We start from the raw sequence: 142,385 nt of genomic DNA, 5'->3' as shown, positions 1-142,385 counted from the left end.
AAATAAATACCTTAACTTTTTATCTAAATACATAATAAATTAATTCACAATATTTTTAAAACAAATTTAGATGTATCAAAAATTAATAATAATATATAATAAAATATTTACTTATCATTATACTTCAATTAATTACACTTTTCCTGAAGTAATTTTTTTTTCTTTTTTTTCGTTTTTATTTGTTATTATGACTTAGAAAAATGTAATTTTAAAGAAGTAAAATAATATTTACAATCAAATCAAAATAAACAAAGTTTAAAAACTATAAATTAATAATTTATAAGAGAATGCGTAAATTTTGAACTTGAATAATTATGTATATTTTTTCCAAGTATCTTATAATTTGTATGATACCAAATCATTAAATGATATTTTACAGTGTCAACTCATGTAGGCACATAGTAGTTTATAATCATCGTTATTTAAATTATTTTTATCATTATTTCTTTTGCACGATGATTTTTTCTGCATTTTCCCTTGTCTCCTCTAAATAATCAACCACTATATTATAATGTTATTATGATATATCAATAGTATAGTGTATGTATTGTATGAAAAACATCAGTTGAACTGTCATAATATTTATTTTAAAAATATAGGTTATAGTATATTGAAAAAAAAATTGTATTTTAAACCAATTGTAAAACAATAAGTACGACTGTAATATTTTTTGTGCATTGTAGAACCGTTTTTTTGTTTCTGTGTAATGTTATTAAATTAATACGATTCCAGTAAATAATTCGTATTTTAAACGATTGGTAAATTTTGTTTGTATAGATACTTAAATACCACTAGTTTTCATTATACATATCTTATTACTATAATAGGTTATCAATTATTCACTTACTCATAATTTTGATGTATATAAACAGATAATTTAATGGTTAGCCACGTACAGAAATTAGTCACTCATTATTGTTATAATATAATATAAAATGAAAATATCTGTTTACCTATATTTTATTATATCATATCTAAAAAATTATAAAATATATTAAATAATTTTGATATAATGTAATACTGTAGTCTGTAGGTACAACACAGGTCAGATTCAGATATTTTGTGATACGGGGACTCGTATTTTTCACTCCTTTAAAATATGAATGATAATTATAATATAATCAAGCACATTGCCCATATGAGTCATCATACTTATCATTGTAATCCATATTGTGAACATACTATTATTTTTGGTTTTACAAAAAAATAAAAATAACTAACGCTCTATCCCTCTTAGATACGCCTTTGACACACATTTTAAATTTCTTGACTAATTTTGTATTTTATTTATTTCCGGATCTAACATTGTCTTACCCGTTCTTTCTTATTTCCTGTCGACAACATCATATAGACGTACAAGGCCTACAACAGTTTATTTCTGTCTCAAAATACTTGATTGGCGGAAGTATTTGACTTTAAAAAAAATAAATAAACAATTTGAATAATAATATTACTGATGAATTTATAATACTGGAAATAATTGATATTGTATACCATAAGTAATAATAATATATATAATTCTATTAAAAATAAATATTTTGGTTTATTCTAGTGATTTATTATACAGTATATTATAAGTGATGAATGATCACATACAGTATCAAACAGTTTTAAAAAAATCTACATCTAAGACCCTTTTACCACTTTCAATCTGGCGTTGTTTGTAAATACATACATGAAATAATATAAGTAATAGAAAACAATTTTTTTTGTTTTGACAAATTTCATCGATTGAGTGTAGTTAGTGTTTGGAGTAGGGGTAACAGAGGATGACGTCATTCTACTTTCTTGTTCCTATAATCATCACTCTATTTAACTTTTTAAAAACCCCATAAAAATAAATTTATCGTAATTTTTTCTTGGTATGCTTGGATTAATATAAGTTTTTTAAATAAAATACTTTCTCATTATTTTGTTGATATTTATTTTGTATTATGCAAAACGTAAAGTGTTGAAAATTCAGATTTAAGTAGTTAGAGTATTTTGTACTTAAATTTGTATGTAATACGTATTTCTATAAATTATTCATTTTCACATTGTGGATTTAAATCACTTTGAGTACTTCCTGAGTATAGATTATCATTGAATTTGAAAAAATATATATTAATATACATAAATCTTCTAATATAGACATCTCTATAGCACTATACCTTCTATAAAATAATTTATTATAGTGAAAAATTTATAAAGTAACTATAAATTAAAACTTAAATATTATAAATAACTATTTTTGGTTAATATTTCAGTGGAATTGAAACTCCTCCCTTAAAATTTAAAACCTAGTTACACCACCCATCAATCCAATATAATTATTACTTTATGAAATATACCTATATATATATTTTGCATTATGATTATAATTTACATATATGCTTATTACTTAAGTACCTACCTAAATATTTACATGGATATTATAAAATATTAAAATTTAAAAAAACTATATTCGGCTATTCATGTTATTTTGTCATAAATTTAAGGTCATTTTTAATGTTATTCATTTATGAAGTTTAATACTTAAAAAAGTTATATAATATATACTTAAGTAAAGTAAACATGTATTACAGTCATACCTACCTAATGATACTATTATTATTATTCCTTAAAGCAAAAGCGAATTCGTCGGTTACTTTAAAGTAGAAAACTACATTTTAGTATACTTTATTATGCTAACATGTAAAATTTCACAATGATATAATAGTGAAATGACGGCAAACATACATGTATGTAGTATACAGAATAGTTTACTTGGAATACTGTTTTTCGAATATTTTTTTGGATGTATATTTCTTATTTCTATACCAAACATACCTCTTTAATATCATGGTAAATTTTTCCCTGAGATTTCTCGGAAATGATTACAACATTGTACATATTTTAAATCAACTACAAAGTTAGATATTATATATTTCTTATAATTTTACTATTAAAAATGTTTTTTGGTTTTTTTTTTAATGTACTTACCGCGTGTGGAAAATATCTTTTTTGTTTTACTTACAAATATAAAGATCGTACATTAGACACATTGAGCTAATATTTGTACTTAGAGTATTTTTTATTAAATAAGTAAAAATAATAAATAATTATTCACTATTTATAATACGATTACTGTATGGGTTTTACTGAGTTTATAATGTATATTATGCATCTTATCGTAACCATTCAAGTACAATAAAATTATTATGTATTATTTTTCGTAAACAAAATAATTTAAACCTCTTATTTTTTTTTTTTTTTTTTTTAATTTAATTTTAGTACGTAGTATTATGTTTTTGGTATATTTGTGAGTTAATGTGTGAATATTATAAACCAAAATAATACCTTAATAGAATAAATAAAAAAACAATAGATAACATTAGTCTTTTTAAAATTATTTGAAATATTGTTTTCACATGTAGTATTTAAAAGTACCTATTTATTAAAATGAATTTCAAAAGTATTGCCACAATAAGCCAGTGTATAATTTATGTAGCTACTGTTAAAATTACAGCATTTGAAATTATCTTAAGATCATTGGTGATAATCGTGTTGAATACGATATAATAATAATATGTTGTTTTTATAACGATTTCCGAAATCACATTATTACATATAAATTGTTATGACTTCGTCATTCTGTGTACTTCAATAGTGAATATACCTGTAATATACCTATATATAATATGCAATATGTATAATATATTATAATAAAAGTACATAAAAATGAAAAAAAAATATTTGCAGTTACAGTTATATGAATATTGTGTGTGGGGGAACGCAGAAAATCGTTATGTAAAAAACTACGATTCTCACGACGGAAATAAGTTTTTTTTTGTGTAAATCAATTTCTGACTATTCTACTGCGCTTTTATGTCACAGAAAATTGTTTCACTCAGTATTTATGTTTTGGCGTCAGAATATATTATTAGATTGCACATCTCTATATTTGCCTATAATCTGCAATGGTATTATAACTGAAGACATTAATTATCATGAAAATATATTCCACAAGTCACAAGCTTTCCATTCAAGGATGAAAAAAATACATTTGTTTTATTAAAGAAAGTACAGAATACAACATTTAATTATTATTCATTTACTTGGATAAAACAGTATTTTAAGTTATATCGCAAAAACTTCATCAATCATTATATTTAAAATCACCGTGTAAATCAATATATTATTTTCGGTAGCTTATAAAAATATTATTTTGTACTTAAATTAACATTGTTCTTTTTTTTAACCTTACATTTTTTACAACCATTATAAAGTTTTGTACCCTATCAATTATTCGTATCATATAAACCATCCAAAAGTTTGTTGTTTTTTAAACACACGACGACACGACGCACTATCGCGGTATCCCTTTATGCCTTTTATAAGTTTTAAATTGGTGTACAGTATTAACTATGAACAGAAACCATACATGGTGGTCGGTCGTCGTACAAATGGGTTAACCAGTTATATTATGATTACTGTGCGGTCGCATTTTCGGGACATATTTCCAAGAAAAATTCACCTTATTATATCATGTTGTATACGTATAAATTATAATCGTTATTATTCGAATAATCTGGTCAAATTGCATGTGAAACACGACATTTCGCTATAATGCTATACAAGTATAGAACACAAACTACACGTCTTTGAGTAAAAATTAGACGGCGGCGCCAGAAAGACCGTGGAAAAAAATCGTTACCTACCTAGAAAAATATCTTATAAACTACCCTTATTCGACGATTCAAAAAAGAAACTCATCATTCGTTGAAACGTGACATACGTATATACTCAACTGTAAATATCATCGTCTCTATTGCAACAGTTCTACGATACAGATACGTAATATTTTATGGACTATAAATAGATAAACAAAATTATAGCTATAATATATAATAATATATTAAATGTTATCTAATAATATAAAATATTTTAAAAAAACTGTACCTTTTTTTAGCAAAGTCATTTCTGTATTTTGTCAACCGTGATGGTATTACATACCAATCAACTAACAGCAATGATATAGTAATTTATTTAATATAAATTGTATTTTAATATATTTATCTGTTCAAAAATTAGAAAAAATAATATCTGTTCTTACTGTTGGCTAGTTTGCTAGTTTGCTGCACTGCTGCAATGATTTTGATTAAATTATTGCTGTATTATATATTATTATCATTGCACCGATATTATTAAATAGAAAGAAAATTCTTGAAATCACATTAAAAAACAAATCAAATTACTCGTACAAAATAAGGTAAAAAATTGGATAAACATTTTTAATATATTATACCATTTATACGTCCTAATCAAATTTAAAACTATAATTAATTGTTTTTATCTAAAAAAAAATTATACTTTTTGTAAAAATAAAAATGACGGTTATTTAAACTGAAATATTTTTCAAAAAAAAAAAAATCCTTAAAACGGGTCTACTGTAGTTATCCTCGTGTAAACGCCAATAAATTTTAACCTAAAAAATCTATTTACCATCTTGTTATCACTATCATCATCATCATCAAATCACATTATATATTAGATGATTTTCCTAGGGATATTCGGTATATTATTACCTATTATTTGCGCGTAGTCGATGTATTTTTGTAGGTCAGTGGGCGCAAGACGTTTTGTTTTTCACTTCTCGGTGGGATCCGATTTAATATCGCCCTTGAAACCAATGCGCTAGATTCGCAAACATGCACCGCCGTGCCGTCCTCCCGGCGTGCGCCCGCTGCGTGTTATTGGTCGCACAGCGCGACACGCTGAAAAGATCCGATCGCACGGCGAAGGTGACATGACGTCGGCCAAGAAGCCTTCGACTCGTCCACGAGATTGGGTGGGCACATAATATTATTATGGAATTTTCGCCGAGCGATTCATTGTGTTTTGGTACACATTACTGCACGTATTTTATTATACTCACACTTTTCCGACCCTTGTCGATCATATCTTTCGAATCGATTTGTTGTTCAAGCTCCGCGTGCAACAATAATAATATATTATATTATAACACTACCGCCACAATGACGTCAACAATAATAATATCTAATACCTAGTAAATTTATGTGCACGAAAATATTACAAGTGCATAATATCATATTTTTATACTCGCACTTATTATATGTTTATCCTAATCGAATTCGGAGGCCAAACGCAAATATTTATAGTGTAGTTACCTACTATTGTTATACGTATATGTAACGCGCATCATCGCCGAGACTGGCTGTGTTTAAACACTTTAACTCGCGATGTTACCCGCAGCTTTGAATTACGCGTGCGAATTTGACTATTAGACGGTTTTAAAATTGTAGCATTGTTGAGTGATGAGTATCTATCGCTCGATTGTTATCAAACCAAGGCGAAGAGGCAGATAACATCGCTATATCTACAATGATTTTTGGTTTTAGAAAGAATTTCTACACAGTCATAAGTGTATTATAGTTTCATAAACAGAGAGACGACCTATGCCGCAATACCGCTTTCGTCAACGATGATGATGTCCTTAACTCTTAAAATGGTCAATGTCATGCATTACCGATCAATAATCGTAAAAATATTATACTTATACCCATATACTTAAATTGCCATATGTTAAATAAATTGAATTTTGTGTTACGTTTTTGCAATTTTAAAAAAAACTTACATACTTTACTTTGTTTTATATACAACGATAACCGTTCCATTTCATAATTCGAATATAAACTATGATAAATTGTCATTGTTTATTATTAACTTAAAAAAAATGTCATTAGTACTCAACTGAAAAACAAAAGTTACTATTTCATAAAAGGGGGTGCTGGAGATATGCCAGACGTTTTGCCCTAACGAGCATTAACAAATAACGAAATACTATATTTACTGTTCTAATTTTCTAGTTCACTTATAAATTTTCATTTATGCTAAGATTAAAATAGAATAATGTTAAATTGTAAAGTTATATAAAAGAAAAGGTGAAATGAATAACAAATAATATAAAACTTGAATAAACACATATTTCAAAGAATAGTGATGAGGTCAGAAATATTTAAAACAATTTTTCACATTAACAATTTCAGATTTCTCAATACTTCTAAAAACAAAACCCATGTTTATCAAAAAATTAATTGTGAGTTAAAAAATAAATAAAATGTGTGTTAAAAACTCCTCTATAATCGAAATAAATACTAATAAATCTATTTTCAATCGGAAATTTTGAACTATGTATTTTTTAATCCAACTTGTTAGTTTAGAAAAAAAGGGATTAATAACACATTAATACGCATAATATACTAATAACTTTAGAAAGTTAATAGATTTAACAAAAATAAATAAATAGCTTTAATTTATAAGACTATATATCTATCAAAATAAATTATTAATATTGAGGTGTTACAAATACGTACATTCTTTTTAAAATTTAAGTTAATAATTGTAAACATTTTTCAACAATACATAATTAAAAATTTAAAAATACCTAAAATTCTAAAAATACGCCTCTTTTTTGTGTTTTTGGTCGATTATCGGATATTTGACATTAAAACATAATGTTATAACTACTTATAAGGTTTATGATAGATCTAATATTAACTGCAAACTCGCTGATATGTGTGAAAAAGTATATAAAAATCGTTAACGTTAAGTTTCATGTTTCTAACATAACTTGAATGAAAATTATTATTTAAAACATTAATAATTTTATTTAAAAAAAACTATACCGAAAACTAGTAAATCTTTTTTTATATTTATATAATATAAAGTCACACATTGTTATAACGTGTCAATTTTCAATAAGAGATATCTCTAAACTATGGTTCTTTGTAATGCATGTAAAAAAACTCAGCTCATGCGTCTACGAACCACTTGGTTGAATTAAAATTCATCGAAATTGATATGCGTAAATGTTGTGTTCTATTGTCAGTAAAATTTCATTAATTGTTTGATAAAATCTCTTTTCAGTTAATCTTTTTTTTATTATTATTAATCCCATGTGAATTTTTTTGTCCGTTGACCTAAATGTCTGATTCGGAAAACAACTTGAGTACGATCTCTAAATGTAAATATATCATATTTCGTTTGTATGAAAACAAACGTATATGTGACGAACATTTCTGCTGTTATATTAATCTCGTTTGAATTCGTAAACGTTTGTAAATTTGTAATCCAACGACTACTTGAATAGATATAAATAAAATCAAGTGTTCTTTTAGATTTTTCTAGAGGAATCAATGTATATCGTGAAAATTGTATTCCTCTATAAATCTGTTTTGGACAACGTCACAACGACGGAACAGAATATTTTACTTTTTGCTTAAACACATTAACTGCAAAGCAATACAGTCAATACAGATTAGGATTTATTTAATATTTTGACTAATTTTTACGATTAGAACATAGGAAAGATCCTTAAGCCTTTAAAATTAAAAGTGCACAATATCAAACCAAGGTTTACTTAGAATCGTGTTTTTGAATGCTATTTCCTATTATATTGCTTTAAATTTAAAATCACATTAGACCACTATCCTGTGCCAAAACTCACACAAGTCTCTGATTTCTGTATTAAATTGTCTATTTATTTATATTTAACTATTACACAATATATTGTAATCCAATATCCTGTATTTTTAAACAAAAATGTTGAGATTTCAAGATTTAAGTGGATTCAAATAGTTAAATAATGTAATATTTTCAGTTCTATCAATTGAAGATGAAGAATCCTAAACACTTAGAATTTGGTACATTGCCATATTAAATATATCTGAAACCTGTTTGCATTTATTCGCTATCCTCTGTATATTTTGTTAATTTATTTACGTAAAAACACTCAATACAAAATATAAAGACAATATAATTTTAAAATCGTTAATTATTAGTTATTAATTCATTACATTGAAGATTTTAGATTATATTACTTCACAATCAGAAACAATAAGTGTTTATATATGTAAATGCATTTCTAAGTAACATATTTTACACGTGCCATTCGTTTGAATAGGACCATGAAATATTCATTAAACAAATATCGTTTGATATTAAATCAAACGTATGAAGGATGTATTACTAAAAGTTATATCAGATAAATTTTAAATATTATAAATAAAGCTATAATAGCCAATTTTTCCAGTTTTCAAAACAGTAATAATTATTTTTCGGTACATTGTATATAATATAATATTATTAGGCTTATCAAAATGTTATTTTTCGTTTTTAATATTAAAATACTAGAGGTTTATATTGATAAAATCTGAAATTAGTAATAAATATTTAATGTTTAATGTCTAATGATAAATCTTCAGTGTACATAAATTGCAGCAAAAATATTATTTATACAAATTATATTTGAATATACCTATCCAGTACCTCCTATTAACTATTGATATAATAATACTATTAAGTACGATAAAGAATCTATAAGATATTCAAACTACATAACATAATTTCATGATAATAATATTATAAAAAAACTGGTTTTTTAGACCATTAGTTTTTTTTATTTTTATGTTTTGATTAACAAGCCTATAGTTTGAACAATTTTTATGTTATTGCTTATAATTTATTTTTATTATTATTATCATTTGTGAGATGTTTCTGATTATAAAATAATATATTACCTGTTATTATGCTTATTTCAAAAGTAACTCGTCATTATACTTTTATATGACACACGGTATTGTAAATAGTAATTAAAAACTACATGACAACTTTCTTTGAACACAAAAAGTATTTTGATCTAAAAACAAAATGCATATTATTTTTAATGTTCTAATAAAAACAATAGAAAATATTAGATATAATATACATGATAATATAGATACTTATTCACTTATCAGCACAACTATACTATTCTTAAAATCTCAATGTATTAATTGAAATAAAATAATAAATTGATATTACAATACACATCGTAACATTTGTAACAATATAACCCTGTCCGTAAAATATAAATATTAAAAATCAATGATATATTCTATATGTATATACAGCGACAAACTAATAGCCCTGAAAAAAATGTGTCACGTAATACTTTAACCGTATACGATAATATATATATATAATACATATACATATCATGACATTCAACATTTTTAAACTGAATACCAATACCTATTATTTTATTATTTTAGTTTTCATTATAACGAACAGCGCCAAATCAATATATTATATCCAATATAAAATATTTCTGTCAAAATCAAAATAATGCAAAATGGAAATACACGATAATTATTATTAATAGCGGTATAGCCGTATAGGTATTATTGTAATAATATATTATTATATGCTACCTAAGTATAACACCGAGCATTATCTGATATAATAACGTACTGTTATTATTTATACAAAATATTGTAGATATTATAAGAATATTATATTATACAAACATTTAAAGATAAAATAATATTTTTTTATAAAATTAAGAGATCAGACATGAACAGTTAATATTATATAAACTATACCTATTTTCGCGTATCGTTTAAAAAAAATATATATTAAACACTGTGCCGTTTATCAAAAATATAAAAACTGCATGGTGCATAATATGTATCCACTATCTACACATCAGAGTCATTGACTACTAACATTAACGTATTTTATAATTAAAGTTTTTTTTTTTTTCAATAAGTAAAAATAAAAAAGTGTAATACTTAAATAATTCAGTTATTATTTAAAAAAAAATTAAACATATTAAAGGATCATTCCATCAACATGCCTCAGATGATTTAAATATGTTGATAAATAGGTTTGAAAACAAACATAAAAATATAATATACAACTTTACAAAAACGCTATACAATTTTATTAATCGATGATAAATATTCAAAATATAAAAAAATCATGCAAAAAGTTATAACAATTTAACTATAATTTGTAGGACGATTATCAAAAATAATCATAATTTTGTCATACAATTCAAAGTGTGAGATCGAAAGAACAAAAGGAGAAAAAAGTTCAAGTTACAGAAACTTTTAAAGTGCACAGTTTTATTGTGTAAATATTTAAATGTTCTTTTTTTCTTTAAATTTTTCATGAGTAGAGTTGAATTAGACACAGTTATTAGTATTCATCATTGAAGTAAACTTAAATTTTAAAATTAAGTTGAATATTAGTATTTTTTTAGTACCTAATAAATGTAAAATATATATGAGTACAACCACATTGTTTTCGAATTTAAAGTTAAAATACTCAGAACTACATATTTTATCAAATAATATTATAGATTTTTTGCCATTTAACACGAATATAATTATATACTATACTAGTTGACCCCGTGCACTTCGTTGCCCATCAAAAATGTCAATTCTATAACATGATTCGTTAAGTTTTTTTTTTTACATTGACCATTTTGATTCTCAAAAAACTTGTCAAGCACCACTTTAAAATGAAAATTTTGTAAAATGCTTTCTTATTGCACACTAAATTTGTGGTACAATTTTACGAATGTACCGTGTGAATTGTAAGCATCGATCTATCATTGTTCAGACTCTACGTTTATCAATCAGTGAGGGTAGTCAAGTAATAATATTATAGTCATTCAGCTTCGCGTTGCCCGTGAAACTCTTATGATTATGCAAGCAGTATATTATTATGTAGGCAATCCACCAGTGGTGGATTGCGGACCCCATGAGATGTATACGTAAGTTTATAATATCTAACCCTTAAATTTCAAAGTTATATCAATTTTTTTTTACTACAGTGGATAAAATACAATAATGTGCCATCTCGTGGTTTTCATATTGTTATGTTAGTCTATTGCTGTGATTTTGAGATTTACTGTGGACATTGACTTATTTCGCTAATTCTTATTTTTGTTGTTATGGTTTTGACAAAATATAACAACAGGTCTACAGCTATTATATTCAATCATAACCAATAGCAACCTAAATAAAATCTATTTTCTTGCTGGACAGTGATGTCATTACATTAGGTACATATCATTACATATCATTATATATCATTACATTTACATATGCATCTTCTTTGAGACCAATAGGAGCGAATCATCAGAGAAAAATGTTACAAAAACGGGGAAAATAAATAATAATAATAGAAAATTGTTAGTATGGTTACCGAAAATAAAATAATAATAATAATAATAGTCTATGTAACAGGCCATTATTGATAAAAATTGATAACTCCTTTGTTCATCAAGTTAGAGAATCGATCAAATGTTATAAACCTTCTCCGCAATAAGCTCTTCAATTCAATTAAAAAAAAAATCATAACGATCGATTCAGTTATTTCCGAGAACATAACCTCAAAGGTTTACATTGGTGTTCATTTTCACATTTATATAATAAATGCAATGAAATTTACAAAAAAATTAGGTTTATTTTAACAAAGAACATACATTTTACACCGTTTTATAGTATGTCAGTACATCGGCTCATAAGATGATAACAGCTTGCAATATTATGACAAATAATATTATTATAATACAACATTATAATATGTGATTTTTTTTTTTTTATTATTATTGACAAGAATGAGATTTACCAACCGCAGTATTTACTAATAGAATAATAAATTTCCAATGAAACATTGACATCTACCAAAATGACTTCTCCACGGTTTTTTCTTAAAATTTAATTCATCAGGATTTTAAAATAAATAGTATACTTTTTAAATTGTTATTATTATTTATAGATAAAAATTACTATCTAACTACAATATAAGTTAGATTTAATCAATTCATAGTTCTAAAACTCGTTACGATTAAAATCTAAATATTAATAGAGGGTTAAAAGCAAATACCAAACTATCATGATAATAACAATTTTATCAATATGTTAACTGATTCAATTTTAAATTAGACACAAATGACCAATTGAATGACTAAATTATAATGATACGCTTTTTAATTAGTAATTTAAATAAAAGCTGATTTTATTACTTATTCAACATTTTACGGTATTTCGTCAATTGATCGAAAACAAAAAAATCGATCGCACTGTACAATGTATCAAAACACTTCGATCAATGAACGCAATTGAACACTGGATAAAATAAATCACACAACATCTCATCAAAATTAATTTCATACAAGTATTTGAAAAATTCCGTATATTTTTATATTTTCATATTTTAGTACTTTACAGACCCCTCGCATATATTGTAAAATAAGTGCGTACACATATTGATTTTTATTTAAAAATAATATAACTACGTTTAATTATAAATATAATAATATTATATATCTACCATACTTGTTGAAAATTAAGAGATAATCCCCAAAAATACCAAATATCTAACCATTGTAAGTATAATGACCACAATTCTTTTTATCTCGTCGAAAAATATGGACAAATTGTTAGAAGTTAAAGAAATGTTAATTCCACATACAATAAAAGTATAAATGAAATAGTTCTATTCTCAATCAAATTTTAATAATAGAACAGTACTGCGGATTACATTAATGTAATGGACTAAGGCTCGGATTTTAAACCATAATGAGTAACTAAAAGAGCACGCGATTGTTTTGAAAAACCAAAAATGAAGTATACTTATTATTTTTTATTATTTATTCAAAAAAAAATCATGATCAAAAATTAACATGAACTTGTTATAAAAATTAATAAAAATTAAATTAAAAGAAAGAATTTACTACCCTTGATTTGTAGTAGTGAATCCGACTCTATTGTCAGACAGAATATTTAACATTTAACATAATATGTAACAACATGACGTAATTCTACATCCACTGAAGTGATCGGCGCTTACTTCATACAAGAGATTTCAAATTACAATACTAAATCTTAAATTTTGAAATGGTTGATATCGATGTTATAGGCAAACTGACCGTATAGGTACTACAGGCATTAATATATAGATCGACAATTTATACGTTTATTACATTTAATAAACAAGCCGATAATGAAAATAATAACAATCCAATATAACCATTTAGTCCGTATTCTGGGTTTTTAAGTTTCTCTTTAATTCAATTTTTTATCATTACTATAGAAGCATAATAAACAGTATATACAAATTCTACAACTGAAATAACCGAAAAAAGCTTTATGTATAAAAATTAGATTTTTATCTCATATATAAAAAAAGAAGCACATGCTTTAAAACCCAAGCCCTAATAATGAATAAACACAGATTCCAATACTTTAATCAAATAGGTAGATCGTAATCCACTGATACTGCCACTTAAATCGTTTAACAATAATATTTTCTGTATATATTATATACTACAAAAAAATAGTTTCAAGACACATATTATTATATGTCGTTAACGGTAACCCATAATATACAACATTTTTTATTCTCTTCGAAATCGTACAACTACTTACCGCAGTAGGTTATATATTAATAAAAGTACCAATTATTTATAATACGATAAAATCATTATAATATAATTCAAATGTGAATACGATAACCCAATAATGACTGAGAGGATTTCAACTTGAATTAACAAAAGAAAATTCATATCAAGATATTTTTTAATTTACACTATGTCGTTAACCGTGCGTTCATTTTGTCAATAAACTCTTCGGAAAATGTTCGATGAAATCATTTGAAAAATAATCGTCATATTATAATGGCACTCATATATATTATTATTCTAATCTTACAAACAACGATATTTGTGTAGTACTGCTCAATAATTGTTATTTTCGACCTCACTTTTTGTAATTTCTAATACATATTTACCGGCGTTGACGGCGGCAGACAATAACATATTATACATGTACGCGTATATTTAGTTTCTCTTTTTATTTACTTTTGTACTCTACATATTATGATGACAACCAAAACGTGATTTATACTTTATAATAATATAATAATATTTTATAGCATCTATTTTTTGAACGTTATAGAGTTAAGAAAATCTTATAACTATTCGTTGAAATAGTAGCTCATGTAGAACGTTTATAGTAGGTAATATAAAAATGAATACAAAGAATACAGTTTTTTTATTCAATTGAACATTGTTTTTATAAATATATTATAGATCAATAACTTTCAAACATAAATTCCAATGAGTCAACGAAAATATAAATGTTTTGGCCAAAATGATGACGTGACATTAAAAAGTAAACAGTGTTTAGTTGGTTTAATTGTAATAATGTTATTATTATGAAACGAAAAATTACCAGAACGTTGGTTACTGTGTTTTGTGATTAGACAGCCAGACTCACACTATAATAAAATAATAAGTTCAACATATTATCACCATTCATCACCGAGCGTTCCCAAACATGCCTTGCTAAAAGTTTTACCTACGATTTAAAATATATTAAACCATTGTTATATATTATATTAGTAAATTCTACACACTGAATAATAATAATTATACAATCGATGTTAATACCTAACAAATAAAAATCACTCAACCGTTGTAATCACAATTCCTAAAAGTTTGCAAAACATATTATGAACCGCTTAAATTATTCATAACTCATATGAGATATAATCCGCATGGTATTTTGTATACACTGCACAGGATTTAAATAAAAACGGCTCATTTTAATTTAGAACTGCTCACTTTTTTACATCGTGTTAAGCTGGCAAAAAAAAAACTACAATATACAGACTTCCTTTTGATTAAGTTTCATACAATTTGGGTTGTTGTGTTTTTACGTATTTATTTAAATACACAAATAAACGCATATGACTTAAAATACATACCTATTATCGTAGTGTCACTCGTGTGTTTGTAATCTTTTTGACAATGTTCATAAATCACATTATATTATTCTTTTTATACAACGATAATTTAAATAATATAATATAGATTATAGATGCATTTAATTCAATTTCAATAAATTTCTTCTATATTAGAAAAACTGTGCTAAAAATGAAATCGACTATTTTACCATAATCAGTCAATAAAAAATAACAGATGACTTATATAGTTATATATTATGTTTGACATCTATGTTATCTTTTAATAATGTCAAAATACATACACTTTATGTATTAACTATATACTACCTACGTCATTTTTTATTGTAGAATGTTTTAATTTTTCTTTTTTTTTTATTATTGTGTCTTTTGTTACAGAAAATTTGTTATTTCATTCTTAATACAGTCTTGATGATTTAAAAACATAGATTTTATAAAATATTCAACTATATTGTGTTGAATTCATTCCTAATTATAGAAACATCTTTAATGTGTCAAGAAATAAATTGTCAAGAAATATATTTTAAAATGGGTAAAAAAAAATTGAAATTAGTGAGTTAAATAATATTCAACACAATGTACCTTTGTAATTTGTTATAATAGTATTAAGTATTGTACAATTTATAGATTATACATAAATATTTATATATATTACGTACAAACATAATATCCTTATTGTTATTCATATTTTGATACTATTCATAACGCGCTGTGTACACATGAACTTATAATATATTAGATTATAAATTATATCATAATAAATTGTGCTGTTATTTACTTAATATACTACTGTTATCGATAATCATTATATCACCTCGTATTTCTTACGATTTTTGATTTGCATAAGTGCCCATGTAAATATATTACTCTTTACCAAATGAAGCAGAGCCACAATACGAATTTCACCATTATGAATCAACATCGTGCTAGTCTTTGGCACATGCACGTTACATTGAAACCAGTTAGTTCGTATTCTCATCGATAATCTTTTAAAGTTGTCTAATAAAATTTGTATGGACAATTTAAGACATACATTAAAACATTCGACTATAGCATCGACAATCTAAAAATAAATAAACTCCTAATAAATAAAATTGTGGGCAAGGGAAAGAACATGTCGCGTTAAAACTCACGAGTGTCGTTTCCAATATGCCTACATAATACACAAATTCTATTACTATATTAGGATACATTATAATATTATTGTTTATTGTTACGCGAGATCACAGTTAATTTTTAAAAATAGGATACGAAAATCAATCATATATATTCGTGTCCCATTGCGAGGTGGGCGTTTTTTGTCAGATGAACAAAACACCTGGATCTATACGGACTAAATCACAATATTATATTAAAGCTGTAACTGTGACAAATAATAATGCGCATTTTAATAATCACAAAATACTATATGAGGGCTCGTGTGTAAGATAGTTATAAGTTGTAGACGATTATCAGTCGGTTTATTATTATTTCTGTTTTTCTTACTGCTTTAAATCGTTGTCTAGGATTTATATTTTGTTTTACTTCTCGTAATTTTGTTTTTTTTTTGGTTTGACCAGTGGTTTTACCAAATACAATGTATGGTTAATTGTATAATATTTTTTTGTGGTTTTGAATTGTTGTAAATCTTAATTTGAGGACTTCGAATATTGTTATTTTTTTAAGTGTTGATCGGCTAAGTCGTTTCTGCGTATTTTTCTATGTCTAAATAAGCTGAAAATTGTTATTTTGGATTTTTAATTTTTGGACTTAATTAATTATGATATCGTTATTATGGACATTTTTCGGACCACTAATGATAGAACTTAGAAAGCCAGTGAATATGTTGTAATTATAATTAGACATATTTTCGATGTGTTTAAAATCTATCGTAATGGTGACCGTTTCTGCAGTGTAGACTGAACATCTTTTTTTTTAAGTTTATGTGTTATTATTTCAGTTTTGAGGAGCAATTTTGTTTTTGTTTTTTTTTTTTTTGCAGAAAGTTTTATATTTATGTTAGTTTTGGTCGACCACAGGGAATGATATTTTAATAGTAGTATATTTTATTATGATAGAAAAAGCTAATTTTTGTTTATTGATTAAGTGTTGAATGTAGTTTGATATTGATATATCAGTGTTATTTCTTATAAATCTTACGATAAAATTTAGAACTATTTGTATTTTTTGGATCTATAGAATATAGGCTCATTAGCTATAATTTAAATATTTTCGACTAGGCTACATTTGAATTTACCGATTTCTAGGAGTAAAAAGGTTGTGAATTGAATCTATGGTTTTTAGAACTGGTTTTTGCTAGAATACTAATCGTATATTGTTGTCTGTATTGAAAGGTTATTATTTTCGTCTCTTAAGTTAGTATTTTTTTTATTTTTTTCCTTATTGTACCGTTCGACATAATCATATAGAGCCTCATATTTTATTTTGGCTATTCAAGTCACCCGTGATCATATAAGTAGGTAGCTGATTAATTATGATGTGGGTACTGGATAATAGTGGATAACACCATTTTAGTTAAAATTGGTTTGGTATAACGTAAACATATTTAAATGGTAAATAATATAAAATATACCCATACAAAAATGCTCTTTGAGAAGAAAATGTCGTTTAAACATTTCCATTTTCCAAGTCGGCTTTTTAGTATTTACATATTTTATATCTGTGAATTAAATACAATGACAATTATATTGATAACGCCATATTATCAAATCTGCCGTAAAAGTATACCTACTTATTTTATTTATAGTTTGAACATAAGGCGTTTCGCGTTAAATTGAGTCATATAGATTTGATTATGTTTTTGATTTGTGTTTTGGAGCGTATACTAGCGTAGTGACAGTACCGATGCAGCACGACCAATGTGTGCAAAAACCGTGAACAACAAGTAAGTATAGTTAGAATATGATGCGCCTATAACAATATATATATTTCTAAGACAATTTTTCTTTTTCATGGCTTGTATTTTGTAAAAGCATATAATTTAAATGTATCACGATTTCAATCTATTGAAGGAAAAACGCATGTACTCGTAATATTGTACCAGTGTTATATTATTTACTAAATTTAAATGTTACATGTTTTGAGTATAAATTACATAATTATTTCAATATTATATGCAAGCGATGAAATAAATATTTCATTGGAAAAAACTGTATGAAACAAGTTATTATAAAATTAACATGTTCAATCTAATTAGTTTTCAGCTTGTATTTGTATTTTATGCAAATTTCCATTTACAATATAGTAACAACAAACAACCTATCTGTTTGTATTTTTTCTTGAAATTCAATGTTACACAATGATCACGATATTGTTTAAAACTAATAACTCACTAGATCTTTCACTTTCAAACATTTCCATTAAAAAAAAATAATACATAACTGTTATGTAGTGTACGAATAATGCATTAATGCAGGTATAATATGGAAATGCCATAATACCATGTATGGAATTGGGCGAGGACTGAGGAACCATAATATAATATTAACTTATAATCAAAAATATTATTATTGTATCCATCGTTAGTAGTAATTTTTTATGCACAGCTTTTTGTTATAGTCATTATACATTGTAATTAGCTGTAAAAGTATGAAAATATGAACAGTTTTAAAAACCATGATTATTGCAGTCCATTGATGATTGTACCAATATTATTGTTTGTTCAGCACTATAAATTATTATGTATTGTGAAATTTTTACACAACTACCTTTCAGCAGGTTTATAGCATACATTTTAGAACAACGAATTTCATTGAACAACGGAATATTTTTTAGATTCTGCAGTGTGGAGCGATAAATGTATTGATTTTACATTGACAATTTTTTTTAACCAATGTACACATTTTATAAAATAATAAATGATTCAACCTTCAAGTTTAAGAATAGACTGGTAGATAATTGGATCTAATTTGGTACATTTGAGAGCTTGAAAGTAAAACTTCCCAATTACTTTTAATATAATCGGAAAGCAAAAAAATAAATAAATTAGTGAAAAACTGAATTTTTACACTAAACTAGCTACCTATTGACAAAATATTATTTATTTTAATTCAAAAATAAATAAATAACATTAAAAAATGTTATGTATTGTAAATAACTACCTTTTTGTAGTGGTTCATAATATTACTACATTTAACACTGTATAGTATGTCAATAAAGGACATGCTCCATGCGCTAATCGCTAACAACTGTTCATCGTCACTCCATTCTCGTTACGCCAAAACTATTGTTTGTAAGATATCAACTTTGGTTTTAGTGATAAATCAATACGAAACAGTAAAATATATTTTTTCCCATATCCAGGTTTTTCTTTTACTTGCATATTTATAAATGTAATACATAAAAATAAAGGGCTTAAAACAGAACTATATCTGCAAAAAATGTCACAATGTGTCCTATTCAATGTTTGTCGGGACCGGAAGTTTGTTGAGATAGGGAGACATAGATCTTAAATATGGTCTTCTTTAACGACTTATTGTTTATTAAAAGCTAATAATATTGTATGAAATAGAAGTATTTAACACGTCCATTACAGTGAAATACTCAACAACAAAATTCACTTGACACCTACAACTATTTAGCTGTGTAAGTTCCTCGATTTTCTATTTTTTGCTTACATTTATTTTTGACTCATAAATAACAAAATGAAACCAGGAAGCTTGTTATATGCTCATGTTTTGTTATGTATATTATAAATATGTAAAAAGCGTTTGATCGTCTTCGTAGTTATATACTTACTAAAATATATATTGAGGATAAAATAAAAATATTACCAACAACAAATTATAATATTATATTAGGTATTATTTATTAGTGTGTGTGTTACCGATATTATAATTTCATTTTTACAGAAATGTCAGTGTGTCACCCAAAACCCGATGCAAAACCAGTTTTACTCGTTTGAAAAAAAACGCGACCGTCTACGCGATTTACAATTTTAGGGCAGACTTATATGATGTTGTGAAACGTTAAATAGACGATTCAATATATAATATTTTTAAATCAATATAGCTAACAAAACAAGATTGTTTGGATTTATACCGTTGCATCTATGAAAGACGCCAGTGGACAGTGGTTTGCAACCATTTCACGAATTCATAGATCAATTTCCCTCTAACAAAAAAAATAATAATAGCTACACAAATTATTTCATTTTACAAGTTATAAACAAAGAAACACCTTTTATATTGGTAATCTTATCGATTATTAATCAATGTGAATCATGTAAGTTATTGTAAAACTGCTTTAAGTAAATATATTTATTTTAATAAAATAGTTGAACACACTAAAATAATTAAATTTAAAATAAATTAATATTGATCCAAAATACAAAATTATATTAAATATATATATATATTTTTTAAATTCAAAATCAAGAAGTCTATGTGTAAACAAGGTACGTAATACAATTTTTATTTTTATTTAACAAAATACCTGTGAATTATTCTTCATTTTTACATAATAAATATACCTTGTATATTAATAGTTTCTATTGTTTTCTACTTTAGTATTAAACCCTGTTTTCTTACCTCAGAAAAAACAAAATTGAAGATAACATAATTTGAATTAACTTAGCTGAAAATAAAAATAATCAATGAATAATGTTTATTGATATGAAAAATAAGTATAATATTCATTTTTGTTAGTTAACCATAAAACACAGTATTAAGATTTGAATCTTATAACTCGTTTGAATACTTATTTTATAATAAATATTCAATGTATCTATATTATAGCTATATCTACCACTTCGTAATTTTTCGAGAAAAGGTACTCTTCTTTTTAAACTCGTTGTTATTACAAGTAGAATAAAAAAAATAAAAGTTCATTGTGCACGATAATTTTTAAACTCAACTCGTTCTAATGTATGTTTATATTTTTTATAATAATTTTATTAAACTATGAAAGTATTTTATTAAAATCATGTAAAAAATTAAATGTTTGATTAAAAAATTTTTATTAAAACAAAAAATTGAGCAACTGTCCAAAATACAAAAGTTCCTAATTACGTTATTATGACGACTCGCGTATCATTACTAGTGTTCGCGTCGTCTTTTGACCGAGTCATGTGGTATTATAATACATAATAATATATGGTCTGTTTGATAAGTTGAGATAAAAATAAAATTAATTTTACCGTCATTGTTGAATGCAGTGCGTATGTGTGTCTATACTCTATACAACGATAATAATAATCATAATATTATTATAATAATACAACTTTCAACGCGGGAGACAACCATTGTCTTTGACGAAAATAATAAAAAGTAAACGCGCACAAGGTGTACCAGCTGCAGTAACTGCAGAACATATAGATATAGGATCTTCAACTGCACGAAACAGTAAACGATCTAATTAATATTTTTTTCTTAGGTTTCGATAGATTTTTTTCAATGGAAAATATTTATTGCGCATTAAATATTTTTTACATTATTATACACGTGCAGTAGTTTATAAATTTACTATGTGTAAAACCAAAACAAGATTAACTCATTCGTACAATTTAAAATTATTTTTTTTTTTGAAAATGTTCAAATTTTGTTTTGGATATTTTAATGAACAAAGTAATTAAAATCTATTCAAACATCGATCGAACGTGTATTGTATTATTATTTGTCTTCGGGTGGTCATTTATGACACAATAATAATAATAAATTATAAAACAAAATAAAACGTAGTATAATCGTATCGTATAAATATGTATGTATTTTTTTATTCTTTTAAATGGAAATGGTAAAAAAATTCGTATGACCGTCTAAATAATTAAAACAAACAATTCCAGCACACGATAAAGATAAATAATAATAATAATAACAACAATGTTTTCATTTATACTTTAAACCTATATAAATACGTAAAACATATTATCATTGTATATAATATGTGTTGATGGTTATTCTAATGGCTATAATAATAACAAATGACCCGTTTTCGATGATAATTAATAATATACAATAACAATAAAATATCGGATTATAATATTTGAGCTACACAGTATAAGACAGTGCAATAAGTAACTAAGTAATTAATAATTCAGTAACATTTTTTTAATTTATGTTGTATACACAATTATTGTCCCGTGTATTTTCGAAACGCACTTAACTCATCTCTCTACTTATAAGCACTTAATTCAACGTAATTATTGTGACTATAAAATGTATTATTTTTTTTATAATATTGCTTACAGCTCTTATGTTATCGGGCCGATTGATTATCGTGTTGAGGGGGAACATAGAGGGAGTACACATAATACGATATACTGAGTATTTACTGATATATATATATATATATATATATATATATATATATATGTATATGAGTAAATATAATTATGGTAATTTTAATTCCACTAACGATTAGCCAGATTAGTTGTAAAGCTAACATAGAGAGATTGGCAAATACCTAAGTTTGAAACTCACTGCCTATACATGAATAAAAATGGACAAAAAAAAATTTTAAAAATGTAAATTTTAATATTATTTAAAATAATAATATGGAACGTAAGTATCATATACTCTACTATGATCATTAATAAATATAAGTGCAAATTTTTATTTACATAACTTACTTATTTTACATATAAAATATATTTTATTTATTTCTATATATTTCCACATTAAGCAAACAAAGCACCTAATAAACACACATCAGATGAGGTATCCGTGGAGAAACATTATTTGGTATTAGGTTACGTCATGGTCATTCGTCGTATTAATCTCTTACTTACCATATTTTCTAGCAAAACTACAACAACTTTTATTGTGTTTATATCATCTGCTATATCAGAAAATATACTGTACCACAAACAAAATTTTAAATCTATTATAGATTATATAGTAAACGCGTCTACCAATAGTTCACTTGACACGTTATTTTAATATATATATATATTTTAAGTTTTCGTAAATGTTTGTAGTGTGCTTTTTTTTGTTAACAATTGTTTTTAGCAGCGCGGAACGTGACGTCTCACAGCCGGTGGCGACGACGCGTCGTTGACATTATTTTCGAAACCTTATTATAATGTCACAATAGTAATAGGTAAGGTACATCTTGATCGGCGGCAGTGACAAAATAAGGTTAAGCGTGTACACATGAGCCCTCGTGCCATCAATTACTTATGCAAAAAAAAAACAGTGGTACTTATAAGTGCTAATTAATTCAAACGGAGTAAGTATCTATATGTATAAGTAACTATAATACCGCATTACTATAATCTACCTGATAGGACAAGGTGACAAAATCGTAAAAATTTCGATCAAGAGTCTATTTTTTATTTGTTAAAGTCATTCCATACGAGCATCAACGCATTAGTACAGGTGTAATAATTAAATAATTAACTATTAATACAAACATTATAGTATTATTATTATTAATTTTAATAATATTATATCCTCGGCACGCCACGCGCGCACGGCAATGACCTGAAAACGTATAGTGCAATATTGTAAAACCAATAAAGAGCTAATATAATACCTATATGATTAAATTAACGTAAATTGTTATCTTACATGATGCTTCTTTTAGTTTTCGAACGTAACGACATACATGTATTAGGTTTACAATGATGTGTATGTATTTATATCTAAAGTCACTATTTGTATATACATAAAAAAAAATACTTCAATATCGAGGGTGGTTTTATCTAAAAAATTGGATAAACTTGTACTTTTAGTTAAGTCAAAAGTAAAATATTGCAATAATGTATCAGAATAGTTAGAAAAATAATACAGTAAAACTAGAATATTTGTTTAATATCAGTTTTTATCAAAATCGATTTTCTTTTGGATATAATATTAAAATATTTCGGTTCTTTTTAAACATATATATTGTTAATTGTTAATATGTATTCTCGAACTTGATTTTTTATTACATAATTTTAAAATTTAAATTTTGGTAAAATTGGATATTTTTTAACGAAAAAATAACGATTTTTTCTTCCAGTTGTAGTACAACAAATAAATTAGAACATATCTTTAGAAATCGAAGCTGACACACTACTTCGGTTCAGAATCATTTTTGTATGTTTGCATATTTATGTTATAATTAATCGTTAAATTCAAACTGAACTTGAAATTGAACAGTGACCTCAAAATATATATACATAGCTGAGTGTGTGCATGTGGCCAATAGATCTAAAAATCTTAAACTCACTTTTTACAACTTTTATTTTAGGAAATAATTAATTTTTATTACTTATCAGATTGATCATTTGAGAAATAAAATTAATTTTATTTTATTTACAACATTACCTCTATTATTTCAACCAACATAATAGAATTAGGCACTATTATATTAAAATAAAAATTGAACTCAAATCGATTTAAAAGTGAGATTAGCACTTTTAAGATCTAAGCCACGAATCCACAGATATATATATAAATATAATTTAATAATATTATGTAGTAAAAATGGATTAATTCTTAATGACATAAGCCTAGTGAAGATGTTTAAAGACTTAAGTACAATACTATTATAATATTTTCCTAGTCATTACAGTAAACACATATTTAAGTAGGTATTCTATATACATGCGTGTATGTTCGGAAGTATGAAAAGGGTACTGAACAATCACATTATTTCAAGCTAAAACATAATTTTGAAACAAAAATTATTTTCAATAAATTGACGTAAAATGATCCTAACCAGACTGTACAATTGTCTTAAGCTATATTATTATACTATATAAAACGCATTTTGAAACATTCCACACATGTACGATGTACCTATATAATATATATTATATATTATATATTTATATAATCTAGTACAAAAAAAACGCAATAACAAAACTAACCACTTCAAGTTTTCATACTTTTGTTTTCTACGACAATATTTTAAAATTGAAATTGGTTTACATATTCTATATAATAATACCATTATTTTTATTTTTATCACTAAACATTTTTAAAACACAAATATATTATGTACCTCTGTACTATAATAGTTAAAATATGCTAAACGTATGATTGACTTAAACATATATGTATATATTTTTTATTTGTATTTTAAAATAACAAGACTTATTCTTTTTACCAGGCTACAGACTTTAAAACAACTAGTTGAAATAATATATTATTAACAGACAATTATATATTTTGTAAAACTAATATTGGATCAAACAATTTATAAAACCACCACCTAAACTTTTTGTGGAATTTTTACTATAAAAGTTTTAACTGAAATCTATCATTTTAAAATCACAATAATATAATTGTGTTCTCCCATAAATAATACTATACAATTAAGTATAAACCGCGCGATGACGCTTATGCGAATTATGAACTTTAATATAGTTATAACCAGTACATAATGTATCTATAACGTAAGCTTACAAACCAATCGTTCATAATGGTGGATCGACATTAGTTTACTTCTAGATCTTATATATTTAGAGCCACATTACCTAAAAACATACAAAATGCTGATAAAGAAATATTGCAATTTTCTATACATCATGCATAGTTTTAAAAGATAAAAATCATACTATGTTTAATGTTCATATAGAATAAAAGATGCATTATTAAAAATAAATTGTTTTTAAACATTTAATAATATTATGTACAATAATATAATATCGACGACGATAATGATTGCCCATCATATAATGAATGTATGTCATATAATATGTATTGAAATATAGTATTGTATCATTTTTAAAATATTTATCTTAAATAGTCCCCTAGTAAATAATCATAAATATTATGCATCAACCCATCATATATACATATTATATGTCCTACATGGGTATTATGAACATCAAAACATCGTTATTTTACGCGCAAACAATTTTGAGGTAAAAAATTACCGTAGATATTATAAAAAATTGTTTTAAACAAAATACGACGTATACTGTATGTATCTTTGCGCAATATATTTTTTTACAATATGAACTATCTTAAAAATTGACATAATATATTAACATGCGTGGATAAAGACTATTCTAATTTCTAGTTATAAGCATTGAAACTTAAGACTAAAGATGAACATATAGTTATAAATGCAGACGACGAGTACTACGTATCATTACAACTTGTAGCCATATATTATAATGTTTTACTATTGAAAATTTAAATAACGTGATATTGTCACATAGGTAGGTTAAAAACTACAAATATGTGAAAAAACACTGATAACTGACACGGTGTCAGTGCGATACTACGTTATCACATTCTATCGGTTGAAGTCGTCCACCCATATGTGCAGTAGTGAATGTTCACTGACCCTATCCTACAGAAACAAAATTTTATTTTCCCCCACATTATACATTATAATAGTATATTTTTTTCCAATAGTCGTGTGTATAAAAAAAAATAATAATACAACACATTATTATTGAACACCTATAATATATATATACAAATATGTACCCGTGTATTTGTTACTGTTTGTAATTTGTATCCGAGGTACATATTACATTCAATAATAAATATACTTTAGACTCCAAAAAACCAAAAATTCTAAGAAAATAAACAGATAAATTAAAATTACATCCCAATATGGTAAGGTAAAGATGATAGGATTATCCTAATCCTTTAAATCTTATTAAATTATTATTTTTTTTTTAATAATATTCAGACATACAGTACATAAAATATTAAATAATTAAATCCTAAATTAAGATGCATAGTAATAATTATGTTGTACAATAACTACTAAGTGTACAACTAATTAATAATATTTTTTTGAATACTCCAAAATATATACATATATTATACATACATCGTACAAGATTCTGATTTGATTTATTTATTACTTAGCGATTTTTAATTTTTATATCAGATAACAATATAATATTATTTCTTTGGCGGAAAATTAATTCTTTTTATATATTTTGGTGATAAAGGAAATAGCATAAATGCTTGGTTATAAATAATATAATGTTTTTAACATTTAAATAACTACGTATTAAAATATCATAAAATACGGCAACTAGCAAACTACATAAATTTAACAATATTTATTCGGCATGGACTAATAACTGCTCATTTATAACAGTTATACCTATAGTTGCTTTATTCATAGTATATCTATATTATTAAGTTATAACTTATAGTCAATATAATATATACTGTATATAATAATATAAAAAATATAAAGAGCATTAAAAACCGTTTTAAAATTTAAAAATAAATTATAAAAATTAAAACTCAACATTTTTTTTCTATTCGATTAAATTCAATTAAATAAATTTTTTTATATAAATTTCCATTTAACAATCAAATGTCCATAAGATGTTTGCTTTTGCACGACTATTGTTTAATATTGTTAATAGTTAAACTATATTTATAATAATATTTCATTATGGTATCGGTATGTAATAATTTGATCATATTAAATAAATATGCATCGTGTATCATCAAAATAACATTTCCAAATCGATCCCTGTATTTTTTTCTAAAAGTCATAATGACTACTTGTTTTTACTCCACGTTTGATTACTTTATATTTACATTAAAAGTATGCTAAGTAGGTACATCTCTAATTATTCATAATTCATAGCATCGAAACACACTCAAGCTTATAAAACATACTACTTTCAAACTTTCTCCGCGTTAACCTACGTATATATACATAAATTCTATATGTATTTCTTCAATCGACTCTGATAAAGCTGTACCTAGTAAATAGGTATATAACTTTTTGACAACTATTCACTGAACAATTTTCACGGAAACACCAAATCTACTACCTACTGTAATACTACTGAAGATAACTAGGAAAATGTTTAGCTATAATTATTATGTCTCAAATATTATTCCGCTATTATAGCGTATTATTTAAATAATATTATTATTCGACAACGTGCAGTCACCTCGAAGGTACATCACTGTGTACTCATTGCACGACGTGTATTACAAATATATAATATTATATACACATTATTATATCATGTACGTATATTGTACCTTTCGTTATAAATACTAGTATTTGTAATCAATAATACTACAAAACATAATAATATATCTAGTATACATGTTATACCTAATACCTATATTCATATAAATAAAACAGGTTAAACGTTTTTTTTTGTTTTCCAAACAAAGGCGTCTCTCTGTATACTTGTTAATAATGATGTCGTTGTGGTCTACTCAATAATATATTATATTTGTTTACATGTGCATAGAATAGACACTCAATGCATACAGTCGACTTTCGAGTTATTTTCTTGAAGGTCGGGTGTGTGCTTTTATCTCTGGCCTTTGGGATTGTTGAACACGGTCGAACGCGCTTATCCCTCTTGCAGTGACCATGAACGTATGAACGTGTTAAACAATTATACCATAGGCGATTACTGTATAACGCATAACATTATTATGCAATAAAATAAACGTTTCCATATTCCACCCCTTACCACCATTAATCAAAACCTAAACAAAATGATTATGTCTTATTGTATACATTTTTTATTTAAATGAGTGCAATAATAATTGTAAGAGATAATATAAAAAAATAATTCACAATATTATTATTATTATTTAACGTAATCCACATAATCTTATAGAGTATTATACTATCAATGTTTCTATAGTCAATATTTTAGGTACAAGATTTACCTACACTAATAAAATATAAAAAAAAAACACAATTTTTTTCTCACTTGATTGATTGCCACATCGATTTTACGATTATCTATACACCTTGTAATCCCAGTAATCATAAAAATATCCTTGTATTTAATAAAATACTGACTGGTTCACGAAAAAAAAATCACTTTGTCATTCAATCTGGCAAAATTACCGAAAGTTTCTTATAACCTTTAATAACGGGAAACTGTTACAGATAACCCAAGTGGAGTCGTTGGATTACGTTTCTGGGTTAGTGCATTTAGCACTGTCACTATAGGATGCAGATATACCAATCCCGTTATCATTTGAGTTGAGGTTCAGCAGTAGAGTGAACTTCATGATGGTCCACCGAGGGGTGAGGGCTAGTAAAGGCTTAGTAAATTATATATCCGTCGCATTTTGACATCAAGCATTTGAAACTCAGAATTTTGGTACAATTTACAAGCTATATTATATTATGAGCCATGAATATTAAACTTTACCATTCTATAATGTTATATATTATGTTTGTAGGTCTAAAACAAATATAACTATTGTGATAAAATTTATCAAGGGACAGAAAAAACCCCATATTTGTTTTTTTTATAATAATAATGATAAAAAGTCGTGTGAACGAGGAGGCTTAGAGCTATTATGTATGACGTGTTCTCATCACATTTTCGATTGTTAGCTTCGTTAAGTATAATATTATATACTTATTATATACATAGAAACACCGAGTAGAACAATATAGTTTTTAAGCAGTTTACTTGAATCAACAATTAAACGTACAAGTGTGTCTGTAGTAATTATACACGGTAATAACGATATTTAAATTTATAAAGTCTGCAATATTATAGTATGTCTATATTACACTGCACGTGATTTCTGACGACTATAAAATTAACGATTTCAAAAAGAATAATGACAATAGTACCTAAATACGTTTTGAAAACTATATGGTGTCACTGTTTTCAACAATATATAATATATGAACGTACATCGAAGAGTTTACTCCCCTCCCCCGCCAATAGCAACTTAATTTTAAATGATATTGAATATAATAATTTAAATATGTTTAAACTAATGTTCTTATATTTAAAAACCACTTCCTGATTGACATCCCGATCTAGTAATAAATAAGGTAAGGGAGGAGAGCGCTGGCAGCTTATTATACCTCATCATATAATGTAGCTAAAAAGCTAACTATTTTAAACTGATACAACATTTATTAGTTTATATTTAAAAATTAAATATACTTATATTGATAATACAAGTATTTGATGGCTAAATCGTAAAATTAACAATGTCCCTGATCAACGGACGTTAACTACATAATATAATATATTATACATCCATATAGGCAATAGGCATCATAGTGAAGTATACAATAACATACATTACAGACAGCCAGTTGTATCTAAATATATATAGATGTGTGAAGGGAATTTTTTTTCCGCTAGATTATTGCTTGAAACCGAAATCCGAAGCCAGTTATAAAAAAAAAATATTTTTTTCACGTGAAGAATATGTCGAATTTATCGCGTGGTACACAGGTACATGTATCATTATTATGTCATGTGTGCGGTGTGGCGGTGATGATCGTAAAAATTATAGGACGTGACTATCGCGTGTATAGTTTTATACGATTATTGTCGCGTAATCACAACGGTTTAGATGTTATTTTTTTTCAATGTTTAGAACCTTGTAATATAATACAATACCGTTGTTTGATACGCTGCCGCCACCTTCCAATCGGTCGATAAACAACAAAACCGAATATATTATACAGGTGAATAAAAATTAAACCAAGAACCTATCAATAGACCAGACACGCTATATCTTATTGCAGCCGCCAAGGGATATTTAGTATTTACAATTCAAAGAATGTGTATATGGATCAGTGAAAAAGAAACATATCGAAGGATAGCAATCAAATGGACCATTTTTCATACAAAAAATGATTGTTTTTACAAAAAGTAAAATTGTAATATTTTTGTTTATATTTAGTATGATACACAATAAAAAATAAATATTATACCTATTACGTTTTCTATTAAGTATATTATATTATGACGTATAATATAATATTACACATGCGCCGACGGACCGTTATCTTAAGATTAAAACGTTTTAAATCTATTACGATTTTGTCCTTCACTCGAAAAATAAAATCACACCCTAATTATTATATCACTGCCACAACAATATATAATTACGTTGTAGATCTGTAGTACTTATACGCAAATACGTCATACGTATGATTATTGACTATAGACTATGATATATAAATTATAGTTATTACAGATATTCTGTTATAAAATCAGCAAAAATACTGTTCAATATTTAAATATAAATCAATCAATATACAATATATCGTGAGACTATTTTCACAAGATTTTACTTTGATTCCTCAAACGCATTATACCGTTTTATAGGTACAGTATAATACAAATACACATTTATATAAATTCAATAAAATCAAATTACTTACATGTCTCAAAGGAATATGAATTGTCACTATTCCTATAAGAAAATGTGAAATAATAAATATTATATATTTAAATGTGTTTCATATACATCTTACATTGCTACTTTAACGTTGCATTATCTTAGAGGAACGTTTTGATGAGTCGAAGGTGTTCTATGGTCCACGAATAATGCAAGACTGAATTAGGAGATTCGACCACTGATAATAACTGTGGATAAATTCATTACCAATAATAACACGAAAACGATTTGATCGAAACTCATTCGTGATTTGGACGGGGTGCTGGCGATACGAATGCAAAGAAAACGGATGACACTGAGTATTGCAATAATAAATAATAATGATCGACGCGACTATAAATGTGGTCAATGAAAAGTTTCACATTATCATGGTATAGTGTTCCCGTACAGGATCGTTGGAAAATGTTATCACCGGAGAAATTTTTATCAGTGATACCCATTACCCAGTAATGTTTTAAGCTTGAGCGGTCTGACCACCACGGTGTAAACACCACCGAGGTGCAGACCATCAATCATATATTATTTACGATCTACTCGTGCTGGCTCGCCAGGTAGATAATTGTAATTTTTGTGGTTTTTCTTCGTCCTCGACTACGCTTTCCGGTTGAAGACCGCATCACATTCAAGTGTTTTTATTTTTGTTCTTCGCGTTCATGAATGACTTTTAGTATCAAATGGGTCTATAGATCACTTCCGGCCCGTCAACATAGGAACAATCCTTTTGCCTGATGATTATACACCGGACTATGAGTTCAAAGTCGACCTATATAATATTATTATTCACATACTAAGGAGACTAACCCCTTATGCAGAAATATTATATGGTTATAATGTGTTTAAAATTTAAATATTATAACGTATGTTTATTCAGTTTATTGTTTACTGTTTAGGTTTGTAAAATCTGAATAAACCCTGGTAAAATGATCACGTTTAATAATAACGCATCTGTACGACGATTTTTAGTAACATTTTCTATAATAAGCTCTTACATAAAAAAATAATGTTAACTTTAAAGTATTATATGTGTATCGTGCTTAATCCTCAGTTAGCTTATAAACCGGCAACGGGCATACGCCGTTTCATTTTAATAAGCTGCTGTATCGTTTGCAGGTTGGAAGCTCTGCCAATTTAGAACGATGTCAGTGTTCTGATGATCATCAAACGAATCTAACTTAACCTGACTGAACATCGCGCGAGTGTCTGCAACACTACCAGTTCGTAATATTATATTATTGATTATCATAAATCTATATTACGACTGATGAAGACTGAAGAATCATGTTTCAAAACTCATAAGTCATAATGTTGAATAAAAAATGTCCAAATAGTATTCATTTTGTACTTAAACAATGTGATACTGATATATAAGTGCAATTTTAAGTACCGCTTGGTAGTAGTAATCTAATAATATCCTGACTTTGTCAAAATATTTATTAAGTATTTATTTTTAATTGATCCAATCGAGTCCAACACCCATTATGATTATGGCAATCGATAACGATGACGGTTACCTGTGGTTTCCGTGCTTGGTCGGACCCAAGGTCGTTGTCATCTTCGTTGCAACTGTGGTCGTTACGAAAACTGCGACATTTGAAAAATATTTTTGGGTTAAGGCCACTTTTCTTCTTTAAAAAACACACACTTATCTCATCTCAGGTATACGCATTCGGAGTTATATATACGTCAAAAAATAAAACCATTTAAAAACTAGGTAAGTACTTCTAAGTTCTAACATATATTTTCGTCTCTGAAATCGAGTTTTTAATTTGTAAGAATGGTTTTTTTCTTTTATTCAATGAATATAATATATAAAAAATTTAAGGAAACCTTTGTTTTTAATTATTTAAAATCAGAAAATCACCATGAATATGAGCTATATTAAATCAAAACGTGTCAGTATTTCAACTAAAAATTATATTTTATTACGTATTTTTTCATCATTCGGTATATACTTGCTTCTCCGTATTATTTATAATTTTAATTATATTTGCCTACCCATATATTGTATCAATGAAAGTTGTAAAATTAAGTAATTTCAATATAAATAAACGTTTTCTTTAATATAGGTAATATAAAGGTTGTACCAAATTTGTTGAGCTTTTTTTATTACCATTAACAATTAAAAAAAGCTTACAGCATACAGCCAAAACACTATTGTACAATTTAAAAATACATTATCCTCGTTATGTTTAAAAAAAACATATTATATTATTTGTAAAAACACATTATCAATAAAGCTATTAATTTTGTCATAACTCAAACTGTTGATTCGCATAAACAAATATTTCATTGCCCACATTAACCAGCTTTTTTTTTTAAAAAAAAAGATAAGGTAAATAATAACAAAGTAATAATTTTTTTAATACATTTTTTTATTGGAATATTTTTATCAACCTCAAAAAAAAATTATCTTACAACTTATGTATATATATATATTTTTTTTATACACATAATATATATATATTATATTTAGTTATGTATATATATAATATATAAGACCGTCGGAAAATGTGTTGTACAACAAACTTAATAGTCGCGTTATAATATTATATTATTATAACATTTTAACTAATAATGTACAGGCTTATTTTTATTTATTTTTTTTTTTACTTTTTTCCATGTTCTTTTTTGTACAATTCGTAAATTAAAATAGTTCAACAAAAACAAAAAAAATATTTGTTAGCCTTAAGTACCGAACCATCACAACGATAAAAAAAAAATTACATAATTTGTTTAAAAGCGGAACAACGAAATTTAATACAAATTGAGCATTAAACGAAATAAAAATTATATAATAATAATTAAAAAATTAACGTTTTTAAATTAATTAGTTACAAAAAAAAAAATTACAAACTTATTCAAAATAAAATTTACGTATCCTATAAAATTAAGTTTTAGGTTAGGAATTTGTTAATTACCTTCGTGACTCGTTGACTATACTATTACAAATGGTAACAATCACAAAAGAAATGTAAAACACTGTTTCAGTAAGGTTTTCAAAAAACAATATACGTCGTCTACAATTTACTGAGATCCATGCGACTGACCTCTGTGTCCCTAACGCTCTCCATAAAAAAAAAAAAAAGAAAAACAATAATAATAATAAAAAAAAAAGAAAATTTTTTTAATACCTCTAATATTCAAAACTGCGTTATTATTTTATATTTTTCGATAGTATAATATTACTGCCCGAATTCCGATAGTTATTTATTTATTTTACAATAATTATAATTATTAATAATGTACACATCAGTCTTGGGTACAGACAATTCACTTTGACGAGAAGAAGATGAAGAAAAAATAATAAAATACAAATTAACGATAGCTGTTCTGCCTATTTTCCTCATCTCGTCACTCACGCTCAAAAATATTTACATGCGTTACACGGTTACGGGCAATAAAACCGCACGTATACACTCGGTCCACAACTTAACACCAAAACTTAATTTAATATACTAAAATATTAGGGAGGTATAAATGAAAAAAAAAATTAATAATCAAAGGATTGGATCGAGACGACGATGAGACACATACACGTTGACATTGGACAAAAAAACGTATAAAACACATTTATAATAATAATAATAATAATAATAATAATAATTATAATAATTATAATAATACAAATAATAATAATAATAATAATAATGATTTTAAACAGCGTAAATTGGCGAGAAAATTATATAGTGGTCGTCGACAGCGTTCGCTATGTTGTGTACGTCATCACAGTTGGCTCGCATTGCAAGGTAGGTAAATATAATGTATATAAATATCTAATACCAACAGCTGGTATATACCTAACCTGGTATATAATTATAAATATATAACATAACCACACGTGACACAGACGACACGACGACAACGACGATATTAATATAATATGATGAGGAATACCGTGCGTGGGCGTTTCATAAATATTATTATTAATATACGGTTTTTCGCGTACCAATAAACGTACGACAATATTATTATGACATTATGCATAACATTACACTATACATAAATACAGATATTATTACGACACGCGCTGTACGGACCCGCGTGGTGGCGTGCCTGCGAATGTGGGTACACATTTATAATAAAAAACGTACAGTCGCAGTGTGTGTGTGTGTCGCCGCTCGTCCGTCACCCTGTGCACTATACTACTGCACTTTGTCCTTCATGCCGTGCAACAGGTGTTCGGACATGATGGACGAAGGACTCGGCTGATGCGAGTAGTTGCGTATGTGGTGCAGCGAGATCAGCTGATTCGGGAACCCGTTGGGCACGGACCCGACGGACGGCGGCTTCATGTCCATGGGCCCGGCCATCGGCGACAGTTGGTGGCCGTGCGCTCCCAGCTGCTTAGCGCCCGGGAACGACAAGTGGTTGTACGGCATGTACATGGTCTGCTGGTGGTGCTGCTGGTGGTGCGGGTGGTGTGGGTGGTGCGACGGTGGTGGCGGCGGTGGGTGCGTCGGCAGTCCGAACGATTGGATGGGCGTGAACGCGGACGTGCTGGTCTTGGGCACGGACGACGCGTCCGACAGGTACTCGGAGGGTGCTGTGGGTAGGTGGGCGCCGTGCCTGTTGGACGGCTGGTCGTCGGCGGCCACGGACGCCGCGGTGCTGGACGGTCCGCCGGCGTTCAAGTCACCGGCGGTCGCGACTCCGCCACCGCCGTTGGAACCGCCGCCGCCGCCTCCTCCCTGCATGCACTCTTGCTGTTGCTGTTGCTGGTTGATGGCTTCCACCAGGTTATTGGCCGTGTCCGGCGACATCTTGCCCCAGTACGCGCCGTTCTCCAGGGCTACGCGAGGTATGCCGATGATCGGCGGCCGCTTGTCCATCCGCTCGGCGTGCTTTTGCATGTGCTTGGACAGGTACGTCTCCTGCGTGTACGACTTGCCGCAGTACTGGCATATGTGCGTCTTGAGGTGTTTGGACTCCTTGTGCTTGGGTATGTGCTCGAGCAGCGACTGCTCGTCCTGGAAGCACTTGTAGCACGAGTTGCACTTGAACGGTTTGTCCGTCTGGTGGCACCGGGAGTGGGACTGCAGGTTGCTGAGCTGCGAGAACGCTTTGGTGCAGCCCGGGTGCCTGCACTTGTACGGCTTGTCGCCGGTGTGCGTGCGTATGTGCTGCTGCAGGTGGCTGAGCTGCGTGAACCTCCGCTGGCAGATGTCGCACCGGTATGGTTTGATGCCCAAATGGATGCGCGTGTGCTGGCTCAGGTACGAGCTGTTGGCGAATGTTTTGTTGCACTGATGGCATTTGTACGGTTTCACGTCTTTGACGTGCAGCTGCGAGTGCAATTGCAATTCCGACTTGGACGCGAATATCTGCTGAAAAAAACAAAAAAAAACGTCTGTTAATAACAGTGTTCATAATATTATATAATACTATATATTATCAAGGCTGTAGAATAAGTTGTAACTATAATAGTACTGCTAAACTGTTAAAGTTTATTATTTCTACATTAGGAAGGTATACTGCCAGTAGGTATACTGTGGGGATTAAGACCAATTAAATTCACTTATACAATTATAATTATACCCATTTACATTTAAATAATAGTCTTATTTTACGTCACTATAATTTTAATACAATGTAGAAATTATAGTGTATAACGAGTATAAAATGGATTTAAAATGAATTTTTTTTAATTATTACACATTTGTTTTAAAGTAATATAGTAAATAGGTACTTATTTAAATATATTATGTATAAAATTAATAAGTTTTTTGCTTTTTGAATTATTATGATATACCTACATGAAATTGTATAATGAAATAATTAACGTAACGCAATGGTAATGAAAAATAATAGAGTGAAAAACTATAATTTAAAAGATATGTAACTATTACTTATTAAGCTATTATAGCTATTTAAAATATATTATTTTTTAATTCAAAATTAAAGTTAGAGATATTTTTGTTATAAGTTTTCAAGCTTAATCCCCATCTTCTAACCTCACCAGCTATTTATATGATGTGTATGAATTATGATATAGATATATAATAAAATATGTATTATACATGATATTGTTTCGTTCTCCGATCGTTACTATAATTTATAAAATTAAAATTATTTTGAATGATTACTGAGTGTCTGCACGCGTTATACCGGTTACCGCAAATGCACAGGTTGGCCACCACTATATATTATACTACCTGCAGCCGTGGGCGTTTATTCGTATGCCTAATATTATTATACTGGTTTGTGTTGCCACCCCTCTCGGCCTCTCCGGACCAGACACAATACGCAACGGGTTACGTCGGGCAAGTATCCAAAAAAAAATCCGTCATCGTCGCGGTGCTCGCATCGAAAATAAATATATATATATATATATATATATACCTACACTAAATGAGATAGAATTTTCACAGCTAAGGTCAAGGCGTCCGAATATAGACTACACGGGCCTCGAAGGATTTTCAGATAGAGGTCTATTGGACGGGGTCCAAAAGCGCGTAAAAGGGTCTTGTTGCACGTACGTCACCGCGCGTCCAACAAATGTCACACGTACAAGTCGACGTCGTAGGGCGATAAAAATTCCACAACAATCACAACCCGTTTACATTATTTGTTGCGTTGGGACCAGGTCCCGTAGAGACGTACCTAACGGGGGGTTGTATGACACGGGTGTTTACACACACACACACACTCTACCCTGGTCATAAATAATCGCATGTTGCCCACTATATAACTCTCGCAACGACGTCCGGTATTCTCTTGTCAATAAACATCTGACGAAAACAACGGTCGTGCAGTAAGCTATAAATTATTATTATCGTATTGGTACCTACGTAATAATAATAAAATAAAAAAAGGTCCGTCAGAATCGATGAAATTCGCCGTATAAAATCGTATGATTGATTTCCGGTTTCGACTAAAAAACGTCATCTCGCACCGATGAAATACCTACTTTGTAAATAACAATTTGCATATTATATTTTTCGCTCGCTCGAGGACAGTCACGTTATAATGATAATCTATAAAACCACCAGCGGCAGTGGCGATTTAATTATAATAATAATATATCATGTAATTATTATAATATAGTCTAACTATATTTACTACATGTACGACGACTATGACGACGATTATTGCCACTACCGAACACCCGCTGTAGACCTGTATGCGGAATTATTGTTGTTTTATTATTATTCATATTGCCTATTAAACGTATCAGTTAAAGAGCGTGATAAAATACATTAATATACGTTTATAGATATATTAATATTACCGACAAAACGAAAACGATTCCGGGTCATATCGTGACCCACTGGCGCGCAACACATAGGTACCTACGTCGTTCGAGACCAAGGCCGACCGTACGCGGTGTCGATGGAAATATAATAATAATAATACGTAAGACCGCGGCGTGTATTATGTGTGTGTTGTTATCATCCACGACGACGACAGTGCAACGCGTTATCACGGGAGTCGCCAGTCCGACCTTGGCCGGCACGTAAAATTCAAGGTCGTCCGAATCTGTGCGGTGTGCGTGTGAAATAGTGAAAAATCTCTCGAAAATGTATAACGTTTTGTACGCGCTAGTATAGTACGTTATGAATATAATTATAACGATGGAAAAAAATCGAAATCTTGACAAAGAAACGGATCGCCGACGACCGTAGCTAACATGGCGGTGTAAAACACACACACGCGGGTCGCACCGCCGCCGTCGCCGCCGATGATTATCTCCGCACCCGCACCCGCCGCCGACCATCGGATTTATTCGCTTGTCTGTCTGTCCGTTTTCTTTTTTTCATTTTTTTTTTCGGGGGGTCCGAGAGAGGCGCATACGCCGCATACACAATCGTCGACGGGTCGAGTGTGGACCGGTTTCGGCGCAACACACACGCGAGACGCGTATACACACCATAATATTATATACCTCTATAATACGTAACATCGTACATAACTATATATAATATGGAAGAGGGTCCTGCTCGGCCGATTAGAGTGTGTGTGTATGCTAGAGCGGTATATAAGTAGACGTGAATTTTTTTTTTTAAAACGTGCGCCCGACAACGCGTTAGGGTTAAAAGAGAGACTGGTGCGTGCGACTAAAAAACCGGGTTTTCAGCTGCTGCTGCTGCTGCCGCTGCTGCTGCCATCGATCGAGGTGGACGCGATAAACATCGACGGCGGCCAAGTGCAGTACATTATAATAGTAATAATAATAATAATAATACGTAGTAAAAAGAGTTTATTTTTCGAAAATCCGATCGTCTTTTACGATAATAACAATAATAATATATTGGTCGGCCTAGCTATATTATAATACGCATATTATGATATACAGTGTGGTTATAATTTTCAAACATAACTCGAGCAAACAAAAGAGACACAAAGCCCGTCGGTCGCGGTCGGCGGCGACATAATCATACTATACTTAATAATATTGTTCCGTTTCGGAATTACACTCATTAAGTCCACGTGCGCGTTCTTCGGCACACGCGTTTGTTAATTTGCAATTAATTTACACGAGCGAAAACATGACGGCTCATTATATAACACACTACAACATAATATTGAGTCGGGGCCTCGGCGACTTCAGGACTGAACACAACGAGATTTTAAAACGAGAAGCGTTTTGATTAGAAACGATCAGAAATAATTCTAGTTATCGAATGGAGCTTATGAGTATTTTTATTATGAGTTTCCTTCAAATGTATTATTATTATGATTTGGTAATTATTACTCACCGACTACGAGTAAAAAATTATGTATTTATTTATGTATAATATGATAAATATACATTATACCACTCGGATATGACGACAGGTATACATGCAATGCCATAACGCAGGGTTAGTCAAATTGCACTTATTAGTTATTACATCAACGATAAATAGAAATAATCAAAAAGCACTAGGATTAAAAACAGGTTTGAAAACGATGGTATACTAGTCGTCGATTTAATGATTCTCGGTCGATGCAAGATTTATTTATTTTTTGAAATTTAGTACCTATGTAATAATTATAACACTGTAGAAACCATTAATCTCATGAATAACATACATATTCGTTTTGTATAAAATCAATCAATCATCGTTAAGTTATAAAATTCTTATTATCAACAAAAACCCTTATTTTAAACAATGATATTTTGCAACTTAAACGAGTGTCAGTCCTAAGACTGTAAATTCAAAAGAAAATGTGTGTATACTTGAATATATATTTAAACATTATTAAATAAATGTATCCTTTGATATCCTTCGGCCAATGTCGATTGATTGATCCGAGTAAATACAAACATAACATTTTTTATAACCAAAGTGAAATAATTTGAACATAACTTTGTTTAAAGCAGAGTGCAATATTGATCTAAAATATAAATGGAGTAAGACCAGTTAATCCACCACGCAGTAGTTTCTAGGACATTCGGAAACCAGTGCATAAATCCCATGTGTGCAGTGCATATTATATACGTTTTTATATAAATATATTTAAAATAATGTAATGTACATTGTGTAGTGGCCACTCTCTGTAGTGTATAATATAGTTTACCGGTTTTTATTCAATGCGAACGAATTAAAAAACGAAATCGCAATAAAAAATAAAAAGTGTCGTCAAATTTCGTAACGGGTTTGACGTTCGCTTTTTTCGTAAATAATTCGCCGCAGGAAATATAACATAAGAGTCGAATCATCGCGACTTTCTATTGAAACGATTCAAATGTACCGCCACGCCGCCGTTGATCAGCGTCCCACACATCACTGCAGCGATTGCTCTGCGATGTGGAGTAACGATATTATATTATAATATTAGTTTAGTCACTTGTATTTTATGAGAATATTGAAAGGGAAAACTCGTTTTTAAATATAAAAAAAATAAAGAAGATATTAAACCGTCCGACAAAGAAGTTACCATCGCCGTCGTCTAAAATATAATATTTTATACATTCAAGCTATACTTTTTGCGTATAATAATATATATGTAATATATATATATTGTATACATTCGCAACACTGCGTGTTTTTGATATTTGCGTATTTCTTCATATTAGGAACAGTAAAAAAAAAATCAAATTTCAAATAAAGTTATGTAATATTTTCCAAATCCTAGATCAAAGTCGCTTAAACATAATAATATAAGGCACCTATATAGCTACATTCGCGTGAATGTTTTATCGAGATTTAACCGGCCAATTATACGAACAAATCACGAAAGACGTAGGCAAACATAATGTTAAATATTTTACAAAAAACAACCTGTAGTTACGCCTAAAAACTGTTTTTTCGAACACGATATCATAAACCTATTACAAATCACGTGGTCGTCGTCGTCGCAAACCGTCGAGCGCACGTTGAACACGCTACCGCGCTGCCAGACACGCCGCTGCGAATAAAAGTACGACCCGCGATTACGCGGCAACCGATTTGACTCGCGGGGCACTCCATCGCAGCGTAGTAATAATAATAATAATACTGACGAGTAGGAGGTAGTAAGTCGTCCGTAATCGCGCATAATATTTAAACAGAATATTACTGTGAATTAGTATATTGAAATGACGCGACGATCGTCTGCATCGAAAGGCGTCTCAACAATATCATATGTTTAATAATATATGATAATTATTATTGTATTTTACACACGTGCAGTTCGCCGCCGTCTCGGATTATCTGCAAAGCCTCGCGAGCTGGTTCGAGACAAACGCATTTAAAAAAAGACGCACGTCCGTCCAATCGAGCAGCCGAGTCCGTCGCGCGCATACGGAGAGGTTCACGCGGCGGACGGCTGTCTGTAGCGCGTTTTCAATAATATTATATATTATACGTACGGCACGGCGGCGGCGCGCGCGCACTGATGTCATGTCCAAGGTCGGTCGCGGCGCGCCGTACACGAAATAGGTACGCCGCACAGCCGACACGCTCGTCGTCGTCGAACGCGTTTAATTTGTCTCGCCGCCACAGCCGTAGTATAATATTTTAGTAATGACTAATAATAATAACTAATAATAATAATAAAAATATATTGTACGCTAGCTCACGTTGTTATAACAATATTATAATAGTTGTTAAAACGCCGTCGAAGCGGCAACACGCCCAATTCGAGTGCGTGTGCGTACTATGTCTACTAATATTTGTAATCTATATGAGCGCACGGCGGTAAAGTCGACTCCGATCGCTGTTTAAATCCGTACCGCGCGGTATATTATACTATTATTGCAGCGATACGGGGGGCAATCGCTATGATCACGGCCCATAAAAGCGAATGATGATCGGTAGAAATGGTGCTGTACGCGAAACAAACAATTTATTTTCGTAAATCGGAAATATCGGATGATTGAGATTGTATGATAATGTGGACACTTGACAGCTTGCTGCCTTGCGACACTATACGACGTATCGCGCGTACAGACGACTCGAAACGAAACGGGCAAAAGCGGTAAAAACGCGCCAAACTTTACTATACAATATATTATGCCCCGTACAGGCGAGGAAAAAAAATCACGATAGCAGTGGCAATCGCTCTGTATGGTGTACGTTTAAAAAAACGTAAACGCATTAGGCCTCTTCTCCGCGGCAGAGTTTGACTGCGATGGAAACGCGGAGGGAGGGGACGGCTGAACGAAACGAATTCCGACATTCGGGCGGCTATGCACAACACACGCTGTATGTGCGCACCCGGCGCGAGTCCGTTGCTGCCGCCACCGCAGCCGCGGGCGGCACACGCACACACATTCGATATTGAACAGCGACAAGCTACCTGTGTGCGAGTACGTTTAAAAATGTCTGTTAAAAAACAAAACGAATAAACGCTGAGGCGGTGTCCGGCAGGCCGGCTACCGCTGCACCGGTGGTGGTCTATATAAGTACTTCAAGCGACAACGGTTTAAGCCAGCAGCTGATAATGATTTGATTTACATTTTGTTTTTATTTTTAACACATATTTTCCAATAGTAACGCTTTGGGTAACATTGGGTAATGGGTTCTCTAAATTTCGCGGTTCATCCCGAAATATGTGTACTGCTGATCTCTAAGTAACTTAACTGTACACACCATACTCGTATTATTCAAAAAATATTGTACGGTTATAATTATATGTTATCGTATATTATATACAGGTTGGTGATTTACCGAGCATGCTCAACCCCATTTTCTTCGATAATGCAGTTTTTCATAATCTGATTTTTGGAATTTCTAATATATTTTAAAGACCATAATTTCAGATTCTTGAAATATTTTTTTACCACAAAAAGGAATGTCCTGATGAGTACACACTTCTGTTTCTAAAATGACGACCTCCATTTTTTACTGCAAATTATTTACCGGATAATTTTTCAGTACCTACACTCAAACGTATCAAAATAATATACTGCGAAGATTAATTTAAAGATATAGATGTTTAACTCTGTTCACTAAAGTTGATAGATCTATGATAATGGATTTGAAATCTATGATACAATAAAAAAATGAGGATTTTATTTAAAATATTAGAAATTTGCGTCAACATGACACTAATAGTAATACAAAAAAATCCAGAAATTTAAATTTAAGTAAATTATTAATAAATGAAAAAATGAACGTGAGCATATTATCCTTTATTATTAATATTATATTATTAACACGAAAGTTGACGTTATAAATATTACTCTGCGTCTCTGCTGTAATGATCGGGAGCAGCGACCTAGTAGACCGCAAAATGTCTAGTTCTGAAATGAACTCAAAAACACACAGACGATTAGTAAAAAAAAATTTAAAAAAACTCTCGCACGGTCACGGCAATAATTGATGTCGCGGCATTACAACATAAAACAATAAAATTGTGCATTGCCTGCCCAAGACACAGGATTATCGAATATTTTTTTTCCGGGACGTGCGACGGGTGATGGGTGACCGATGTATTGAATTATAAATATAATATTATGCAAATTACAACATTGGAAAAATCGAATTTCACGTGCGTACCCACTGACCATTCTTTTATAATTAAATAATAATAATATAAAAAAAAAAACGACAGACCGATAATTCCTCCAATTTAGCGGTCACGTGTGTACACGTGCATGGGGTATAGGAAGCAGGTAGATAAAAAAGGGGTTCTATATGCCTAAATATGTATACGTGTGATGGTATATAATATGTATATGTATATCCAATATATATATATAATAAACATAAATATACGTAGAGATATATGTTATATGCACTGTAGAACGAAAAGGCTTCAGGTTTTTTTATATTTCTAATTCAATTAAATTCGACCCGTTCTCGATTTGAGGGGTTAAAAAAAGCGAAAAAAAATCAACGGTTCGTAAATAATGCACGATGACAATCGTACGCGGGCATACTAACACACCGGTTTGTCCGGCTGTGCTAAAAAAGTATATATAATAATAATCATTTTTCGTCCCCATACCACTAGCGACCAACATCGATTATGTAACACGAAACCACGATTCATAGTGTATTTTGGTGGCTCATCGTTAAAAATTTAAAAAAACCAAAAATAAGACCAGAACTAAACCGGATAAAGCTACAAAACACGTCGTAGGTGTTGACCGCAATCTCCGATTATTATATTTAGTATATTATATTGTTTTATTATCATTATTTTTATCCTCGATAACTGTATGCATAATTTAAATTACCGAGTGCACCGTTGCAAAACATCATACCAAATAATGACGCGATTATAATATACATAATTCTGTTTAGCCGTTTAGGCTTATATACATTATATCCATATTATAAATAGATGAGGCGTGGTGAACACGAGGCGCACACATTTCTTTTTTAATTGAAATTTAAACACTTCTCGTACATATAGATACCTACTTTTATCTTTTTTTCTCCCGGGTGCAATTCTTTACGATAACCGGCGTCGACTAATTGAAACGTGTAGCAAACAATATAGGTGTCCGGTGATAGGTAAAAAGACACTCGTTGGCGGCAAATGGCGTAAAAACGAATTTCTCGCTCTGAGGATTATCATGAATGTCCGTCGCTGATTTAATTTGTATGCTTTTATTTTCAAAATTAAACGCGTTTTATTCCATACACACAGCAAATGTAACGAAAATAACCGAAAAACGTGAAACGCGTTTTCGCAACGACCGTGTGATAATTAATAGTAATAGTACATTTAAAGAAGAATTTCGTCGACGAATACTACAACTTAGGTACAATGTACAATATAATATGTTTAAGTATACTATTACTATACTGTACTATACTATTACTCGGTATATAAAAACGTCAGTAGAAATTGATTTTTATTCGAAACATAAGAAAAAAACAATTGGTTCACGTACTAGTGTAATACTAATAAATAATAATGTACTTGCAGTCATCCAGTTTAAAAGAAGGCATATTATTGCGAGTCGTACTCACATCATATGCACCATATTATGCACAATGTATTGGTAGGCAATTAATTAAATTTACCGATAAAGCACAACAACGGAAGCGTACGCGTGCACTATAATTTATATGTATTAATACAGCCAAACAGTTACCTATATAATAGGTGTAAAATTGCAATGATATACATAATATTATGCGCCTGTTATCGTTTTCGCACTGCACTAATGACATACGAAAGCTATATTTATAATTTTTTTCAACAGTAATTATTATTTTAAGTGTTATCACACAGTCACAGGTGTATAATTTGTTGAGATTTTTAATAGACTTATTTCTCAGAGTTTGTTTTCAGCGTGATGGGGGTTATCGCTCGAGTAGTTATTAAAAATGATGTCGTACTTTAAAAATTACCAACGTTTAAAAAGAATAATAAAATCCAATAGTAAGCGAATATCATACAACCCGTCTAAAACTATTTTCAGCTTCAAACCTACCAACGACTTTGGACGTTCAATAACGTGACGGCATCGGATATAATAGTAGGTTTTTCGTAACCATTCGTGAATTGAAATATATATTATAATAATATTATAATAAAACCGGTCTAATCGTGTTTTATCGCCACATAATACACGTTAGGAAGTAATTACTAATTACGAGTGATGTCTATTATCGTATATAATAATATGTACCCATTTACTATAATACTAAAATGTATATAATGTATATACTATATTATAACATATATTATACTGAAACGTTTCAATGCACCCAAACAAAACTCGTTTATTTATTATATGTATAATAGTACACTACATAGTAGTAATATATTATATTCACAATCGTATACTATGGTTATTTTTTCCGGTGATTCTTAAAATCGGCGTCGAGGGCGGATACGATCGATATTATTTAAAAAAAAAAAAACACTACGCACTACGATATTATTTTCAGATTATGATTTTTTGAATCGGAAGACGAAACAACAACGATAATTCATTTATATATATTATATAATATGACGCCTTAATAAGCCATACATAATATATATATAACTAATAAACAATCGAAACTTACCTCTGGGTTTCCGTGGTCCACACTCGACCATCCGAGACCGTCTCTACCTTTGTTCACGCCCCGCTTCCTACCGCGACCCTGTAACAACAATACGTGCCATGAGCATAACATATACCTATATATACGGGTTGATCAGTAGTTCGTTTTACAAAATGGTAGGAGTATTATACGTTTCGTATAAATTCCACAACCGTTTTGTAACACAGATTTCTAATCAGTCACCCACTGTACCTATATACAAAATAGAAACCAATTAGCGCAAGTAGGTAACAAATAATACGATTTTCGATGATGATTAGCCTGAGTTTAAGAAAACAATTTTCCAACGAATAAGCATTTCCGGTGGATCTGAGTTTTAATCAGTATTTAATATAATATAAACTAAATTTAACTAACTGTTGACATAAAAAAAAAACTATATACTCGTTTTCTAGTTAAAATATAGCGATTTCCATACATTGCGTACATTAGCAAAACAAATTGTGTATGGTTTTTCTTTTCGTCCGCTCTTATATATAATTCATAAGCATCGCGTCTCGCGATTGAATTTTATTATCGATAACTGTTGTTTTCCCTCCGCCACTACAACACCGACCTACACCGGTCGAGCGGAAACACTTGTTTTTATTTCTTATGATAAAAAAAAACCCCGAGAAGAATGAATCAAAATACGAGTCACCCCTTTTTTTTATACACAGTGCCTATATAAACGAAAAAAACTTGACCTACACGCGCGCGCGTGTAATAATCGAATTCGCGCGCGCTCAGTGTTCTTATTTTCTTTTTTATTTCTTTATGAAACGACCGAGCAGAATATATAATATAATATAAGTATAATGTACATGACAACAACGAACGACGACTACGACGTTTTAGGAACATTAATTCTTCGTCTATTTATACGGTTTTTTTTGGCCGACGGAGACTAATATTTTGGCATCGGCCGCGCGCCGTAGCGTGGCTGTGCGCGTATCCTCAAAAATATAAATATAATATACAATATACCTATACAAAAAAATATGTCGTTTATTTTTTAATGACCCGCCTCTCCCTAATATCCACCGTTCAATTAAGTCGACCAATTTGTCGATATATACGCGAGTATATAGGTACTGTATGCTGCAGTGTGTGTGTGTGCGTGTATGTATTCCCTGCACGTTCATTACTCCCATCGCACGGGACCCTCTTTTCGGATTATTGCACAATCGACGGCGGCGGCGGTTGCGTGCAACATACACACACATAATGCAAGTAAAAATGGAACCTAACCAAAGGGGGTATACACTGCACACACAAACACTCATACAATCGGGTTTTTTGTGTTTCATTAACCCGCCACCGCCCTCTCTGGCGATCAAGCCAAAGCGCGCGCGCGAGAAGCTCGCCACCGAAAAAAAAAGGGTGGAAAAAATAACCCGGAGGACTACTGCTGTGGCCGTCACCCTTTTTTGTCCGTTAGAAAAATCGCCCCTAGAGAGAGGGACTCGTTGCCGAGAAGAGGACGACGACCGCGAGACGACCGAGGTGTTTGGTCACTCCTCATCACATATCGCAACGTGCGTGTGTGTATATAATGAGCGAGGGGGGAATGGTAAACTACTGCAACAACAACCCTAGAATAAATTTACCGGTTAGATTTTTATAGTTTAATAGTAATTACGAATGCATTTATTATTTGATAACGATTTTATTGACTGTCGCACAGGGAAAGACTAACCATCATTTGACGAGCCGAAATGAAACCGCCAATGTCAATAAATCCGTCATTATGACTAAGTGCTTCTATACTTCATTGACAGGGAAAAAATTATGCAATAGAATGCTTATTATATAATTAGTTGTTTTGACGAATATACTTAGTTATAAATATACCTTTCAACTGCTTCACGGCGACAGTGGAAAAATAAAAAAAAGAATCGTAAGCAACGATAATCAAAAATATTTATATTCAAGTCGTTATGTATAATATTATTGATTATTTAATATTTTCGATGAAGTTCATTCGAATAGATGATTAGTGTTTTTTTTCACACCAATCGCATATAATTTTGACGAGTACCTACGCAATAATAACTATACTCGGAGAGCCTATACATAATTCGGCCTATATATTATGTGTTTTTTATAGTTTATTACTGCAGAGACATGCAGGCGACGACGGCGGCGATCGTCGATGAACACGGGACCCCTTGATGACGATGATAAAACAAATATTTACGGCGGACAAACACGATATTAAACACTCGCGCGCGTGGACGACAGCGACACTTGTCAGGTGTGTCGAGCACACGTGCAAGCATAGGTAGACATATTATATCGTATAATATATATTATTGTACAGGTAGGTTAGGTAGGTTTACGAGACGGCCGGAAAAAAAATTGTCGACGCGTTTTTGTAGATTATTTGTTTTGGGGGGGAATACTGCACGTCGGAGGATGTCACGTCACAAACTATATATTTATAATATGCCGTGTGTGCACCGTGTGTATGATAATTATTATAATATTATGTAATATACTAAGCGGAGAACCTGACGAAGCTCGTGATGTGACGACTAGGAGGCGGCCGTGACTGATTCGTCTTGGCAGCGACGACGTGCGTGTACAATTTAACAAACTCGAAGAATGCACATTTTACAAGCTAAATCGTCGGCGGCGGTGGCAGAAGCATTTCACTGTGCAGGATTTACGGTGTGACCCGTTGAACCCCGTTGGTTATATTACATATGACACATAATATTACGTATATTATAATATTAATAATATATATACGCCGCAGCAGACGTCACATATGGTGTCTTTCGATCTCTCTCTCTCTCTTTCTTGTTCGCCGTGCCCATTTCCCCCGCGATCAGTCGACGGAACTAATTTTGAAAATTTGCCACCGTGTTTCCCGTGCGAGCTCGGGCGCGTAGAACGACGACGAATTTCCGACTCTCGTTGCATGCGACGGGCGAGATACGATAGATCCTGCAGCCGCGCCGCGTAATAAATCCCGAATATTATGTGCCAGTTGATGGGGTAATATAATATATACTCGACATCCGACGATTCCGCCCCCGGCCGCGGCAAACTATCACTGCGACTCTGGCAAAGGGGGCCTCGTTCTCACGTGATGGAAGCTGTGTGTCGGCGGATACATTATTATGAGACTCGAGATTAGATGATCGCAATAATTGTATTTTGTGTGAGTTATAATATTCTCGTCCGCGATTTTTCGACTTTTTGAATTCTGTGATTTTTAGTCATTTCTTTAGGATCACGTAGGTACGACGGTGCCGCTCTGGGGGAAGCCCACGCCGCCCACGATCGGAACAATATCGATCATCGTCGTCGCGCCAGCGAAATGAACGCGTGTGCATTTGACGTAAAAAAAAAACCGGTTCCCGCAAGCCTTCCGAAAAAAAATATACACGAATACAATATCATACGCATAATCGAACACATAACGAGTATTATAATGTGTGTGTGTGTGTATTGATATTGAAGACCTATATAAACGAGTTTTTTACATATACCTACGACATTCTGTTAATTTCTACCAACAGTTATGGCAGATAGGTACCGGTTTTATTGACAATAATAATAAAATAATAACCCGTCGATAAGTCGATAAGTACACGAGTGACAGTGTTCAGGGAAGAGTACCTATACTATTTACAAATAGGTATTATAAATACCTACTATATATATGTATAATGTGTCTGCTGCATTATTAAAAAGCATCGGATGGTCCAGTAACGAGCGGCTTAAACTTAAACATGGTAATAGTATTATATATTATAACTTATAACCTACGCTTATAATACGAGTAAGTATACCTACATAATAGTGATGAATTACGTAACCATATGTAATTTTATCAATTTACAACGCGAATTATATCATTAATTATTAAAATAATCAGTTAAAGTTTTGACTGGTACCTTCACCTAGTTATGTTATATTATTATTATCATTATATACCTACGAACGTCCATGTCACAACTCGTACGCCTTTTAACTAAACTTAGTATACACACTACACGGTATAGTGCTAATAAGCTTTTGCCGACAACGGCGGCCGTTGTATATGATAATGTTACATATGGATGAACGACTGTCACCGCTTTATGTATATTATCATACGAGGTATGTATTGAGGTGTCGCCCGGCAGATGTATGTATACTTCCCAGTTACCATTCATTTGGCGCGAGCGCGCGTGCGTGCGTCTCTCTAATAACTTTTAGGTGGGCGACTATAGCCTAATTTGCATATACACACACACAAATCCACATATTATTATTATATACGTAAATACGTATATAATAATGTACTCACACATACAATCGCAAACAAGCACACACCCGCACACACACACACATATATTGCATAGCGGGCCTCTTGTATTGCGTGCAACAGTTTTAACATGTTTCAAAACATTTATGCGCGGCCACGAGACCGTGTGCACTGTCATTGTTAGCCCATATGGTTGGTATATATATTTTATATATATTTTTTTTACATTTTGTGCGTGAGAGGAGTCTGTTTTTTTATGGTCGTATATTACGAACACGTATAATTATCGTTTTCCCTCTCCCAATATCGCCGCCACCGTCGCCACACGTTCCGACCATCCTTTTTGTCTTCGTTCGTTCGTCGTGAATTTATTACCGCACACCGGCAGCGGCGGTGGCGGCAGTGGCGCCAAATGATAAAACAACAACCATAATAATGTTAAAGTATATTTTTTACTTTTTTCTAGACTACTGGATAAACCTAATAATAATAATAATTTGACGGCGTCGCGCTTAAGCACCTCGGAGCTGCAGATACTGGCAATTAGACTACAGGTTAGGTGTATGAATAGTGCCGAAACTGCGTGGTTTTAGGAACGATAAATGGAATGCGAATAATAATATTATAATTATAGGTTTAAACGAAAAATTTTCAGAGATATTTTAAGGACGCTGTGGCGTAAAAAAGAAGGATTACGACGTCGTGGCGGCGAACGCAATAGTTTAACACCCGCACGGCCGCACGTGGTCGCTTTACAAGGTTACGACGAATGACAATACTCCATTTCCTGAAACCTATTAAATTCGAAATCGGCTAACGAGACAACAACGACAACGACGAAAAAAGAACCGACTACGAGATGAAATATATTTTATCTCGCCTTCTCCTCTTTATATCCTATTGCGTATATACAATCACACTGTCTTTATTATAATAATAATGTTCGCTAAAGTAGTCCGAATCGAAACCACCGGCGCGGACGGACGGGGTACGGAATAGATTATAATGTTATATTTTTTAATTGCCAGTTTCATAACGATAACATTATAATAATGGCAATAATCACAGACATTGTCGTGAAATTCATTTTTTATATATGTATATAAATAAAACCGGCGCGTAATGCGGTGGCGACTTTTGGACTTTCAAGAGTAAAATTATAATGCTATAATATTATATTATGTATATATATAAAGAATATTAATAACTGTGCGCGTGATAAGGACGCCGGCGGCGGATTTCGTACGAATTTTATCTCTTTCCGCACGTCGCCGATAACGATGTCTACGCGGAACGAACGGGCGCGTATTTATGCTACGGCCAAACGAAAGCCGCACTGCACAGCTCGAATTTCAGCGACACTTGTCCGTAATCGTTAATCCCAAAATTGTGTAGTGCCATTTCGTGTTTCCGACGATTCGATCCTACTAAACACTTGGCCAGCACACGTTTCAAGGCTAATGAACTCTTCATTAGTGTGTGTGTCGCGCGTGTGCATATACTATGGCTATATAGTTACATATTGTACGCGCTGCTGTCGTTTACGTCGTGTGAGAAAACTCACAACAAACACACACACACACACACTTTCGAGGGCGACGATGTACAGTAGAACGGATTTAAAATGAAAAAAAAAATTGAGATAATATTTTGTTATAATATCATGTCGTCGGGTATATACTATCTCGAGTGCACGTATGTAGGAGAGATTATAATACGAAACGTTTTGGGGCGTTACGTTTGGAGGTAAGTACACTGAAGCACACCCGGAGTGTACAGCGCGCTAAAAATGTTATAATAAGTAATAATAATAATGGAACAATATTAATAATTATTATAATATGATATTAATTGTTACTATATAATATCGTTTTACCGGGCCGGCCACCGGTGATAACGACGGCTGCGATGACGTTATTATTATCTGTCCGTAGCGGACACCCCGCTGCACGCCGTGACGGCGGTTCGACTTGGCAACGCTGCCGCCGCCGCGATTTATATACTTACTTACGCTCAGTGTTCCGACACAACACACACACACATACACACACAGACGAACACATTATCCTGCGGGTGCTTTATATATTTTTTTACCGCATATCAAACACGTTTCGTAAAACGTCAATATTGATTTTTTTTCGTGAGCGCGTGTGACAGTTGTTAAAACGTTACCTACTATACAAAAGAAGGATGAGTACGGCGTTATTTAGTTGGCACATATTATACATACATAGTTAGTGGAAGAGTATTCGAACGTGCGGTTCATCATATTTCTATATAACAGCGAAAACAGCTTCGGTGTGCAGTGATAAGTGGCTTATACTGGAATTAAGTTTTATTCTATATGTAATGACATTTCATGCGTACGAGTGTTTAAGACGAGTGTAATGTAGGTCGTTAGGTAGTTAAAAAAAAAACAGTTTTTTGCAATTGTCGCACAAATTAAATGCTATGGTTTATGATCTCAGTAGTGATGGTCTTTCAGAAACTCAGCAGTCTGCACGCACACGCGTGAGGGAGATGGACAGATGGCTTTCTTTTAATAAGCCAATATAGATAACAAACAACGTGTGCCGCTGTGCGCCATTAGGACAGTGAACCGATTGCCAGAATTTCGGATAAGAAGTTTTTGTACATAACAGTATATACTAGAAAGAGTCGAAGGCGCATCACCGGTACATAACGTCATTATGAAGTGTATTATGTATCCGCGTATTTCTATAATGTCCTGGTATCGTGAAGTTGAGAGTTTTGGACGTTGGACGATCATTTCCGGGGAACAGGACTATACACCTACCTGCCGCAATTTTGCCTTAAAAAATTTATAGTTCTCAAACAAACAACACTCGCACACAACATAATACCCTAAACAATGATAACGGTCGTCGTGATGTGTATTGGGTTTTTTTTTCGGTAACCGGCGGACAACAAGAGGGAAAACTCTCGGACGAATGGACGATTCGACCGACGAAATGTGTAGATATATATAAAAACATAATAATAATAATAAAGAAAAAAGCAAGTATAATTGATTATCTGACATGTTCTGGTCGCATTAGTAACCGTGCCGTGATCTCCGGATTATTCAGGTACGCATATACGCACGCATATAGGTTAGTTTTTTTTTAATGTTCCTACAATATACCAAACTCAATAGACTATTCAGCCGCGGACGAAAGTAATAGAAAGTGGCGAACAGGGAGCCGTGGCGATAATAATCGTTTTAAATATACGCCACAATGTCACATTATTATGCTTCGGCGTTAATTGACGTGATCGGTCGAGACCGAGGACGGGGAAAATGGGCATTTAGGAAAATGCACAGATATACGGTAGAACGGCAGAAGTGATAGCGCCTAACATTCTGCTCGAGAATCTGCTGCACATCGCAGGGTGCAGTTGCAGTCTGCAGTTAATCCCGCCGACTCTAGAGGGTTTCGGTCGAATCGCGGCGATCGGTTTTCGTTAAAATATAATATCGGTCATCGTGTGATCGTTACCTTGTACATGGTCTGTTCATCGGCAGCAGCCGCGGCCGCGGCGGCCTGAGGTCCGTTGTGCACGCTGGCCGGCGAGAACCCATAACAGTTCTTGTTGAGCTCGTGCAGATTCGGATAGTCTGTCCCTAAGCAGTTCTCCATTGCAAAATCGTACTTCATGCCGACGGCGTACGGATTACAGCACCGATTGCTCAGCGCGGTAGCACCGGCGTAACGCGCACTCGGTCGTCGATGTTCACATAAAATTCAAATGACCGGCGGCGCGCGAGGGATGATCGTGGTCGTATGCGGGTGTGGATGTTCGGTTTACGATAATTTCTCGACGAAAAAACGCACAGCCCATACGCATGTAAACGCACCAGGTCCACGGATGACGGACGAAAAAATTTTTGTAAAACTGTATCAATCCAATAACGACGATATATTTTTATATAGCCGGTGGTGAGTGTAAAAAATAAACGCGGGACGGACGCACACGCACACAATAATATCACGGGTTCCAGTCGGAGCGAATAAAAAAAAAATTTATTTTTTAATAATTTATGTTTAAAAAAAATTAAAAAAAAAAACAATAAATAAATAAATAAAAAAGATTTTTGTTAACACACACTGTTCGTGGAGACGACTACACAACAATTACTTTGCGGTGTATGTGTGTGTGGAGCGCGCACGCAGACACCGGTCCGTACGTGAGCGGTTCGTTTCGGCGAGTGTGCGGTTTGGGCGGCCGACGACGACGAGAACTCTCCGTCGGGTCCCCCCACCGCCGCCGCCGCCGCTGCCGCCGCCGCCGACGACGACGACGACGACCAAACTCGCCCCGCCACCGCGCCGCCGCGACGGACGAACGCGGCGCGCGGCGAAGGGTCTCCCCCCTGCCGCCCGCCCGTCCGTTCCGCGCCGTGTCTACACGAGCTCGGGTAAAAAATATATATGAAAAAAAAAAAGAGAATAAAAAAACCGGCGGCGATGATGGTAGGGTGTCACAATGAGCAGCGAGCCGGACCCCCCGCCGCCACCTCGTCGTCCGGCGCGACGCCGCCGCCCGTAGTTTGGGATCCATTAAAAAAATCCCATGTACAAGAGGTGGGGGCAATGGCGAGCGGCGGCGGCGGAGGGACTCGCGGCGCGGTGACGGTGGCGGTGGCAGTGTCGGCGGCGGAGGACGCGGAGGAGGCGGTTGATCGGGCGCGGAGGAGGGGGCCGGTTGGGCTTTTTATTTTTTCGTCCGCGCGCGTTGTTAAAAAATAGAACCGCCGGCCGGCCGGCCAGCCAGCCGTACGTGTGCGTGTGTGTGCACCGGCAACTCAGGCGGCGGCAGCTGAAACGATCGGTAAAAGAAGGAAAAAAAAAATGTACTCTACACGCACACCACAACTCACACTCGCATTATATTATTATACGCGCGCGACCGTGTGTCTGTGTGTGTTTATTTGCCAACATAAATTCATTCATAACTTTTTTTTTTTTTTTATCCATCGATACATTACTACACTACGACTCGCTCGACGTCGTGTGTACGCGCGCTAAGTCTTTTTTTTTCGCTGTCGGCTTTTTTTTTATTTCCCCCGACTCGTCCGCGGCGATTCCACCGACGACGTGATATTATTATTATTATTGTTATTGTTATTAGTTAGTTATTACTATAATAATAATAATAATAATCATCGTCCCGAACAGGTTGTGCGCGCCGCGCGGGTGACACCCGACCGCGGACCCAACACGCATATAATATCGTCGTAATTCTATTAAAAAAACATTATCGTTGTTTGTTGTTTGGCCATAATATCATCATCATTATTATTATTATTGCACGGTTTTCGAATATGTCATGAGTAAATAAATTGAGTATCGTTTCACGGCGCAGAGGCCCGCTACGACTAATTAATAATATTATACGAGCGAGCGTCATGAAAATCAGCGCGCCATCGCTGATCGCGGGAGAACGCTATAGCAGCATTCGCGTCGTATTATTATCCGACTTGAAGCCATTTACGAGGAGTATTATCATAATTGAAATACTGTATAGTGTTGCTGCGCGTTCCCTCGTAACTCGGTTTTATATCACATTATATTATTGTAATATCGAAAAAATACCGACGAAACAGCACGGATAATGTTATCGCCGTGGCTGGTTGTTTATCGTTTTATCGTGGAACACGTCAACTTTCGAGCGTTATAATATTAATATAATATGTATTTCGAATAAATGTGTTGCTTGTGCTCGAGAAGAGTTTTCGACAATAGTGTGTCCGTGTAATTTATTTTTTTCCGCCAAACGGACGTGTGCCGATAACGTTGTGGCGCTGCACGAGAACTAGAACAATGCACTTGTCTTTTATTTTATAATATTATAATTTATTTATAAGACGTACGGAAATGAACGAAGAACGCGGTGGACGAGTTCCACGAAACGTACAATATCTGCACGCCAAATATATAATAATATTATACGTTCGTATTGTTGTTGGCCAATTCTGATTAAATTTGAATTAATCGACAGTTTTAATATTGTTTTATACTCTTATGTCACATGCGCGGCGGGCAACATCGCCGTTCGCACACGGTAATACGTTCCTATTGGTGGGGATTGTTGTGAAGGAAATCAGGATATTGAACTAATTGTATAATTAGAAGTATGAAAATTATGGAGTATATAATTATTTATTTAAACCTATTAAAAAAAAGTTTACAGTGGAGGGAAATTTGATTAATTAAAGTTTTATCATACCTGTATTATTTAACTCTATAATGTTAGTTTACGCATTAGTACACTCAATCAAGACATGTTGTATGATATATTGTAATAATATGTGCATGTGCATGGTTTCTTATTCATACGACAAAAATATAACATCTTAACGCGTTTTTCCAATTAATTTAATCAAAATTACCACTCCATTTGACTTTACCGTTATTGAGTTACAGTACCAGACTACCTATACATTATTTCAATTAGATGATTATAATATTATACCAATATAGATTTTCAAATAGGTACTTAACCACCGTATTCATAAAATGTTAATTGGTAGACCACTTCAATCCAATCACAAAAATTAAAATACAATTTCTAATCTTAAACGAATACTAATTATAATAGACGTATATAATAAAATAATTATAATCAAATGTATTTTTTTAATTCGTGCGCATTCGAAATGTCAATTAAGTGCCATCGTAATATCGTATTATACATATTATATTATATTATTAAGTAGGTATCTTCTACAGAAATATACACGGGATACTATAAACTATTTCAGACCCGGTATTAGGCCGAAATCGAAAAAGATTCATTTGATTTACATAAGATATAGTAGAGCAATAATAAAGATAACATGTGTCGTTGTCGTGCGGATGCAAACTGCCGTTTATATAGTCGTAAAAGTAAAAATTCAATGTCAATGTGTGTAAGTTGTTAGATAAATAGTCCAGTAGCTACAGTAAAATAAAACGCAAAATCATATAAAAACTACTTATAGCTTAGGAATCCTATATAAATATCCTATATGATCCATGTATACAATATAAGAGCAAAATATATTATACACCGGTACACTGAAATACCGCGTTTGAATTTAGTTAAATACATTTTGAATGATTATAATAATCACCATTTTGCTATGATATAACTTATAATGAAAAGAAAACTTGTTTCATAAGTAAACAATCGTATATATCTATACTTTCTACGTATAATACTATTATTATTTATTATTATGTTACTTGATACAGAGTTACAGTGATTTCAAATAGAATCATTAAAACCATGACCTTACCTAGATTTTTGTAGTAGCTTTTACAAATTTACGATGTAGGTTCTGAAATATTATTATTGCCATGAGTCTAACGACTAACTGTCTAGTTAAATTGTTTCCGATTTTTTTTTAAGATCCGTATGTTTACTGTAAGTCTAAAACCTTGTAAAATAAGTTATAATATATTTGCCACTTTTTTTTTTTGTATTTGTGTAGAAAACTCATGTCAAATAAGAAAGCCTTAGGAGTCGCCCTGAAATCTGAAACACCAGAACTAAGTTATGTATAATATTATATACAATATATATATATTGCGTATATTAGCCTTGATATGTCCAAGGACATTTCCGCTTCGGGATTCCATAAAATATTCAATAATATAACAAATAAAGTATAATATCTATTATGTATGAACTCCATAATGATAACAAAACCGAAAAAAATCACCATTTTTCTATAGATCGCGTATTGGTCATGGTCTTTATTCTTTTATGTATACAGCGTGTGTGGGTTCATATATACTAGTTACGTGTTATATATTTATTGTAAATTAACGATTATATAACGTATAAAAACCATTTCTTTTTATTGTGTTTTAAGGGATGTTTTGGCTTATTAATCGCTTCGTCTAGGAAAACAAAAACGTTAAGCCCCAGCGGGCATTTATTATTCGATTATATTAAATGTATAATGAAAAAAATCAAAAATACAATTCAAATCGTAACATACAAGGAGAACTGAGAAGTGTATAATAAGGGAGCGATTCAGAAAAAAAATCGTAAGCGAATTACGACAAGTTAGAGTAAACACACTTTGTTGATCGTTTAATAAAAAATACGAGGGTCGCTATAGGTGTATCGTATATATATAAACATTATTATGTGAAGTTGGCTATTATTTCTATATCGCACCTTTATGTATATAGACAAAAATATAGGGTTTGATTGTTTTACGACAAAAACTCACGGAAACAAAAAGTAAAATAAAAAAAAATCACATAATAGTTTGACGAAAGAATAATAATAATAATAAGCGAACAGTTTTCATCTCGGCTATTAGACCTGACAGGATATACCTTTTTATAAACTTGTTAAAATATTATTATATAATTAATATACTTCTGCATACTATAATATAATAATGCATAGATCAATACCATTCTAGTTTTAACGAACAACGGTCGTCGTAATATTGTTGTCAGCTTGGACTTATATTTAATATTATAACTATACTATATAAACTGCGTATGTCTGTATATAATAATTGCCCGCATGCTTGCCCAGTCACCCCTCTTGTGAAAAGCGTTTTTTTCTCGCCGTGGGGAGCAAAAGAATCGAATGATTTGCATAATATGCACAAGAGCGCGGCGAACAGTAGTGCCAAATTAAATCTGGAACGCACAGCAAGCATTAAAAAAAATAAATAATAATACTACAAATTAAAAACATCACTACCTATATGCACGTACTTTACAGTAAAATATACGCCCGAATCGCGTTTTTCGGTGTTACAAAACATCGTAAGCGATTTTGCGTGTTTAGTCGTACTGTTACATCACCTCACACAAGCGTGCAATACGGACTTAATTTCCCTCTAAAAAAACCAAACTCGAATATTACCACAGCAGCAGTAAACCGCGGTGTTATGAATAAAATATATTATTATTATATTTTCTAAAGAGTTGAATGTTGATCGAATTCGAAATTCACGAGTGACACGACCGGTACGGCATAAACGGTAGACTGCAACGGCGGTGCCGTTGGTCTCTTTTTTATATCATTATAATTTATCGACGTCACCGACGCCGCTGCCGAGATGGAACATTACGAAGTTGTTTTTTATTTATTTGTTTATTTTTTTTTATGTGTATATATAATTATATGTAGGTGAGCAGTCGCAAACGTCTTCTCGCCCGAAAAGAAATATATAAACTGCAGCAGAGAAATGTACGTATCAACTCTGGGAAAAAAACGAACGTAAAGACTTGCACTCAGTCAACAGGAGGTATATATAATTAACAAACTTAAAAAAAAAGACAGAATATTAATGACAAGACTCAACTCCCAGCGGAATGTACACGCTGGATATTTTTCGAATTTTAGGTAGATAATAATATTATACTCAAACGATGGTTGCAGTGTATTTTCGGCAAAATAAAATGTACCTACAGATAACCGATTTAATTTTAATATTATTTCGCAGTATTCTTCTATTTTCTTATTTGCAGCTGCAGCTTAAGTAAATGATATACATTATATTATGATGTATCACTAGAACGATAGATATTTTTTACATGCAAATAGCGTACCTATAATATCGCATAACATCTTTCGCCGTGCAGCGTTCCGAGAAAGGAACGCTATCCCTGAAATTATAATTGACAGTTTCCAATAAAAACATATCTCCGTGACTCGATTGAATTAGCAAACCATGAAGATATACTTTTATCAGTTACACTGTCTACTTCCAAGTAAAAACTCGGTTTACACAGCATACATGGAACGAAATCGTACGAGGATCCGATGTGTGTAGAGTGCAAAGACTGTAACGGACATTTAATATTCAATACCTAACATTATTACGGAGGGAGGACTTACACGAATTTCCAATAATCCAAATACAGACGAGAAATAATATTACATTATGTTTATATACGTATAGGCGGTTTGCCGATGAACTGTGTCGGAGAAAAAACAATATAATTTCCACAATGGAATATCTTTTTTGTGTATTATTATTGTTATTATTATAATTCAAGTACCTACTTTACCAGATTTTTGCTTTTATACCTATACGTTATAATATCATACGCGTTGGGTTAGGTTAGGGAAACGGATCCATTGCACTGTATAATAAAGTCGTATAAAACAAATAATATCATACGCTGTGTAGAAATAAATATTGTAATAAGATTGAAGACAAGACGACGCCTTAACAAAATAATATATGTATAGCGAAACGCAAAACAAACCGTTTACACTGAATAATACTGCAGAGAGAAATGTTTCCGTGTCATATTATTATTATTATTATTATATATATAAACAGATAAAGTTATAATGGTGAATATCATATATACACGAAAGTATTACAATATATTTTATCTCGGCAATATATTTAATATAATAACGTAATAATATTGTTTACGAAGATGACATGTACATATAATACACTTGGCGTTTAGAAGAAAAAAAACCTAACAAAACATTAATATCTACCTAAACAATTTTAATTAATGTTCGTGCACACTGTGTGAGTGTGCACACGAAAAAACACCACACACACACGCCAACGATTAATGTAATAATATTATTATTGTAACATATTATGTTTGTATAGGTCGTAAATCGCGTTGCGCTGCACTGGCACGCGGTCGGGCGGTCTGTGTAATTACGTTAATACGGAATATCACAAACCAGTATAATGTTAAAATGTAATGTGTTTGTGTGCACAACGGAGAAAAAAGGCTTTTTTTTTTAACAATTTTTTTCTGCAGGTACAGCTTAAATATGATGTGTATATTGTTCAGTGGGCGTCAAATCGCGCGCGTCCGCAAAGTGGGGTGTAAGTCGCGTGTCTGTTATATATATAAAAAAAAAAAAGAGAAATAAAAAAGTCGAGTAAACGATTTAATAGTTTGTTCCTCCGTAAAAATATATATAAAAAAAAAAAAAACACACAGAAAGAAAAAATACATATTTTTTCCACCGACGACGAAAAAAAAATGTTCCCAAAGTACCTCTACTACTCACTCTTCTGCACACCGTTCGAGGGGTAATTTAATGAATGACACATTTTTTTTCCGTCGCTCGTGTTGTTGTGGCGCGCGCGTACGGCGACCAGTGTTGTTTTTATTTCTTTTATTATTTTTCGTCTTTACTTTTTTTTTCCCCGTTCACTCGTCGTGTAGTCTTCTCTGCCCCACCTTCAACGCCACCGTCGGTAAAAAAAAATTATATCGTAAACCCATTGAGTTTAATTCGCGTGCCAGCGAGTAGGGCAATACATTTACCGATTGATATATTACAATATTATTATTACTATATGTATAGGTACACGCAGTGGTTTAGTATATACATTATTATTCTATCGGAATCAATGGCCAAAGGGGTCGCGTGGCCGGATCGATGATCTATATTTTTTAATGATTGTTTGTATGTACACATACACACTCGTCGATTATTGTTATCGCCGTGATTTTTTTATTTCAGTATTGAATGAAATCATTTACAATGGCTGCCGAACCGACAACTATTATTCAAGGTGGGATATTTATACATTGTACCTATACCTTAATAGATTCATTTTTTTTCTTTTTGCATTACAGTTAAACGTAAAGTATTGGGGAATGTCAAAATGTCAAGAATATAAAAATCTATTAATGGACGCACCACGGTAGACATTTGAAGCTTAAATATGTGTCAATAAAACTATGATTAGTTGCGAAATTAATTTTCCGTGAATACATAATATAATAATATTATAATGTTGTATTTTTTATATAAGCGCTTGTGATATTTGATGTTTTTAAAAATTTGGTTGCATATTTACAACGATCGTGAAGAGGACGTGGCTTTAAGTATAACATATCAGAATGTTCGTTCAGCAGTTTTAATTTTGTTTAGTTAGTTAAGTTAATATTAGATAATGGATTAACTAATTAACAAACTTAAAAGTAAGAACATTATCTGTGTTCTCTCGTCGGTTTTTACAATATTTAAATTTTTAAGTGAGCCATAAAAATTTTTATACATATACTTATTGTACTCATAACTCGCTTACAAATGATTAAAATATCGTAAAACTTCAACCAAAGAACACTTATAATGTTCTTACTCTTAAGTTTGATAATAGGTCAATTTACTCTAATATTTAAGCTAACAACACAAAATTGAAACTGCTGAAAGTGAATGTTGGTGTATTATATTATACATAAGTAAGACAGAGACAACAAATATGGGTACGACGTCCTCTTGATGAAATATTGCAGAGTATATAATATTATTATTTTGATTGAAAAAATATCACGCATACATATACACCATAAATTATACCTTTGACCTACCTATACAATTTTAAAATACGATTTTTAACGTCATTTTTTATTAAAGAACAAATACAAAGTTACAAATATTATATTTCTATTAAACCGACGAGTGTGTCCAACATTAACAATGACTGTCATGAAAACCTCGGGGGACATTGGGTATAAGACGTATAGGTATTGCGTGCGTTGACCATCGAAGAATAGCCCCGTCGAACATAATAGTCGCTGTTGCAGGTATTTTTGTACACGAATATAATGTATAATATATGTACACGTATGTGTTTATATACGAAGGGTAGGTATTATAGTTCATTATATTGGTGTAGGTATTATATTATTATTATACTCTTTTTTTTAAAAAACACCTCGGCGGCTGCAGTGGCAGTAAAGCAACGCGGCGACCGGAACGTGTTTCACACATTTATATATTTATACACGTACCGAGGTAGTTTTTTCAGTCTGTATTTTGGCGTAAAAAAAGAACGAGCCGCTTGCGTTTTTGTATGTACGTATATACACTGACGAATTTTTAGCCCTCGCGAACGACGACGAAGGGTGGAAACCAGATGGTTGGTCGCGAGGCAAGACCGACGGAGGCTGCACCCTCTCGAAGACGAGAATTACTACGCAGAGATGGTAAAAAAGAAGTTGCGGGGGTTGAGAAAAAAGAAATATAATATATATATACAAGCTGTTCATTTGCATTCCCCCATTTCTTTCTTTTTTTTTTCGCTAAAAATAAGACTCCGGCAATGGCCCTGCAGTGCACGGAACGCTCGGGAAACAAATGGCTACCGCGTGAAAATTAATGTTCATAAAAAAATACAAAAAATAACGAACACCCTTGAGTAAATTAGACTCTGGAAGCTCGCGTTCAGATACGATGCACTTGATGAAACGATGCATTATTCGAACATGAACAGTTTTTTTTTATTTTACTTTTATATACCATCAACGCGTGTCACTAGACTATACGTAGAAAACATGAATAACGAAATATATTATAATCAATGCGATCGGAGAATTTATACAAACATAATATAATAAAATACAGCTCACCTTAGATTTCCTTTGGCGGAAGTCGCGGTATAAGGCCACGTACTTATTCAATTAAATTAAAATTAACATAATTAATATACATTTACTTGTTTACATTTTTGTTTGAATATGCATTATTAATATTTCTCGAAAATATAGGAACGTGTATTATTTGAATGACTTAATTAATATCGAACGGAAGAAACCTGTTGATTCGATCGAATTTCGCATAAAAGAATCGCGCCAAAATACATAGGATTGTGAGGTACAGCGTAACAGATTTGTTAGTATAAATAAAATAAATAGATGTCGTGGATAGCAAAAAAATTAAAAAATACTACATCATTATACAGTATATCCTTATTAGAGCATTATGATTTAACATACAATGTGGGCATGTGGTATAGGTTCTATGAAAACGGGAAAAATATCACTAAAAATATTCATAAGAAATAGTACTAAAAAAAAAAAAAAACAGTATACACAAAATGTGTCACTATGAGGAACCGTTATCCGATGGCTAGGAAAAAAACCGTTAAGAGTCAACCCGGAAACGAAGATTTGTCTTGGGGGATTTTTATGCTTTTTGGGGTAAAAGAAAAAAAACGGTTTTTGTCCCCAAAAAGCGTACGACGACGTTCCGTGTTTTTTCTCGCTCGCATATTAGGGTGTCGTCTTTTTATAGAAATTACGTCCGTTGTTTGCCTGCCACGTCCAATACCTGTTGCGACGAATAGGAAAAAACACACATAGGCATACACAATGCAAATCGGGTGCGTAAAAATTTGAATACACATAACACACATTATATATATATGTATTGTTTAGGTGTATAGGTACGTATAAAATCAACGGAAACGTGTCCGGTCTGAGGGGACGTTTTTGGCGGGGTGACGGGGGGAGGATGGATAAAAATTGGGGAAAAAACACGTTCCCATGGGATGCGATATGCGTGTGCGAAACCGGTTACAGCAGTGCACGTGGAAAAAAAATCCATTATAATGGATATTGTTCGATTTATATTGTGTAAAAAGAAGGGAAAAAATATACTTTTTGGGAAAGAAGAGAAAACCGTTTTTTTTTTTTAATAGCAAAAAAACGAATAAAATTGACGCGTGTTGCAATTCACTAGCAGCCCCTATTTGCTAGATTATATACAATTTTTTTTGTTACGTTTATTATTTTTGACTCGTGCTCGGATGAAGCTCGTGCCTTTTTTTTACGAACCTTTATGTACGGGGGTTAAAATGAAAAAAAAACACGTCTGGCAAGTTAATTTTGTTTTGCCATGGGTTTTCTTTGAAACTAACATTGGTCGCAATCGAGAAAAAAATTCTAACTTTGAAAGAAAAATATATTCCTCTTGTTTTTGACGAATATTAATTAAATAGAAAATTAAACATTTTGTTTGATGGGATGTTCAACGGTATCTGAATAAAAAAACCGATGATTCCTTTTTATATAATTTACAAAAAAAAAAAATAAATAAGACAGCCAATGTAAAAATAACTCTTAAAGCAAACCTTACAGTGAATTCTGGGAATTGTATTGAATTTAAATTTGATTGATATTATGTATAACAATACTGAGATATATTTAACGCATGAAAGTAAATTAAATAATATAATCATAATAAATTCTTCCTCATAAAAAAAGTTGTATAGGATAATATTATGTTTTATTATTATTTGCATTTAAATCTGTTGCAATGTTTAATATTATTTTTCGGAATACTAAAATGAATAAATATATTATGCGTGTTCACTTTATATAAGTATTACGCAATGCACATTAATGTGTAAAAACTATGTTTAAAATTTAAATGCAGTATAGAAGTTAACTCGTTGTGTGCGGAATCATAAATAATTCGCCTTAAAGTAATGATATGTATATTTTTAATTTGTATCGAGATTTATGTGTGTACCAATCGTTACAGAAGTACTTAAATATCTGTATTTATTTACGTAATTATACGTGTATTATACATATAATATTAATTGTATATTTGTCAATTAGTATTCCTTGGGAACCAGCGACTAGACCTATTATATACTGGAAGCGAAACGGTGGCAAGGCGTTTTTATGGGTGGATACAATATTAATCACGACTGATATTTTCGCAGCGATGAAAATGTGTTGTATATTAAACCAATGATATAATGTTTAATGTAAAAAAAAAAAATATTATCTAAATTAGTCGATTAATAAAATTCGTAATTTTGTAATTATTGTGCAGTATATTATGTAAATGATGACGAAGAGGTGGCGTACGTTTTGAGAATAAAAAGTCTCTGTATTTTTGTCAAAACGATTTTCCCACAGCTCAGCTGTGAACAGTTAAAGAAGTAAACAGTTCCACCACGGACTTGGGTGTTCTCAACTCTGCATATTAATAATAGAAAAATAGAAAAAATAATAGTAGATATATTTTAAGGAACATAACATTATCGTATCATATGTTATATATTATGAAAGTCTACGGAACAAGCGACGGCTGGTCGGGAGTATATCATTCTTGAGGGTTTTGGACTGCTCTGTCATTTCGTCACGTCCAAAGGATGTTCCATAAAGACCATTTTTTTCCTTATTTTTTTTTTTATATATTATGTGCGCTCAATAACATTTACTCGCATACACACGGAACTCGCGACAATGGTCGGGCGACAACGCACATAAAATCGACACCATGTAGGTATATTATATTTTATTTCACCATATTATGTATAGGAACGAATTATGTACACGTGCAGCGCCTACACTACCTATATTGGTGGTCAGTGTACAATATAATATAATAATGTGTCGCGCAGTGTATTATTATTTCGTTCACAGCGGACGATACAATATTATATTATCATGTTGTTTGCTCGCGATTTATTTATTATTTCCCGATCGTTAGTCACGAATAATGCTCGGCCATCCACATCCGAAACGTATATCGTTTAGCGTGCATTATGAAACCATTGTGTTCGGTTCTTAAGACCGAAAATCGCCTTAAGGGCATCGAGTAATAATAGCAATATAATATAATATGTATAATGTGACGAATAAAAATCAAATAGAGAAAAGGAATGGGTCTCTGCCGACTTGCTAGTTACTAAATCGAGTGTAAAATCGGACGCAATTTTGCACTCGTTTTCTGTGCTAACAGGCTTATCAAATTTAAAAAGCTTATTATATTTCCATAGGATTCCTCGCCTCGAGGCTTATTGTGGATTAACCGAGGACCGTTTAAGTCCTCGGGGATTTTTTTTTTTTTGACAACCTGGTTGTATGGTTATAAGTCGATGCGGAGATTTTTCAACCGAAAATTATTATTCTTATTAATATGCAGTGTGCATGCAGAAATACGAAGAAAATTGTTCAATGTATAGTATTATTACTATTCAGTGAAAAAAGCGCGTTTTTCTTTTTGGAACGTTCAATGATTTTAGTTAGATATTTTTTCACATAATAATATTAGGTACCTATATATTATCGAAAAATCACGATCAAACAATAAATGATTCTGTTTCACATGCGCTTACATTGTTTTTGTCCGATTCATTCTTTTCGACGAGCATCCTATTATGTATGTATTTTTTTTTAATGCGTTGAGCATTTTCCACTTTATTTCAATACATGAAAATAATGTAATATGTTTGTATGTTATTTATTTAAATGTTTTTTCCATTGTACTACTCCATGAAATGTAGTATACATATATCACGTCTGCCTATATAAGTACTCTGTAGGTATATCGTATATACATATTATAACAATATACACTATGCTGTTGTCTATTATTATAGTTACCACAAAATATATTATATTACGATGTATTGGGGACGAGCGAACAACGATTGAAATTTACGAAACTTATAGCATTGGAATATATCATCTGTGATGATGAGTTCTTTCGAGATCAAATTAATTAAACGCAAAAAGAATATATTTTAAATGCGGACAAAAACAAAATTAAAAATGTTCTTTATTTTCTACGGTTTATTAGTGAAAATCCAACGGTGGTTTTGTAAATAGGCCATAATATTGTTGTAAAACACCGTATACCCTGACTGGTATTATATTAGTCAGCAGTATTATAATATAATACTTGCGTATAAAAAAATGACGCTCAGCAAAATTTGAGAACCAACACATATTGTGTCGTACACACGTTCAGAATACTTGCATAATTGTATAGTAGGTATAATATATTAGTTTCGAATTGTATATGAAATGACTTACGTCTTATAAAAGCATATTGAATCGTAAAATTCTGTTTGATATTCAAATTAAAACAAGAGAAATATTTTTTTTTTGTTCTTTGCGTACTTCGTCTTTACTATCATCTCTGAATCGTACAATATTGTAGAGTAGTAATACTACATAAATGAATTATAATTATAATTAATATTTGATATAGAGTTAAAATAAAAAATTAAGAGTTGTTTGTCGGGCATTTCATTTTGTTAGTTGGACACTTAGACGCTAGATAGTTGACACTTATAAGTTATAAATAATTATCTACCTACATATTAATATTTTTTCGTGCGACTAAAAAATCTAAATAACACAGATACGACTACTAAAACACGTCATCGCATCACTTATTTATTTAGTTTATTTATGATACAAATACTATATAATTATAGAAATCATACTAAAATTGGATGCGTGCAATGAATGGTGTATAGAAATATATTATTTTCTATGAACATTAGGTGTATTATATAATGCGTATATAGCTAGGCAGGTACCTACTACTTACGATCTATATATTATATTTACGAAGATTTGAATCATGATAAAAACGTTCAACTTATATGCTTTAATTCGAACATTTATATATAATCGTATCACAAGTGTGATCATCTCTTAACATAAAATATATGCTTAAAATCAACTTAAAGCCTTTAGATCAGCCAAAAGATCATTCGATATGGATTTTAGAGATATTATTACGAAATAAAAGATTTTTAAAACTCAATTTTATTTAATCGATTTTTATGATATTAATAAACAGAAAAAAACTTTAAGTACTTCATAGCTATACGTTGAGACATTATTATTATTTGGATGTTGAGCTATATACTATAATATACTCTACAATAGTCTATAACATGTTATAACTACTGTGCATAGTGAGCCACAACCGCACTTAAAAAAATAAAAATAATAATACGAGTGTACTTAGACACTTAGGCTAGCCTCTGGCCATCTTGTAATTGTGGTCATAATTATCATTATTTACAATAAATACGTTTTTTTTTAAATGTTATTGCAGGATATTTGTTTAAGAAGAGCTGAAGAAGTTTAAAATATTTGAACTAACAACCATAAAAAAAAAAAAATAATAGATAATTAATAATTTACGACCATGTATAATACCACATTTCCGACCTACCAACTGCGTACTCGAGAACAGTGGCCGAAACGCTCTCTATATATTGTAAGATCTAAACTACGCTTTTTTAATATTAATAATATTATAAAATTTCCAAAATATTAGCCTACAATTATTACAATTTTTGACATCAGAGGAAATCCAAAAAAAATAACGCACCGATATAGTTTTTGGATTTCTTACTCGTATTATTAATTTTGTATTTCACCGTATTTCTAAAACCTTCTCGATAGCTCAATAATTATACTTTCTACATCGAGTACTATAAACTACTGTAAACGTCGTTTATGACATGAGAGCGCTCTGTAAGCACCTATATACTATATTATATCTACTTATAAGTTATAACTAACTATAAAGACCACTTTATTATAATAATCATACACTTGGGTATGTAGTTGTATTGGCATGGTTGCAATTTGCGTTAATTTTTGGAGGGGGTGTTATATTTATGACAAAGTAATCAATGGGTCTTTGCTCCCATATCTTTTATTTCTGTGATATATATTCTAACTTATACCTTACAAAATACTCATAGAAATATAATTATAATTTATGAATTGTATTAGGTACCAACACATCACAAGGTTGGTGACCAAGCAACTATGATTTGATTAAAACTTTCGAACAATATATTATACAATATTGTCTCATAAGAAATTATTAAATACATTTTAACAAAATATTACCTAAAATTATTAATTAATAACTTGTATTATGAGATATACGTCTATCTATTATTCTTTTTAGTATTATTTATAATATTTAAAATATTTACTTAATGGCACATTACTTATGTTCCGTATGATATACATAATGAATTGTGGAGTTAGTAAATCTGGCTTTTTTCGCGCAGCTAGTCTGTTTTTATACGTCACATGTAAGAAAATAATTCTTCGTATAATTGTATTTATAGTTGATCTTAATTAAATTAGTATAATACTTTTTATATGTGGGTTATGAAAAACATTTTCTGTCAACAAAGCAGTGAAAAAGGTTTTGAATACAACAAGTAATAACATAAAAATCTAAATTTCTGTTCAGTGTTTCTGTATTCTGTATGCAATTTTTCTCAAATATAACACCTCTGCTTTCAAATATGTTTTATTTGTATCAATTCAAAATATCCAGATTCAGAATAATAAATTAAAATTGTGTTTTATTTACAAAACAAATCAAAGACCAAATTACATTGTTAATTTTAATACAAAATAGAAAAAAAAATATCATTTTCACAGAATGTGTTATCATTTAATTTATAATATTGACCTTGACCTTATAATTATTGATAAATTGTGAACTTTTATTTATTAGAATCTATACGATGGTCTAATGAATTTTGTAAAATCAAACTCTCGTTTGAAATTACGAAAAGCAGTATATTATAAAAGCATCAATTACATCGGATAATTTACTCGCTACTGGTCGTTCAGTGCAATTATTGTTCTGATAACTATCGGAGTCCCGACTGAGAGAGTGATCTAGTTTAATAGGTGCCTCAAATGTAATCGAACTAGTCATAACTCGCACACGATTTGGTTCGCCGACCAAACATCAAATAAGTTCAGTAGCGATGCTATTTGTGCAGCGTGTTATAAAATTATATTCGTTACAAGAATAAAAATTAACATTATTCATCTTAAGTATATTATACTAATACAGAATATTATATAATGCAATACATAATATTATTAAAAGCAATAGTTATTGTAGTACTCTTTGAAAACGACAACAGTCAAAAAAATCTGGTTGTTAATATAAAATCCCACGTTGAAAGACTCTATACATGATATAATATTCGCGACAGCATCGCTCTGTATGTATTTACCATATCGCCACCGATGACGACGACGACGACAGCGACTATTATTTGCCAATTAACGCAGATAAAAGTATATTATAAAACGCCATTATTATTACTACACACACACACACCAACACGCGCGCGCACACGCGAAATTGATTTATTTGCCGCAGAGCAAGTGCTCGGCGATTGAGAGCATCGTCTGCAGGTATCGGCGGCGGCGGCGGCGGTGGGCCGTCGATCGTGACGTCGCCGAGTTAAAATATGACCGTTTTGTCGCCCGAGGGCCGGGGCGGACGCGAACGTGTTCCGCGGTTTGATTTGTGTCTTCATCCGCGTATAGATACCTATATATTATGATGCACGCATAACATATATTATAATAATATACATGATATTATGCAGCCGAAGGATGCTGGAGAAAAAAAAATTGTACTTGCGAACACCACGATACGGCCGTCGAATTAATATTGTGTTATTATTATTATTATTATACCCGAATCGGTTAACTGTGTATAGTATATATATATATTATGCGTATTGGTTATAGGTTATAGGTAAGTATAGTAATATCGTTGTGTACACGTTACACGTATATTATAGTTATTAACGACGACGACGACGCGCGCCGCCGCCGCCGCAGCCGAGAGGAGAAAAAACACGTCGGACTATATTATAACATATTATATTATAATGTAAAACGAGTTTTAATTTCGATAATATATTATTATAAAATTATTGCGCGTGCGTGCATGCGTGTTTATCGACCAAACATAAACGATTCGGAATTCAAATCTGTGTATGTACAGTGTACAGCGCGTGTGTGTATCTATATAATATACCCACTAAACATAATATTACTACTTTATGTATACATACACGTTATATTATTTTAGATTTTTTTTTCTCACCGTCTGGCGTCTTGGTGAAATAATAATAAATAGGTATATATTATCGCGTTCGATTCTACAGCGGCGGTGGTCGATAATGCGACCTGTGTGTTTATCAATCATAATTGTGTCATTTGTTACATATTTTGTCGTCTGTATTCCAATAAGCTCGTTGTATACATTATAATATGATGTTTAATGTTATCATAGAATAGTGTAATTAATATAAATAGTATAATATAGACAATGTAGTAGAACTTATCGAGTATTTTTTTTCACTCAAAGACAGTCAAAGTTAAGCGGTAATATGTTTTTTATTATTATTACATACGATCGTTAATAATAATATTGATTTATATTATTTTAAGTTGAATGTTGATGGATGCATTAATTAATAAAAAAAAAAAAAAAACATTGAAATCAAAACAAACAGTTCATTAAATGAGAAGAGTAGATTTTATATTGGTGAAACATATTTTTCAATCATAAAACTGATTGTTGGGCAATATTTCAGATATGAACACATCAAAAAATTTGTGAAGCTCTTACGTCATAATTTAAAAATATAATACTTGGTTCATTTCGACAATCGACCGCCAACACGTTAAATCTATTAACGATAATATGCACAGTAATGCATAATTACACGCGTGTAGTGTATTTGTTAAATGATAACATAATATCGAACTCGAAAAAAGTCCTTCGCCAAAGGTAACCGAAGTGCTCAAATTCTTCCATATTATAATCGATATATTTTGTATTATTAAATTCTCATTCAACTGCAGGCAATATATAACTACAGTTTTTCAAGTAGAGAAAATAATATGATCAGACTGCGTGACGATTAGAAAAATCGGAAATTTAAATTTAAATAAACGCGTGTCATCGTGTCTTCGATTGCAGCAAGCCTTGTCGGTCCGGTTCGTTTATGTCGCCATTGCACATTGGCAGCGAAGGGGATTATGTTGCGCGAACACAATGCAAAATATGCGTTATACCTATTATGTTATAATATATATTATGTGTGTTACAATGTAATATACAATATATATATATAATAACTACGTTTGTCGTTTGTACAAAGTATAATGTACACTGCTACGAAGCTTATATATTATTTAGTGTTGAACATTAAGCAGACCGTAATGATTTCGAATGCATTTGTGAAACGAGTATAACACAGTTGTAGGTACCAATTGCAACACGTCAAAGTGGATGTTCGGCGAGTCTGGTCCAATGATATTTCAATAAATTCTGTTTGCTGTTAAAATAAAAAATCTTCCAGTCGATAACGTCCCATAGGCCATAAGAATCTTGTCAGAAAGAAAGAACCAATGAAAATCAACAAAGAACTTGCACGAGGTTATATTATAGTTTATTTTCATTTTTTTTTATACGATTCATTGTATACTAATCATCTCGCCACAGATAAAGTAAGAACGATTTTAGTGGGGATAACGACATGTCCGGCGGATTAGTATCATTTAGGTCTACGGAACAAATCATATCATTATAATAATATCCTGCGATATAAGCTTTTGAAATCCACGATAGACCTTCAATATCCAAACCTTTTTGACGTTTACTACGCGTTTCGGGTGTTCAACTTACTGCGGTCGCCAAACTTACAACCGGTCCGAATCGTTAAAGTAACATTATTTTTACTATGTTTAGGGTCATCGGACCCTCACGCAACTCGAGTAAACAATAATTTCGTCGTACCTATATATAGGTATACCGACAACACGCGGGCGTCGGAAGAGCGTGTGTGTTAAAAAAGTTTTGTCGGTTCGTTAAGAGAAAAATACGGTTTCCCAGTCAGTGACAGACGAGAGTTATCCGTCGGTTGATCAACAACAGATGTTGTTGCGGCAGCGGTGGCGAAGACTCTCGTCGCCGGTGCTACAGCGTGTGCAGTCATTACCCTTAAGAAATCTGTACGGGTTTTAATGGGGTTTTTGCGCTCGCGCGTGTATACATACATAACTTATATATAGGTATATATAATATAATACCTAGGTCCCACGTGACGGTTTTTAGGGAACGGGTGGAACTGTGGAAGAATGTGTGATGACGTGACGCGGAGAGACGATAGAGACCCGTCGCCGCAGTTTGTGCAGTCTTCTATGAGCAGAACCCATGATACGAGAGAACCCGAAAAACGCAAAGCTATTGAATTTCACGTATGTGTGGCCTACTGAAATTTTTTTAAAAACGCGATATTCATAAAAGACAAGTATCGGGTTTCTTTGTGTATATAATATATGGCCATATAGTTATTACAATAACCGGCACGGCCACGGGCTGAACACAAAGCAGCAACTGCAGTTATATTAACATGGTGTATAAACGTAATACAGGAATTATTTATTAGGTATTATTTTATACTTTAATAATGTAAGCTGGTGACGTTATCACCATGAAAGAGTTCCGCGACAGCAGTATAGTTTGTGTTATATAATAATTACATTAATTGTATAAAACTGCAGCACGCATCATGTCGAAATTCGTATAAAATAAAATACATTTGAAATCGATCCATCACTTAACGGTACAATAAAAATAATTCTTCTGGCATAGAAACTTACGGTGACTGCAACGAGATTGCTTATTTATTATTATTTTCGTTTGACGTCACGTGCTCCAGTCACAACTATTACTATTAACAGTATAATATAATATAATCCACATATACGATATTTCAGAACGGGCGGTCGGTCGACGGGGTGTCGATTGAAGAACAAACAACAAAAAAATTCACAGGTAGGTACATTATAAATCGTTTATGACGCAGTCGCATTTTTGACCGTACAGTACGCGGTACAGTACGGTTGCACAGTAGAGTATAGGTAGGGTCGCAATTCGCTGTATTGTCACTTCCGATCGGCTCGACGGGGGGCGGTTACGCTTCCGGTTATCGATTTTTATTTATTTATTTTTTTTTTTAATGTTATTTTATACAACCCGAACCGGCGACCGGCACACACGCGTATAATGGTGATAAATATATAATAGACAAACGGTCGGACACGTATACACGAAGAATCTGGAAATTATATTATTTTTTTCTCCGTCCATGTTGTCCGTCGTCGTCGTCTTACCCATCACGCGGGGGACCTTGGACGCGAAATCGCTCGGCCACGGTTTAACGCGATCGCGCTGTGTACACGTTCGTCCAGCCGTGTCCAATTGCCAGATGACCGCCGCCACAGTAATACTGTGTAGTAAGCCGCGCGGCGGTCTTCCGGCCTCAGGAAAATGTATGACCGGCAAGAATGATGTGTTTTTGGCGAATGATATTGACGGAGATGAAAAAAAATATCTCATACTATTATACATTTTTATGCACCACGTGCATAATAATAATATGAGAAAACCGTAAACCGTAATATAAAATTATTATATACATTATGTAGCGCGTCCGATAGGTATGCGCTAGGTAATGTTATATACTATTATTCTTCGATACCCATTGACGTATCTAGTCTTTAGCCGCCACAGGCAAGTCCCTTCGTTTCGGCGGCAATAAACTATATTTCGATTATAATATATTATAGTTTTATTATTTATTCTCCGTTTTATGCGTACAGTTGATAGAAAACGCGCGCTTTTCTTTCATCATAGTTATAATAATATAATTTATATCACATAAAATATTTTCCATAATATTATATTATAATAATATATTATATAGTTACATATCATTATTATACTGTATTATTTTTGTATAAAAACACGTACTTATAATGGTAACGCGCTACGGATAAAATTCACCCACGTTAAATTTCGCATATCTTATTATTGTATAAAATGAATACCGATTTTTCTTTTACCATCAAACGGCAGCTGCTTCTATTATAGCAGATTATATTTAAACAGTTTTAAATAGTTGCACCGAATAAAATGAATAAATATATGTATAATGCAAAATATAAAACCAAATACCTAATATTCAGGCGGTAACCAATCAAAAAGTCTAAACTCGGTTTTTACTGTTGCATGCCATGTGCAAGTATGTTTTATTTTTGAGTTGGCCAAACAATTAAAAAAATACATATTACTATTCGATTGTGAAATAAAAATTTTAAATAAACATTTAATTTCCTTGTATAATATTATATTTGAATTTTATTCTTTTTATATATATACAAATATTATAGTTTTATTGTAAAAATTTAAATGTATATATCATATATAAAAAGTCAAAATACAAAGTCTGAAAATAAATATATAGTTAAAATTCATTGGGCAGATATGTATATAAATGTAATGTTTAATGCGCTTCTATATTTTATGTATGTATAATGTATATCTATAGATTATTTACCATTAGATTTATTATGAACTGGAATCAATATTATTGCCAAAATTATTACCTTTTTGTTCTTTTTGTTAATTACATTAAACAATATTTTAATTTGTGAATCGAATATATCAGCTATATTAGGTATTTAATGTATGTTTATGAAGTGCGCTCATTTTTACAATATTCTTATTGTATAATATACTTTTAAATAATTAAAAAAAAAAAATTATATTTTTTAAACCTGCTGCAGAACAAAATCATCTTTCACGGAAATTTCAAATAATTAATGAATTTGAAATTAGTACAGTTTATATTCTACTGACAATATTTTTTGATAAATAATAATTAATAATAAGCCATCACTTGTATTATTTTCGTCTTTCAGTATAATTTATTCATTATTATAATAAAAAAAATTAAAATGCGCCGGAAGTACAAAGTTTTATTTTAAAGTTAGAATATTTTTTTTCACTAAAAAAAAGCAATGCATATTATATAAGAGTAGCGGCGTTTATTTAGTTAAATTAATATGACTACTTTATTAATGCAAATTTTTGTTTGCTTAAAGACCGTTCAAGAATTGTATAGAAAACTTCATAATCAATATTTATAATCACTTTTAATAACAATTGACAAGCTTATAATTCAATATTTGATATTTTAAACGTATTAATATTTATATATTAAAACATAATATTTGTTTATATGTTTCAAAAAGTAAAGCTCATAACAGCTATTTAAAATTAATGTACCTATTTATATTATTCATACCTAAAATGTAATGTGTAATTTTTAATACGAACGTGTTTACATTTGTGCACTGTTAATTAGAGTAACAGTTTATTGTTTACGTAAGATAAAAGAGTTACCAAATAGCGGTGAATCAGAATTTAGAAATGATTCACATAATATTAATATACATTCCGATTCTTTCAATTTCATTATAACTAAGCCATACAGGATAAATCATAGATGAAAATACGTATCTTATCAGTTATTATCGTTCAAAAATATAAAGGCACTTCTAACATATTTCATGGTTTTATCATCAGAAAATAGATAAATGTAAATGTATCTAAAAACATATATATATATATATTATAAATAAATATATATTTTTTAAATGTTATTCTTAAAATGTAATAGTGGATATACTTTCACTGGACGGTCATCCTCATCATGTAAATATAATAAAAATACAAGTTGTATAAATACCTACTTTATATGTTAAATAAAAACTGTATTGTTGTTCCATGAACCATTTATTGTAAATATTCAAATAGTTTATTTTAAATAAAAATGTAATTAAAAATGGTTTTATTAAATGCATTTTTCCAATAATTATTAAATTGCATATGAAATGAATAAGGCCCACGTTTTCATTACAATTGTATGCATTTTAAAATGCGTTTTTGTTGACTTAAAATTTACTACGATATGGAAATTATTCAATGTTACACAAAATTGTATTGAAACAATAAAATTTAAAAACAAATTGAAAATATTATTTTTATTCAATTAATAGGCTTGATGCTTATTTTATTTATACAAAGTGACAAAGTGATAGAATAAGTTTACAAATAGCTGTAAAAATAAAATATATCCAGTTTATAAAAATTTTAAAGATCTACAAACAGTTTCTTTCAATAATATTTATTAGGTATTTATATAATTCTATATTATTGGTTAGTAATGATTATTGTATTGTACGAGAAATAATAGTTTACCTTCCCATAAACGGTAGAAACCAGTTCATATTTGAAAATCAAATAATATTTAAAGTACCTATACACTCAAAATATATACCGAAATATAAAAGTGACCATATTTATCGTCTCCTCCTGCTAAAGGCCTAGAACTTAATACATGTGCGTAACTTATGTTTATTTTAACGTCCAAGTATAAATGTATAGTAATATAATATTATAAAAATCAAAATGTAATAAGGATTTAATGCTATACCGTATAACATCACATTCTTGTTTTATCAATAACGTCATAATAATAACTGGTAAACGATTTCGAAGTGGAATAAATGAAAATGGCTTTTTCTCAATTCGCGGATTTTACATCGACAGCCGATATATTTTTTAAATAATAATCGCTCGGGAGCATAAAAAAGCAGTCTAGTTATCGGAGTGCCGAGCTGCTCTGTTCTCACAGGTCTTATTACACATATATGCACGCGTACACACACACATACACATACAAATACACATACACACACCACACGCTATAGGTCGGGGGGCATCTGTTTTGTCCGAGTGCCGCTCGATGACGACGACGACGACGTAACCATACACACGCCCGTCATCGTATTTGTAGGTATAGGTATATTGTATATATAGTATATAAATACGTACAGTAGGTGTAGGTATATATATATATATATAAAGGCACTAGGCATATACACTTGTCTGGCATAATATATATTTTTGCGCAATCTCTCCCCCGGTGCGGGATAAAATGAGAATAAAAAAAAAATAATAATAATAATATAAAATAAAGAAAGACCGTCGTCTCTTATTCCCGCAATCGTGTGTCTGAAGGAACCACCTGTTTCGATCGGCAGCGGCGGCGGTGAGGCAGGCAGTAGACGAGTAGTGGCCAGACGGTCCGTGTGGTGGAAAACGCGCACAATATATAATAATAGTAATAATAATAATAATAATAACAACGAGCGCGGGGGAGAGAAGAAACCGCCACGATGTCCGTGGGAACTTAGGGTCATGTGTACAGTCATATTATTGCGTATTCCTATACACCACCACCTATACACCACCCTACAGCCGCCGCCGCCCAGGCTATTATTCCGGAAAAAATAATTAAATATTTCGTGTACCTATACGGGGGCGGACGGGTCACCTGTTAAAAAAAAAATCTCTATTTATTTGATATCCTCCCCCTCCCTTGCCGGTAATGAGGCGGAAAATCACAGTGCGCTGTGTATTGCTGCAGTGGTCTTGAGTGCACTAGGAATTCCGGTGGAACGCGACGGTATTATAATATACATATAGTATAATAACAATATACTAAAATCACATATATTTGAAATATAAATACCTACCTACACCGCCCCGGTGAGACGGACGACATATTATTTCATGAGTGTAATCGTCGTAAATACTCATACAGCAGTACTATATTTCGTTACGAGTACTTAAACAAAATGCATTACCCGTTGTACCGAATAGGTACCTACGTTCTAATATCGGCTGTATATATTTTCCATAGTTTTTTTTTAAAATGAAAAAAATTTGAATTATAATTTTTAAATTTTTGTGCTAGTTATTTCGTAAATATCACATAAAGTCAAATATAATAAAATTTTTTGTTTCTCGTTGGTTTACTTGCATGCACAAACATTTAACGTTCTTAAACGCTGTTATTTTTTTTTTTAATTTTAATTCAACGTTTTAATGATCAGTTAAGGTTTATTAATTTAAAACAAATTACGAATTAGGTACCTTTGAAGAAAGACTTGTTAAAAATGTTTTCTGCAGTTTTTGCAGCATTTTACGTGGGCGTCAAAGCAATTATATAATATAAAAGTTGTCCGCGGGTCAGCGATTCCCGCTTGGTTCGCTCACCCAGCGTTATATACTCAACACTTTAAAGTGGCAGATTAATATTATATTAAATTTAAACGCGTTAATAATTACATTTTAAAAATGATTTTGTATGGAACTCTGTCATGTATTTTCAAATAGGTACCTCGTAGTTTTTTTGAATTTTTCTCGGGAAATGCATTCGAATTTTTTTCGAACTTAACAAAATCAATTCAAGTACTTATGTTATTTGATTTCAATTAACAATTGATTTATAAAACACGATTTATAATAGGTACATGAAACATTAATTAAAACATATTCTGAGTTAAATCTAGTAAAAACACTAAAAACGTATGTATACCTAAAATGCAGTAGTATATAAATCCTAAACAAAGTATTTTATTTTCATTGAATAATAATAGTTACAACTTAAAATCAAATTTTCTACTGCACCAGACATAAGCTGTGCATTTTTATTAAATACTTAAGTGCATACATATTTGTTATAAAATGTTCTTTCAATATTCTAAAGCTTAATAAAAAATTATTTAACATTGAAGTAACACTTTTTTATACCGAACTTTAAAATATCAATAACTTTTTGTTCGTGTAAGTATGAAAACGTGCTTTATTTTATTGTCGTATTTGAGCATATTTCACGCGTGTAATAATTTTAAAACGTATAGTAACATTAGGTAGTCAAACACTCAAACATATTGATTGGTATGTTTTTGTTAAGGCATGTATATTACTGAGAAACAATAACTAAATGATATGATTTTTACAACAAAAAGATACTACTCTAATTAGTTTTAATTTATTTTAATAAGTTTAAAACCGTTTATATAATTCAGGGGATGTATGTAAACAAAAATCTAAAATCTAATTGTGTACCGTTTAGGAACAGTATAGTAATTCAATCAACATATATCATATATACAAAACAAATACTAAAAATTATAGCATAGTACCTATAGTAATTCAACTAAGCCGAAATATCTTAAAAAAAAATAACCACTGGGGTTAAAATCTATAATTCGGATGAATCAGTTTTAATCCATTTACGCATCAATTTCCGCGTAATTCCCGTATACTTCATAGTTTATAGGTATAAGAATATAATAACGGCAATTTGCATCTTCATAATACGATAAAGTGTAGCGATTTACATCCAATAGTGCGGTGTGGGTGGCAAAATCCGAACAAAATAATAATACTGATAGTATAATATACAAGTATAGAGAACCTACAATCCTTAAGCCGTCGAAGTGTGACCAAATTGATGAACTGACGAGCAATGTACCTAACCTATAACATAATATTTCAGCAATTCGTCCGGACGTTTCAAAAAAAAAAAACTACTATAATTTATAGTTTATTGTCGATTCGGAGTCGACAACGATTCGCGACGGATCGGTACACTTTGGACGAATCGCGTTTTGATTTTGTGGTCATATATTTTAATCCGATCAGGTTTTCCGAATCACGCGCGAAACAATACAGCCGGGCAGTTATAATCCGCCACGACTGCAAATCAGCTTGGAAACTGCAGCATTTTATAATATTATGCGATACAGTGATAACGTTGGCCCTATAATATAAGTTAGGTGTCGGTCGGATACCTACGGGCTACGCGACGTTGTGAACAGTCACCGGTGCGGAGAGCAAGCGCGATGAATACGAAATGAAATTTAATGTAGAATGTTTGAGACCGGTGTACGGCTTAAACCGGTAGTTTTTGTCGGAATAATAACCGAGACAAAAAATAATAATCATAATAAATCGCCAGAGTCCTGTAGTAGGTATACACACTGCAGATATAGGTATATAGGTAAGTCTCGTATCTATATAGGCATGCGAGCGATCGCTTCCTCGGCAGTTATACACGCCATATCCTATTTATTTGTTTATTTTTAATGGGTTCAAATCGGAAACGGTGCGTCACTTTTCCCGACGTGCTTACCCAAACACGAGTCAATAATGGTTTATTTTTATTACTTCCTCCTCCTGCAGTGGCCCAATTACTCCGCTGTCATTCGCCAGTGGCCACTCCGACAACAGCGTAGAGAATAAAAATTAAGAACACTCGAATGACCCGAACGAATTTTTTTTTACGGAGAAAACGATAATGTTCACGCGTTATATATTTCATGTATAATATTTTTGTATTAGACAAGGTGAGGAAAATAAATTTTATCTATGAATTTTGTGTTTAAATATTATTATACAATTAAAAAAAAACATATTTTGGGTATTTTTTGTGTTGTTCATGAACGAAAAGTTAATGATGCAATGTTTAAGTGAGATTGTTTTGAGGAAACTATAATCAAAGGATGTTCATTAATAATAGGTATTTATTTAAATCCCAACAACAGGTATATAATTATTGGCATTTCTGGCGGGTTAATTTTTGTTTTTAATTAAAAATAAATAATAGTTATACAGCTGAATTTTTATAAACGAAAAATAACTTTTCGACACTGTAAATAATTTTTGCGTAACGTAACTGTAAGTTTTTCCCTGTGCTTTTCATTGCTCTTCAATAATAATATTATAGTAAAAATTATTTGAAAAAACTTTCCTGTCACACGTAGTACGTAGGTATTAAACGAGTTTTGGTCGTGAGATTGTGACTTTTTTTATTTGTTTATTTCTTATTTTAATTACTGGTCCAAGGAAGTCGTGTTAAACAGAGTTGATAAGAATCGACTATTGCTGATACCCGTTCGACAGACCAGTCTCTCAATCGTGTTTCGCTAATTAAACGACCGTGGGAACAGCTCCTTGTTAATAGGGTCATTTAATGTCTCGAATTCAAACAAATTTACCAAAAATATAATTAAAAAAGTATTTTGTCGGTACCACTTAAAAAACATCATACGTACATTTTATTATATCACTGTGTTTAATAATATTGATTTTGGACGTGTGTCTCGTAGATAAATATAAAATGATGTAACTTAAAATCTGACATGTTAACAACATTAAAAGTATCCGACTACTATCTGCATTGTTAAAATAATAATAATTTGTAAGAGCTTACTAAGCTTTATACGAGTAATGGCATTGTTGATCCAAGTGTGTTTCAAGAGGAAGTTATCAAAGAATAAACTGCGTGGAAAATTATAATTTCAAGTGTTATTCTAGAGAAAACAAATCGACACCCTCTTTCTAATGTTTGCTCATCCGTTCAACAAGTTCAGCGTCTAGGGTTATGGAAATATAATTTTAAACAGAAAAACAAAAAACAAATGCTCCTGTGAAACAAAGTTAATGTCAAGGACCACAACGATGTATGGCGATAAAATTTAGTTACGAATATTATTAAGACGTTGAAGTTTTATAAGTATAAATGTATACTTACGATATTTTTATATTATGTAAATAAACATAATGATCTCTACAAAATTATCCTAATCGATTTCGATACAACACTATTGACGAATATGTATGAATGTAAATAATTTTATTAAACTCGTTGATAATATTTACTGTCATCATGACGTGTATTACTGAAAATATAAACACAATACTTTTTTTAATTTTTCAGGTCCCTTCGATAGATGAGATGATGGACCGTTTTCGCAGATTTTGGGTCGATGAACGGTTAACGCGACTGACGCGACTAATGCACTTGGCAACTGTGTGACTAATATTATGTTATTTTTATGTATTCGGACATGGAACAATAAATATGGCCTAAGGTTCGTTTCCAGACTTAAAAACCTCCAATTTTGGCATTTTTTGATCGTTTAAAATGTAAACAACAAATGTTAAATGACTGTCATCAACAGACGCAAAACACTCAAACGTATAAAAATGTCACAACAAATATAATAACCATGTCCTGCAATACGATTTACGAGTATATAGTTAATGTATGATCAGTGATTATAAAACGTGTTAGACACTAGATGATTGTCTTATAATAGTTTTACCACATATAGTTTATTACTCATAACAGTTATAATCAAATATAAACCTAGCTATAAAGTATAAATAAATTAAACAATAATCAATTGGAAAAGGCCTCTGTGTTATTATTCCTTAGTTGATATAATACGAACGGCTATAACAAATCGTATTATAATTTTATTACCTATAATACAGAATGGACGAGTTACATTAGAAACGATTGTATTCTTACACGGGTGTTTTCAAAATTAAATTTATAGCCTCATCCTATATAAAAATACCTATATTGAAGTGACCCCTAGAATAAGCTCGGCGGGTGTGTGAGAACCAGGAAGACTATATTTTGTGCGTCTTACAAGACGTGTTTGTTTTCCTAAAGAGGGAGCCAAGTATATAAGAAGAAAAAACGATAGAGATATAATGTCCTTTGAACAGCGTGCATATAATATATAGGTACGTGTCGTTGGGCGTAATAAGGAAAGAGAAAAAAAATAGCGTTTCAAATTCAATGTGTGTATACACAATTGACCATAAGAAGGAGAAAAAAAACAAACAAACAACAGGGACACGTGAAAAGAAAAAAAAGGGCTGGTGCGGTGTGGCCGACCGCTTATATGTAAATGTTCAGAGTGCGTCGAACCAGGAAATATTCACTTTTTTTTGCCCTCAATAAACCACCCCCTCGCATCTTTTGACCGTAATTTATGACTTATCAATGGAGTGTTTACAACCCTTTTTAAAACCCTTTAAGTTTTATTGAGCATTGTGTATGCGAGCACGCGTGTATTTTTATTTTTTTTTGACGGACAAAATGAAAACAAAAAAAAGACGGACAAGACAATTTCACGGTCCCTTTCGTTTTTCAAATAATATCTTCACAATTTTTTGCCACTTATTTCTGAATTGTCGAATATAATTTAGTTCATTTCTACGAGAGCAAAAAATATAAGCCCTAACCGAAAAAGCCATGTATTATGTATATGACACGTGTATATAGCCATAAAGCAATAACAATCCATACCAAAACTATATTTATAAATCAGTGGAAAAAAAATTGAGAGTCAACCATAAGTATTTAAAATGTGGAACCATCTTGATAAATGGAGTTAAAATTAAAGTTTAACCTAACCTAACATAAATCCTAAACGTAATATAGTTGTTGAATCTATTTTAAAAGAAATATTGATTGATACATTTTATTCATAACATCACAATATTTAAACGCTCTAAACTTTTTTTTTATCAAAAAATAATAATCGAATAAGGATGATAAAGACAAGTAAATATATTTATATGCAGAACTATAGTTGTAATTTTATTAGAATAATGAAATTAAGTTACATAATAAACGAGTTGATAGCAAAAAATGAGTGTAAAATAATAATTCATCAATGTGTAATTCAATATTGACGGAAAAAACATCGTAAATCGACCGTTAATTACATAAACAATGTCTATACCTATTACCTACGTATTTAGTGTGTGTGGTTGCGGAAGAATTTTAAAATCTGAATACTTAAGTGTGTGACTTATTAACAATTTATGAGAAAATAGAACTTTAGAATAGAAAAAAATGTAGTGTAAAAACGAAATTTCAATAATAGTTTTTTCAAATAGTCGTATATAATATACTTAGAAGGTAACACGCATTTAACGTTTATGTAACTGAATGTTTTTTCTACAAAAAAATAAATTATATATATACACATCAAACATCATATTTTATTGCGTTTGGGAAGGTATATTGGAAATTTAGATGCATTCAAATGTTATAAGTGATTTAATTAATAATAAATTATTATGTAGTATGTATATATCAATTACATTAGGGAATAATCGTGGACTGCATGGACCATTTGTGATAAATCCAATGACCATTGTTCAAATAAAATTATTTAAAGTCAAAGTGTGCAAATGTAATTGATAATCATTATAACTTGAGTGTTGAGTGATTCATTGCTAATTCAATGTTCACAGTTAATATTATTATATTTGAATGTTTAAATGGTATAACTTAGGAAAAATAAGTAAGCTTCTCCGTAATGGAAAAAATTTCAAGTGTGTATTCATGATTACACTTTAGAAGCGCTATAAAATAAAATAAATTTATAAATATTCATAACATTGCATACAATCGATTTTGATAATAATCTAATATAATATATACATTATACACACGCCATTATATATATGATTGTATTAATTGTATAATATATCGTATACTATACAAACACAAATTTATGAAATAAATGTAATCAAATCTGTGTATTTATGTTAGTACTCGTATATAATATTATTAAAGAAGCAAAATGTTTAATATCAATTTAAGACAGCGATAAAATGTAATTTTTATTTAGTGAGACAGTATTTTAAATTATTCGTAGAATCTTATAACTATATGCGAGAATATTTGAAACATCGTTACTTAACAGGTAGGCAAACGGTATACGGTTAAATACATATTTAAGAAACGCATAAATCACAATATTCATTTCCGACAATACCCTCAACACATAAACGATTCGGCTCAATATATAGCTAACCGTCGTTATTACACAATTTAATTGCAGGTCATTGTTTTTATTCGGAATTAAACGTATTAAACAATAGTTCTAGATAATGTGCTCAGACGTAAAAGGTTATACAATGATATATTGAAATCGTATTTACAGTTACTAGTTTTACTATGATAAAAGTGCCTACAATCCTTTGAACTTTATTACAGTTGTAACCGCCAACCAGTCGCTAAAAATTCTACTATATTGTACAATCGAAAATTAAATAATAATGTTTTATAATCTAGATCTAATTGGTAATCCATCTATAATACAAAAACGCTAAGTAATAAATGTATACTACAGACATATAGTGTACGCAATATTGAAAAAATAATTCTAAATACGTGTCTTAAATTTAAAGTTTGAATATTTCTATACCTATATAATAATATTCAGTGAATCAGTGCAAACGCGCATTGCATTTTATTAAGTAATCTGAATACGGTATTGCAGATGTTCTGATATCGTAGGACAAACGTGTACAATTTTTCATAAAAAAAAACCCTATCTGTTGACCAGATAAAATCGGTTAAGATATTAAAAACACATACGTCGGTTTATATAAAATAAATAGCAATATTTATCGTACATACTCATACTACGTATATACAACGAGCAAATAAAAGGTTAATATATAAAAACGCCGATGCAGCGGCACACATACAATTATACACATATATATGTACTCGTAAGTATTATATGTAACCCTAGGCTATTCCTCCAGTGTTTTCATTGCGAAATGACAATTATTACATTATTATTATTTATTATATATAAGCCTTGGGGAGAGTCAATTCGGCGTGTTTACTTATCGATGAAAGGACCAACCCTTTATCGGCGGGGATCGAATGCAAACGCGACGTCCGATACGTATCGGCAAACTATCGTTGTCGTCGTCCCCATTTATTGTGTGTGTGTATTATAATATTATGTAAAGGAGGCGACAAACACACACATGAACACGCGTATCGGTCGCATTAAACACTGTATATACGTGTGTATAATACGCTATTCTTTAGATACCTATACATATTTTTTGTCGTTCCCTTTCGTTTTTTTTTCCACCTCATTCTTCTCGCAGTATTATATATCCTTTTCCGTTTGTATCGATTCCGGGTCGCATATACGTATATATTATTATTATTATGTATACACACGACGGATATCTCTACGGGTAATAAACTCAACCGATCACCCCGGGGGGAGGGGGGGGGGGTTCCAATACGCGAGGGATGATGATATTGGGTCTTGTCGGCGGCGTGTCACGAGTGTGCCGCCGCCGCGTGTGTTGTTTTTTCTTTTCACTCTTATGGCTGGGAAGAAAGGGTTCCGCAGTCGCCGCCGCCGCCGCCGCCTCTACGAGAGGGTTTCTCGTGTTTCCGAATCGCAGTCAAAATAACATGCGTAAATATACAATAATATGCGTATGTATGTATAAACCAGCAAAAGGGTTGATCGTAAATTTTAAAATGTTTATTTTTTTTTGTTTCTTTTTGTTATACGCATACACACACACACATGCGGCGTTTCTATTACACCGAATTTGTCACGAATGGCCTCTACAAAACGACGTGTCCCTTTGTCGGTACATATAATAATATGTACGTCTATATACGTAAACTCTTATCCCTATTATACTATCTCTCTCTATATATATAACACAATACGTTGCCGCCGAGTCGTCTCATTCCTTTGTACGGTGCACTGCCCCTTAAACAGTTTCGTTTTTTTTTTGCTCCTAGACGTGCATAATATCGTTGGAATTTCGAAATCACAAACCAACACTTTGGCAGGACGCATGAGTATTGAAATCATTGCGATCGACTGACTCGCCGTTTGTATACGTTTTAACAATAAAATAGCTCAGTATTAAAACGTTTTCTGTGAACCAGAGCATTTCTATACTAGATTTCTATATTATACGCATTACAATATGATACGTCTACAATTTATTTGTAATCGCGTCATCATAGGTAATTGGATATGGTAACACAATTATTGTTTTCTAATGATTCTAATAAAGTACGACTTATTTTATTTATTGTATTATTATTGATCATAAACAGAATAATATTTATAATTATACACTACGGAACGAAGATAAATTGTTTTTCTAAAATGTATTCTATAGGCTGATTAATAATAAATAAAGTTGCTCTGCAACATATTCGTGTATTTAAGATTTAATAAAATTACGACGAGTCGTTTCCTATACATTCAATGTCTAATAAATACTTGTTATTTTTGTTTTTTTTCACTGTAGTCATGTAAAATGAATATACATTCAAAATAGCCTTAGATAAACACTGACATTCGGTGATTGAGCTGACCCATCGTCAAAGTATAAGTATAAATAAAAGTTTACAAATACTCGAGTAAGCGTATTTATAAAAAAATAAAATACAGTATTATAAATACTTTACAATGTAACGCGTGTTCTGATATTCAAAACTTAATAAACATTATTATACTTTAAAAATATAATTTAATTCTTTTTTATCTTTTTTTTACTCGATATGTAATTTAAAATTTTCACGAATGTCTACAGTATCGAATATTAAAATAGTGTCTAAAGCTAAAAATATATTTAACTCGTTATTTTCTTGAACGTTAATAAATTATAATTATTTACACTCCATTTTACCATGTTAATCTACAGTGATTTATTTTATAATTATACACCTGTTTATTGACGTATAGTATTAATTACAAGCTAAAATTTTAGTGTTATTAAATATGCAGACTACAAAAATCAAATGCAATACGATTATTTCAATATTATAGTAGTTAAATAATAAAAATAACATTCATTATTGTGTATGAATAATTCACTGAATATTTATCATATAAAATTCACACGAACGTACGCGCTTAACACGTGTCACAGAGGTTTGAGTTTTGTGTTACTCTTGCATAAAATGTGTGTAGTATGTACAATGTGATCATACGCGATGTGCCGATGTTCGACGCTGCAAAAATACAGACATAATGTGCTGAGACGAAAAAATAATAATAATCAATGATTAACAACCAGCTTGAATTAATTTGCAAGTTAACAAAATATATATAAGCATACGATAAGTTTTTTTAAGCTTTCTTTTTATCAATAAGATTTAATAGCATTCAGTATTATCGTTTATACTTCTACCTATAGAATGTTTGAAACTTTATCTCTGTATACTTGTTGTACAACGATACAAATCGAAAAGTTGTTGAAAGTTGTACGCTGTAAAGAAAGCGTTAAAGGTATGTAAAGTTCATTCATCAGTATCAAAGTTATACGAGTAAAATCGCGCATAGATATATTATGTTAGTTGTTAATAAAATATATTCCGAGAAAAGTATATTCGATTAGTTTAAATTATTTTTAAAATTTGAGTTACCGGTCGATTTTAACATTGATACACATACTACTATAATATAGAAATATTATTTTAAATCATATTGTTCAAGACGTTTAAGTATATTATCAGATTTAATCACGAATTTATAATATCATATACGCTACATAATATAGTCCTAAGTTTAATAAAAGATAAAAAAAAAATGAAAAATAAACCAGTGGCTAAATGGTAGAGTTTTAAATGAAATTATAAAAAAGTATAATATGCAAATCTCATAATAATTTTAATGATAAGGAAATGAGTTTTTACTATTTTTACAATAGCCGTTATATATGAGTGTTAAGTGCATAATATAGATATTACGAATAGGTACCTATATTTTGTTTTTTCTTCGTAACCATATAGTCCGTCGTCGGGAATAATAAAAAAATAAATGAACGATTTTCATACTATGTAGGTGTATAACACACCGCCGCCCATTTGTTTTTTTTTTTAAAAAAAATCAATAGAACAGTTTTTATTTCGGCCTTCGTCCTGTTTTTGCCATATGTGTAACTATGTGTTAACCGATTTTTCACTCCGTTTTACTCTTATTAACGTTATCGACGCAAACCACTGTACAAACCACACGCGTCAGTGTCAAAACCTACTCTTTACATCGATGTGCTAAAGTAGTTGTGCTTACTTAAACATATTATACATATTAAAGTCAACCATAAAACAAAAATATACGTTAACTTAGTTTTGTTCACCACACCGCATCAGCCATAGAACGGTAACGATAATCGATCATTTATCTCAACTACCTCATTGACGATCATAATAATAATACCATTACTATAACTATGATTATAAATCTTTTCAAATTTAGTTTTTATAACTTATTATAGTACAATAGTGAACGCAGTATGAACATTTAATAAAGACAGTAATGTTTAAATAATGTTAAGTTATTACATTTATGGTAAGTTTATAAAAATAGTATTTTTCAAGTCTTATAGCTATAATGAATACGTTACGATACACACAGCAAACAAGTACATAATAATAGCATAATTGCATACTTGCATACTATTATTATTTATCTGCTACTCTGAGAATATATTAAAATATAATGCATAAAACCGTTTTAGAAAAGTCGTCTGGTTTAAAAAAAAACGTATTATTGAATTTATCTAAATAAATCAACCCTGAACAAAAACGAACTTATTATTTTTGATCAATGTCTGGCGAACATACGCATAATACGACGTGTCCTAGTTAATAAGGATCATTGTCATATATTATCGTTCTTATCGTTCACGTCAAATTTAAAGAAAGTAATAATAAAAAAAATATCTATTATATCGTACTCGTTGTTATTACAGTGATGAGTGCATTTTAAAAGACCATTGCTTTGGTAGATTGTCGGTGGTTTATTAGGACGATCGTCGGCTAACTTGGCCCACCTGCATTCCAGGTATCTATATACAAACATACAGACAACTCCATCGTCCGCCGCAGACCACCTGCAATTACACCCTTCCTACCCTCTCTTAGGAACCAACCGACTCGCCCACTAAGTTATATAGGTATATTCATGACATACCCTACACGAATATAATATGTAATATGTGATTATATCTCTACGTATATTATCCCAGCTGGATCGCAAATTACACAAAGATTCGTTCTATCATGGACAAGAGAGGTTAGACTATAGGATCCTCGTCTAGCGCTTATATACCCTGTATAGTGTATACTGTTTATAACCAAGCGTATATCTATAGTCCGAACCGTTTTCCGCCGGGTAGAAAAGTATAGCAATAATGTGAGAACAATTAATACCATATAGAGACAGTATATTTGTGAACTGTAGTTTAGATTTTATGGAAAAAAAATGTAATTGAAAAGTTGTTTATACTATCTTAAACTATCATTGATTATAAATACATCATACCATCTGATAATATGTCAACGAGTTTTTGTGAAAATTAAAAAAAAATAATATATAAACGGGTTGAAGAGTAAGGAGAAATGGTGAATTTTGGATTTTTTATTATTTAAAATAAATTTCATGATTTTTTGAAATAACAAATTTTTAAGAAATGTATATAAGTGCGAGTATATATGAATGTCGAAATAATGCTTACATTTTTTCATTTTAAATTGTAGACTTTTGTTAAAAAGGAATTTTTAGTAAAAAAAAAAAAAAAACAAAAGCGTTTTCATTAATAAAAATCACATAATAGGTATATAATTTATTTGAAAAGTGTAAAATTTATTTTATTTAGAATAGTATAAATATACATTTTTTTGGTAAGTATTATTTCTGTAGAACACAAGTTATACATATAAGGTGTAACAAGACTATTTAACAAACTTACATTAAAAATGTTACTATAACTGTTGAATAGTCTTGGTACACTCTGTATAATTTATCAGCAATGTACGTGAAGTATTTAAAAAGCTTTAAACGCACAAAATCCCACAGTTTAAGAGAACGTACTCGAACTGTATAATATTTAAAACAGGGTTGTTATAACGATTTTTTAAAAACTAACATTCCGGGAAAGAAAATACTATATAAATGTCTAATGGGAATGGAATAATTGAAGTAATTTTTTTTTTTTGCTCGCTTTTTTTAATCTCTTGCTGGCTACTACCAACGCACGGTGTAAAATAAAACACGAAATGTGCTGCGAAAAAACTTGGGGTCGGGTATTCCTCCCTATTCCCGGTTTGTCCTTAAAGAAAAACTCGTAGGACAGAACCAACGAAAATAAAAAAAATCAATCACAGTGTTATATCTCCCCTTGCGTCGCGGTTTCGTCTCATTTAATTCAAGATCATTGTATGGCCGTAAAAAAAAAATAATAAAGTATATCAAATGAAAACATAAGCTTATACCGTCAAATGAGCCTGAACGTATATTAGTGGATAATATATATAATATTATGACCAAGCAATACAGGTTGATCGCGGCAATCCAAATGATAACAACAGGTCTTAGGAAAAGTGTAGTTCGAGAAAATATAGTATTTCTTTTTTTATTGTATAGTCATACCAGCTATGACGTTAGTGTATCAATAAATATCAATAATGTACTAAAACGCGATTCACTATATGATTTTCACTTTTCAGTTACATTCATTTATGTATCGAACACATCCATTACCTATTTAAGTAGATGCATAATTTGCATATAGATATATTTATTTTACTTTATGTACACAAATTGTAATTAATTCGTTTCTGCACGTTACTAACGATTTGTTTTTTTCAAAGACCACGAGTATAAGCATGATGATATATTAAATTTAGATATGGGTATTCACTGATTTGGAAAATCTGCAAGAAGTAAATAAATAACCGAAAATATTTCGTTACAATCTAAATTATTTGCCATTAGGCAATGTAATATATTTAAATATTCCAAGATTGAGTGAGAAGGTAGATAGAAAAGAGTTTCAAATCAGATTACAGCCTTATAGGGGATGTATTTATTTAAAAACAAATTTTAAATTTATCTCAAATTAAAATGGTTTTCCTTATTTTCGATAATAATGTTTATTTCATATTTTTATATAAAAAAAAAAAAACGCTTGTTAATAACTTAAAAAATGCACAAACGTAACTAATTATGTAATAGTAAACTTATCTTCAAGAATTATCAGTGATTGACAATATTATTAAAAAAAAAAATGTTTTTTCAACGTAATACCAGCAAATGTGAAAATCAATAAAATAATCAATAATGCAATAAAGTATATCGAATCGAATATTTTAACCGATAGTACAATAAAATAAATAGATATAATATTGATATTTTATTATGGGTCTGATTTATTACTATGGGAGGCAATTTAAGTAAAAAAGGTCACCTACCTATTTACAAAGCAGTTTGTGCGCACCGAAAATATATTATGAACGTAGGATGTAATTATTTATTCTGTCCTTAAATAGTACAAGTCAATTATTATGATTATAAAATAAATTGAATATTCTGATTACATTTTTATCGTTTACCTATTCCGCTTAGACGTTTTTAAACTAATTAGCAACACTTTATTCTATATCAGTATATAGACAGTGACCAATATTTTATGTTTTCATGTCTTACTAATCAGTTTCTACATAAATATATAAATACGGGTAAGGTCAACAGCCAACAAGACAAAAATAATAATTAGTTACTTATGGTTAAAACAGGTTACATTTAACTTAACTGCATTCATAAAAATGCATAAATTAATTCAAAATATATTTAAAATTCAAACTTGGAATTAAATTACTAATATGACTAATATATGTAACTAATTATTATCTAGTTAATCAAAGTAATATACTTTACTATTTGTGAGTATTTGCATTTCGGATCTGGTAAAATTTTTATAATATACATAAATTATAGACATAATTAAATATTAACAGGTGAATAGTGAATAAATATATATAATTTAAAATTATAAAAACACTAGTATACCAATTTAGTACACCATATATTATATACTAATAGACTTTACTGAATAGATTTTCAAGCTACGGTTAAATAATTATATTTAAACGCTTCCACTTTGGATAAATTATACAAAATATCGATAAATAATACATTTTAACATAATTTTACAACAAATATTTGTCAACTCTATTATTCAATGAACTTATTAAAACAATATTTTTTGACTATTTGGTCAGTTTGTGATAAACGGTACTCTATGAAAATACAACCATATTCGAGCCCAAAAATTATATTATAAATAACTTATTTTCACAAAAATTACTTACCGATGGGCACATTTTGCAAGTGTATTTACGGCCACCTCCATTTTGATGCGTGACCACGTGATGTGCGTCCGTGATTTTAGCGGCATTTATCGGATGTGGTACGATCAACATGGGCGTCGCTGAGTTACCAGTGGGCGAAATGCTGCTAGCAGTACTTGCTGTACTATGCGACCTCGGTGTACCACCCCCATGCTGCTGATACATACCAGAACCATCCTCCATACCACCTGTAAATCAAATTTGAATAATCATCGTGAATTTTTAAGATTAATTTAGAACTCATAATTTAATAATATTATAACATATATAATATTGTATATATATTAAAATGATGTATATGGATATTATATTTAAATAAATTAGTTGTATAATCCAAATTTACTTTTCATGAGTCAAAACAAAATTCATGTATGAATCACGCCCTATGGCAACCTATGAGAATTAAAAATCGAAGCTATGAACCATAAACACTAAACCCATATCTCAAAGTATATGTGTACAAAATTTGGTGTCAATTGTTTCTGTACTTTCCAAGTCTATCAAGTCTATAAGCTCGACACAAACGTACATTAATTGTTATTTATACAAATATTTCGAATTAGCCCAAGTTTCCCGAAATCAAAAATAATTTATTTAAGTACCATATAAGTATATGCGAATTAAACGGGTTATAAACATTGCAATCACAATGTTTTTATTATGAAAATAGACGATTGGTTCAATACTAAAACCGGTTTATGATCAAATTTTATGGTTTATTTATTTTGAATTAGTGAAACACCGAAAGGAAATTCTATGTTGTTTGTTACTGTAGTATTGTTGGTATTTAGAGACTACAAATAGTTGAATACATTCATATACAAATCTAGATTATACCTACTTGAGTATTTTGAACAATAGAAATATATTATAGTATATATTATTAGGTATGGAATATCATAAATATTGCATATCAGTTGCATGAGCATATGTATACAATTTATTGAATAATTTATGGTAAACGAATTGTTCGGTAAAATAAAAAATCGTAAATTATGTAAAGAATTTTTATTTTTGCAACCAAAATTAACATTTTCTGTATATTTTCGATAAATTATAACAGATTTTGTATGTATGTATCAGTATATCGCGTCCCTATGAGTCGAAATGTATGCAAAATTCGGCGTTTCAAAGGGTTTAGGCGGTGTCATTATTCTTTGAAAACAACTATAATAATAATATGTTGGTATCGATTTAAAACCCGTTCTGAATTCGTCGTGACCATAAAATAGTATTAAATTTGTTATATTAATGTTTTCGTTACACAATAGCTCATAATATGGTATTCTTAAAACATGAACCTTTCCAAATTCGCATCTACCTGATTAATGCAGAAAATCAGAAAATTAAACGGAATAATATTATGTATTACCTACATCTTCGAGCGTGGTGTGCTAAAAACAACATTTTAAGTTTTTGGCTGATAATAATTTAAAAATATTTCACAACTGCTACTATTTCCAAGTTATTAAAATGATATAATATAATTTATCAATATTTAATTGATATTAGCCAAATATTATAATATGGGTTTATGAAATTAACGATCAAATTATGTGTTTCGAAACTGGTTTCGTTAAACCAAATAAATAATATTAGCGTACAAAGGTCTCGCGAAACACGTTTGATCCCATGTAAATCCGATCGAGTTTGTTATAATATATTATGTATACATATATTATATATATATATATATATTTATACGTATTTCGAGCGTTTGTTAGCATAATATTTACCATCAGATGTAGGGGTATGTAAACTTTCTTACCTCGATGTCCTTTCGTGAAAAAATAAACAGCTAGAGTATACTTCCATATGCGTATATACATGTTGTGTGTCAAGATTTTCATGTTATTTGCATTTTTAAATTTTAAGCACTCGGATTAAACGGATGGCATTGAAAAGAATAATAATTGTATTTTATCGATGCACACATATTATCACGAAAATGGGCAAGTGTCAAATGGAATAAAAATATGAGGGGATTGTGGAACTGCACTCCTTATCTAAGCCATTGATTACGGCCTAACATTACGTTCGGATTGAACTCGGTCCGGTAATTTCATAGAAATTATAAATATTCATTTTGGTTTACAATAGTGTTAGTGAGTGTCAAATGGTCAACAACATATTCCTACTAATTTAGGAATAAACATAAATTTATATTTCTACATCATTTCAATGTTAAATTATATCAAAATTGCAATTATATGTTAATTTTTATACTATTATTTTTAAAATTTTAAATAAAAAGTTAGTTACATATTTAGGTAGCGTAAATCTTTAACCATACGCCACTCGTCACCTGATAAATCAGAATCGTAGAAACTGACCCTGACTCTCTATAAGAATCTTTTTTTCTTCTATATCCTGGCCTCGAGCGGAGGAGCCTCATTTGTGTCACATTATATATAGGCTATACGTGTACACGGCGTGGTAATGATATCGGGAGAGTAAAATAATAATATGTATTATAACTGTACCGAAGACAGCCGGCCCGAAGACTAGACTGACCACGTTCCGGATACACGTCGGAGGAGCGGGTGACAATTAACTGTAGGGGAGAGGGTGTAATAAGCCGTACAACGGTGTCGGACTACTCAGAAAGGTATTCAAGGCGAGCATCGGTGAGTATAGGTGATCATACCAACAGTATGTCAGTATATATTTTATGTTTATACACGTATGTGTATGCAGGTGTGAGTGTGTGTGTGTGTTTACGTGTACAATGTGCATTATATATAAACAGCCTCGCCTTGTCAACTCGGACACGTACTCTGCAACCAACGTTATGACTGTCGACTACGATTACGACCCTGCGTGTCGTATCCATGGAAACTATCGATATCTTTGGAGAGAAAAAAAAAGTTAATTATTATGCGTATTGGGATTGATGCATATATTCTATGCCCACGAGCCATCCGCAGGACTTGCAAGAGAACAAACAAATCACTCCGTTCGATAGTGGTTCTGCTTGACGGCCAGTTTGCTATATTTGCTAAATAAGGGTATACCCATGTCACTGCGGGGGAGATTTCGATAAAAGCATTACATTAAACGGAATTCTAAATACCTATAATAATATTGTAAATTTACTAACGAGCACTACAGCTACTACTTATCATACCTGATCTGCGTAAATGCATATATAGTATAAACTTATAATATATACATATATATATTATACAAATATATCCTGTGCAAGTACCGATACGTGAAAATATTGACCATACATTATAAATAAAATCAATGATTTAAACTATTTTTTGATTAATATATAATATTGGGGTTGGCTATGTAGACTGTCATTACGTACCTTTTGAAAGTTGTTGTATGTGATCATTGTTGTTCATTTTCGCCTAAAATAAAAAAAAATTATATTAGTTTTTATCGAATGTCTATGTTTTATATAAATACATAGATTTAAAGGTAACGTTGCTTTTTAAATTATGTTTTTATAAGTCTATAACATCCATAAAAGTCTAAGTAAGTTATGGAAATGTTATGTTGTTTTAGTAAAAAAACACGAATTTGACTATTCTTCGTAATTAATAGGTACAAATGTATATTTAATCAACATAGGAATATATGTTGTAAAAACTATGTATAGATCTGTCATAGTAGTTATAACTAGATATATCTGTACAATTTAAATTAAGTAAGAAAGTTAAAAATGCACATCCTTTTCGGTGATATTTCATCGTAATATCGTATATTATATTATATAATATGTTACAGGATAATGTCCTTATTATCGTTATACTACTTATCTAAAATATTTTGAACCATTATTTCGGATATTCAGCACTACCGCGATGCCCAAGAGGAATCAATAGTCAGTAAGAGATAGGGCTTATAAAATAGAAACCAGTTTAATCCAGACGCCTAAAACTGGATATAATATATGTATATCCATATTATACATATTAATATACGAAACGCACAGTGTTTTTAATGGCCATCTAAAGTAAATACATGTAGAAATCATAATGACGGGTAGTAGTAGTAGTAGTAGTAGTATTAATAGTAATAGTATTGTGTATAAGTACTGTGTAGTAGTAGTATATAGTGAGTAAAGTGTATAATATTGGCAAACGCGTTTACGTTTTTCTTTATCGTTTTTGTTATTATTTTTTTTTTTAGAATTTTACCTCATAGCCTTGTTTCATGGCTGTCTGTCTAGTCCAACTATAGTCCACTTCTTTGCCGTGTCCACCACATTGCTGCAAACACACAAACAAAACCGACCAATCAGAATTATGTACAACAATATCAGTGTAAATCCGGACCTGCCGGAGTGCACAGCTCACGTGATTCGAGAATGCACAATTTTAACACAATCATAAACGAGTAATACAATATTATTATAATTTATACTATATACTGTTGATAATAATTAATAAACATTTATATTGCATATCAATTTGCAATCGATATATTAATGCGTGCATTACGCACGATTGGATTTTAACATACGCTGCGATGTAAGTATAGGTACTTATAGAATATTGATTGACTACAATTACGAATTTATTGAACAATGATTATTGATGAATTAGCTTTTATTCATTTATTTTTTTCCTTTTTAATATATTGATAAATGTCTAATATAAAATTAATAGAAGTGATTATGACGAGAGTAACTATACGGTAATCGTTTAACATATACGCTTAACATTTATACAATAGTAATGGTAAGTATAACGAGTAATACTATACCTATTTAACTACTGTATACAATAATATGTATACGTTTAGTAAAATTCGAAGAAAACGTTGTAAAAACGTATTGTTTTTAGATTTGTTTTGTTAGCTCGTTTGTATAGTCTTATCGCATTTTTACGGCATAGAAACTTTTTTCAAAGTCGTCTAATTATAAAAGAGTTTACTGGTGCTCCATTATACAAGCGCAAACGGTTGTCATAAAACAGAGGTATTATTTTTTAGCTGTATACCTTTTCTCGATGACACTTTACGTAGAAGGAGTTTTATTGATACATTATTGAAGCATAATACGTGCATACTGCATATAGCTTTATTAGGGTAGATATTTATTCATTTTCCGTTTGCATCTGAACCTACCATATCCCAGAAAAAATTAGGGTTATTGAATGTTTTTTTAAATACTTTATACCATATAATAATAATACGTTCGATTAACTTGAAAAAAACACCGTTATTTATTTTACAATCTCCAATTCATCTGGATATAAACATGTTTTATTATGTTTTCCTTTTCGGCGTTTTTATTGTTTGGCAAAACTTTACAGACGCAATGTTACCCCTCCGACCCCGCCCGAGCCACCGAAACGGCGAACGACTGTCCCGGGTACCCGAATTCTCTGTCGATTTATTATCCGGTCCTCGTCCGAAACCACTATTATACACCGAGTAGGTACGTATATATTCGACTCAACATAACGGTCATCTACCCAGACGGTTTGAGAAACAATCGAATTCGAATAAACCGCTTCGCGAATGCATAGCGGAGAACAATCAACGATATCTGCACAGAGAATAACGTAATTTTTACTCTTATTATTGTTATTTTAAAACTAAAAATATCATCGCGTTATGTGCACACGGTACGCTGACTATATTATTGTACCGCGGGTTAACAATATTGGATTGGCAAATAAATTATTGTTTTTTTTTTTTTTTCAAAAAAGGTTGAGTTAGTCTAAAGACTCCTCCCGTTTTTACAAATAAATCCTAATTTCAGATTGAGTTTCAGTACATTAACATAACATAAACATTAAAGAGTCGAATAAAAAACAAAGCCCCGTCGATATGCTATGGACATGTATGGCTACTCGTATTACGTGCTAAATTACGCGGAGAGAAGTGTACGATGTTCTGTTCATTGTACGTCAAATGATCATGATCTTGTCGCAACACCGGCTCGTAAAACCTACATATATATAGAATCTAAAAAGTACTATGCGTGTACCCTACAATCTCAATATGTTCGTATATTATTTTAAATTGTTTAAAGTGTTCATCCCGTTGCAGGTGTACCTTAGTACCTACACATAGCACTCGTCTACCTACCCCGTTAGATGCATGTCGAGATATGATATCGTCACAAATTATCGAAGAAGAGACTACGAGTTTGGTTATTTTGGTACATACATAAACTTCGTACATAATTGTGCCTGTCGTATGATTACACCCAATGCTAGTCGATTATAATTTTATAGGTCCATGGGAATAATATTTTATGTTCTGCTGCTCGGGAAATGTTTTTTTCAATTCGTCGAAGTTAAACCGAAACCCCGATCGCGTGACTATACAACCCCGGAAAGTAATATAAACGATGTGTTGACGTAAAAGCTTACAGGTGATGACTCCATAAGTTTCCAACGACCGTTTAATTACATAATATTATTAACGAGACAAATAACGATATAGTTGTATAATCGTATTAACATTTCATAACAGTTTCTCACGTGAGCATTACAACTATTTATCATTAATTCGAAATTACAAACATTTGAAAAAAAGAAAGCATAGCTTCATGTAAATCAATAACTGTATTTATTCAACAAACATAATATCACTATGATATTATGATGTATTCCAAAATGCAATTTTAGAAGTATTATTATTATATTATTAGTCTGAAAATGTCATGGAGTAGGAGTTTCGTTAGAAATAAGTTGTTTTTACTACATTTCTTAAGAATGAGTTTGCTGTATATTTTAAGCTTTAATGAAAAATAAAATTACTATATTTGTAAAATTCTTGCTTAAACAATTTTCATTATATAATATTGTTTATTGTATTTACATATCATGAGCCTTAATTCCACCCTTTTTTAAACTTATATTACCAAAATACTGAACGTTTAGAGCTTGAATAGCCTATTTCCTATGAGTTTTAAAGGTTTTCCTGCATATTCAATCACCGAAAGACACTTTGAAATCTTATGATGAACTTACATTTAGATTTTATTATCACGAACATTGAGAATACGTGCACCCCCAACCTTTGCAGTATACAGCACGGAAATTCGGCATTGTTATCTCATATCGTAAAATAGGCTGAGACGACAAACGCGGTGTGAAAACGTTTCTTAAGGTTTTATTTTCTGATATATACATATTATTATACTATAGTTATAATATATACACAGCTTGTTTACCTTCGGGGGCTGTTTTTAGACTACCCCTTGCTCGCCGACGAAAATTGTTGTATTAATAAAATAAAATACGTAATGAACCGTAACTACGTGATTTGAATAAAAATCCCACCGAGGCGTGTACGAATCACGGCGAAGATTAATGTTTTTCGTCAGTCGTAAAATGGAAAATATGATAAATGATAGGAGCCACAAGGTGTTCGATCTCGAATACATAGAAATGGGTACCTGTAAACCGTATACCTTGACAAATCCGCGTTGTTCCGGATCGCGTCAGAATGTTAAATAGGTCTTGGGAACAAAAATCAAAACCAGATCTAGTGAAAAGGGTGCAACGCGTGAGCTAATGCGACGTATAGGTACACACTGCAGTACAGACAGTATAATTTTATGTGGTACCTACCACACTTAACGCGATAAACGGCATTGAGCTAAACGACTGATAAAACATAATATAATACCTACCTATCAAACCTTATACTACTTCTTATACTACTTAATATGATGTAAACAATTTTATTTCGAGTAGTCATGGAAATGTGTAAGATATTTATAAAATATAGGGTAGATACAATAATTTTAACCCCCAAAACAGAATATAATATTATGGACATTATCAATATTTTAATATGTTAATCGTTTGTTAAGTTTAAAAAAATTGTACGAAATGAGAATCTATGCTTGCAAATTTATAGTCTGACAAATGAGGACTGTAGGACTCAGCATAACTTATTTTTTTATGAAAATAAATACATTTGATATTGTATAAAAAATTAAAGTACCTATTTACATATTTAATTTTAGTTGTAATAACATAATAGTTCTATGTTTCTAAATATTCAAATACTGATTGTAGATTATGTCTGTTGCTATTACAATATATTGGGTTTAATGTTCTCTAAATCACTCGATGTTTCTTTCTATATTATGAACTTTTTGGAAAAAATAGTACAGAGGCGTGCAAATTAACCAACGATTATATACACGTTTATTATAAAAATATTATAATAAACTCAACTGATAAATTTCTTTTTAGATTGTATTAGTGCAGAAGATAATTATATTGGACTAAAGATATTGCAAATATGATTATCAACAATTCACTGGATTGAATTCTTACTTTTAAGGTAGCATTAAGGATTTTGTGTTTGATAATTAAAATTAAATGATTTAATAATAAAGTCCATATAATACATAATGTTATAAAATATACAAAAGTCTACATATCAAACAATAGGTATAGGTATAATATTATTGTAAGTTGTATATACATTTATAATTCACGCGTTATAAAGCTCATTCATACCATATTTATGTAGCTCTCGAATTAATCAAAAATAATTTAATTTTTATAAATTATTATTAACTGAATAGTGTATAGTGCAAATTTTGGTTATAGGCTTAAACAGCGTTCAGTGGTTCGCATAATTCAATTGAAATAATAGTTTGAAAAGAAAAACCGCATAACGGGTATACAATAAGCATAATAAATGTTATGTCTATGTTTAAATCAAACGTGTTTGAAATGACTATATATATGTATATATATTTATATTATTATCTCTCAAAACTAATAAACGAGTTTAATCACTGCTATGATAGATTTAATGTTATATAGAAGAAGTTCGACGACGCAAAGAGGATAACCTAAAAATACTATTAAACCATTGTTGTTGTTATATATATTGTCAAGTTGAGTAAAAAAAAAAAAAAAGAAAAAAGGCACCGACATGTGACGGAATTTAGAGAACACAATTCTGCCGTCGTGGGCGAATTAAAGAAGACTTTAGGACGCATTGTGCGCTAATGAAGCTCAGAGGGGTGAGTCGGGTGGCGGGGAAAGCGCCGAGACTTGGCGGGCGGAAGACGACTGGCAGAGAGCAGTGGCGGGGAGGGTTGAAAAAAGTCCCGGACCAGAAAAAAAGGGGTCGCGTGTATACACACACACACATATATACATATATATATATATACATGCATACATACGGGAGAGGGGAAGTAGTGGGCGTAAAACGTTATAAAAAAATCAATAAGTGCTGTAAAAAAACCGGGGTTTTTTTCCCCGGGGATGATGGACGGGGGGTTAGTGGTGGAGGTGGAAAGCGCATGCTCATCAACGCAAACGGAGGGTAAAAAGCTGGTGAACTTTTTTTTCACCCACTGCCTGTATAACCCTTGTTAAAAAAGTTTCGTGATGTGAAAATGTAGAGAAAAAAAGCAAAAAAAAGCAACACTTAATCGAGTGTATGTGTGTGTGTGAAAAATATCACGTAAAGTATACGAGCTTAAGAGCGACTAAAGGTCAAACTTTTTAACACATCAAGAAGAAGCTTCACTTCGAAGGAAAGGGTTCAACGCGTGTGTTTCAAAAGAGATATTTGTATAGCAGTAAAAAACGGGAAACGGAATTTTTTCCAAAGAACCGACACCTATAATTAATGTCGAAATTAATTGAGATCAAAAATCCTTCACCGTCACCATATAATATATATTTACCCATGTATTTTGAAAACTTATGCCAATTATTAATGTAATATATTCGATAGATTGTTAGCTTTTGTTAGCTTGTTCAAAATATGACCACAGTCTCTAGAATATGAATCAAAATTAACTTATATGGACGTATTTAATCGATAAATTTACAATAGTTAAGAATAATTTTACTGTATAGTCTATATATTATTAGCCGAAATGTCTCACGTGTTTGTGATAAATATTTTCGTCTGTTTATATGGTTTTAAAACATTGATAAACAATGACATTGTATACTTACCAAAAGATTTGAAATATCAAACGATGTATCACACAGATATGATTGTATGAGATACATCCAATTTGTCACTTTGCCATATTTTATTCATTATTCTTGTTTGCATATTGAATATTATATATGTAGGTACTAGTTATAGAAACTGTTCACAGTTAGTATTTCAGAAGATGGTTTATGCCAAATAAAATAAAATAAAGTCTAATCAAAAATGTTTTCAACCAAAAATATTTAATCCACTTTTAATATCAAATATCAATATCTAAATACATTTATATTTATTTGTGATTTCAGTGAGACTACTACTGTAAGGCGTTAAATCAAATAAATTAAATAAAACAATTTAAAAGCAACTTTGCACAGAGAATATATCGTATATTCGTATACATTACATACCTATATTAGATTGGAAACAATATTTTCTTTTCGATAAGAATACAAATCATGGAGTAAAGAAAGATTTCAGCTGTGATTTTTAATATATTTTTTCTTCGCTGATTGGTATTGAGCCATTATGAGTTTATGACCATACTATAATTATACGAGTTTCATAACACAATACTTTTAAATATTTAATTTTCATTTGATTTTAATGTGTAATTTTTTAAATACATATTATATATAATAATAATAATAATAAATAATAGTAAATATTAATACACCTAACTAAAAAAACTATATTGTTAGTTGAATTACTCAACTCGTAATAAAATATTTTAGAGAAGCGTTAAACTCGTTTGCAATCAAAACTTACTATAATATATATTATACAAAGTTTGTTTATTGCTTAAGTATACGCACAATTTTTACCATATTATATTTTATAGGACGGACTACAATTTATTTTATTCACTTATGGAACTAGTAAGAAAGCACCGTAATCGACGACAGCGGTTTACTTACGTCGAATTACCTGACTAAGGGCTATATAATGTATATAATATATCTTTCTATCTATATATAATGTATACAACAATAATGGTATTCAGCCATTCGGAATCAATTATCCTTCGAGATTACGCGCGTTACAAAATGCGTCCCAGGTGAAACCCGAACGGCCACCGCCGCCGAAACTAATAGATATAAATATGATCGATTACTATTATTAATCCGATATTAATGTGTGTGTGGGTATGTAATGATGATTATTATTGTAATTATTTTCATTTTTTCGTTTCATACAGAGTGATTCTATCGGAATTAAATACTTATCATCTCCAAAGTTATTAACGTTTTTGGAAAAAAAAATTCTCGTCTACTAAACCTTCTATCTAGTTAATTAGTTTATAACTAATAAGTAATTGAAGTTTAGACGAGTGGAGTGACACAGTTGAAGTGTATCCAACGAACTATTGGTCCACCAGGTACAGATAATGAACGTTAAGCTGCTAAGACTATTAAGATAGTGACCTTGCAACATAATATTAATAAACATTTACATATAATAGTATTAATGTCTCACGAGCCTTGAGTATGGTGATACCTAAATGCAGTGTCGTGACCATATTTGGGTTTTTTTTTACCGAGTCTATAGTTAATTAAATTAAATTAATTATTCCTTTTTTTTATCGAAAATTTACGCAGCAAAACAAATTAACATAGTATTGGGACCCAAAGTTTTCTCAGAATGCGACAGTGTTCTTAAATTGCATTTGAACTGTCACTACAGAAACTATTTGTTCCTTTTTTTTAAGCTATTCATTTATATTGACGCGGTTAACAACTTTTCTTTTATCTAAACGTACCTATTTTTATCCACACAACTAAAACCTATATTATCGTTTAATGAACATCGTTTGTAAATACAGTAAATTTCAAGCTAAATAAGTAAATTTAATTCAAAGAACAAATATAATAAAAATACAGTAAGAATTTCAAGCTAAATAAGAAAATTTATTTCAAAGAACAAATATAATGATTTAACAATATAATAATATTAATAAAAAATCAAAGAGATAAGTATTTTATTTTGTCACGAAAGAAATATGGTGCAGATATAATTTTTTATTTTGTAAATCGTATAGAAAAAGTTCTGGATTAAGTGAAGAACATGAAGTGTTTATAAAGTTTCATGAAAGTTTTGGATTGTATTTTGCCATTATGTAAAATAACAAGAAAATAAAGAGTAAAACGTTGGATATTTGATTAGAAATTAATAAATAAATACTATAATATTATAATATTAATCGTACTTTTAAAAGACTATCATAATCGTAATAATAGCTGTATTATTCATTTACATGGTACATCAAACACAATAATAATAATCATCATCATGCAGATGAATTAATTTTTAAATAGTCTATTACTGAAGAATTTAACAACGAGATTTTCAATCAATTTTTGTTTTAATTATCACATTAAACTATTATCTTTAATTACATTTTTTATACACCGTACGTAAATATGTAATATCAAAGAACATACAAATTTATGTCATTTAAATAAAAATTTATAAAATTATTTTTTAGATCAATTTTCTATTTATGTACAAATATAACAGGTATAATGTTTAATGTTATTGTTGTGTGTTTTTCGTCGATTTTTACGTTAAGAGAATTTAAGATTTCAAACGTCGTATCATGTGTCAAATCGCGTTAGGTTATGAGTGTTATGACATTTGACCTTTCGTTCGGTTTTCTCACACGGCAGGCTATTGACACGACATTTTAGGTCAATATTTATAACAACACGCATACATTTTAATAGGAATCGACCGTTATGGCTAGTCAACATTATTTCAACAAGTTGTTAAGATAATAATTATTCCCAGATTTGACTAATCATTGGAAAAATGTTTAATATTATGTTAGTATTGTAATCATAACTTACACAAACAAATTATGTAGGTCAAGTATATAATAAATATATATATATATAACACCTATATTTTTGTATATAATATAAACTCGTCGAAATAAATCGTTCGAGTTAAACAAAATTTGTGCACGTGTATGCAGTGTTTCTATTTATAACCATAGGTATACAGATTGCGCAGATTATTGTTTAGCTTGCACGAATACAAACAAAAATATATCTTACTAAGTAGATATATATATATATAATATAGTAATTAATACTAATTATACTAATAAGACATACTCATATATGCTCGAAAAGGGTTTGTATTTTTTAACCTATAGCCTAACCTAATCTAGCTTTCACCACTATTTTTTGTAATAGGGATTTTTTTTTGAACATAAATTACTCAAATAAATACATTAAATACGAAAATGTGCAACAAAAAATCCTCATTTCTTAATAATTTTTTTTTAGGGGGGGGGGGAGGGGGGGAACTAAGTCCCCGAGTTGTATTCGTCTACAACTCATATATTTAATATATATTACGATATTACAATACACGTGTATTGACAACACGAGGACCTGATACAAAGTGACTGTGAGTACATAAAAAGCATCGAACACTCTCCAATAACCGTACCTAATTAAACACTACGGAAAATCGGCGGACTATGAAAGGTGTTGGGTCGAAAATCCTAAGCGGGTGGCTTCCGATGTATTGTTTTCAATTCGCCGTTTATACATAAAAGGTGCTGTAGTAGTTACCGACTGACCGACGCTGGACACACGCGTCCTATACAGGTGCACGCGTGCGAGCCAGTCTTGTTTTACATGCGCATCAACACGCGGCTGTATATAGTATTAATGTGCTCGCGTATTATTCGAACTCCCGGGCAGTTTTTTTTTTTCAAATATTTTCACCGCGGGAAGGCGGTTTTATTGTCCGAGCGATTTACGGCTCGTCGAAACCGCGCGATGGCTCGGCGCATAAATACGTATACATATATATATATATATAGGCGTCGAACTGCAGCGGATATCCCCCCGGGCTCGAACTATGGATAATAATACTATCGCACCATAAACACGGACACGCGGCGATGGTAATAATCATAATAATAAATAGTTAAACCCTTTTCGGCGGGTAAACGAAAATATACGAGGAGCGATAAAAACCGAGTTTCTTAAACGGTATAATCGGCGCGGCGACACTCGTCGTAATGATTTCGCTAATGCCCGACCAGCATAAATAATATTAATGTTATAATAATAATATATGTAGAGGTCACTATAATATTATTATGTTGTGTCATACGATAAATTTTAGCGTACAGTTGTCAGCATATTATTCTGCAGCGGGAAGGTATTATTATATTATCTATAAACGTGTAGGTATAAAGTACCTATATTAAATTACCGATTTCGCCGGCACCTCACCTAATCAAAACGCTATAACATTTATAATATAATGACACGGTCGTGTCTGAAACTATGATTTTTATAATATTATGTAACGCCACACAGCAGGAAATAATGGAAAAATCGAAATGAATAAGACTGCGTGTGCAGATGTGAATAAAGTCGATTCGATTTTATAATTGACTTTGCAGACACGTCATCATCACCCGAGTCCGGAGTAGGTATAGCTATGGGCATAAATGATTTTTTATTGGTATCAAAATTATGGGTAATATTAAGATTACGAATGAATCTAATTATTAAACGATAATAATCAGTGTTTCGGCATATTTTTTAAACTACAGCCGGTTCGGATGAAATTTAATTAACGCTGTTTGTAACTATTTAGGTATACAAATATCGAATGTTATTTTTTTTTATACTGCAAATTAATTTTAATGTTTATTTAATTTATCAAAGTTTGTTTGATGAATATCTTCTACCTGGGCTATATATTTATATAAAGGTATGAAAAATATTCAAAAGTTTCTACTTAATTAAAATAAAATATTACATATTATTATACTTATTTGGTGACAATCTGTATAAAATAGCGTACTAAAATCACGTTAAAATGTCTCAAGAAAATTGTTTCAGATTAATTGGATCGTATATTCTTATATAATGATATAATGTAACGAGTATTTTTACTATTTATGTATTTAATTAATTTAATTAATTATAAGCGATGCGTTTAGTATAATAATATACAAATGTAATAATATATGAGTTGCGCCTATCTGCATGTCTGCAGTCTGTCTGTCTGTCTTATCGTTATTTACTATAGTGTATACGGAGTGGTTCTTTTAATATAGGTACTACACTGATTACCTGGTTCTATAGAAAATTTTAATTTAACTTTTCTTTTTTAACTGGCATTTTTTTTTTTAATATTTATATTTTTAAATAGAATAATTATTAAAAAGAAACTGCTGTAGACATATACTGAATCAATTACGGATAATTATTTATAACTTTATAGACGCTGTAATAAAAAAAAAAATAATATTAATTATATTAGTACTTATAATATAATAATATATGCATACAGTACATATACCTATTTTTACATTATACAAGAAAAATATAGTGGCAAAGTAAAAAAGAAAATTTTTTTCTACTATAATATTTTATATACAAGAGCGTAACTATAAATTTAAAAATATTTTAATATATTTATATTTTTTTTTTTAGATACTTATATAATTTTATAAATAATAAACTATTGAATAATTAATACATTTCTGATTTTTAAAGTTGAAATTTCTGTGAAAAAACTTGCTTCAAGTGGTAAATTTGCTAAATACGATATAGGTATTATAATATTATATATTATATATTAGACAGCGCAAAAAAAAGGAAAAGACAAACAAAATAAGAACCATTAAAAATCGTAAATCATAAATTTATAAATCGATGTTATATAGTAATTGTCATATTGGATAATTATTTCAAATTATGTAAAGTAAAAAGTCAAAAAAGAACTAGAAATAAATGTAGAACGAATTGGACTATATTTATGTGCACAAATACTAATTATGTCAATGTACACATAACACAATAACCACGTGCTAGTAAGTATAACATAATAATGCAGTGGAGCTGATTAGATAAAAAAAGTTCAATCGGTCAAAACGCAGTAACTATGTTGTTGTAACACACCACCGTCGTGGATTTCGATGTATCAAACATGTTGCGCGTTGATGTACTTGACTTAGAATACTTTAAATGCGCCTTAATCGTTGTGTACAAACATTTTCAGCCAAACGAACGCACAAACAATAATAATGAATATTATGATGGCAGTTGTGCACACACCGTCATCCATTCCAATCTATATTTTTTCGATTACCATCGTTTTGGTCTGATAACCGTCATCGAATAAAAAAAAATGTCATCTTTCCGCCGTTTAAACGCGCCGCCGCCGTCACCGTCGTTTTGCCGGATGAACAATAATTTCTATACAAATAATTAAGAAGTTTAGAACGCAGGTACCTATTCAGGTATCTATGTATTTATCGGGCACTTTTATAATACTCTTGTAGATTATAAACTATTATAGATGCTACGTTTTGATTATGATTTTTATCATCCACTATTATACGTACCTACATTTGCAATTTTATCGTTTATAGTAGCTGTGCGTATTATTAGGTATACACTTGAAACAGTTGAAACTAACAACTATTATAGCATACTATATTAATAGCATATCTATTTAGTTCTTAGAATGTTCTAGTGGCTGACGTGGTAAAATGAAGTTACGAGCTACAGTGATATTTTTCCATTTTTTATTTTTTTATTTAATTTTTTATAGAATTTCTTTTACGACCCGAAGAATAATTTTAAATGCCACTGATTTCTCAAGTTAAAATGTCGCGGGATTGCTTAAGTTTTATAAGTTGACATAAAACTATCTACCCGGGGGTCAGCTGATGAGATTCTTTACTATACACTCAAACTAAAATAATATTCAACATTATCGCGTCTCGAAAACCGTAATAAAAAATATAGGTACTTCAACGTAGAATCTCTGATTAAAGATGTTGATACTGCTTGTGTATTATAATGGCGTAAGAAAGTAAGTTAAAAATGTTTTTAATACAACAGCAAATCATAAAAATATTTTAATTCATATGGGCTTGCAGTTTAAAATATAGTTTATTTATAGTATGTTAATTGATTTTATGACATAATTTGGAATTTTAATTCTGTTTTTTTAAGAAAAAATTATTATATAATACATAAAAAGATAAAAAATTATCGTCTGAAAAAAAACTTCAACATTCAAGAAATATATGATAAAATATAATTTAATGTCTGCAATAGGTATATTCTTAAGAATGCTTACTGGTTATTTCTACACAACTAAAATAATACAGATTCAAAATTTTTACGACCTTCATCAGTATTTTAACTTAATTTATTTGTTCTCCATTGATTTCGGATACAAATAAAATAAAATGAAGTGTGTATATTAATTGACATGCTAAAATTATTATAAAAAAAAAAATAAACATCATTGTAACACCAATACATTCCTCGATCCGCTCAGAATCTAAAATTCTTTATTTTTAGAAATTGTTTATTTGTTATTTATTAGCCTTATTATCCTATAATATGTTATTATACCAGATAAATATTAATTCGTTAAAATATAATACCTAGTCATTAATATAATCGTGTTTCATGACGGTTAAAATTATTAAGATATTGTATGTATATTGTACAACTATACATTTGTAATAAATAATAATATTATAAATTGGAAATAGTGGATTTCTAAAAACTATTATTATTTTAATTTTTCACGTTTCAATATGCTCAATATACAAAACAATTGTGTACACACATAATTAAACTTCACATTGATTTTGGAACGATCAAATCGTACGACGATATTACGAAATAAAGATGTCTACGTGGCGACGTATTATTATTTGGGTGGTCCAAAACGAAAAGAGCGAAAGGAATTAATTATTTACTTATCGTTTCCCCTATTCGCACGACGAAACGGCGGGGCGACGAGGATGCGAATCCTAAATTCGCGCTGCACAGCCTGCCATACAACCACGATGTCAACCGCGAATAATATGACATCATCATCGTCGTCATCATCATAATTATTGTGATCGCCACACCGAGAGAACAACCGTAATAATATAAACTGTGCGCAAAATATAATTATACATACGCCACTATTGTACATGTATAATACATATATTATAATAATATTATATGGCCGCGTAACAGTCGTTTTTAGCGTCACGCACGTATTTCGGCCGGGCTTGTTCGCATGCGGTGGCTAATCGACGAAATTAACACCTACCTATATAATATAATATATTATTATACATTATCGTCCCGTTCATTAGCGAATTTATTCAAACACGGCCCCTACCCATATACATGTATATTGTGCTCGCTGCACGGCAAAGGCGCGTCCGCGAAATAATGACGAACGAAAAAAAAAAATAATAATATAATAAATACATTATAAGTGTAACTAATTACCGCGGGACAGGAGTATCGAAAAAAATTGTTTCTCTCTCTCTCTATCTGTATATCTATAAATCGGGCAGAAACAATGGCGGTTATATTACAGGTTTTTTTTTTCAATACTTTTATTCCCATGATCATGCAAATAGGTATAGAACATCCCGACGACGAGGACGCGGTCGCCCCCTCCCCCCCAAAGAATCATTAATTTAACGTGGTTTCTTTCGTGATCGCACGTACGCGCACGTATGTCGCATTATCTATACCTCGAGGGTATTAAATATTATACATTCATTCATTAACATGCGGTCCCCATATGCCCCGTGTAAAGCGCGGTGGTTTATTCAATCGGTCGACACAGTCTAAAAATATAAAATATAAAATATTATGTACGTAACTGACGTTCAGTTATAATTATAATATGCCCTCTTCTAAGCTATTCCGTTGTAGTGTACACCCAATACATGGAATTGTTTGTGCGTTAAGTATTACGATAAAGAAAGCTATAACGTATAACGTACATATATGTACGTTTGGTACCTATAACCTATCTAATCCCTGCGAGTTCCGACATAGTCCTTTTATAAATTGGTCACGGTTCATCCTATAATTAAATTTTATACTCGCAAATATTCAAAAAATCCCATTAATACTGTGCACATAACACGTCGCTAAATATTTGCTTTAGTGCTCGGCTCACCATGGTTATAGAAAAATAATTTTAATCCTTACATAAAATGTTGAAGACACTTAGACTAGTAAAATACTTATTATTTATACATTTTGTATCGGTAGAGACAAAAAAATGATAAATTATATTAATATATTGTAACTTGAATTTTTGAATTCGTTATAATAGTAAAATTGAAAGAAATTTAATTGATTTCGGGTTAAACATAATTTAAAAGCGACTCGGTTGAATTATTATTTCTAATTAGGTACTTGATCTTAAAAAAATATGTTCGTCTCCGTATTTAATACATGTTTTCTATAGCATAATAATGTACACATATCATGTTTAGGCATATTCGTTCATACAATATTTTCCGCATAGTTCTGTGTGCTTATTGGGTATTTTTTTTTTTTAATATTAAAGCTAAAAAACACTTACAGCAGCTGTCTGGCCGTTTTTCTTTTTATTTTATTCCTCATATATGAATAATGATAGAAGAAAAAGAAGCGCACGTTATTAAGACATAATCGCGTTATAGCACGAACCCATCTAAAAACTCACGGATGACGTGATCGTTTCAAATAACTCGGCAACCCTTTGCATCGACATTTATGCGTTGTACGGGTGTATGTATATGTGTGTGACGGACCACGAGGAGTCACGCTGCGCTCTTGTTGCAACCATAAAACCCCGTCGCTGAGAGAGATTATCGGTTTTGATGATTTCAGATAATTTTCAATAGGATGGCACAAAGGCAGGTTAGAATATTATGCCCCGAGTTTCGTGAGTTCCACGACGAACCTATTCAGTTCAAATGCTCCGGCGGATGAGTCGAGCGATAATCGTGGTGAGGGGATGGGGGTGCCACGAATTAATCAAGAGGAATTAATTGATATTTCCCACACACTGCTCCGCAGGTTCAGGTGTTCATCGTGTTGTCTTCGTAAACACACATGCATATTATATGAAACCCACCCTCGTAATGCCCGTTTTTTTTTTTCATTTTGTTTCGTCCATCAAAAATGTATTTGTTCCAGGTTTGGAATTTTTTTGTTGATGTTAAAAAAGCTATTCGGTTTACATAATGCCACCGTGTTTGTTATTCACGTTTTTTCCCATTAATATAAATATTGATTTTGTTATTAATTTACTTTTTTCCTCTCGCGATCGTTGTATGTATATATTATTATTATTACCCATTACGACGAGCCTTCTGTGTACGGCTGACCAAAAAAAAAAAAAAAAAATACCATATTATGTGTACTGTACAAACTCCCACGGCCGAGAGGCAGGGTAGAAAAAATCTCATATATATCTAGGACACAACACACATATTTATATACGTATGCAGCAGCAGCACACATACGTACCATCTGACCCAAATTATTCACGCACCTGGCTACCGGCGACGACGACCCGGCAACGGGTTTAGGTGATTTCTGTACGTACTTGACTCCCACGTATAGTGCACGTCGGCCGGCCCTTTGGCCTAGTTTCCACGGAGGACGCGATCGATGCGACAGCGGATAACGGGTTCCCATCATCAACAAACGTCCTGTTTACGGTATATCGGTGCGTTTCGTTCGTTCACGTCTACATGTCGTCTGTTTGGGCGAAGACACAAAACAACGAAAACAAACGGACAAGGACAGAAAAAAACCCATTAACCATTTGCCGTCGGGGCGCATCGACCGCCGCTATCCGAAACCGCATACGCACGAGGTGTAAGAGAGAGGGTGAACTTTCAAAAAAGAAATACGACTGACGTAACATACACACACGACGATAATGATATTGTACAGCCTTTATGGTTGCACAACGTGTACCGTTGTACCTGCATTATAATATTATTACACGTATGCCACGAATCGTATATAATAATAATATTATGCTTTTGACGTCGTTTTTAGAAATTTCAGTGTGTGCGTTTGAACGTGTAATACTAATAATAATAATAATAATCAAAAAAAAAATCTTTTGTACGTGTACCTTTGAACTTGACGAAAATCATGCCTTTCTAGTAAAATTAAAAATGTACCTATGAATATTATTTCGATAAAAATTCTATAATAAATTGCACTGTTCGCCTTGAATATTAACCGATTCCTCACACCAAATCCAATGTATCATCTTGTTTTTCACCGACCAATAGAATAATAGAAATTCTTGTGCCGTTTTTTGGTTATAATTTTTTTTTTTTATAAACCACGCTTACCAGCTATATTATATAGCTATCTACTCGTTCAGGTGCATATATACCAATGCAAGCCACCGTTGTGTGTTCATCGGAATATATCATAAAAACGGGGATTAAAAATAAAAAAAATAATTCTAAATTAATTCATTTTCGGAATCTGAATATTATTTCGGTTTGGTTTCAACGCATGTCGTGTGATTAAATCTGACCTCTTTAAAATATAATATACCTAATAGGAATACAAACAGTAGTTATGCCTATTGCCTACTGCGAATGCCTTTAATTTACATACTATATATTTACAGACTATGTAGCACGCTATATTATAGTTCAATTAAACCTATGGTATTTACTATTAACTAAATTAGCCGCAAACGGTGCGGGAATACAACATCGAAAAATATATTCAAATATTAAATATTGATTATTGATTTTTCTTAAATTCAAAAAAATTGAAATTCAGATATTTTTGATGGATGACTTTTTAACAACAATGATTTGACTAAAAGTGAAATAGAGAAAAACTTAAATGGATCTTGTACGTTTTGAGGAATATAATATTACTTAGTCATTTACAACTTACAGTTAATGTTTTAGATAGTTTGTGCAAGAAAATTTTCAAATTTAGTCATTCAGTTGTCTTATTGAATACAACTGAGTAATAATAACCGGAATATCGTATAATATAGGATTAATAAATTAAAATAATTAAGCGTGAACTTATCGGCATAGTATAAATATTCATTAAAAGTTAGTACTTTTGTCATACTCGTAACACCTTGAATATTGACTTCCATGGATGATTTAAGAACAAAATCATATATTCGAAGGGCAAAGTCTGTACGAACCAGCCGAAAAAATTGACAGAATATTAAAAATTGCAACCCGTTAGACCAGACCTTAATAAAATTCAACTTGGCAAATTATGAAATATTTTAAGAATATTAATTTTTAATAATTCATTATTATTATTATTATTATTATTATTTTAGTCGTCATTTTTAGTAGATTATACTATTGTATAGTATTTAAAATTAAAATGTTCAATGAAACACAATTGCAGTATTATTTCGTTACACGTTATCCATAAAGAAAACTCCAAATGTATATATATATATAGTTATTTTTTAAGAACCTAAATATATGCATTATACGTATAATAGGTATACCTACATAGTATATAATAAAGACGAACTCTGAAAACAAGAAAATGTAATTCCATATTTTTGAAAACTGTCGCTGCCGTCGGCGTGCATTTTCCCATACGTGTCTTTAGGATTTCCCAGTGTTTTCCCGCTTCGAGTGGCGGTCCATTGCGGTCCACAGACAATGCATCAGAGCTGGTCTCGGTTGACTTGTTTGTCGGCTTCTTTTATTCTTTTTGTCCATCGATATATTATTTATATTCTATTAACATGGAAATCCTTGACGTCGGAATAGCTGCCGTCTCTCGTGTGATCCGTTTGGTTCCGGTCGTGGCGGAACACAATGGGGCCCCCGAAGAGTGTGTCGTATGTGTATAAAATTTTCGGCTTACTTTGTTCGATTTTCGCCTTTTTCCTCTAGTATTTTACACACACACATACACATACATATATATATACACACGCACACATACATAAATATATATATTATTTATACGTCATCTTGTTTTTTTTATTCCCTTCCTCGTCTTCTTCTTTTCGGCTTCGGTCGTCACTCAATGTACCCAGTACAAGGAGACACGTACAATTTACGCCGAAGAACGCGGCAGCTCCAATAAACATATACTTCAGCACAAAAAAAAAAAATCAATCAAAACGTACACTCGACGCAACCCTAAATGAAGCCGTTTTCACCCCTAAAACGTATCATTTAAACAAATACTTCCTTCCTGACTAATAAATATATATATAAATAGCCTCCGTTATGTATTTATATAGATACTAATAATACTGCAATTAGTCATTTAGACTTTAGAGTCTATTTTTTTAAACTTAATCAATAATATCAAAGTTTTTTTTTATTAAAACATATTTTAAAACAAAACGATTTATATGATGAATTTATATGTATACTTAAACCTATTCATAATTCGTGTTTATATATTTATTATTTTTGTTTTCTTTCAAATGATATTAAAAATGAATGGGAAGTTCTTTTTGACATACATTTTTTAATTTAGGATTCTTTAAGTAAAGAACAATATTAAATGTTTAATAGATTTATAATTAAATACTGACGTGCTCGTCTATTCTATAAGTATATATTCTATAAATATTTTGAATTTTATTTTTATTATTATCCATGAATTTAAATTTGATAAAAAATCTACGTACATGTCTTAAATTGACACATAAAAGGATTTATTCGAACATAATTACCTATTAATTTTTGGTTTTATAAAATCGTAACGTTTTAATAAAATAAACAGAACGAAATCAAGACTTAAATTATAATATATGAACGTATATAATCGTTAATACATACGTATAATATCATTAGCTTAGTAATTCAAAATAAAATAAAATAAATATTTACTTGAACTACACTTATTAAATTAATTCTTGTAAATAAAATAAATTTACTAATGTAATTATATCATAAAAGTAAATTAATTATTTAGTTATTTGGTTTGTTTAGTACATTTAAAAAATATATATATTTAGGTGCCAGCCACCTATTTTAATTAAAATATTTTTGCATTTTAGTTTGTATTTATATTATTAGGTAAATACAGTTTTATGAACATAATAATAAAGTGCATAATATTATACATTTCAGCGTTCTGACGTTAATATTCATAAATTACTCCGGAGTCTGTATATGAGTGGCGCGCATGGTTGACTACCCTCATTTCCCGCATCCCGTATGGATTAAGTATAATATTAGTCGTAAGAAAAAAAAATGTTATTCAACGCACATAAACAAATAGGTATAGGTAAAAATACTAATGCAATTAAATGTCACATTTGAACACACGTAACCGAACGCAAATGTGAATTGAGCGGTTGTCGAGCAAACAGTAATAAAATGTTTCGAGAAAATGTCAATCGATTAATTTTATTAGTCCAAGTATAAATTTCAAGCGCTAAACGAAAGTCATCAATCTGCAGCTACAGTAAAACAAATATAATTTAAAAAAAAAATAATAATATAGTATAACAGGACTCGACGACTATAATTTCGAAAAACATTGCGAATGACATTGTCGTTTGGTAGTGCGATGACAGTTAAATTATTATTACGTTATCGGCATTTAAATTCGTATACGATATTCATAAAAGGGATGATAACGTGTCTTGATTTTCACACGGCCAACGCCGCCGGTCGATCGATCATTCAGTGTTTCCAATCACGTACTAACCCGTGTTCTTTTATTTCTCTCCTTGTCGTCCTATAATATTGTATGCAATATCCGTTTATCCTGTATATGCATATCAACCGTATATATACGAAGACGCCCTGCGGCGATTTTTTCGATTCTTTTAAACAACGAAATACTTAATCCGTAATATAAATACCTGGGTATATGTATATAGGTACGCGGGGCACGTCGCGAGGCGGGTAGATTGTATTGCTATAACCCTCCGTTATCGTAATCTATGCGACCCATTAGCCGATCAAACGAAAACACAACTCGTCTTTTTTGCATACGATCAAAAATGCGCGACGCAGCACTGCACGTACACATGACATACCTATACAGACGATATAACACTATATAATAGTGATGTACACACGCGTAAGGTACCTTTGTACCTATATACACACTACACGAGTAGATGCGGTAATATTGTCCGGACGCCACCCTTTCGATTTTATTATTTTATTATTCCTTCTTTCTCTCCCGACAATGCAACGCTGCTGTAGTAAACAACGGTGGGTGCGCTCGGGCGTACGGAACGCACCGTCGTCGTCTAAGTCGAAGACCGTCGTCTACAATAATATAACATAATAATATACGCACATACGATAATATATTATATTATTATATACACACGACAACAGCATGCGATAAATTCCGACCGTGTGACAATAAAATATAAAGCGCGCATCCGAGAGAAGCTCGCTCTAGTAAGAACTAACGCCCGCGCTGGTAGCTAAATATTATAATAATAATATTTTCGTGATGTATTTATCTCACCATGCCGCTAACTTCCGACGATATTTCTGTCAATATAAAATCACAACCGTAGGCGAGATTCTCGCCGCGAGAATATTAAGTAGAATTTTAGACGGAGGAGTTTACAAATTCGTGAGTTTTAATCAGTTATCACACACGCCTCGATTGGTAATACGATTATTTTAAATATTTTTGTTCACTTTAAATAATTAAAGATTTATTGCCTAGTGGTTACTTATGATGACGAAGACATTACACAAGAAATAAACTTACATACCTACGTAAGAATACGTTAAAATATTAAATTTACGGATGATATTCTTATTCTTATACAACATTAATATGTCATGGAAGGGATTAATCGATATCGGAAACTCGACACAATTGTACGTGTATATATATCTTAAAAATAAAATAAAATAAATAATCTACAACTATTCGACTCAATTGCAATACTACCAATAATTTGTGACTATTATATTATCATATATTTTATCAGAATAATGTCTGTTTCTAATACGTATAAACTCCCATTACAGAAAAACATTATTAATGTTAGTATTTAAAGTTTCATAAAAACAATGCCATTAATTCTCCGAGTATTATAGAATGGATTTTAATCTTGACAATTGTCCTGTGTGACTATAATACTATATGTATTGTACTTGTAGAAAAAGAACAATGTCTCAGCAGTATATTTTTCTGCTCGGAACAATATAATTCATATATTTAATTTGTTTAATAATAATATTGTTCTAAAATTAAAACTGTTAACTATATTTACAAATTTATTAGCTGAGTAATTATAGTCCTAAGTAAAATTTATTTCTTGGCTTATAATGGTTTGATAAAAGACAATATTCTTATCAAATTTCATTGAAACTGAAATCAATATCGATTGGTCATACTATTTTCAATATTCTATAGTTGAATATATTTTTTTAAATGTATATTACTTTAAGGGATGTATGCCGTATGTAAAATAAACACTTTCTCAAAAAAAAACTGGTTTAAAAATAACTTTTTTTTAAAAAACTGCTTTGTGAAAAATATCGAAATTATAAAAAAAATGTTAACTATAATTATAATTAATAACTTGTACTAGAAGCTAAGATGTTTAAAATAATATAAAAATTATCGTTATAATTTTGGTATAATTATGTAGTTTATGCCTGTTACCTAACATCTTTACGGTTAGTATATAGATGTCAGAAAATAATTTTTGATTTCAGATATTGTCAACCAAAATTTCTGGTCTAAAAACGTGATTAATTTTTATTTTTATAAATTATAATTAATTTTAAGCATAAAAAAATGAGGGGAATAAAAAAAAATCAATTGGTTTTCTACGTGACGTTTCATTTTAAGATAATAATTATAGTTACCTACCTTTTAATCATTATTTATAGTTTATACGCCAATAAATATGTAATAAAAACATATGTTTATTTACATGTTATATGATTTTGATTAGCAAAAAAAAAAAACTGCAACTCATCTAATAATATTACGATATAATTAATACTAAACTATTACAAACACGAAATTAATTTTCATTGCACATTAATGGTATCTATCGAAAAAAAAAATGTTAAAAATTATAAATATATACATTATGTATCATGTAATTTTAAAATATTGCTACAATATCGTAACTATAAGAAGATATGTTTTTGAAGTGTGTGTAAATTAATGTGTATTAATTTGTTTCCAATAATAATATAAATACGTAAATGTAATAGGAGAGATATTATAGAAACGGCGATTATTAATACTATAATATTATGACTTAAAATTTTAATTGTATTGTAATAAATATCGATATTATTATTTATCAATAAGTATTTTGTTATAAATCGGGTCAAGTACAAACATTGATAGGTATCTAAAATTACCAGTTGATTATAAAAGTAAGGACATCAGACGATTGTTCCAAAATAATTGTATTATATCAAGATGCGTATCGTAAAGTATACATATTTTCTTATGGCTTATGATAATTTTGTATGTAATAAAGAGTAGTTATTATCATACAATTAAAATCATTATTAATGCTTATATGAATAGTATAAGTATCATTGTAGACTATATAGCTATATGTTATTTTTCCTATTAGAGATTTTATCTTGTCAAACAATTTATTTTATGAGTTATTTTAAATCTGAAATATAGGTATTAGTATTAAAGGTGAAGTATAAGAACACAGTATAAGATATTAATTTCAAGCAAATTATTCTTTCTAAATTATCTGACCAGAGATTTTTTTATACATCTTAATAATATTAAACCAATAATAAACATTATGAATTAATTAAATATTCAATAGACAATTTATATCAGTAGGTATCACCAAACAGCAACGGTCTAAAGAAATGTTCAATGAATTGATAATTCGGATGAAACTAAAATTATAAGAACATAAAACAAAAACACGTAAACCCATTCATTTTAGAGATCAAAAGTTAGTGTTATATTATAGTGAATTTTTGTATAAATAATATCTGGAACTTTGATAATATTATGTATTCGTTTGACAAAACTACCACTCTTTTTACTCAATAATTATGTTAATTTGTTGAGTCAACTGTAAACTTGTAAACGACAAGTATAATATGTAATATTGTTGTATAATTTTTTTAAATATATTATTTATTATAAAAGTATAATAATAAGTATTTTATTAAATAATTGAAATTAACAAGTTGTATTATACAACAGATTGACTACATTAATATTATTTAAAATAGGTGATTTTTAACCAAATGAAGAAGATTTAATAATATTATTGTTTTATAGTCACGTGTAATAAAAATAATAAATATAATTTAAAAATTTAATTTTTATTATTATTTTTCTAATAATTGATGAACATAATTAATTTAAATAAAGGCGTGTAACCGAAAAAATAATAAACGTAATAATAATAAAAACAGTACTTAGTAGAACATAATATATCTATATTATGGTATTTAATAGTAATTGAATGTAATTATAATAGTTTTAATTTTTAACTGTTGGTATTAATTTTAAATTGCCTGTAGCTTTTGAATATATTGTGAAAACTATTAAAGAAATAGAAGCAAGCATCAGTCATAGCTCGGCTATTTTAGAAGTAACCAAGTCTTGACATAACCATTATCTGAATTAATAATATAAAATATTATTTTGGATGTCAAATTGAAAATATTACTCAAAATTATTAAAGTCGCGGTTGAAAATTAGATTATGAGACGAAGGTAGGAAACGCAAATAGGCCATAGTTTGTAAGTACGTAAGGAAGAGACATTAATTTAATTTTTAAATTTAGATTCCAAGTAGTATTTTGAGTATAATTATGTGTATACGAATGAAACATTTAATATAGGTATAAATAGTTTGATTTCTAATTAGACAATATTTAATAGTCGCAATAAATATATACACGAATACCTTCACATATTGCGAATGATCATTATAAAAATATAATTATTATTGATTAATATAACAACTGTTCAATATGTTTAAAAATAAGTAAACATAAAAAGTATATTAAATTATGAAATTAATTAATAATTTTTTTTTAATTTTAATTTTTTATGAACTATGCAAAGAATACTTCTTGAAAATTATTGAATCATTTTTATTTTATTCATTATTGTATTTTATTGATAATATATTAATATAGCATTTTTACAAAACAAAAATGTAGATCATCACTAAACTTATTTAGCACATTCGATTATCGATTGGGTATTTTGAAAAATATTTTGGAGCATGGTTTAACGAAAAACATAATGTTATGTATGATTCTCTTTACGGCGACAGTATAGTGTTTACGGAATAAAATATAATACATCATCTAAGTATCTTGTTTCATTTATATTATATACGTCATGAATAATTATGAATTGTATCTAACGATTTTTCACAGATTGAAACTATGCAGCAGTGAAGATTCAAAGGGGTCCAATACCTACACCCCGTGTGTAAAATAAAAGCAACGCTAGTAAGGACTCGACTGTTTGCTATACTCGAGTTGTTAATTTTATATTGTTCTTGCTGAAGAAATAATATATGCCCTGCGGGAAGCACTTTTGGTCATTGACGAATCCTTTTGCACTCGCTCGCATCCCTACTCGCATCCCCATATAATATATCTTTACTGACTAGAATCAAAAGAAATTAAATCATCCCACCATTGTCATATAACCTGGAATTAATAATCCGGCCCGTTGTTTTCTTAGGCCATTTTTATGCAAAACGATCCGCGGCGTATTACACTCGTCGCTGTCTCTCCTCTCTCTACCTAATATAATCAAACATACACATTGTGGGAACCCGAAACTCTCTTTGACAATATTAATAGCACTCAATATTTACCATCAATATTTGCATGCCGAGTACAAGCCGCGGCCGGCACTTAAATATATGCACGGGCTTTGTGTTTATACGAAATTTTCGCACCCTGCGGTTATGTTTTGATATTCTAATCAATCGATTAACAGGCGCACCGCGCCCGGAGGGTTGTTCGCCCCAGAAACTCTTTCATACGTATTATTTTCGATTTCTTTTTTTATTTATTATATTGTAACTGAACACTGCTAATGTGACGGATATCGATGACAACATTTGTCAAGTAACGAAAATACGCCAAGATCATAATTATGTACGATTATGATAATATAATACAATAATAATAACAAGAAAAATGAGGTTCACATAAGGGCTAAAAAAGACAAATATCTTAGTTAACTATCGCAATAATTCAAGTCTCTAGAAATAAATATAACTTGAGAGTTTTTTCGAGAACATGTTGATGTTATTTTTTACTGTGCGAAAAGCTAATAAATCCATCCGATTATTTAATATTAAACTGTTGAACAATACTTTTAATGCAAGTATATAACAATATTTTATAAATAAAATGTTTTACCCGAGTACCCAACTCATTTCATTGGAGTTATTTTTACAAATAACCGTTTAAAATTATTTATAAAGTTAAATGATTTTTTTTTTCCATTAAAGCCTAGATGTTTTTATGTAATTAATCAAAATATTAAGTATTAATAAAAACTTTATTATAAATTATTTTATTAATAATTAGGACCTGAAAAAACAAGTTTAAATATAAACTATACAAGGATAATTATCGAGATATTTTAAAATGTATTAGAATTTAGAAAACATACTTTTTACATTAAAAAAAATTTTTTTTATGGGTTAATAAATAAACTAAAATAAATAAAAAATATACAACTTTAATTTAATCAGTAAATATTTGCTAAGGAAAGTTTTTTTTAAATTGTATTTTATGGTAGGGTAAATCATAATCATACAACATAAAATAATGTGTTGATTTCACTTTTGATTTTTTTTTCCGTCCCCAGGACTATCAAAACTCTGCCACCACACACAGCAACAACTGCGTTGGGCGATCAGGAACGTGTTGTTTTTTTTTCAATGCAAAAAAAAATAATTCTTGCAGATGTTATACAATAAGCTTTTTTTCACTTTTAGGAATTTTTTTGTTTCGTTTGTATTTTACTTATAAAACGTATACATAAAAAACTCATACAAATATGTATTCACATTAGACACCTAAAGAGACCCTTTTCAAATCCGACCGAAATATTTCGACGACACAGCTAGTCCGTGTATGTCCGTCGACAAGTTCGCAGCGGGCATAGCGATGCCGGAAAGGACCGAGTAAAAAAATGTTGGCTCCTAAAAAGGGATCATACTTACTTTGTTCCATTCAATGTCGGTTGTGCGCATTGTTTCTTCGGGTCAAAAATTGCGTATCGGAAACCATAAACCACTCTACAGGACGGCATTTAACGAGGTAATACATATTACATTTATATATTGGGGTGGTCTTTTGGGTTTTATATCGGAAGAAAAGAAAGACGTATTGAATGCAAAAAAATATATACAAAAATCGTCTCTGTAATCATGTTGTAAACGCCGTCGTCACGGGGTGTACACAGGACCTGTGTATAAAAATATTTACTGAATACACGTATATCGATATTGGCCTACAAATTGATCGAGGGTCCACAGATCGCATACAATCGGTTCATTCATGATTTCGATTAAATAATGTTCAATAGGCTGGTGGTTAGTGCGAATTGAATAACACAAATAAATAATAACAACAAAAAAAACAAATTGTATAGTGTTGTATACGGAACGACTACCGTAATACAAAATTGACCCATAAGTGTGAGGTCTTCTTTTGTATAGTAGCAAATACTTAAAATATCAAAAAAAAAATATTTATTTTGTAAGTGTTGAATACTTGTTGTGTAGTAGAAAAAGAAATATATTTTATCAGATGAAAAAAATATACTGCTGTCAGAATAGTAAATTAAAGAAAAATAAATGTGTCATTTAAGATGTATTCAGTGAATAGAATATGAAAAATATTATTACCACCTATTATATGCAAAACACAATAATGAACACATGAAATGGCAATAAATATGACACAGAATTTATTATTTAACTTAATTATAGTCGATCATGGGTAATTATTATAAAAAAAAAAAAACTAAATGCACAACACTGTAGAATATCAAAATTGCTGACTATGGATCAGGTTGAATTTTAAAAGAGGATCAGATTACAAAACATACGAGTTCACCGGTATAATAATAATTTGAGGAAACTGATAATTTTGCTTAAGTAGTCAAACATAGTTTTTTTTTATTTGTTCCGAGTTACGCTAGATTGACAGTTTTTGTAAAAATGCATAATTTACCGATTAAGTATTCCGGGAAAATAAATGTAAAAGAATAAAATCTAAATGGAACTCAACAGTAGAAAGTTAGCAAAAAAATTATTCATAGTTTTATTATATTATTGTTTGAATCATATTATATTTTGGAAGAATACTCATACTATTGGACTTACTTTACAACTAGAAAATAATGAAAATATTCCTATAACAGATGTGTAGATAAACTATATATATATACAATTTTATAGTTTTATTTATTTAGAAAAAATTGTAAGATTGGTTAGGCTGTGTTTTTTTAAAGTTGAAATCGACATTACAATACATGGCGGTGAACCGAATTAAAAATTAATTTAGGTACGGCATAAATCCGTTTTTTAAATACGTTCAAGTTCAGCTGTTCAAAGTCAACACGTGTGTAATGGTATACCTATTCACTACGATGTATGATGTCAGGGTTGAAACGAAATCAAAAACAAAAAAAAACTGAAAAAAAAATCAGTTACGTCTAACGGTCTTGGTAATTTTTTTCGTCCAGAAAAAAACGAGTTGAAAAAAATTCCCCGAAATTTATGCGTTGGATTCATCCTAAGACAAAAAAAAAAATAACGTGTTGTGTAATACCCATCCCCTCGGAAGGGTATGTGGAGCTGGTAAAAAATTAAAAAAAAGAGCCACAAGGTGTGTACAAATATAATAGAAAGTAAAGACAAAAAAAATGGTGTGTGTATATATATATAAATAAAAAAATACTCCCATGGTCCATGACCATTAGTAAAAAAAACATACACATACGCAAAGGCATCCTTTTGTTTAGGCGACGGGGGCCGACTACGGAGTAATTTGCATAGTTAACCCTCTCGAGTCGCGAGCTCGGCGTGTTCCCATCGTTCGGCACTTGTGTGCGGCGGCTCGGCATTTGCATAAGCCTCCGGGCGCGGCCAACCGGTTGCGCGATTGTTTTTTACACATTATTCAAATGCCCGGTGTATGTGTGTGTGTGTGTGTGTGTGTGTGAGTGCATTATAATATATTTTTTTATTATTATTATTTTTTTGCACCCGGTAATACGCGCGCACACGCATTATACTACCTATATACATATACCAGCGGTGCGCGTACGTGACTGTAGTAGTATATGTGCGGGTATGTGCGCCGCGAGTGGACCGAAAAAATCTCATTTTTTACGACCAGATACAACTATCTGGCGATGCTAAATAATAATAAAAAAAAGACCCGTAGAAGAGGGTGCGGTACCACCACGAGCATTACGACGACGATGATGATTATTGTTCTATGCAGTATTACGCGTACTGTATATTATTATTATTGTGTGTGTGTATTGTAATGTGCGCGGGGTCGGATAAGACGGAATGGAAAATAAAAAAAAAGCTTAAAAAAATGCAAGCCACCTTACCCCCTCCCCCCACCGGCATTTGGGTGCACATCATCTACCTATGTAGGTACGGTGTATATAGTCACATCTCTTGCATATTAAATACGCGTTTCTCTTTCATGGCCGCGCGTCTCCACGGGGGTTTGTAATTATTACGTGCGTACGACGATGACGACGAACGGGGATGAGCCGGATAGGTTTTTTTTACTTCTATTTATTTGTATATTTATTTTTTGTTTTTATTCATCGCGAGTCCGTTACACCAAAATCTCACGGACTCGAATTATTAAGATGTGCCCCGCGCGCCAACCACTATAATATGCAGTGCCCGCCGGGTACCGTTTTTTTTTTATTATTTTTTTTCTACGTTTTTGTCTTAACGGCTTCTGCTGTGGCATATACACGACATACTTACACTAACTGTGTATGTATAATATGCACTTCCATAATGACACGTCGAGTGTTGTATCAGCAACCGCCGTTACCGTGGATTATATTATTATAATAGTATAATAAATTTTTACATATATACACGTTGACGAAGAATGACGCATTTTCTTCTTATTTATATCATTATTATTAATATGCAAGATGTATTTTTTATTTCCAATTTTTTTTTCGTCCGTTATTCGGGAGTCGGTTAAACGAAAGGGTACGGAGATGATTTTTTTTTGCGTTTCAATTACGAATAACAGATTTGAAAAAAAACAAAAGTACAACAGAAGACGAGAACATAATATTGTACAGTGTACACTCCATGCGTGCATAATACTATATTAAATAACTTTTAATTCAAATTATAATTGGAATATCTGGAATATCGAGAAATTGATAGTGACTTTGCGACTTTTATGAAATTTTAATTTTATCCATAAATAACATAACTTGTTTGTCCAGTATTTTCGAAGATAGAACGAATGTAATCGTAATATATATGTGTGCCGAAAATAAATTTAAAAAAATTGAAATTTATCTCGAAAGTAGTCATGTCGTGTGAATAAATAAAATCGAAGAAAAAACTTGATAACCAATAAGAATCTTTATACGCATGAATATTTTTAAAAAGGGCATACGTATATTGATTAATTAGTATTTAAAATAAATATTTATTTAAAAATATATTTAAATTAATTCAAAGTACATTTCAAACACGATAATAATCTGAAAATAGTAAAGTACTGTCTATACTAAAGGTTGTTTAATAAGATGAAAACTAAAACATTATACGTAATAACTCTTAATTAACTACTTAATACGTATTACATGCTGGATAAAAAAATGTATTTTTTGACATGATATTATATGCATTAACTTTTCAAAATTATTCATTAATTAAATTAATTATTAAAAAAAATAACTGGTTTTAACTATCAACTAACAATCTAACTGGTTTAAATATATTTTAATTAGTGTTATTTATACTACATTATATTTCATTTGTTGACGTAAAAATCAACGTTTTAACAATATTAATATTTTCTATTTTATGAGTATTATATATTTATTTTATTAATCATAAAAATAGGTACTCAGATTGTTAGATATCTTCGAAATCATTCGTTATAAACAATATAAACGTCTTAATTATTCATGAAAAATTATTTAAACAAACAATCGCTTAAAACTTTTATTATTTTAATGTTATGCCATTTTAACAATATGCCTAAACTTAATTAAACAAAAAATAAAAACAATTAATAACTCAATAAATTTTCATGCTGGGTAATTCATCTTGGTTTGCTAACCTATCTCCGCAAGATAATAAGAATAATATTTCGAATTTGAATGTAAAAATTCTTGAATTTTATGCGGGCTCTAAGAACTAACAATATTAACGATGTAATGATAACTTTTACTATTTTTCCAAATTTTAGAAATTTCTTTAAAAATTGTTAAAAATTTTCAAGTTTTGACGTTACCGAAATAATTAAAATATTCAGATATAATCTCAATGAACAGTATAAGTACGCTCACAAAATGTACGTAAGTACGTGTAACCAAATTAACTTAAGTGGATAGCTTTGTATATGCACTGGGATATGTAGGTAATTGTGTTTAAAATCGATTCTTAGACTGGTGTAAAATATTAAAATTAATTTTGATTTACTAAAAAATAATGTATATTAATTTCGTTTCAACAGCGGTTTATAATTATTATTATAACAATAATAATTTGTTTTACTACAGATGTTTTCAATCAGTCGACAATCACAATATAATGTAGGTATATAGTTGGTTCATAAGAAAAAATACCGATTCGATTAATTTCAGTCAAAAATTAGTTATGTATGATTATATTTTCTGTTCACGGTTTAATAATCTTTGACGAAAAAAAAAATAATAATAATAACGCGATACGAATACGATACGATAATGTGTATACGAATCGTATAAACAACGCAATATATAGTTACCGACTCACCATATTTTAATACAATGAGTCGCCACTATTACGGTTTGTATATTTTAATATCACAATATATAGTTTTTCATTCGTGTTATTATATTGGCGTCAGTGGTTTCTTAATTTTGGTAAGATAGCCGCGGTAATGCGGTTCTCACGATTGTTGGCTATCACGAGCACGTAACCGTGGTATAAATCAGCTATATATATATCGGATGGACTTGGATTTTATTTTCGTACGGATTTACGGGATTTTTAAACGTTATAAAGGCCCGCTGGGAACGTGTGAAGGATACGATTTTTTTCTGTCTCCGCAGAATGAGAAATTGAGTAAAGATTTTTAACAAATACAAAAACCATAAACGAATATTATTATTATGGAATTATATAACCGAAAACTGCTATTGGGTGGAATAATTTACACGTAGGAGTTCTGATGGAAATCGTATTGTCGACTTAAATAGCATTAATAATATTTAAGTCGTCTTGTATAATTCGCATAATAGACACATCGATAATAACGACGTATATAATTTAGATATATGCACATCATTAAATTAAAGTACGGTTATTCGGATATCGTAAATCGAGTTTGCAATGTCGGATTTAAATCAATAAATAATGAATAATATGTATATATCCAACTAAAAGTTTCAAGTTTAACACGGAGAAATATATCAAAAGTCATAAAAATGTAATATAATTTTTTTTTTTTTTTATACAACCAAAACTAAGTGTCGATTGTGCAACTCTAACATTTATAAAATGTTAATAAACCGTTTTTTAAACATTCACACTGTATTCATAGACATTTTATTTTTGTTAATAACAACTTGACGAGATATTTTTCAAATATAAACTGAAAACATTTCGTCAAAGTGTATTCGATTAACGAAAGGCCTCTTCTCCGATTAACTCCGAGCGCCCTTTGCGCGTGTTTGTAAATAATAATAATTTTTTTAGACCGCGTGAAAAAAAAAACCATAAAAATCGAATTCCAATAACTCGTTGCCGATTATATCGTAACTCAAGACAGCTGTTAAAGCCATCCAGTAAAATGTTTATTAATTATTATTACTTATATTATTAGAAAACCTGCAACTACGACCCGAGTCGGGTAAAAAAATTGTAAGGAAATGAACTTTTTTACGAGTATACTAATATTATGGGGGACGAGGTGGCCGTGTGGTCTAAGGCGTCGGTTGCGGCGCAGCCGGTCGCTGGTTCGATCCGCGGTCACCGGGTGGCATTTTTCTTCAGGCAAGTCACGGTGTCCGGAGAATAAGTGCCGCCATCCCCCACCCCGGGGCATGGCAGAAACCTACGGGTGCCCCATTAGAAATTCTGCCACAACACACACACGTGTTTCTCCCTACCGTTCCCAACCTTACAGTAATAACCGATTAAAAACCTAATCCATCCCCAATGGCCTAAGTTGCCGCGGGTGTATTAAAAAAAAAAAAAAAAAAAAAAAAAACTAATATTATATTATTCATAAAAAGTAACTCACCACGTCTACGGCCGGCGTGTTCCACATGTAGTGCATGGCGTTGGCCGGATCGGCCGGATGATGATGGTGATGCGGGTGATGATGATGGTGATGTGTGGCCGCGGCGTTGTTCATGTGCTCGGCCATCATGGACATCCAATGCACCAGTCCGGTGCCGCCCGCCCCGGTGGCCGCGCCACCTTGCTGCTGAAGGTGTTGCGGATGGACGGCCGAGCCGATACCTCCGACGCCACACTTGTTGCCGTTCAGGTGGCTGATGCTGTTATTGTTGTTGTTGTTGTTGCTGCTACTGTTGTTGTTGTTGTTGTTCAGGTTACCGGCGCCGGGGCCCAACGTCTGACCGCCGGACACGGCGAGGTTATTTTGCTGTTGCTGTTGTTGCTGCTGCTGCTGCTGCTGCTGCTGCTGTTGCTGTTGTTGGTGTTGCTGCTGTTGCTGTTGCTGCTGCTGTTGCTGCTGCTGCTGTTGTTGCTGCTGTGCCTGTTGCTCCGGTGACGGCCACAGGAAAGCCGCCTTCTGTCAAAAACAAAAATCCATCAAGAACACGGTTTACAATAACAATAACAATATTCTATAGGGATATATAGTCGACTTGGGATTGTTGTGCTATTGTAAACGATAAAAACACGGAGGGAATAAAGTTCAAGACGAATGAAATATTTTCGAGTCATTGACGCCAAACTTTCATTTTCGAAACACGTGCGAATTCCATTCGTATTACCTACGCACTTTGTGCGCGCGTGCGTACGAAATAGTGCACACTGCACAGGTTTTGGAGCTTTAAATCGCGTATAAACGTCGTCGCTATTAAATTTCTAATATCGTAAGGTTATTTTTTTTCCTGCCACAGCCTTTGTCGCGAGCTGTGCAAAAATGTATGAAAAAAAATATACAATAACGTAGACGAGTTATTTTTGCTCCGGCGCGCATACAATTTGCCCATTTCACTATTATAAATCGCGCATTACAATTGCAACGGTAGTTGACGTTTTTTTTTTCATTTTCGATAGGTACACCCCTCCTCCCCTATGAGCGTAATATTATTATTTTAAATGCTACCTCCGCGTCACTTATATAATATTACAATCTACGAGCCGCATTATAATTTATAATAGATTGAATAAACGCAAATTTGTGAAACACTCTCGTGATCGACCCTTATAAATCATTCGATTTTTGTTTATAATTTATTCCTATTAATAGGTGGTTAACCTATTCGAAATTAAAAATATCTATCCTAACCTAACCTCTACTGATATTAATGTTTGTCAACGTCAGTGTAATGTAGAAAGTTAGCTGCAATGACGAATCATACATTTAATTAGCTAAATAAAACGAGTATAAGATTAATTGTAGTTTTAAGAAATAATTTATTTTTATTTTTCAGTTAAATATTCGGTTGTTGATTTTTGCAAAACCGGAATAAATTCATTTATCTGAACCAAAATTATTATAGTATTTATTCTCCATTAAAATATTTTTTTTTTTTTTTTTTTACCGAGCAAAAAAAAAACATTTATACTTTTATTGTGACGGGAATCTTTGATTTATAGTAAAATACGGCAATACCAAAGTACACGTATGACAAGACAAATAATTCAAAATAATAATATATGTATTATTATAATACAGCTTCTTATAATAATTTGAATTAATATTAAAAATCAATTTCAATAATTAATGAAAAATTAATATATTATTATATAAATATATCTTAGTTGCGCTCTCGGTGACTAATAAATAATATTATCAATTAAATAAAGGTGTTTTTGTTGACTGATCAACTTCAGTAAATTGTGAAGTCAGTCCTAAATGTATAGCTTTGTTAATTATAAATATTTCTCAATAATTAAGTATTTGAGTATTTAGGAGTTTGGATTGATTTTAAATTGATTTTGAAATTTATACTAATTGAAATAATTTGTATAATATAATGCCAATAAATACTTAAAACATGATAAATGGTAAACAACTTTTAAAACTTTGTACTTATACATTATTTTATTTTGTAAACACAAAGAGTGTATTCAAGCAATAGCGTAATTTACAATTTCGACTTTTAATAGTTATTTCTCAAATAGTATTATAATCATTTTGACATTTTATAATACTAATAAAATATCTTGTTTACCACAAAGGGTTATTATGCGTTGCATACTTAAAAATATAAATACTTTAATCTCATGTTTACTATATATATATATTATAGTTGAATGTTTCAACAGTCCGAACAATTGGACTCTAATGTTCTTAAAATTGTATTCATATTCATTTAAGGAATTCGTCGATTACTTGACACGACATTATTATTGAATATTTATTTCTCATGTCAAATGGACACGCGCGTATGTCTAGTTAAAATATATATAATCTTATGTTTGAAAAAAAAAAACAGTTTATATATGTTGTTGAACACGTGTAGATGCTGAAACGTTGAGTTAGCATCGTTTAATACAATAATTTTACTTTCGAAGCAAATTTATATTCTTGTATACTTAAATATATTATCTGTCTCGGTTTTGAATAGTAGTAAATACTTAACACAATACAATTGATAACATTACGTAATAACTGCATTGCATTTTGTGGAATTTTAATTTCTTAAAAAGGATTATGAATATTAAAAACGCCTTTTTAATTTATAAGCATACAATACATATTATGTCAAAGAAGAAAAGGTAAAAGTAGTTTATAAAATAAAAATTATTTTAAGTTGTTATCACGTCATAATATACGGGCCCCGCATTTAATGTTATTAGATAAAGTAAATACAAAAGATTAACACAATACTATTATAATATAGGTGTATAGTAAAAAATAAAATTGACTGGAAAATTGTATTTAAACGCTTGCCTATATTTTAAGTAGTATAATACTAGTATATATAGCAATCATTCCCTCAAAAACTTTAATTATTCCTTTGATCGTTTATATCTTTATAGTTGATATTTTAGTAACTATAATACCTATACCTAATACAAATATATTAATATAAAATAAAAATGTTATCCGAATGTGTTGAATGAAGCTGTGATTTTTGTATTTCTTAATAATAAGCGACACATGGTCATTTCCGACAAAAGTTTCGAATAAAACGGGTTTAACGTTAAGGACTTTGACCTAGTTTGTAAGTTATGACTTTTGGTTGTTTTTGTAACCAGTCAACACGAAACTTCTAAAGGGTCGGACAAAGTTTTCAACTGATCATCTCTAATAACACTGCTCCAATTCTTTTGAATGAAGATAGTAGTTTAGTAAGTACGCATAACGGATACATATTATATCTCTTTGAATTGTATATAATTTTTTATAATTTCATAAATATATTTAATAGATGAGTAAAAGATACCGGCTAATATGAATTGACTATGAAGTTGATTAGGAATTAATTTTTAAAGATATAATAACTTAACATATATCAGATATAATATTGTACAAATATTTCGTGGTGTAAATAAAGTTAACAAAAAGAAAAATTTCAGAAAACTCATCAGCAAAAAAAATATTTAAAAATATTATGTATTTCACGATTTAACGGTTAATAAATTATTGTGCCTAAACCTTAAAAACCAATAATAAACTATAATAATAATTGAATACGTAACTATATGTCTGCCGAATTTAATAATTTATTAAAAATTTGTGATATCTACATTAAATTTTACTGAGTAAGTAGGTACTATATATATTATATATATATATGTATATGTTATATAATACTAAGTTGGTACAAATCATTTTATAAAGTTGCGAATTTTATAGAGACAATTTAATATTTCGCAGTCCGAACGATACCATGTTATAGGTATATCTATATTGTGTTTTATGTTGTTCATCACAATAGCAAAACTAATACAGATACAATAAAAAAAAAAAATGTAACTAAGTTATCGAGTTCTCTGTATTACGTATAAATCGTATAATCTATTACGTAAATAAAATATATTATCTCGTGATTGTTTTATAAATAAATAGCCCACGATTGTTTGAATTTATCGTTGTTATACACTATTATTAATGAATAATGGTAAATTAAAATCAACATATTATTGTTATAGACATTAATGATATTATGTTATATACTGCGCATTGTATTATGTTTCTAACGTCGATTAAATTTTCGGCTGGATATTTGGATAAAAAAAAAAAAAAAAACGTCGGTCAGATGAATTTCTTAATAGACATCACAAAGCAACGAAAGAATTTTCATACGCGACAAAATTATACGAGAGACATAATATTATTTAGAATACAATTTTATATATATATATGCATGGGTCGATGACTTTCTGAGAGTGAAATGGTATGTAAATAAAGAGCCGACTGTCTTAATAATGTTATTTAATACACAATACAATATAATAATGTATGTGGTGATCCCGTCGAAATAAGAGCTACACGCGATTACGGCAACAAACGCGACAATCCACACGCGTATCTAACAGACGCTCGTGTGCCCTTCTTATCATTTTTTTTCACGATAATTTATTTATTATCGACCTTGGAAATAAAAACTATAATACGTCGCACACATATGATATTTACGCACGTGGAGCACATATCAACCAGTTTCACGGTTAATATTTTTATTTAAAAAAATTTTTTTTTCTACTGACTTTAGAAATCAATAAGCGACATTGTACCAGAACAAACATTGTGTTGTAGCTGATGTTAAAACTCGGTTCAACCTCAAAACTCGCGGGATAATTATTATTATGATGAATAAACAAACAGTAACGACTAATTATTATTTGTCGGACGAGAACAATGCAACTCGTTGAAACAGTAACGAGACCAAACAAAACATAGTCAGATAAAATTAGGGGGAAAAGGGCTGACAAAATTGACTTACACACGTAGGTATTATGAAGCAGGATGAATAGTTCTCACGTTTTGTTTCTTTAAAGAACGTTGATATACGGTAAAATCATGGAACGAGATAAATATTTACATTTACATATACATTGTTTCGATTAAAATCAAAATTAATATGATACAGAAATTTAGTGGCCGTTTGGGGATGGAGAATCTTTAGATCTATACCGTGCAATGTCAAATCATTACACTCGAAAAATATGTTTTAAGTATTATTATAATTAAATCTTGAGTAAATATAACCACCCCAAAAGTCTATTTGACTTCGATATTAGCACCATTTACGAGTATTTACTCAAATATTTTTAGTATTTTTTACCATATATTACAAAAAATAACCATTAATCTGTAAGGTTGTCATCAGCAATTTTAACTTAATCTCTTATAAACGAATTACAATGTTTTATGTACCTATTATGTATTATGCGTAAGGCAATATTATGAGTTTATAAATAGCCAGATATAATATAAATTACAAAAATAAAAATTATTATACTACAATTTTATTTGCTGCATTTTATTTAATGTTTTTTTTTTTTTTTTTTAACAAAGGTATTTATGTATAGTAATGGTTAGTATAGTCATCAAAGTTGAATACATATTTATTATAACGGTCCCAAAAACAGTCTAAAATACCTCAACATTTAAATAGAAAATTATCAAAAAATATTTCTTTATGGGGTTTATCACAAATTATTAATAAATATAATATCGATAATTTATAAAATATAAATAGTTGGTGAATTTTTTTTTTACTGGTTAGCAATCTATATGAAATGAAATTCGAGGAAAAACTGATACTAAAATCAAACAACTTTATGATTTATTAATATTTTTAAATATTCAATACTATATTAAATAAATATTACGATACCAGTCAAAATATAAATAAACAGTTTAAAATAATGCCTAAATTATTTTAAATTAAAATTCATAATTCGTATGGTCAAATACAAAGCAGCATAATTAGTAATGCAGTCAGACTGTTTTTGTTTTTGTTATTAATTATTAATGATTACATTTTCAAAATGCATTTTCTAGTATTTTACTGCGTAGTTGCACAATTATATATTTTTTATATTGTTTTAATTTCGAAGTAATACTCATCGTTATTATATAAATGATGTCATGATTAGTTTTCATGCGTTTTAAAGTTACAATTTAAATAAGCATAAAAAAATCAAAACCAAATATATCGACCTAAAATTTCTTATCAAAAAATAATGGTAAAAAATTTATTTATTTGAAATTTTAGTAATTTTTGAATTTAAAAGTGTAAAAATCGAATGAAATAATATAATTTCTGATCGATCTAGATAAACAATCTAACATATACCTACTATAAAGTTATGTATTGGATAAATGGTGATACTGTTTTTCGTAACCACTGTGAAAACCAAGAAATATGTTTCTCTTTTAGCGCTGAAAATAACTGAAAATAAGCCGACTAATTGATATATGTATAACGTACGTCTATTATTTGATGTAGATATCGATCTACAACGAGTTTTGCGATTGAAATGATGACATATCGAACAGCCGTCAAAAAAATATTTAACATGTGATTTTAAAATATAATCCTAAAAAAAAAAACACCGTAATTTTGTACGTTAGAAGTGACATGCGTCCCTTATCGACGTTTGAATATTTAATTTATTTTGCTGTCCGAATAAACACGAATGACAATTAGAAAAAAAACGATAACGTTTAAATATCGTACATCGATTATGATGAATGACAGTTGATACTGACTATAAGTCCAACAAGGTCCAAAATTACCTTTTTTATTTTAAAAAGTATAGTACGTATTAAGTAATCTTATATTAAAACTTAATAAATAGATTGCGTCTTACAAGTGTTTACATAAATATATAATGCATTCACAGTTCACACAAGCTAACGATTATTTAGAGCAAATGGACGAATGATGGGTACTCTATTGTCCGAGTTAAAGAAAACATAGATAACTACAAGGTTAAAAACTAGTGCGAGATGTGGTCGTACATTAATTAAAGATTAGCATTTACAAAAATATAAATAAGTCATACAAATCAACCTACCTGTATTGATAAAAATGTATTATCAATTCACTTTTATTATTACATTTTATTATTTATCTGGGTATAATAGGTACACGTATGATACGTTTCTATATTATTGTTATTTTGTTCGATAAAATATGCGTTTTCAAACTTTTAAAACTGCTATTATTTTCTGGGACTGACTTATACAGTTATATACGATTTAAAAAACAATACCTGTTCATTCCGTGTATTGACGTGTCAAAAAATTTAAATAAGTTACACCATAAGATATACGTTATTTTTTATAAACCAAAATGTGAGTAAAGAGACGCAATCGGAATATTTCCGCTGCAGTTATCCCATAGCAAGAGAGATGATACTTGTGGAATTCAACGGCACGTATACATATAAAAGTATAAAACCTATACTACCTCTACGAAGTACGCGTCTCGTAACGTATAAAAGCTGCGTGGACGGTGTACGGGTGCAATGAGGGGTGGCGAGAGAAAGGACCGTCGGTGTACGAACGGCGATAAGTGCAGCGGTGTTTTTATTAAGTAGATATGTATTAGCGGCGAGAGTGTGCGGCGAGACGTATAATAAGGGATGATGGAGATAATACCGTGTAATGATTACGCGCGCGCGGTGGAGGAGTCTGTCTCGGCCGTACAAGGAGCAGCGTTTCGCCCTAACGCGGTGGCGCAGGACGTGCGGGTGGCGGCGCCGTTGGTAATGAAAAGTTAAATAACACGTGCGCGCCGTCTGTGGCGGTGGCGGTGGTGGCGGCGGCGGCGGTGGTGGTCTGAGAATCGCGCCAAAACGGCCGCCACCGCACGCCGCCTCCTACCCACCGTCCCGCGACGGACCACGCGATAATAATTACGACCCGGTCACCCACACACGTCCCGTCGCGCGAAACACGTCACGCGCGATCGTCACCTCCACGCCGCCGATCTTGTGATGGTGTCCGCCGCTGTCCGCGTCGTCGTCTTCGTCGTCGCAATCGTCGTCGTCGTCGTCGTCGTCGTCACCGTCGTCGTCGTCTTCGTCGTCGTCGCCGGAAGTGCACGCGCCCGCCGATCTGTTGCCCGCGGCGGACGGCTGCTGTTGCTGTTGCTGTTGCTGCTGCTGCTGGTGATGGCCCATGAGCTGATGCTGGTGATGGTGACCGGCCGCCTGCAAGTGCAGGCCGTGCGCGTTGTGCAGCGCTGCGACGTGGTGATGCCCTCCGACGCCGTGGTGATGCGGGTGCAGTTGTAGCTGTTGCTGCTGGAGCTGTTGGTGGTGCTGCTGCTGCTGTTGGTGGTGCGCTTTGACGGCTTTGCCGAAAGTGGCGGCCACGTTCGCGGCCAACAGCCGTTTGTAGTACAGCGACGGGCTCAACATCAGCGACTCGGCCGGCCGCAACTTGGCCGCGGCGGCGGCCACGGCTGCGGAAGCGACCGACCCGCCGGCCACGTCTTCCGGAACCGGTGGCACCATTGCCGGCCGCACGGTCGGCGGCGGCGGAGACGGCGTAGTCGGTGAAGGTGGAGATCGCGGCGGCGGCGGAGGCGGTGACGACGGCAGAGGTTGTAGCAACGGTGGCGGTAGCGGCGGTGGCGGCGGATCTGGTGACAGCGGCGGCGGTGGCGGCGGCGGAGGCGACCGCGAAACCGCATCGTCATCGTCACCGTCACCGCCGCCGCCGCCGTCGTCGTCGTCGTCCGGCCGCTGTTCGTTTCGCTGCCGTGTCGTCATTGCACTTGCTGTCGGCGTGGTGACCGCGAAAACAATATTACTAATATATTATGTGTGTGTGTGTGTGTGTGTGTGTGCTTAAGTGACGGCTGTGGCTCGCAACGACTTATCGGCGCGTGCAACGAACGCGGTACAATCACAGCGATTGTTCGTATAATATTATTTGAAGTTGTGAGCGCGTTTTTGTGTGTGTTGAGTTTTTTATGTGTGTGGAAAATGTCTCGCGCTCGGGAAAACCGTACAGAACGAACGATGCCGGAAAACTGAGAAGGGGAAAAAAATCGTCCGCGGCGAGCGCACACACACACACATGAGATACATGCAAGACAAAAAGAAAAAAAAACCTCGGGACGAAGAAAAGGAACAGGGTGGGCATCGTCGCGACGACGTCGGGGAGGTGCAATATGAGAGCGAGCGCGAGACGGCGGAGTGAGTGAATAAGAGGGAAACAGAGTGAGCCAGAGGGACTGAGAGGGTGTGAGAGAGAGAGGGGGAGTATTGAATAAAGGTGGGTCGCGGAGAGAGGGGAAGGCAAAGGAAAATGGAAACATCGTACGAGTTTAGGACGCAGTGGAAGGGGTACATAACGTCTACCCGCCATCAGCCCACCCTCACACGCACACCTCATCGTCCCCCCTCAACTTTTTATTATATATATATTTTTTTTTCGCCCTTGTACACTTATTGTATTTTCCCTTTTTTCCGAGGACGCGTTCTTTCTGTTCTTTTTTCTCGTTTCCTTTTTATTTTATTTTTATTTTTTTATCCCATTTTTATTTTGTTTTTATTTTATTTTTTTTTTTTGTCAGGGGTGTATTTTTTTCCTTTTTCGGGTTGTGCATCCCACTAGTTCCATATATGTGTGTGATATATATATATATATTATGTATATGCAATAATAATTTGACTATGAATATTAAACGACATATACAGACACGAAAAAACAAATACAACTAAAGGGTCAGAGTAGACACAAAAGAACGCATAAAGTCAAGCACGCAATGAACCGATGCCAAACCATTTTACCGCTTCGGTCGTTGACTATGACGGGCTTTAAGCAAGACGTTGTGATAGAAGAGGAAGAGGTGGTAATGAGCACGTTCCTAATTGAAGTGGTCATAAGATTATTTTTGAAAAAAACGTTTTATTATTTCTTGAATAAATAAAATATATATATAATGTATAAAATCCAACAACTTAAACTTTAATGCATATTAAATCACTATTTATATAATAGGTACTTAATAACACCCTCTGAATTCTCCACATCGTAATACCTCAAGATTGCATTTAGATTATATTATCTTAAGTACAGTGTACACAATTATATTAAAACTAAGGATCCCAAATCAACTCCATACAATATTATTAGAACCATCG

General features: G+C 31.0%; 1 protein-coding gene across 3 annotated transcripts; it reads right to left on the bottom strand.

The window, feature by feature from the left end:
• Window positions 1-34,375: 34,375 nt before the first annotated feature.
• On the bottom strand, window positions 34,376-142,141 carry LOC114132375 (zinc finger protein rotund-like). Of its 3 annotated transcripts, none has more exons than XM_050205125.1 (7): window positions 140,205-142,141; window positions 132,367-132,882; window positions 99,351-99,422; window positions 98,516-98,558; window positions 95,161-95,387; window positions 47,015-47,092; window positions 34,376-36,955 (listed from the first exon to the last, which is right to left on the bottom strand). In XM_050205125.1, exons 1-7 carry the CDS (start codon window positions 141,003-141,005, stop codon window positions 35,777-35,779), a joined length of 2,916 nt encoding a protein of 971 aa, XP_050061082.1. In that variant the 5' UTR covers window positions 141,006-142,141; the 3' UTR covers window positions 34,376-35,776. The 3 variants fall into 3 exon arrangements, with proteins under 3 accessions (XP_050061082.1, XP_050061081.1, XP_050061080.1); XM_050205124.1 differs by having other exon boundaries at window positions 34,376-36,958; window positions 132,367-132,879; window positions 140,205-142,135; XM_050205123.1 differs by having other exon boundaries at window positions 34,376-36,958; window positions 140,205-142,134.
• Window positions 142,142-142,385: the final 244 nt, after the last annotated feature.

The sequence above is a fragment of the Aphis gossypii genome, chromosome 1, assembly GCF_020184175.1.
Source record: "Aphis gossypii isolate Hap1 chromosome 1, ASM2018417v2, whole genome shotgun sequence".
NCBI classification, from domain to species: Eukaryota; Metazoa; Arthropoda; class Insecta; order Hemiptera; family Aphididae; genus Aphis; species Aphis gossypii.
This window is presented reverse-complemented; position numbering and strand designations above follow the sequence as displayed.

Bases quoted from the DNA above. Each gene is read 5' to 3' on its own strand.
- LOC114132375 (XM_050205123.1), bottom strand. From the start codon at position 141,005: ATGACGACACGGCAGCGAAACGAACAGCGGCCGGACGACGACGACGAC. The intron at 95,388-98,515 runs GTACGTAATGAC...TTTGATTTACAG, and splicing joins CATACAACAACTTTCAAAAG to GTGGTATGGAGGATGGTTCT. The intron at 47,093-95,160 runs GTAAGTAATTTT...TTGTTGTTACAG, and splicing joins CTTGCAAAATGTGCCCATCG to GGTCGCGGTAGGAAGCGGGG.